At 40.2% G+C, this 144179-nt stretch overlaps 1 protein-coding gene across 3 annotated transcripts; it reads right to left on the reverse strand.

The window, feature by feature from the left end:
• Positions 1–39096: 39096 nt before the first annotated feature.
• FAM53A (family with sequence similarity 53 member A) lies at positions 39097–100185 on the reverse strand. 3 transcript variants are annotated; one of them, XM_063457664.1, is made up of 5 exons: positions 100165–100185; positions 81070–81306; positions 71615–71669; positions 69898–70688; positions 39097–40683 (listed from the first exon to the last, which is right to left on the reverse strand). In XM_063457664.1, exons 2-5 carry the CDS (start codon positions 81220–81222, stop codon positions 40378–40380), a joined length of 1305 nt encoding a protein of 434 aa, XP_063313734.1. In that variant the 5' UTR covers positions 81223–81306; positions 100165–100185; the 3' UTR covers positions 39097–40377. The 3 variants fall into 3 exon arrangements, with proteins under 3 accessions (XP_063313734.1, XP_063313732.1, XP_063313733.1); XM_063457662.1 differs by lacking the exon at positions 100165–100185 and adding an exon at positions 99988–100120; XM_063457663.1 differs by lacking the exon at positions 100165–100185 and adding an exon at positions 95858–95929.
• Positions 100186–144179: the final 43994 nt, after the last annotated feature.

Here is a 144179-nt window from a genome sequence, read left to right on the forward strand (position 1 = left end):
ATGCGATTGAAGGTGCTACGGCTAAGATCACCCTCCTAGAAGCCTCAACAAGCACCCATGATGCCAGGCTAACCGCTGATTATTAGATTCCAAGCTATACAAGAAAATACCCTACTACAGAACGCTGCTCGAGGGAAAACCCCCTTAATCTTTGAGGGGTCGACTTTATCACTGTTTCCAGACCTCACACGCGCAACCATCACCTGGAGAAAATCCCTACAGCCGCTCCTACAACAGCTACGCCTCAAGAACATTCAGTACCGCTGGGGTACACCGAGGGCGGTCTTGCTCACCCATCAGGGGACAGCCTGCAGAGCGCACAGCTATCCGGAACTGTAGGCCCTCCTGCTCAAATTGGGCATCATCGACCGTGCTGAAAACACGACCACGGGACTTTCCCACCTAAACCCTGCAAGGATAGCGGAATTCATCCCACGCCAATCTCAACGGTTGAATGCCGCACAGGACCCAACTTGAGAAACAGAGGAGGTCGTGGACTTTCCAAAATGCCTACTGAAATTCCTCCTTTCATAGCAATGGACTGGCCACAGTTGGGTAGTGTAACACCACCAAAAGACCGCAACTACTGACTTATTGGTTTTGTTTAGTTAATTGTCATTTTATTTTATCTTTTTTTATTATCTTTTCTTATGCTGTTCATCTCAATTGATAGTTCCTGACACCATCTCACTATTTACAGGGAAGCGCCTCTCTAAACTGACCGGCAGAGTATTCACAGCCGCTGAGGCACTAAAGGTTCAGGGCTTGCCTTGATTCACACGGCCAAGCTCATGTTGGCACCATCCCCCCCCCCCCCCCAGGAATGGATAATATTATGCAAGACACCACAGAAACACCCCATGAGATATGAGATAGTGAAAAAGTTAACACAAGGGACAGTGCTAAAGCCTCCCGCGGTCTTTACCTTCAATGTCTCCCAGTATTCACCTGATGTAGCCATTCCTTTATATGCATGCACCCCCAAGAATGTATACCTCAGCAGGTTCCTATACTTCCTAGGTCTACACATGTAACCGCACTCTAAACCATGCTTTGAATATGCGCTGTTATGCACCGCCATCTTTATATTATGACTTATCATTTTTTTTTTATTTATTTTTTTTGTTATTCTTACCTCCTTAAACTGTCTGTACACATCTGTATACTGTATTGTTGTACTGCAGGGGACTTGTCTTCCAACGGGCATTAACTCTCTCACATATTTGCCTCGCTCTGGCCCTGGAAGGCCCTATACCAATATAATGTTTGTTCTCTTAAGTTTGCATATCTACCAAAAAAAAAAAAAAAACTCAGTCTGCTGCCTTTTACTCTGATGCAATATAAATGTGATCTGCATTGTACTTTTTGACATGTCAATAACTGTTTCTTGTAACTATGATATACGTGCAGACTGAACAAAATAAAGAATAAAAAAAATAAAAAATTGTCATGAACTAGTACTCAAAACACCCGAGAGGTAGTAGAAACCTTTCAGTGCCACCCATGGTATAGTGTGAGATCAGGGAATCCCTAATTGGTCAAGGGTCCCCCTTTTCCTTTGTTGGTGCACTGTGATAGGTGGCTGTGGAAAGTGTCCTTCTTGTCTGATGTAGAATGGACCTTTTCAGGGCTAATATAAAGTGTTCCTATTGCTGAACTCTGGGACTTAAAAAGTGTTTCTTCACATTACCAAGTTTGTGTAAAAAATGCATTTTATATTCAATTTCTCAGCGGGTGGAAATATGTTTTGTAGTGTGTAGACCTTATAGACCTCTTTGTAGAATTAAACGGGGTTAATGGATTTACTTAGTAAACATCAACCTGCAAGGAACTGAAAACAGAATTGCAAAAAAAAAAAAAGAAAAAGGCTAAATTATCCTAGCTCTGACTGCAGCTTAGTTGGTGAATTTTTCCAACTCCAACTCTAACTTTTGTTATTCAATTTTCCATTAACTAAAATGTGCTTAGTGAATAAACCCCAAATGATTTGTATTTTTTCTGCACAGCGTCCATGGATTATGGACATGCAGATACATAGGATGTACATGTTTAGAAGGTTATACATGGTATGAGGGTTTTTTTTTGTTTTGTTTTATTATATAAAGATGTCCCTCAGCAATAAGCATTACAGATGGCTTGTATAACAAGCCTTTAACCCCTTAAGGACCAAACTTCTGGAATAAAAGGGAATCATGACGTGTCACACACGTCGTGTGTCCTTAAGGGGTTAAACTAAATTTCAGATTATGGTTCTGCAAACTGACATTTTAACACTGGTAATTAAGATTTAATTCATTGTAGTTAAAATTCACTGCGATCTTTAACCCAATTCTGCACAACTAATTAAACCATTTTAACCATTTAAAAATATGTATATATTTATGTATGTATATATATATATATATATTTTTTAAAGCAGTTTGACAATGAATGAGGGTCCCTGGCTGCCCATAGCCCAGCCCACACTGCAGGTATAGCTAATGCAGACACACTTCCTTCCAGCCATATCAATTCATACCAGCAATGGATGCTGTGATAGACAATCTTAGCCAATCACCGCCTCCCATGGCTGCTCAGATTAATGCTTCCTCATTAGACCATGCAGCACAGCGGGGATGGGCTGCTGGGGACTGTTGTTTGGACTCAATCATTAAAGTGGCACTGTCACCATTTAAGTACCGGGTACTTTGCATAATCTGCAAAGCCCCCTGACGGCGACTTCTCCACTAGCAGTCCGGTGGCATGTTGGCAGGCAAAGGGCGAGTATAACTATCCTGAACCTACACTCGCGAGTGCCACCATCTTCTTCTAGCCGGTCCTTTTCTGAATTGCCAGGAGCCTTCGTCACTGCAGTACTCTCGCACATGCACGAGAGTACAACATTGAGGTCTACGGAGAGTCACTGGTGACAGCTGGGGGATTAACATTTGTAGACGGTGGTAGCTCCGCCCAGTGTCTAAAAGTGTCAGGCGTAGGAAAAAATAGTAGTCCCTACTTTGTGTCAGTATGTCTTTTAACTGGGTTGGAATTTCAGTGAACCTTATCTTGTCTTTCATAATTCAGATGCAGCTCCCATATTTGTTTCAAAATGAGAGTATATACCGCAGCAAGGGACGTAATCACTGTGCAAAACTGGGAGACTTTTTTTCCACACTAGTCTGCTCTAAATTATGCTTTTCAGATTTTAAATTCACCACAATTCTCTACTCAGATCCTAAATCACATAGGCGTCTAAAAGGGATATAGAATGTTTAATTACCGTAAGTTAATTCACTTTGGTCAATAACATCTTTCTAATTTTGGTATAACTCTGTGCTAGATTACACATTTTATTTTTGTACACTAAATATTTTATTTTCTTCTATGTTCTCCTTAATCCCTTTTATTTAACTTGGGCCTAATGATTTTTTTTTAAACAACGTATCCAGTTTTATCTAGGACAGCTTGATCCAAATCAGGCTTGAGCCAGCATATGCCCTTTAGTTCTAATTAATAGGGCAAACTGTTAACTGCCCCGTGGATCGTAGCCACCTGCTTTTGAGGACAGGATGCATCCGTTGGCCACGTGCCCCCATCTGTTTAATAAACAGGCTGCATATTTAACAGAGGAGCAATTATTCCGCTTCTTTCTCTTTTAATTAGATCTTGGGACAGGCATTCCAATAAAATCCTCAATCCAACGTAATAAACATAAAACAAACAAAAAACAAAACAAAAAACAATCATGAAACAAACCAAGGTCACAGTTCATCATCAGCTAAATGCAGGCGGTTGCTACAGCTCGAGAACTTTGAGCTGAGGAAACAGATGAGGTCAGAAAACAAGACAATTGTCTCTCCTTATTAATTGGTCATTTTGCAAATTGGCTGATTTCCCAGTACATACACCGCAAATCAAACACTGCGTTGGCCCTACGGAAGGCACTGTGGCCAACAAATTATGATAATAACAAATTATGAAATGTAAACAGCCCATTTAACCCCTTCACAACTACAAAAGCCATGCAAGGCAGTCAATTAACAATAATGCAGCCAAGTGATCCTTGGTAATACATGCATGAAAGCTGAAACAGTAAATTAAAGCCAAGAGAAGTTAGTATTGCTAAATTTAGAAATAAAATGTGTTGGCTCAGTAATATGTGAGCCCACCTCCATCATTCCTACGATTCCTATGATTAAGGACCTAAGGGGAATTCACAGAACATTAGGACGTTCTGTGGATCCCTCTGTGTTGTTTTTTTTATTTCTGTTTTGGTGCCAACAAAACTTACAGATTAAGATATGTCTGCAAACAACTTATTTATTGCACGGCTCAAAATGCCCACTTGGCTCTAGCCATTGGCAAGAGAAAATTCAACAATAATAATATTAATATTAATAATAATAATAATAATCAGCGGTATAGTAACCCAGGCGGCAAACATTAAAAAACAAGGCCCCTGTCAAGCCAAAAAATTAAGAACAACCTATAAAGTACAATAGACAGGTTGTGCATAATAAAACTCTCTAAACAAACATTTGCCACAATATGTGATATATCTCCAGAAATAACCAATAGCAGCAGAATAAGTCCAAGTGTTCACAGAATATTCTTGATATGTTTATGGATTAAGGAGCCTTACACTAGAGTGGGCAGAATCTTGAAGGGACATTCCAAAACCCTAATGCACTTTAGCTTGCTGAAAAGCTCTACGTGAGAAGAGTGCTTCCTTTTTTTTTTCTTTTTTTCTCAAATCTTGCGACATCTGTGGCATTGTGCTGTGTGATAAAACTGCACAGTTTAACCCCTTAACGCCGTTACGGCGTTCCATGCCGTCGCGCTTTAAATGGGCTTTAAAGCCGTTGCGGCGGCATGGAACGCCGTAACGGCTGCAGCCCCCAGAAGCCAGCAACTACTCACCTCCGCCGCGATCCTCTTCTGGAGGGCTGCCTGACAGCCCAGGCAGCCCTCCCACGGCAAATGAGGCCCCCTGGGGCCATTTGATCGCTCTCAACGGGCGATCACGTGGACCCCTATAGCTGGCTATGGATCTGCCAGCAGGGGGACTGTCTAAAATATTAGACAGTCCCCCTGCTGGTAGGTAGTGTAAAAAAAAAAATTAAACATGTGTAAAAATAAATTAAAAGTATTTTTATATATATAATACATGTATATATATTATATATAATATATATATACATATTATATATATGTATTGTTATACAAAGTGTATTTTAATACTAATATAAGTATATATATTAGTATTAAAATACACTTAGAATGACGTAACATATATATAATATGTATATATATTATATATATATAATAGATCTACATATATATATTATATATATATATATATACGTATAATTAAAATAATAAATAAATAAAATAATAAAAGAAATAAAATATTGAAACAAAATTTAATATAAATTATATATCCATATGTAATTTCATTCTAACTGTATTTTGTTATTAATATATATATATATATATATGTATATATTGGTAACAAAATACACTTAGAATGACATTCTATATATATATCTATCTATATATAAAATACAAATAACCGCAAATATATATAACGTATTTATCGGCGTATAACACGCACTTTTTCTCCCTGAAAATAGGGAGAAAATCATGGGTGCGTGTTATACGCCGATATCCCACATTTACTTACCTGTCTTGAAGCGTGGGCCGGCTTCACAGCGCGCACCGCGGAACTGGAACTTAAATTTCAGGTTCCGGTTTCCGGCGGGACTGAAAGGAAGTGTGCACACTATTGTGTGCACACTTCCTTTCAGTCCCGCCGGTACTGGAACTTAAATTTCAGGTTCCGGTTTCCGGCGGGACTGAAAGGAAGTGTGCACACTATTGTGTTCACACTTCCTTTCAGTCCCGCCGGAAACCGGAACCTGAAATTTAAGTTCCAGTTTCGCGGTGCGCTGTGAAGCCGGCCCACGCTTCAAGACAGGTAAGTAAATATGGGACAGAGGGAAAGTGCACTAGGGGACACTATGGGAGGGGGGGACACACACTATGGGGGGTGGAGAATAGTATGGGAGGGGGGGAAGAATACTATGGAAAGGGGGGGGGAGAATACTATGGAAAGGGGGGGACACTATGGGAGGGGGTGGAGAATACTATGGGAGGGGGAGAATACTATGGGAGGGGGGGGAGAATACTATGGGAGGGGGAGAGAATACTATGGGAGGGGGGAGATTACTATGGAAAGGGGGGGACACTATGGGAGGGGGTGGAGAATACTATGGGGGGGTGGAGAATACTATGGGGGGGGTGGAGAATACTATGGGGGTGGAGAATACTATGGGAGGGGGGAGAGAATACTATGGGAGGGGGGGAGATTACTATGGAAGGGGGGGGGACACTATGGGATGAGGGGGGGAATACTATGGGAGGGGTGGAAATTTCCTGGAATTTCCTTCTGAAAATGAGGTGCGTGTTATACGCCGGGGCGTGTTATACGCCGATAAATACGGTATATAGATAAATACATATAATTACATAAAAGATTACATTAGTATACACGTAGAATTTAAATACATATATATGTATATATATTAAAATTCTACATGTATATTTAAGTAATCTTTTAACATAATTATGTGATTTGATTAATTAAAATTGGATTGACATGCCTGACAACACAGGGAGAAAGTGCAGAGAATTTAATTCGCAAGCACTATATTTGACCCTGTAACTCTCCAAGACACCATAAAACCTGTACATAGGGGGTACTGTTTTACTCGGGAGACTTCGCTGAACTCAAATATTAGTGTTTCAAGCAGGTAAATTGTATTACAACGATGATATTTTAAGTAAAAGTGAAGTTTTTTGCATTTTTTACAAACGAACGGCACTTTTATGGACTATATTATTGTTATAATATGTTTTACTGTTTTAAAACACTAATGTTTGTGTTTAGTAAAGTCTCCCGAGAATAACAGTACCCCCCATGTACAGGTTTTATGGTGTTTTGGAAAGTTAGAGAGTCACATATAAGGCTTGCATTTAATTTTTTTCACATTGAAATTTGCCAGATTAGTTATGTTGCCTTTGAGAGCGTATGGTAGCCCAGGAATGAGAATTACCCCCATGATGACATACCATTTGCAAAAGTAGACAACCCGAGGTATTGCAAGTGGGGTATGTCCAGTCTTTCTTAGTAGCCACTTAGTCACAAACACTGGCCAAATATTCGTTTTTTGCTTTTTTTCACACAAAAACAAATATGAACGCTAACTTCGGACAGTGTTTGTGACTAAGTGGCTACTAATAAAGACTAAACATACCCCACTTTCAATACCTTGTCTACTTTTTCAAATGGTATGCCATTATGGGGGTAATTCTCTTTCCTGGGCTACCACACCGTCTTTAAGGTAACATTACTAATCTGGCAGATTTCAATTTGAAAATGGAACGTTCTATATTTGACCCTGTGACTTTCCAAAACACCATAAAACCTGTTAATGGGGGGTACTGTTGTACTCGTGACACATCGCTAATTACAAATATGTGCATTTTTTTTGCAGTAAAACCTAACAGTATTATGACATTCACAGCTAAAATGGCAGACAGAAATACAAATGTAAAAAAAATCTTATTTTCTCACATTTTTTTAAATGTTATTCATAATAAATTATGTTCCATATATGAATAGTTATTGATAAATGAAAGCCCTGTTTCTCCTGAACAAAATGATATATAATAAGTGTGGGTGCACTTAATGTGACAGCGGTGAATTACGGTTGAACAGACATATAGCGCAAATACCAGTTTTTGTTTACGTTTTGTTTTGATCAGAACGTGCACTATTGACTCCGTCCTGAAGGGGTTAAAGTGGCCTTTTATTGTTGCCAGCCTAACGAACACCTGTGCAATAATCATGCTGTCTAATCAGCATCTTGATCTGCCACACTTGTGATGTGGATGGATTATCTTGACAAAGGGGAAGTGCTCAATAACACAGATTTAGACAGATTTGTGAACAATATTTGAGAGAAATAGGCCTTTTGTGCACATAGAAAACGTCTTAGATCTTTGCGTTCAGCTCATGAAAAATGAGAGCAAAAAAAAAAGTGTTGTGTTTATAATTTTGTTCAGTGTAATATGATTTTTTAATGAAAATTTATTTTTGAAGTCAAAGACCAATGAAAACTACATAACTAATATATACTTTATTTCATAGACAAGATGGGATTTATATTCTCTTATTGGGACGGATATCCCGTTTTTTTTGTCCATATGACTTTTTGCACAGTCAAAGCAGAGATATGTCAACTTAATCCACTCTGTGAGTGGCTTGTCTTTTCCAAATCTGTTTGATATATTCCCAAGAAACCTTGCTGCTGTGTTTCTCAATATCTGTTGGAACTCGCAAGAGTGGTTGATTCCCCCAGTGGTCTTTGAAAATGGAATTGGACAAGATTTGAACCTGGTTTGTCAACTCTACAGCCTGTTTATGGAAAGTCATGGGTCTGATTTTAGCACCGTTTCATTACTAACCCACAAACTCCTGAAAATCTGCAATTGTATTTGTTCATTTTTAATTTTGTAAGTTTGAGATAGAATTAACATCTTCAATTTAGATTTTCATATAACTCCTTCTACCTGTCCTCCTAGTAATACAATTCCACATTAAGTAATTATGTAACGGTTTAACACCCAAAAATATAGGAAGGAAGGGGCCATAAATTCTACCAAAAATGACTCATTTATTTTTGCCTCTTAACCATGCCCTGTGTACCACTAAGATCGCTACAGTAAAGGAGTTTAAGCATGCGTGGGATAGGCATAAGGCTATCCTAACTATAAGATAAGGCCAGGGACTAATGAAAGTATTTAGAAAACTGGGCAGACTAGATGGGCCGAATGGTTCTTATCTGCCGTCACATTCTATGTTTCTATGTTTCTATGTTTCTATGTTACCTTTCTTGCACCCCATATCTACAGCTATTGGTTGTCATATTGATCAACTGAGAAATTAAATATAACTGGTTGTGGTTTTCTTACCTGGGCCAACACAATATACATATTTATAAATCTTTTACTGCATGACAGCTCTTGCAATCTGAATAATTGCATAATCCTTAAATAAAACTCAGAGAAGCAGGTCGTGTTGAGTGGGCCATGACGTCTGCCCACAGAGCTTCTCTTCTTTGTAAGCGAAATACAATACGCTAAGAGCATTAATTGGACATAATTTCAAAATGCTCATTTTCCTAATCCACTAGTCTCCATGTGCATGATTAGTTCTGATCAGCGTGTGGATTAGACAATTCCACGAGGCTTCGGTAGCTTGTTAAAAAGCTCTTTTTTAATTGTTAGCTCACAGATCACAGGACACATTTTGTTTAATCTGTCTAAAAGAAAAAAGAAAAAAAATTGCATTCATTAGCTCGGAGTGTGAGTAATGGCTTAACAGTAGATTATTTCATTGAATGCACAGTTGGTGTGTATTCTGTTTTACATCGCTGTCTGGGCTTTCTAATCTGTTCATCAGATTTTCATCACAAATTCAATTGTTTTTGTTAATGAATATAACTCTGCGTAGATTTATATGCGCTCTGTATTAATAAATGAAGTGGAAACAAAAAAATCTCGCTGTCCTATTATTGGATCTGGGTGTTCGTTAAATAGTGAGAGCCTCTAAATCGAGCAGCTGTATCTTTTAAAGGAATTATAGTTATAAACAAACCTGCAAAGGAGCAGACAATTTTAAGAGGTAAAGAGGACAAATGGATCATCTTGTTTAGCTTTTGTATGCCTGCTGCCACTGTACATTGAATTATTGTAGTTGATGGTTATGTAAGTCTATAGTTTGCACAGGAGCAAATGAAAAACAGTTGTTTTGGATCCTAAAGGAAGTAGTTACAGTCAATTGCTGGGTTCAATTAAATATCCATGCACATAGCTTAGGACCCACCGCAATGCTACCTTGCCACAGCATGTTTTAGTATATCTTGCAATGATGATAATGTATATGTGGTGACTTTCCGTTTCCTTCTTGTTATACACCATTCTTGGGTGATGGAGAGAGTTCTAGGACAGGCATCCTTCGATGCTCCAGTTGTTGTTGACTACGTCTCCCATAATGCTTTGCCTGCATTGTGACTGTAATAGCATTATGGGAGATGTAGTCCACAACATCTGGAGTGCCAAAGGTTGCACACCCTTGTTCTAGGATTTAGGAGGGATTGGGAGGCACAAGAGACCTATCCTCTGCTTCGGCAAGGACTTGTCCAACCATTTCAGCATCTGATATTCACTGTATAAGACACAGAGAGTTAGAAAGTATAATGACATGCTCTGTCTAACACAGACGAGCTTCCAAAATACACCAATACTGATTGGACAAATCTCCTGCTCTCCCAACAACTAGGCTACAATACACAATAATATTCAGGGTTTAACCTGGACACTCTCGGTCTGATGGCCAGTTCTCTGGTTAATACCCTCGGTGACAGATCGCCTGGCACCCCGGCCGGGTACTTCCGTCAATCGCTGCTTCCTAGTAATCTTTGAGTACCATAAGCACTGCACCGGACACCATAACCACCGTACACCCTACAAACCACCGCAGCTTGATTGGGGTCTTGCTGTTCTCCACTCACCCTGGATCCAAGACCAGGATCCAGCTTCCAGTGGGTAGACCTAACCTAGTCCAGAGAACAGAGTAATCGTTGTGATCCAAGGGAGTATATTGATTATAGCAATCCCCAGAGTGAATATAGCTCTCCAATCCACCAAACATGAGCCCAGACTTCATGAAGGGTAAAACAAATCTCTTTAATGGCAGCCACAACTGGCCTTACATGCAGGTCCCCATGCAAGGGGCACTCCCCCCTGGACCTGAGAGTAGACAACAGTAAAAACATATACATGATTACATTGGCTCTCAGGTCCAGGACACTCCCATACAAAATAGGTCAATCCCTCCCATATGCCTGGGAGATAATTGAGTAAGCCACTGTATTAAACTCAATTATCTCCAGGCATAGAAAACATAAATTTTTACAAAACCCCAAAAATACATTAAAACACACAAAATCCCTACAAAAGTCACATCCTCTGATAGCCCTGATCTGGGTGACCAACATATCCAAAAATCACCCAGATCGGTTCAGGGGTAAAAATTTGACTGACCGCACGCATGGTCCCATGCCCAAAACAGTTACAGAGAATCAGGGCTTGCGGTCGGTCTAGTTCAGTAGTTTAAAATATGAACAAACTACTGAACATAGTCAATAGTCTTACCTGGAGCTTGATCCTCTTGTTCATGGGAACATTTCCACCGAACAGTGTCTTCCTGTCAGGAGACAACTGAGATCCAACATGCAGAATGTAGATACAAGGTAACGTATACCGGACCTTAGAATGGCCGGACTAATGTATAAGCACAAGGGTAGTCAAAGTCAAGCCGAGGTCAAGGAGTACAGAAATCAGGACAAGCGAGTAAGCCAAAGCCAGAGGAGGAGTATAGAAAACAGAATAGTCACAAACAAAGCCAAGGTCAAAAGCTAGACTATAATTCACTGAATACAGAATAGCACTATTGGGACCAAAAATGAAACACAACAGGGCAAGGAACCTAACTCATGAAATACCTTTCATACTGTGGCTGTAGCTTGTTAGGACAGTAGCCATGCCCCCAAAACATCATAATTCGGACGTTTTGGCGGCATGTGACGTCATTTGCGTCATGACATTGATGCCACTTTTTAGCGTCATTAAAAGGGGTGGAGCTATCGCGGCTGGCGCGAAAACAGCTGGAGCAAGAAGGGAAGAGCTGAAGAGGACCTGCAGCAACATATGAGACGTGAGTAACCTGGGGGACAAGCCTGGTTAACAGAGAAGGGATCCTGACAAAGTCCAGCTGTGTTCGGGAGTTTCAATGTCCGAAAATGGTTCCATGAACTCGACGACCAAACACTGCTGCCTGTTTTCATGTGATCAAGATGGCCGCCACCTCATGGTCATCCATAGGAATTGCGGCCACCCAGACGAATGCTTAGAACACTGCGGTGGAAATTGCTACAAAGTAGCAATTAGGCTTAACAAACTCCAGGGTCGTCTCCGGTTCGTGTGGCTCTTCGGTTCCCGAACCAAATATAAAATCCCACAAACCAAGTCTGTTCACATAGTTTTTTAAAGGGCCCATAGTCTTTTGGTAAGAGGCTGGCCAGCAGGCCCCTCCAAGAACATGTGACGAGGCTCAATTCATCACACCCTCATTTGCAAGAAGGATGGGCATTATTTAGCCACATTCACTTTCTACTATGACTCTGTATTATCTGCCTTACTAAACCGGTTTTGCCCGTTTCATGACTGGTTCTTTTTTTTTCTCTGTAAAGGAAAACAAACTTTTACGTCAAAATAGTTGAGCTAGCAAAATACCTAATTTTGAAATATTGCCAATTCAGCTATTTTGAACTAAAATGTTAAATTCCTTGGACAGTTCCTCACAATACACACTCACAGATTATTAAGTCTCACAGTTTACTGCCTATCTTTTATGAAAATCCGCCAATATTTTATATTATAACTTCAGCGAAATTCCAAAGACACACAACACATTACAGGTTCAATGTAATATTTTTAGAGCTCTTCAAAGCCTTTAAAATGATTTCATATTTTTGGATCTACTTGTAAAATGATTATTTTTCTTTATATATAAATATAAAAAAAAAATGGGTACCCAGACTTCATCACTTCATCTCAGTGAAGTGGTCTGGGTGCAGTGTCCCTGTCCCTTTAAACCTGCAATCTAAAACATTGCAATTTCAAACAAACTGCAATGTTAATATTACAGGGTTTAAACAGCCTGTAGTGGCTTTTTCCCAGACAGTCACTAGAGGCACTTGCTGCTGTTTCACAGACTTTGACTCCTTGAAACGATGCTGGACATCCTCACACATTGCATCAGGACGTCCAGCTTCTTCGAATCCCCCAATGCAAAGCAATGCTTTCCCATGGGGCAGGCCTAATAAGTATGTACTCACACTCAAAACGGAGCCAGCGTCAAGGGACCTCAGCACTGGAATAAGGTGAGTGTAAACCTTTTTTTAACCTTTTATTTACTGGCGGGGGCCGCTGTGAGGTTGGGGGGGCCACAGCTTTGTATTTGTCAGGGTTTCTTTGCTGTTTTAAACAGCAACCCTTCCTGTTTCATTGACTGAGTTTTCAGCTGTAATTACTATCAGCTCCTTCTGCTTGTTGCCACGGTTACTCACATGAGAGTAGTAATCAACCCTGCTGCTAATCAGTTCTGCCTATTTAAGCAGCAAATCCCAGAACCTTGTTGCCCTTGCGTGGTTTCCTGTTCCCCAGAAGTCTCCTTGTTCCTGTTTGTTCCTGGTTCCTGACTCCGGCCTTGTTCCTGACTCCGCTGCTCTCCGTGCTCCTGATCCTGGCTTGTCTGACTACCCGCTCTGGTGACTGACCCCTGCTTGATTCCTGGACTTTGCTTTTGGTTATTTATTTGTTATTTATTAATAAAGGTGTCTTTGCATCTAGTTCTGTCTCTGTCTGGTTCCTGGTCCTTGACATTACGCAAGGGCCATGAAAACAGATGGTACAGGCAATACACCTATACCTAACCTATTTACCCGGTGGGACCAGCAGAACCACCATTTGGACCAGTATGCCCAGCTGGATCCAGCACCCGGCCAGCCTGCGATTGCGGCCGCCTCTGCCTCACTTCCTGTTCGAGCACCGGTTGTAGCCTCCAAACCTGTTGCGGCTAGAGGAATGACTGGGTCTGCCCCGCTCCCTCAGTATTTTGGGGGCAACCCAGCTCAGTGCAAAGAATTTATAAATCAGGTTAAAGGATACCTTGAAATCCTGCCTCAGGCATTTCCTACAGAGAGCGACAAAGTCCACTTCATGATTTCTTTGCTGTCTGAAAAAGCCCTATCTTGGGCAAAACCTCTCTGGGAGGCAGAGAGGCCTATCATTTAAAATTACACTAAATTTGTTGCGTCCTTTAAAAGGGTTTTTGATATTCCAGCTCGCTCCACCCCTACTGCCAAACAAATCATGTCTAATGCTCAGGGCACAAAAATTATTGTCGAGTATGCCAGTGAATTCCGTACCATGGCAGCAGAGGGTGGCTGGAACAACGAGACTCTCGTGGCTGCCTTTGCACAGGGGCTCTCCGATGTGATTAGAAATGAGATTGCAGCCAGAGAATTACCTAAAGATCTTGAGGAACTGATATAATTTGTCACCCTCATTGACATTAGGCTCCGAGAGAGATCCTCATCCAGGGAGCACCTGCGGAGGCCTCCTGTATATTTGGCACAGAGCTTTTCTTGCCCACCCAAACCTCCCTCACCTCCCATGCCTCCTAGTCCTGAGTCCTCTGTCAGTGTGGAGCCAAGGCGGTTAGGCTTCTCATGCCTCTCAGTCGAGGAGAGAGCCTTTAGGAGGAGGGAGGGCCTGTGCCTATACTGCGGACACCACGGTCACATGTTAAAGTTTTGCCTGATTTGTCCGGCAAAGGGCCCGCACCCAAAATACTGTCAGGGGCAGATCTTGGGTGGTCTTTCTGCAGACCCAGAGATATATGAGGACAAACCCTTGGTGCCTATTATCCTCTCCTGGCCTGATTCATCCATTAAAACCCGGGCATTGCTTGATTCTGGGGCCGCAGGCTTGTTTATAGATTGTACATTTGCATTGAAGCACTCTATACCCTTACAGCCTCGCAACTCTCCACTAGCTTTCGAAGCCATCGATGGCAGACCAATACAGCCAACCCACGTAACCCAGGAAACCGTGCCCCTATCTCTGGCTGTAGGGGCTATACATCATGAGACGATCCAATTCCAGGTCATTTCCTCTCCATATTACCAGGTTGTTTTGGGATACCCTTGGTTACAGAAGCATAACCCCACAATTGATTGGCGCAAAGCTGAGATATTATCTTGGTCCCAACAATGCACATTTTCCTGTCTCCAGAAACCGAGCAAAGTTTTGGGCACATGTTCTGCCTCTTCCTTACCCGCTGAGTAACAAGAATTCCAAGATGTATTTGACAAAGGTCAAGCCAGCGTTCTGCCGCCACACCGTCCGTATGACTGTGGTATCGAACTCCAACCTCGTGCCATTCCTCCCCGTGGCCGGATTTACCCACTGTCTGTAGCAGAGAATCGAGCCATGGTGGAGTATGTTACCGATGCATTGTCTAAGGGATTCATTCGGAAGTCATCTTCTCCTGCCGGGGCTCGCTTTTTCTTTGTGAAAAAGAAAGATGGCGAGTTGAGACCCTGTATCGGCTATAGGGGTCTCAATCGCATTACTATTAAGAATGCCTACCCCATTCCGTTGATCACTGAGCTATTTGACCGCCTCAAGGGAGCAACGGTCTTCACTAAACTTGATCTGAGAGGGGCATATAATCTCGTCCGGATAAAAGAGGACCACGAATGGAAAATCGCATTTAACACCAGGAGCGGGCATTACGAATACCTAGTAATGCCCTTTGGTCTTTGCAATGCTCCGGCGGTTTTCCAGGAATTTATAAATGACGTCCTGTGAGATATGCTGCAGCAATGTGTGGTGGTTTATCTTGACGATATTCTTATCCATTCCACAACTCTCGAGAACCATCACGCAGACGTTTCTCGTGTTCTACAAAGACTTAGAGAAAATAATCTGTTCTGTAAGTTGGAGAAATGTGAGTTTAACTGCAAACAGGTCACATTCTTGGGCTATGTTATCTCAGATGCTGGATTCTCTATGGATCCAGAGAAACTTTCGGCTGTACTAAAATGGCCTCGCCCTACGGGTCTTCGCTCTATACAAAGTTTTCTGGGCTTCGCCAATTATTATCGGAAGTTCATACGCAACTTTTCTTCCTTGGTTAAACCTCTCACAGATATGACCAGGAGAGATGCTGATCCACAGCATTGGTCACAGGAAGCCATTACTGCCTTTGAGTCTCTCAAAGTCGCCTTTGCTGCTGCTCCTATACTGGCACACCCTAACCCTGCCTTACCATTCATTCTTGAAGTCGATGCGTCTGAGACAGGAGTAGGCGCCCTCCTGTCTCAACGTCCTAACCCAGAGAGCTCCAGGCATCCGTGCGGGTATTTCTCGAAGAAATTGAACCCGGCGGAATGCAATTACCAGATTGGTGATAGAGAACTTCTAGCCATAATTTTAGCTCTCAAAGAATGGAGGCACCTTCTTGAGGGTACTCCAGTGCCAATCCTCATCCTCACAGACCACAAGAATCTTGCATATCTTTCCGAACCTAAGCGGCTTTCCCCCCGGCAAGCTAGATGGGCTCTCTTCCTATCAAGATTCAATTATGTGGTTTCTTACTTGCCCGGTACTAAAAACATTCGGGCTGATGCCTTGTCTCGACAGTTCTCCCCTCCATCTAGAGAGGAGATAACCCCTACTCCTGTGATTCCTCAAGACCATATACTGGCCACCATCCGTCCTAACCTCACCTCAGCCTTAGGCGAGGAGATTCTGGCTGCACAAATTAATGCTCCTCCAGAGAAACCTAATGGCCGTTGTTTTGTACCTATTAATCTCCGTACTAAACTATTAAGTACATACCACAACCCCAAAGCAGCTGGACATCCAGGCAAAAACCAGTTAATCTGGTCCGTCTCCCGGCAATTTTGGTGGCCTAGTCTCCGTTCTGATGTCATCGCTTTTGTAGCTGCCTGTCCTGTGTGCGCTCAAAATAAGACCCCACGACACCCTCCAGTGGGTCTCTTGCAAACCATACCTAATGGTGAGCGACCCTGGACCCACTTGTCCATGGATTTTATCGTAGATCTTCTGGTCTCCCATGGCAATACAGTCGTTCTCAGGGTTGTTGACCGATTCTCGAAGATGTCGCATTGCATTCCCTTGAAAAAACTACCAACTTCCCAGGAACTTGCAACAATTTTTGCTTGGGAGGTCTTTCGTCTGCATGGGTTACCCAAAGTGATAATCTCAGATAGGGGTAGCCAGTTCGTGTCCAGATTTTGGAGAGCTTTTTGTACACAAATGGGAATTCAGCTTTCCTTCTCCTCGGCCTACCACCCGCAATCCAATGGTGCAACGGAACGAGCTAACCAAACACTGGAACAGTTTATGCGTTGCTACATTTCTGACCACCAGAACAACTGGTCTGATCTGCTACCCTGGGCGGAGTTTGCCCACAATAGTGCGATTAATGCCTCTTCCCGGATGTCCCCGTTCTTGGCGAACTATGGGTTTCAACTGTCCATGTTGCCTGATACGTTCTTGCCGCAGGGGATACCGGCACTGGAGGAACATCTCAGGGAACTCCGTTCCACTTGGGTGCAGGTTCAGAACTCTTTGCAACGCGCAAGGCAGAACTACAAACTCCAGGCCGACCGCAGACGCCTTCCGGCACCTACCTATCAGGTCGGAGAGAGGGTATGGCTGTCTTCTCGCAACCTACGGCTCCGTGTTCCCTCACAAAAACTGGCACCCTGATACGTTGCGCCATTTCGTATACTTTGAAGGGTTAACCCTGTAGCTTACGCACTTGACCTTCCTGCTAACATGCGCATCTCAAATGTATTCCATGTTTCCCTCTTGAAACCGTTGGTTTGTAATCGTTACACCACCTCAGTACCACGTCCACGTCCTGTTCCGGTTGACAATCATGAGGAATATGAAATACGCAGCATCATTGACTCACGAGTCTTCAGAGGACAGATCCAATACTTGGTGCACTGGAAAGGGTACGGTCCAGAGGAACGCTCCTGGGTTCCAGCCTCTGATGTCCATGCATCCCTCCTTCGTTCCTATCACGCCCGCTTCCCCATGAAGCCCGGACCCACCAGCAGAGATGGGGGGAGTCGTTGAGGGGGAGGTACTGTCAGGGTTTCTTTGCTGTTTTAAACAGCAACCCTTTCTGTTTCAGTGACTGAGTTTTCAGCTGTAATTACTATCAGCTCCTTCAGCATGTTGCCACGGTTACTCACCTGAGAGTAGTAATCAGCCCTGCTGCTAATCAGTTCAGCCTATTTAAGCAGCAAATCCCAGAACCTCATTGCCCTTGCGTGGTTTCCTGTTCCCCAGAAGTCTCCTTGTTCCTGGTTCCTGACTCGGCCTTGTTCCTGACTCCGCTGCTCTCCGTGCTCCTGATCCTGGCTTGTCTGACTACCCGCTCTGGTGACTGACCCCTGCTTGATTCCTGGACTTTGCTTTTGGTTATTTATTTGTTATTTATTAATAAAGGTGTCTTTGCATCTAGTTCTGTCTTTGTCTGGTCCCTGGTCCCTGACATTATTTCTAACACTAAAGTGTTATTGTAAGTAAGAAAATAAATAGTGGTATTTTCAGAGGGTTGAACAGACAAATGAGGGTTTATTCAAGTTTGAAGACAAAAAAAACAACACGTCATGATACTAGTTCTGAATGATCTTATATGAATCCATGAATAACGTTAAACACAATGTAGAACAAAGTTAATAACCTGTGGATAAAGTAATAGGTCTGAATTATTTCTTATACCCTAGCCAACTATGCATTCCATAAGGGTCGGGGAGGGAGAGGTCAAATAGGTATTAGAGAAAACCCCTGTAAAGATTAGGAGAAGAGGAGTGCCCTGGATGGTTAGTAACTGTACGAGCAGGGATTGGATTCTGAATTTTAAATGACTGGATGCTTCAATAGGATTTGGGGCAGGAAAGTATTATGAATACCATTTTTAAAGTTTTTCCAAAATTAATAATTAATTTGAAAAGTGTATCTAAAAATATGAAATCAAGGCCTATATACCTAATGAACATTAATAAAAAAATTGGCAAAATAGGCATATTAGTTAATTTATTATTATACCAATGGAGTGGAAGGGAATACTACAAAAAACAATCATAAAGAGTGGTGTTAGGGACGGAGGACTGATAGAGTGGAAGTTGATCACAAGAAACATTTCACCCTGCACTCAGGTTCCTCAATACGCTCCGGCCATTCACCTGAGAGGTGCTCCGTGCAAACGGTAGACACAGCAATCTGCCCAAATCTTACCAATAAGTATAAAACACAGGCAACACTCCAAGGCTATGGATGGTGAATTTATTAGAGGGTAAGTCTCCTCGCAAAAGGTGCAATGCGATGTTTTGGCTCTTTGGAGCCTTAATCATGCGTGGAAGTTGATGACAGAGTATGACATGGGGTGGGGCGACATAGTGGGAGATGATAACCTTGAAAACTAGTAAAGCTGGTGGGGGAGGTATTACAAGTGAGGAAAAGAGGATGGTAGTGGAGACTGATATACAAGAATGGGACGAACAAAAATGACCATCAATGGTGGAAGACTGAGAGTGGTGGCTTGAGGAATTGAGTTTTCTCCAGAGTTCCATTAACATAAAGAGAATAATTAAGTAGCATGCAGTTACTCTGCACAAGTAAAGTTCATTATTATGACTAGCGCAATAAATACTCAGCTATCGGTATAAATCAAACAAAGATTAACTAGAATCAAGTAGAGATTAGCGATGGCATCATAGATATTACAGCGATCACTATATTGGTGGGCTGACAGTATCTGCTCTTTTGTTTAAGGCTGTTTTGGAGAGGTAGAGTGGGTGTACAGGGCTCACTAGCTCCAGGGCTCAATTTATTCACTTGTTTGGAAAATGAGTAATGCGTGGGAGATGCTAATTCCTCACCTGTAGAAATGTTGAGCCTGTAGCTCCAGTACATGTCTCATCATTCTTAGTTGCAGTGCAGTGAAGTAACGACCCAGAAGCATCAAAACATGTTATGCTCCCCATAAACAATGACGGCACCAATGCTTTGGGCCAATGCCTTACAATATGCATAGTATATAGTCATATATATCATGGAATACCAGACCTTTACATCTCATATGGGTATTTGTATACAGTGTCTTAAAACTGGCAACTAATATTATGTAGACCAGGGGTGCCCAAAAGGTAGATCCCCAGATGTTTTAAAACTGCAGCATCCACGTTGCATTGCCATTCTAAAGGAATTCCAAAGCCATGCAAAGCATCATGGTAGTTGTATTTCTACAACAGCTGGGGATCTATCTTTTGGGCACCCGTGTTGTTGAGAGTCATTCTGAGTCTTGTTTCTAATTATGCCTCATCTGAATAAATAAAGGCCAACGAGCCCAAGATTTCTTAAGAAAGATTACACATTTTCATTGCAGCTCATCATTGAGTAAAATAAAGTAATTTTATATAATTATGAAGTTTGAACAAAGGGCTCATTTGTTCAGGGCCCCTTATCAACTCCTCATCCTCTTTGGTCCAAGAAGTCCAAGCAATGTTTCTGTTTGCTCATTCTTGGGAGTGCGGAATATGCTGCCATTTTATAAGTCATAATAATAAAAATAATAATGGACTTTAAAAATGGATACTTTTATTTTGAGGCAGATGATACAAACTTGCATTGATTTGGTGTTGATCATGACACCATGCCTTTCCCTCACACCATCTGCCACCAACATACACTAAGTGGGGAAGGGGACTGTGAACTACTTGGGTGGTTGCTAATTCTTTTACAGAGTGGAAACACATCCCTGTGTGCGATGCAATGGTTAACAGGGCACCAGCTGGTTTAGTGACGCTGATTTGGTAGTCTGTTTACATTCATAACAAGTTATTTCTGGTTCGTGACTGAACTGAGACTTAACATGTTCTGCTTTGTGAAATATGAGTTTGAACACAATAGGCAGTGGGCGAATATTTTGAAACTTTGGAACGGTTGCTGAGAAACAACAAAATTTATAGGCAGCCATAATTCTGATTACTTGAGGATGACGGGAGTTGGTGCCTCAGAAACACTACAGATTCACAGATTCTGAAATGGGGGATTCAGCATACGGAGAAAAGGCCCAGGTCCTTCACTTGTTCTGATGGTAGTTAAAGGCTAAGTAGGAATAATAGGAATAATACAATACTATGTAACCTGCAAAAAATATAATATACAAATTGATAAATGAATTTCTAGCTAGATGTCTAACATTCCGCATATAAAATGTAATACTCTATCAAGCAGAATCCTGTTCCAATTTAAACATACAGTATCTGTTTGAAGAGAATAGGTTTCTGATCCAGGACCGTTTAATGGTTTAACTCCAAAGTCTGTGTTCCAGCACCAAATTTTTCTTGCCTTTCGGTCCTTCCGCATTCTCCAAATCTTTAAACCGGAAGAGTATTGCAGAATCAGGCAGCAGCACCACTGATTGGCTGAGAGCCGTCAGCGGACGTTCTCAGCCAATCAGTGACTCACCATTCCTAAAACTGGTTTGAAAATAAACTTACCTTTTTCAAGCAAGTTTTAAGAACGGGGAGTTGCTGATTGGCTGAGAGTGTCAGCTGACCGCTCTCAGCCAATCAGTGGCGACGCTGCCCAATTCTGCAAGAGCCTTCCGGTTTAACATTTTTGGAGAAAACACAAGGACAGATAAAGTGGGAGCTTCAGCAGTGGAACATAGATTTTGGGGTTAAACCATTTGAGAATAGTTCAACCCTTATGGTGAGCCAGCGCTACGGATCTGCTGGCACCATAACAACTTAATTGTAATGAAATGACTTTGGTGCCTGGAGTGTTCCTTTAAGTAAGATACAAAGTAGTTGATTGTATTGTATTGAAAATGTAAAAGCATGAACCTTAGACCTCATCTGTCAACATGTATAACGCACATTGATCGAAAGCCTCCAGTGATGAAAATGTATCTCTTTACAACACCAGTATAATCAAAGTGGCAAGTTTGAAAACCTGTTTTTGAAGTGAAGTGAAGATTATACGATATATATCTGTTTACGTTAGTTATGTTTATGTCAACAGACATAACCCCAAACAATGACTAAGGAGCAGAAAATAACCCATAATGCACCTCTGCGCTACTGACCTGACTGTACGAGTAATTCCAGAATATTCACAACTGTAATATGCTGGTCTTGCATTTTCTTTTAATTGTTTGATTTTGTCATGTCAGTAATGGTAGATATACAACTAACTACAGAGGACAACTCAAAGGCTTATGATCATATAAAAAAACGGGTTCCAAACCAGTGGTGTATTTTGGATTTGTGCTGCCCTAGGCACAACTAAATTCGGGCACCCCCAAAATCTAAATTTAACCCCCCCACTTCGTGTCAATGCCACTTTTTGGACTGACAGACACATGCCCTCATTGATACATGCACTAATATACACTTACTGATACACAGTCATTGGCACACACATACAGTCATAAGCACACACTGCTTAACACACACTTTCACTGACAGACACACACTGACACAAGCACTCACTGACAGGCACACACTCTCAGATACACATAACATGTCATACACACACTGACACACACTCACAGGCACACCTATTCTCACTGAAAGACACACACACGTTCACTCACTCACAGACACACACTGACAGCTACACTCACTCACTCACAGTAAGGTGGACAGCCTCAGAACACAAGGCAAGCAAGGCATTTGTCTGGGAGCTTAGGTGGCATTTTTTGGCGCCCATCTGAAAATGCCTCCCTAGGCAAATGCCTTGTTTGCCTTGTGGTAAATACACCCCTGGTCCAAACCAAACATTCCAGATACAGAATCTTAGTTTGTCTCGTAAATGTTACATTTTTCAGAAACATTTCTTGTGAGTTTAATGTTACGAACGTAATTCTTAAGGGTAAATTCCAAGCACCATACCACATGCAGCTTCTTGAAGTGGTTGTTGACATTTAAAAATCTTTCCCTGGAAAATGTTAGTTCCCATACTTTTTCTTAATTTCCATGTAAAACTACTGCCACCAAACTCCACCCTCTTTGCACTGACATCATACGGGGAAGTCTAACTCCTCCAGTCTGCTGTCCAACCACTTGAGGTCAAGACAATTTTATCCACTTGCCATAGTTGTGCTGTGAGCATGTGTGCAAGTTACAGCAAGTAACTATATTTTATCAAAGTAGTCCTTACTTTGTCTCAGTATATCTCTTGATTGGGTTGGAATTTCATTTTGGAGATTCCGACACAGTCAAAATGAGTACCATATATACTCGAGTATAAGCCGAGTTTTTCAGCACATTTTTTGTGCTGAAAAACCCCAACTCGGCTTATACTCGAGTCAATAGTCTGTATTATGGCAATTTTCATTGCCATAATACAGACTGGGGGCTGCAGAGATGTAACTTACCTCTCCTGCAGCTCCTGTCAGCTCTCTCCTCCTCCGCGCCGTCTGTTCAGCACCTCGGTCAGCTCCCAGTGTAAATCTCGCGAGAGCCGCGGCTCTCGTGAGACTTACAGTGTGAGCTGACAGAAGAGCTGACCGGACGGCGTGGAGGAGGAGAGAGCTGACAGGAGCTGCAGGAGAGGTAAGTTACATCTCTGCAGCCCCCACAGCCCCCCCACTGAACTACCAACCCCACTGGACCACCAGGGAAGGAGCCCCCCTCCCTGGCCAGCTAGCAAGCAGAGAGGGGGGGACGAAACAAAAATACATTAATAATAAAATAATAATTAAAAAAAAAAATAACATTACAAATAATAAATAATAATGAAAAAATATGAAAATAATTAAAAAAAATAATGAAAAAAATATTAAAATAATGTAAAACAAATAATAAAATTGCCCCCCCAAGGTTCTGCAACACACACATACACACACATACACACACACACACACACACTGCACTCATACACACTGCACTCATACACACACACACACACACACTGCATTCATGCACACACTGCACTCATATACACACACACTGCATTCATACACACTGCACTCATACACACTGCACTCATACACACACACACACTGCACTCATACACACACACTGCACTCATACACACACACTGCACTCATACACACACACTATTCATACACACACACACACACACACACTGCATTCATACACACTGCACTCATACACACTGCACTCATACACACACACTGCACTCATACACACACACTGCACTCATACACACACTGCATTCATACACACGCTGCACCCATACACACGCTGCACTCATACACACGCTGCACTCATATACACACACGCTGCATTCATACACACACACACTGCACTCATACACACACACACTGCATTCATACACACACACTGCATTCATACACACACACTGCATTCATACACACACACTGCATTCATTATATACACACACTGGAAATAAATATTCAATTAATATAATTTTTTTAGGATCTAATTTTATTTAGAAATTTACCAGTAGCTGCTGCATTTCTCACCCTAGTCTTATACTCGAGTCAATAAGTTTTCCCAGTTTTTTGGGGTAAAATTAGGGGCCTCGGCTTATATTCGGGTCGGCTTATACTCGAGTATATCCGGTATTTCATAAAGATTCTATTTCTTTAGGCAAAGGTCATTGACAATATTAAAAATATATTAGGATTTCATACTATCTTCCAGCCTCTCTTGTGGACTTAATAATCCATAACTATGGAAATGTCTGTAAAGGAGAAAAATCGCTGAACCATCGAGGAACTTCCAGATCCTCAGAACTTCCTGCTCTGCTTCTCCAAACTGATTGGGCAAGTAGCAGTGGGTACCAGATTCTAGAGGAAATATTGCTATGGAAGAGAGTTGGTTGGAACAGGCGTTTGCAGGATATTTATTTCAGAATTTCTTTGTTTGTTTTGCTGCTAATAACATTAATGTAGGTGTGGTGGCAGGGGGTTGTTAAAAGTGAGTAAAATAGTCACAGAGAAGTGTATGGATCATTAAGTCCATAAACATGAAGAGTTAATCACTAAAGTGAGACCTGGCAGGAACTGAATGTGAATCCATAGCAAAATTGAAATATAAGACAAAGACAACGAAACTGAAAAACAGAATTGTCTTTTAGGAGTCTGGCTACTTTTACCTAAATGTTGAAATTCACTTTACATTTTCTTTGAGTTCCCATCAGTTCTTACTTTATTAAATAACTCTGACAGTGTATATGCGCATGTGTGTCAGTGGGTGACACAACCAAAGACTGTTAATCACAGTCTTTGCCTGATTTGGTGACTGCTGTAAAGTTTATTGATAACACCAAACAAAGCTGAGAGATTAGAACCTATAATATTCTTTTTTTTTTTTTTTTTTACTATGTTGCATTTAGTAGTAAATGCCATAACATATCATGTTTGCTTTTCTTCATGCGTGATGCAATGACAACTGGCATTTTCATTTATTGAAAAATATCAATGAATGACGTTTGCATAATTGTTCATTTTTTAGCAGATTTCAGCCACTCCCTGGCCATTCAGAACCCTGGGAAACCTGCAAAATAGTTATTTTAAAAAAAATATTTTTTATCTTGGCATGTTCCTTTATTAAATATATTTTAAAACCTTTGCTTCACAAAGCCCATCATATATTTTTAAAGTGTATAAACTCAGCTCCAAATGGCCATTCAGCCCAGCTTACCATTATTATTAATGTTTATATAATTATAGAAAGGGGATATTTAAGTGTGAAGAAGGCCCTGTTCAAAGAAGACTACAATCTATGAGGTTATTAGGCAGTCAAATATTCATCATTAGATGTCTTGCCGGGGCACCTACTGGGGAAGTGGTCTGACCGGGATTCGAACCTGGGTTCTAACCCCAAACAATGACTTTATTTATCCCCAATCAAAGTAAGACATGGATGCAGAGTATATTTTTTGGTTTTTATAACACAGCACAACTTATCAGCAACATGTATACTTATTTTCCATATTTTAATCTTCCTCAATAAACCATATGATATCAATATGCTGCGTACTAGGCTTCCAACCCAGAATAAGTGTTAAACTGAATGTGAATAACTTTCTTTCAATAAATTCCACATTTATCCGTTTCATTTCCAGTGCTGCAACTTGGCAAGCGCATTTTCCAACTTCCTTCCACAAATGAGCTGTCAAGTCAACATTCCATACCTTCAAACCATGTATACATTCCGCACTAATAAACCTTGTAGGCCCAGAATTAGGAAAGGACTTGGCTTTAGGAAAACAGGCATGTTTTATTCAGTTATACAAACTTCAAATCAGCAGCAGAACATTTACTGCAACACTTGTACATATATACATAACCACATTTTTATTGAATTTTCTTACCATAACTTATTCAGGGCCATTCCATCTGCTTTGCAACAAGCAGACACATCTACATGAACAATCATATACATGGTCAAATACTCAAGTACACACGTACAGGGCTGGTGCTAGGATTTTTGACTACACAGGCGAAGATGCATTTTGACGCCCCCTCTCCCCCCCCCCCCCCCCCCCCCCCAAAAAAAAATGCATCTTCACCTTTGTGTCTCATAGCCCCCTTTTGAATTTCTTACCCCTTTGGCACCTTTGTGCCTTACACCCCCCTTTAGTGTGTCTCCTACAACCCCTCTTATGTATTTCTTACTTCCCCGCCAGACCCTTTCTGTCTCTTTCTTCCCCCCAGCCCCTATCTATCTCTCTTTTTCTCCCACATAGACATAGATACAGGCAAAAATACATACATGCACAAATATACAAACATACAGACACACAACCATAATTATTCAGGCACACAGTCACAAAGATATACAGACACACAGTCATACACAGGCATACAATCTACACATACAGGTACATTGTCGTACAAACACAGACATACATTCATACAGACACAGGCACACACCGAAATAGAGACACAGACATAAAGAAACATAGAGATAGGCATATAGAGACATACATACACAATGATACAGAGACATACATACACAGACAGTCATAAAGAGACATACAGACAAGCCATACAGAGACATACATACACAGACAAACAAAGAAACCTGCACACTGATACCGTGTAAATGCTTCGGCCATCCACAGTGGTGGATGCTCCGTGTCAGGCGGACGTCGCTGGATCCACCAGTAAAGTCTTCAAAAGGAATAAACGCAGGCAACTCTCCAATAGTAAGGATGGTATATTTATTGGTAGGTGAACCACCCCATAGAAAGTGTGACGTTTCAGCTCATGCAATAAGGCTCTGCTGAGCTGAAACGTCGCACTTTTTTTGGGGTGGTTCACCTATGAATAAATATACCATCCTTACTATTGGAGTGTTGCCTGCGTTTATTCCTTTTGAATACATACACAGACAGTCATACAGACTGTATGTATCTGTATGACGGTCTGTGTATGTACACAGGATGGTTAAAAGATAGATCCCCATCTGTCGTGCAACTACCGATTCCCCATGCTTGCAGGATTGTATTTAGCACGGAGCAGTATTTGTGTGTTTGACTGTAAGCATGTGTTTGTATGGAGTATGTTTGTATGATTGTAGGGGTGTGTTTGTATGTAGTGTTTGCATTTGAATGCAAGCATGCATTTATGTGTAGTGTTGGTTTTGAACGCAGGTGTGTGTTTATATATAATTTTGGTGTCTGATACAGAGGTGTGTTTGTATGCAGTGTTGACATTTGAATGCAGGGATGTGTTTGTATGTTGTGTTGACGTTTGCATGCAGGTGTTTATTTGTGTGTAGTGTTGGTGTTTGAATGCTGAGATATATGCACATATACACATACACTGCCACACACGCACACACTGTGATACACATACACAAAGATACACACACTGACACACATGCAGATACACATATACACAAACTGATACACATTCAGATAGACACACACAGATACACACACATATACAGATACACACAAACACTGACAGACAGACACATAGATACACACTGACAGACATACAGATACACACATACACAATGATAGACATACACAAACACACAAAGACACACTAACAGACAGACATACACACACACACTGACAGACATATAGATACACACAGACACACAGACAGACATATACACACACAGACACACTGACACACAGACAGACATATACACACACACACTGACAGACAGACATATAGACACACTGACACACTGACAGACAGACATATACACACAGACACACTGACACACAGACATATACACACACAGACACACTGACACACAGACAGACATATACACACACACACACACAGACACACAGACAGACATATACACACACAGACAGACATATACACACACATAAACACTGACAGACAGACATATATATACACACAGACACACAGACAGACATATATACACACACAGACACACTGACAGACAGACATATACACACACTGACACACAGACAGACATATACACACACACAGACAAACTGACAGACAGACATATACACACACAGACACACTGACACACAGTGGTTGGGGGTTGGAGGAGCTGGTCCTGCCCAGCCTCCCTCCTCTCTGCTTTCTCCTGCTCTCGTGCTCCAGTCTTCTTGGGAGGAAGTCCTCCCATGCTGATTAGAAGGGGGCCGGCAGTAGCTCCGCCCCTGCTGGGCGCCAGCCGCGCTGTGTGCTACACAGGGAACAGGGATATGATGTGTTCATATCCCCGCACCCTCCACACAGTCCGCGGCACTGCAGTTGACGCTCGGCCACGCTACAAGAAGTGACCGGCAGGAGAGGGACGCTGTGCGCTTCCCTCCTGCCGGTCACCCGGACATTTGCGCCCCCGGGCCAGTGCCTGTGCCGGCTTATGGACGCGCCGGCCCTGCACACGTACAGGCCCACTCATACTCACTATTGATTCATTCTTAGTACACCACTTGGCTGTCACAGGCGTCTGAGATTGTTCAGAGTCACCCTCCCGGCCAGCAGCTTCCATATAGTTTTTGAAAAACACATCATCACAATTATATATACATACTTAATACTCAATGGTACATCAGGTATTATAAAAAAAAGAGTTTCATTGTTTTGGTCCTCTTTTGGCAGCTGCCTAGAAGACAATACTTCATACTTGGATTTCACCCGATATGACCACCCTGGCACGTTGCCAAATGAAATGGTTTAAACGCACATAATAGTCACCAAAACATCTTTAGCTTAATGAAGCAGTTTTGTCATGCCCCTGCAGTTTCAATGCACAATTCTCTGCCATTTAGGAGTTAAATCACTTTGTTGATGCAACCCTAGGCACACCTCCCTGCATGTGACTTAACGCGCCTTCCTAAACATTTCCTGTAAAGAGCCATCTAATGTTTACACATCCTTTACTGTAAATTCCCTTTAATTGAACATTTCTTATCTCTTGCTCGTTTAATAGTTTGTTAAACCCTACAGGTTGTGTGATTAAAGTTCAATTTACAAAGCAGGAGAAAAAAAATGTTTAAAGTTATATCTGATTAAAAATTATACCATGTTGTTCTCATGCAGGCTGTGTCAGTCACAGCCATAAATAGAAAAAAAATGGCAGAGAATTGAGCAGTGAAACTTCAGGGGCATGATCAATACACCAAAACTACTATATTAAGATAAAGTTGTGTAGGTGACTATATAGTGTCCCTTTAAGTTAGACTGGGTTGGAACTTCCAAATATAAGGAGCACAAGGTTTCCCAATTTTTAAAATACTGGGAGCCCTACACACACTCACTGCATTCACACCACAAAGATTTTAATTACAATACAATTAAGTGTAATATGAAGGTAGTGCAAAACCCAGGGGTGCCTGTCACCACTGCTTTAGTAGGAAGGAAGTGATAGGGAGTACTCAGGTAGTTAGAAAGGAGGTGAAAGAATATGTAAAAAGAGTCGAATAAAATTTAGAAGGAAAGGCAGGAGTAAGGAGAAGGTGGGCACCAGTTCACAAGAAAGAAGGGAAAAAGAAAGAAAAGGGTAAGTAATAAGGAAGAGTGACTGTAAGACCTGCCACTCCGGTAAATGAGAAATCCACACATACTATATGTAAGGGCCTGTGTATCAGTGTTACCTTTTATCACACCACAGCTATATATGAGGAACGCTAGTAAGGTTGGAATGCATTCATTTAAACAGTGCGGCAGAAAGTAGGACACGACAGTCATTGCCAATGCAAAATAGGGCGAACTGTGGGACAAAAGCCTGCACTTTTTTTAGCGGAATCTTCTGTTTTCGATCGGATTTTGTTATGCTAAACAGCAATCACTTTTCAAAGTGCTTCTTTTTCACCTCGATAAATAAAGCCCTGCACATCAAGTACTCTGCTGCTTCCTCCCCCCCAACATAGAAATACCCAACCCCTAGGAGATAAAAAATAAAATAAAATAAAATAGACTCCTGGGGTGGCAGCAAATCATGAATGGCATCACAGCAGAAAGAACATCTGTCGGCGCTAAGATATATACTTTATAATGTCCAGTAAACGTACACAATGTTGACATTTAGACAATTGTGCTAGATTGACCGAGTTCTATAAGAAGGAAACTGGAGCGCCTGTCTACTAAAGAGGCTTCACTTTGAATCCTTTATTCTCGTATGATTCTTCACTGGGATCCTTAATCCATTTGGCAATAGTTTACTTTGAGGAACACATTCCTTTCTTCGGGCCTGGAAAGCACACAATTCCTTCTGTTTTCTAAATATACATCTTCAGAGCTCTCTAAACTTTCTGGAAAGGAAGGGGAAAAAAGGATTTTTTGTTCTTCTTCAACGACATTAGGACAGACAGATGGAGGCATAATCTCTCTCTCTCTTTTTTTTTTTTTTTAATTAAGCATAATTTGGTCATCAGGACAAGTGTCACGGAAAAGAAAAAAAGTGAACATAAAAAGACTAGCTGCTAACATGCAAAATGTGGAAAAGAGATAATTCCTAGGCCCGTTGGCGAACTAGGAGTATTTAAAGGGACACTATAGTCACCAGAACAACTACAGCTTATTGAATTTGTTCTGGTGAGTAGAATCATTACCTTCCGGCTTTTTGCTGTAAACACTGTCTTTTCAGAGAAAAAAAATTACATTACAGCCTAGTGATAACTTCACTGGCCACTCCTCAGATGGCTGTTAGAGATCCTTCCTGGATCATGGCTGCCTAAAATGCATCCAAACATTCAGTGTCTCCTCCCTCTGCATGCAGACACTGAACTTTCCTCATAGAGATTCATTGATTCAATTCATCTCTATGAGGAGATGCTGATTGGCCAGGACTGTGTTTGACTCATGCTGGCTCTGCCCCTGATCTGCCTCTTTGTCAGTCTCAGCCAATCATATGTGGAAGCACTGTGATTGGATCAGGCTACCACTTCTGATGATGTCAGCAGGCAGTGGGCAGGTCTAAAGGAAACAGAGCCAGAGCTAGCAGCTCCATACTTGAATACAAGTAAGATTTTAAATTTTTTAGGGAGGCATGAGGGGACCAGGGTGGCTAGATGGTGGTTTTAACCTTATAGGGTCAGGAATACATGTTTGTGTTCCTGACCCTATAGTGCTCCTTTAACCTAATTAAAATCCCTTGGCATTGCTAAGCGCAACACACGGTTAGTACGCCCCTTAAATCAGCCATGCCTGGTTTGGATAGAAATGAATTCATAGCATTGAACTAAACATGAACAATGGAACCAGTATAAAATTAACCTTAAAGGGACACTATAGTCACCTGAACAACTTTAGCTTAATGAAGCAGTTTTGGTGTATAGAACATGCCCCTGCAGCCTCACTGCTCAATCCTCTGCCATTTAGGAGTTACCTCACTTTGTTTATGAGCCCTAGTCACACCTCCCTGCATGTGACTTGCACAGCCTTCCATAAACACTTCCTGTAAAGAGAGCCCTATTTAGGCTTTCTTTATTGCAAGTTCTGTTTAATTAAGATTTTCTTATCCCCTGCTATGTTAATAGCTTGCTAGACCCTGCAAGAGCCTCCTGTATGTGAATAAAGTTCAATTTAGAGGTTGAGATACAATTATTTAAGGTAAATTACATCTGTTTGAAAGTGAAACCAGGTTTTTTTTCATGTAGGCTCTGTCAATCATAGCCAGGGGAGGTGTGGCTAGGGCTGCATAAACAGAAACAAAGTGATTTAAATGGAAACTCCAGTGCCAGAAAAACAATCCGTTTTTCTGGCACTGGAGGGTCCCTCTCCCTCCCACCCCCCAATCCCCGGTTACTGAAGGGGTGAAAACCCCTTCAGTGACTTACCTGGGACAGCGGCGATGTCCCTCGCCGCTGTCTCCGCCTCCGCGACGCTCCTCCTTGTGATTACGTCGGCCGGTGGGCGAGACTAATCTCGCCCACCGGCCGAGGAGACCTAATGCGCATGCACGGAAATGTCGCGCATGCGCATTACGTCTCCCCATAGGAAAGCATTGAAAAATCATTTCAATGCTTTCCTATGGGGTTTTGAGCGACGCTGGAGGTCCTCACACAGCGTGAGGACGTCCAGCGACGCTCTAGCACAGGTTTCCTGTGCTAGAACCCAGGAAGTGACCTCTAGTGGCTGTCTAGTAGACAGCCACTAGAGGTGGAGTTAACCCTGCAATGTAATTATTGCAGTTTATGAAAAACTGCAATAATTACACTTGCAGGGTTACGGGTAGTGGGAGTTGGCACCCAGACCACTCCAATGAGCAGAAGTGGTCTGGGTGCCTGGAGTGTCCCTTTAACTCCTAAATGACAGTCAATTGAGCAGTGAAATTGCAGGGGAATGATCTATACACTAAAACTGCTTTATTTAGCTAAAGTAGTTTAGGTGACTATAGTGTTCCTTTAAAGTTAGGATTTGGAAATTGTTTTGGGTCTTCAATTGTAGTATGGTTATGCTGATATTTACGATTTGTTTTGTTATATTTATTAACATGGGTTTATTATTTCTTTATTTAAAAAAAACTGTTAAAGGAACACTATAGTCACCTAAATTACTTTAGCTAAATAAAGCAGTTTTAGTGTATAGATCATCCCCCTGCAATTTCACTGCTCAATTCACTGTCATTTAGGAGTTAAATCACTTTGTTTCTGTTTATGCAGCCCTAGCCACACCTCCCCTGGCTATGATTGACAGAGCCTGCATGAAAACAAAAACTGGTTTCACTTTCAAGCAGATGTAATTTACCTTAAATAATTGTAACTCAATCGCTAAATTGAACTTTAATCACATACAGGAGGCTCTTGCAGGGTCTAGCAAGCTATTAACATAGCAGGGGATAAGAAAATCTTAATTAAACAAAACTTGCAATAAAGAAAGCCTAAATAGGGCTCTCTTTACAGGAAGTGTTTATGGAAGGCTGTGCAAGTCACATGCAGGGAGTTGTGACTAGGGTTAATAAACAAAGGGATTTAACTCCTAAATGGCAGAGGATTGAGCAGTGAGGCTGCAGGGGCATGTTCTATACACCAAAACTGCTCCATTAAGCTAAAGTTGTTCAGGTGACTATAGTGTCCCTTTAAAAATGACTCTCATCCGATGCGATGAGCAACTGGTGAAGAGCACTAAGAATTAGCATGTGGCTATGATTTTACAAGACACGGCCCACACGCTGTTACAATTATATTAAAAATCGTTAGTTTGGCAAAAAAAAGTATTACAATTCTGTTGGCCTTTACTTGTCTTTTGCATGCTTTGTGCTACTGGACAATAAGCCACCAGGAGATCCATGAAAATTTTCTGCAACGCAAAAAATCTCTCTCTGAATACCACTTTGAGTGGAAAAAACACGCACTTAACATTTGCTTCAATCTTCAAAGTAATCTGATAGTTTGTTTCCTTGCGAAAAACACGCAGTGGGAAAAATAACGTGATTTAATATGATGTTTTATCCCTTCAATAAAATGTTTACACCTTAAAGATTTCTTGGCTTTAATCAGAGAGCTTTTTCACTTTTCATATTGATTGCATTTTGTTGTACTAGCATTTATGATTTATGGACATTCTTTTTACTCTGTTAGTGTTACACCATGTTCACTTATGATAACTCATTTTACACAGTAACACCAAACTCCAGGGGGTCCAACATGATAATAAGACTTTAAGAAGTGTCACTACACTGGAATCGTGCCTCTAGGGATACATTTTACATTTCAAAACATAGACATCAAGATCTCGATCGACGCCTGCAGCTTGATTATTTCATTTTATGCCAAAAATAGTCTAAAATCACTATGTGTAACGTTTAGTTAGACTTATTAAACAGGGTTAAGATAGTGGGGAAAACGTCAAGAAAAATGTCAAGTTTTTCCCAAAATAGCAGAATTAGTAAGAAAAAAAAAAGTCAGCTATGTTTTCGGTTTAACTATTTTGTTCAAAAATTTCACATTCTCTTTCGAATTCTTGACAACTTATACTTTAGTAATTAACCCGGTTAATTTAATTTCATACTGACAACTACCAGAGACGCTTCCGCAAAGTGAAATTCCCCTGTAACTATCAGATGGTTTTGGAGAGACTGATTGGCGTAGCACTGTTTTGCTGCGCATGCATATTTGTATTCCTAATACGTTCCTGTAAACGTGTATGTTGCCGTATTCTGCTTGTGTTATTGTTACTCATGGCTCTCAGCTCTTCTGTCGGCGTGGCTGCACTTAAACTAGGCAGCCACGCCGACAGAAAGGTTTCAAACGTACCTTGGTCGCGGCAGGCAGCTGCCCTGTCTCCCTCCGTTTCGGTCCCCAGCGGGTGAGACGTTCTTAGGAACGCCAGCCGCTGCGGTTCAGGATTTTATAATAAACTTACCTTCGCCCACATGAAAGATGGCGCCAACATGCGTGCGACGTCATAGACGTGCACGCACGCTTTGGGGTCAGAGAGAGCCAATTACAGCCTAAAGCTGGTTATTTAAACCCAAATTACCTTTTTTTGCCAGTGCCCTGTCGTGGTTTCCACTAGCTGGTTATCCGCAAGTGTGTTCCTGATACCTTTTCTGGTATTTGACTTTGGCTTTGTTTTGACTTCCCTGATTTCTGGTTTCCTTGACTTCTGGCTTTCCTCATCGTTGCGTCTCATTCTGTGTCCCTGACCTCGGCAAGTATTTTGACTATTCTCTGGTACGTTAAGTCTGGCCATTCTAAGGTCCGGTTAGACGTTATCCTTAGTCCTAGGTGTGATATTATTGCAAGATCAACTATAATCCTGACAGTTATGTATAGGAGCTGCAGCTGCTGTGTTATATTGTGTGTACAGTACATGAGCATTTCTTGGTAGTGTGTGATACGTACGTACGTGGATTGTGTATCATATCAGGTGTGTGAATGCTGTGTATGGAGGGCTGTTTGAGGGATTCTTTGTGTGGTGTATGTGTTTGCTTGTGTGGATGCGTGCGTTTGTGTTGCCACTGGTGTGTTTGTGGGTGTAGTGTAGGGGAGGCTTCTTATGCAGCTGTGTGCATGTCTTGCTGTGTAGGTCGCTTCCCTGGGGTCCTGTCGGTCCAGGGACAGGGGCTTTGGATGCTGATCTCCTCTAAATGCTGCAATGAGTATACTGAGGTCTGCTTCTCACCACCTGCTGCAATCACCACGAATGCTGCACATTTGGTTGGCACTAGCAGGTATCTGAAGAGAACCCAATGGGACCGTTGATAGACCTTTTCTAGGGGAGATTCTAAGATATCCACTGAGTGCTGTGCAAAAGCACCTCAAGTACCATGCACAGCACACGTGCCATAGATTCTCACCCTGACCTATCCAAGCTCAACATCATCTTACTATGCCTAACCAATACAGCATTCAAAAGAAGTCAGCTCTCAATGATATGTGTAAAAAGATGAAGGGGTAAAATTAAGCAGATCAAGATGCTGCCTTTATTAAACTATGCATTTGGGAACAGTTTCCCCCCGTCAAAAGACTTGTTATTCCGATTGTTGGATTAAACATTGACTTAGGCTAATACGGTTAATTTCAGAACCCCAAATGATTTTTTCTTTAGGACAGGGGGAATTGAAAAATAACTCAAAACATGTTTTCCCCCTTTGTCAATTAACAAATATATTAACATGGGTTTAAAAAAATAAAAACTATCATACAACGGTCAATACAATTAAAACTGTATTCCTTCGCAAAACTAAATCAAGTTAGTTTATTGTATGAACCATTTTATAACAGAATGTTTTTCGAGAATTCACATCTATAGAAGGAGTTGGTGTCCAAAATCAAATTACTTGCCCCCGGCCTGCTATTTGGAAGAATTAAAACATTTCCATATGAATATTTCAAACTGCCCTCATCTTCTCTGTAAGGATGTTTAAAACGTACACAGTTCTACACAGATTTAATGATCGGTTCCATCCTTTCATAAAGGGACTCCTGGAGAGGTCCAGCTGATGAACATTCTGCAATAGCTTCTCATTGCTTTGAACTCAGACCTTTCAAATCAGCTGAAAGGCTTCTCAGACCCTGCTTTTGTAATATTGCCATTAGTTTTACAATCACTATTTAAACTGCACCATAGGTCCTCTGCTTTGACATGTTCTACATTCTTGAAGGTACCCTATATTCCTTGTCTGGTATATCCTGTGGCCTGTGTTCTATTATGTTACATAACAAAGATATTGATTATTGGGTGTGCAAGGTTAATATTCCACCCGCTATAGAAATTGTACTCTGCAATTATCTAAAGATATCACTTTTTTCCTTCCAAATCCATGTTTGTGCTTAATATATAACAAAACTAAACTAAATCAAACAAGATGACACAGTATAAATGATAAGTATAATATTTAAAAGAACCCCTTTAAAGAAAATCTAAATTGGTATTGTATTTATTAGTATGGTTTCAACATATAAGACGTATTCGTACATTTTGCATTTTTTTTTCGACCATACCCAATCTCCATGCACATGATCTTGGTAGCGGCCCAGTGGTGGTTTGCGTGAAAGAAAGATTGTAATGCGTTCAGTAGAATGCCCATTGGTATTATTTCAGAGGATTGTTTAAAATATTTATTGAAAAAAAAATGGGAATTGTAGAGAATTGACCAGGCAATAACCAAAGACTGGCAGGAGCTGCTATATAAATGCACCTAGCAGGGTGACTGGAAGGAAGTCCTGGTGTCATGCTGAGTTAGTTAATGCTGCGTAGGTACACGTGTGAAACATTCCACAGCAAATGGATTGACGAGGAAAATAATCTGACACTCCAGCTGCTGTAGAATGGTACACGACGCCTTATGGCGCATGTGGTTTTCGATTTCATGGTTAGGATGTCCTGAGAATTTAATGAAATTTTCTCGTATTACACACCTCAATATCATAAAAACCATCACCACTGTCCCTGGCTAAAATATTAAGTATATGTGTACATACTGTAAATCTGTATGTTGCATTTGTTTATTTACGAGTATTATTTAACTTTACTTAAACGTTTATTTTTAAAGGACAACTGTCAACTGGTCGTAAAACAAATTGGTCGGTAAGTGATTATGTACTACAGAGCATGTGCACCAGTGCAGGTCTATGTTCTGGGAAATTTCCCCCAACATAGACAGGTGCACCAGAGCCTCAAATCTATGTTCTGGGAACGTTCCCCGAACATAGATTATATAGATTCCCTGCTTTGGTGCTTTTTTCTATGTTCGGGGAAATTTACGGGAATCCCTCTAATCTACGTTCGGGGAAAATTCCCCGATCATAGACCAGCTCGCTAACGTGGGGAATCCCTTGAACCACCATGCTAGAGAGCTGGTCGTAAGTGTGAGCTGTCGTAAAACAGGTAGGCCATAAAGTGAGGACCACGTGTATAATAATCCTTTCATCAAGTTTTAAAAGGAAATAGATTTATTTTTATTTTATTTTTAAATTAATTTGTGTGCAAAAAAAAATACCTTTAGTATATGACCGTATGCTTTAACCAGATACATGCACCGTGGCTCAGACAGTGTTTGAAAACAACAGTCTCTATGGTCTTCCCTGCTTCACTCCCTACACAGAATTAAGGAAAACCAGAGACTGACATGTTCAAAGTGAATTTTAAATGTAAGTCTAAAATATCCAAACTGTGGTACTTCTCTAAGTTGTCTCTATGATTCCAGATTGACTACTCTTGCCTTAAATGTTAAATTCGCTTTGAAAGCTTAGCTTAGTAAATAACCCTTTAACTGTTTTCAAACACTGTCTGACCCCAAGGTGCATATATATGGCTAAAGGATCTTGTCATATACTAACGGTAGAGACTAGTTTCTTCATTTTTTATTTTTTACACATACGTAATTAAAAAAAATATATACCGGTATATCCTTTCAAAACTTGGTGATAGGATTATTATCTTAAAATAGTTTTGAGGTGACAGTTGTCCTTTAATGCGGCATTGTCACACCGAACTTACCCCTCTTCTATTGCTGCCTTAAATGAGGTCTGCTGGCAGGGTTTACCAATACCTGTCTTAACATGGATATTTATCATTTACATGTTAATTATATTAGGTCATCACATTTTCGGGTAGTGAGTCCTTCAAAAATGAATGTGTGTATATATAGACATACATGTTCCATAGATAACTGAGATTACTGGGAGTTACAGTCCAGGGCAGCAGCTATTTCAGTTGACAAAGTGGTGACAGGAGCCACTCGGTAGTATAACTCCCACTGATCCCAAACAGGTAAGGATATTTTTATTATTAAGGTAGAAAATTCAAGGAAAACCAAACAGACATATCGCAACATTTAAATCACAGAAGAAAAGCGTAGACTTTTTTTTTATTTCCAAAGCAAATTGATTTTATTTATTTCAAAGACAAGTTTCCTTCTAGTATTGCTGAAGGGATCACATCCTGTGGAATTGATCATTACATACAAAGTCCCTGTCTTAAGTTCAAGTGCTCTGATACATTCTTTTGGAATAGAAATAATGACCTGCAAGGTATATAAAACTACTCGCATTCTGAAATGCACAAAATGTAAATTACCATTGCTTTGTTCAGGATAGAAAAAAGACAATTCAAGTAGTAAATTCAGGTTTTTTTTTTAAATCCCTTAACTTTTAAGGTCACTGGTATATGTAGATCAAAAATATCTTCCAAAAAAAAAAAAAAAAAAAAACCACAAGGAAAAAAAATAAAATAAAACCCCAACATCGGACATGTTCTCAAGTTTTGTAACCACTCAAAAAAAAAAAAGAAAAAAAAAAAGAAGAGCAGTTATTTTGGTATTTTGGACCAGTTATTGGTATACGCAAATACACATTTTTCTTTTTATCTTCAAACTGTATTTTATTTTATTTTATTTTTTTAAACAAAAACCTGCACCAAAATTATGGCAGACACATTTAAGTTTATAGAATGCCCATCTGAAAATTCATTGAAAATAGAGATGCTTTTTTTAATTTGTTTTATTTCCCAGAACTGTAAAAGCCATAAAAATGCAAAAATATCTATTACCTTTTTTATTTGTATAAATTCCTCCTGAAAATTCCTCATCATTTAACTAACAAAGTCAAATATGTGAGTGAAAAGTTCGCGAAAGTAAATAAATTTTACTCCACTGCTGTACATAATAGCAATCTTAAAAAAAACAACAAAAAACTGAGGCTTCTTAAAGTCAAGAGGCACCAAAAGTTTTTTTTTTTTTTTTCTCTTTGAATCTTTGCTTGTTTAGAAAAAGCAAAGACTGAAATTACACCTAGTCATGACAAAACGGCATGCGGCACTTTTTAAGATACATTGCCGTTTAAGCAGAGCACTGCATACCTCAGTGTAAAACGTACGCCAGCCTGGTTGCAATCTACAGTGAGATACACATCGGTATGTGGAATCTATAGAGGGGACCCCAACAAATACCCCAGTACAGATCTCTCAAATCAGATCATTACTAGTCATTGGACTGCAGAATATCAATGGGCTGGGACGTGCTCTGATGTCGTCAACGTGCTATCAAGTGGTGGTGTAAAAAACAAAAACAAACAAAAAGAAAACAACAACAATTATCTGTAGATTTACACAACGGTTTTACAGCACTTAGGCGGCGACAAGATTTTAAACTTTTGCTTCTGTCAAAGAAGCAAAACTTAAAATAAAAGTTTAAAGTCTCTTTAACACTTTTAACACAGCGGGATATGTGCAGTGCAATTTACTGCATTGAACATAGCCCTGGCACTCAGTTAAATTATTAAATCCGTTTAAACTAATAGTTTTCTATAAATATATATATTTTTGTTTTGTTTTTTGTTTTTTGAATTTTTTTATTTTATTGACAAGCAGAAGAACATCTGACACCCAGTGTTAGCTTGCCACTATTTTAGAACTATTTTCAAAGGAAAACTGGTGAGCAACTGTGTATTCAACTTAGCTTTGCAAGTTTGGTCCCACATACTTAGCTACTCGGCAAAACACTGCCAATGCGGAGACCATGTTTTATGTCTTCAGTCATATCCATCCATTCTGATTTGTCCATGTAATTTCTTTATAACAAACTGAACAGGTGAAAACATTCCACTTGTCAACTCATATGTGTATACATATCTACATTTACACATATATACATATATATTAAAATAAAAATACCCAAAGGCAGCCAGAGAAATTCAGAATGCGCATGACAGATGAGGCACTACCATGTGAAGTAAGGACAAAGTACCCTATAGAAGCACTGTGATTCAGTTATTTTCGATTTGCTCCAAATCCAAGTCAGCACAATCTATGGGAAATATGCCACCCTCGGAACTCTCACAGTCACTACTATCCTCGTCACTTTCGCTCACGGTGGTATCACATTTATAATCCCTTGTGCCTGCTACACGGCAAGGCAGACTGTGCTTTCCTTCTGAGGTCTCCTTCAGAGGGCTGGTTCCGGGAGTTATAATATTCATGAGGTCGTTGGAATCGCAAGGAGATGAGACGATTGTCTTCAAATGTGAATCTTCGTCGTCTTCATAGTCAAGTGAACAAAGGCTTTTAGAAGTCTGCAATCAAAAATAAACAAATATATAGATTTTAAATATGTATTTGTATAGTTAAAGAAAATTGCACATGTTCTATTTTGTAAATTCCCAAACAAACTGTTTGCGTAGGGACAAGTTCCGAGATCAAATACCTTCTGCATACACAGGCATTCTATTTACAAATGTAATAATGCACACACATACACCACAACCTTTCTGACAAACAGTTCAAGGGACTTTTTATTTTTATTTTTTTTAACTGTCCTCATGAAAGCTTATGTGCTAAACTGACATGTTTACCTAGCAATACATTTTAATGCTTTTGGAGAAAACCGAAACCACAGGAGTGTTTTGTCAGAAATGTTGGTGCATAATATATTATAAAAGATATGAGAAATCTATTTCAAAAATTAAAGTTACACAACAACTTTTTGGGTCATAGGGCAGTAGCGAAGAAGCACAGCTGTTGTGTGGCTGATTCTACAGTATTCTGGAGATAGTCAGAGAGACCAAGTCAGATAACACCAAATCATGCTTATCTACATGTCAAGGGTATTTCAGTCCTCCTTTGCCAGCCAAGGTTGATTTGGGTCTTCAAAATGTGTTTGTGCAATAACATGTGAAACTTCTAACGAGTACGTTTCTACAATACTCTGCACAAAAATTGGCACAAAGAGTTCCAAGGTCTTTCCTTAAAAAAGTACAACAAAAAAACAATAGTATTCTCAAATTTTAATTGAACCTGGCCCACCAGCATTAGAACCTTGATTATCTCTGGAAATAAAACAAAAAAAAAGCTTTAATTTTAGTTTTATGTAAAATAAGAAATGTTCACTGTTGAATTTTATGCTTATTACTAAAATGGAACATGCCCTCTTTTTACTTGTATTAACCCCACATGCAATTTACAGCAGACTGGGGGTTGCAATTTTCTGGTTACTAGCGGTTTGATTGGCTGAAAGCATCATGTAGCCGATCAGAACATAACTTTACTTTACAAGGGGTTTCTGGTTTGTTTGTTTTTTCAGGTTTTCTGCAGAGGTCAAATACATAACAGGCAAATCTAACTTGTTTCAGTGTGCCATTTATACAAAAAGGTATTCCAGACCATATATGGGGACAATAAAAGCTTTAAAGGTAAAAGTGACAGTGCCACCCATTAAACCATATGCATACATTTGAAAAAAACTTTATTAACCATGCAGGCATGGATAAATACCAATAACTAGGTCAAAGACAGCATTTTAAGTTGTATATTTTACCTCTACACACACATACCAAGTGCCCTATGAATGATATCGATATCACTCCTGAAATAAGAATTTTGGTTTCCTTTAGAACTATGTAACTAAAATTTTATTTATATTATTATAGAAATTCTATAACTTGGAGACGGCAATTTAGTTAAAAACGGGAATAAAACGAGATGGACAATATGGGCCAAAAAAACGAGAAAGTGCAAATTAGTCATAGATGCAGGCAGCTGCTCCGAACAGAACCGAGCATTGTGAGTCAGTCTGTGACTTGCGAGGTCATTAACCCCCTTTGCACTGAGGTCTTTGCAACTCGTGGCATTGCTTGCAAGCTGCTGAAGGGATTAAGACCAGCCATCCGAAAAATATTATAGTCTAAATTAGCTCATGGTATTTACATTAAAAAAAGGATTAATTGATTCCTAAATCATTTTCTGCTTAAGTTTTTTTTTTTTTTTATCTCCTGCCAGATTTGTCAAAATCAAGCTGAGATTTTTAAAAAAGGATTATGTAAAATAGGTAAGGAACGGAGGGAGGGGGAGAATATCACTTAGAGAAAGAAGCACTGAACTCTCAATGTAGACAGACATTTGCACAAAGAGTCTGTTTCAACAAGGTAGGTCTTTGTTCAACAAACTTGTTGCAGGCATAGAAAACTGGAAACATTTCTCTTGAAAGCACAATTGCACTTTGCAAAGTACAAGGTACGCATTGAGATACATTCTGCATCTGAGCCAGAGACTGTAAAGAGCCTACAAATACACCTCTCCTGCAATAGCGCACAGTAGGAACTTAATGTGCCATTCTATCAATGGCCTCCGCTTAAGAATGGTTTGCCGAGCCGGTCAGAACACAAAGGATTCTGGGAAGAGATTACTTGAAGCACAATCAAAGCATGCTTTTATATTTATAATGATATTGAATGCTATTGAAATGAAACATGTACAGGAGGTATTTGTGCCTTCGCGTAAAACAATAAGAGGAAGATTAGCTCAGAAATATGCCCACAAACATTCTTTTGGAAACTAAACAAGTCAGACGTGTACAAACAAGAAAGTTACAAAAATGCCTGAAAAGAAAAAAATATGGTATATCAAAGAACGCCACACACGAGTTATGTTTAATTTCTGTTTTATAAGTTGGTCAGGGCAATTTCAGAAAAACAATGGGGTGTCCAACTAACCCTGCTGTTTGAACTAGTATGCGCTACAAACAAACCATGTGTATATACATTACACCCATCTCCGGCAAATTTGAACACACGCAGAAATAAAACCCAAATACAAGAGGCAATTCAACAGATTATTAACAGCACGTCTTTTTTTAGACGTCATTCTTTTTGATTTAAGCAAAAAAGATGCTGGACATTGTATACGCAATATTCAGTAAGCATGCCATTTGCCTTCAGGTATAAAACATTCCCAGTACATACGGTGTTTGCATGATTATGTCCTATAATAAGAGCAGGAGTACACCTTTACTGAAATGTAAGGAGTTGTTGTGACCGTCATTGTAGCCCGGACATGCACAGACATGTCTGAACATGTTACATTAACCGATCAAACATGGCAGAACATCGCATATTATGTATATAAGAATTTTTATTAATGGTTAAAACTTGGCAGGTATGAGAGTCTCTGGCCATCACAAGAAACAGTGGGGAACTCAAACTGTAATCAGAAAAATAAGTTTAACACCCAGAGCAAAATAACCTAATAGAAGTCTATTCGCTATATCACGGTGGTTACGCAACAACTTGGTGATTCACAGTTTCAAAAATTGCAAATAGTCCTAAATGATCCCTTTTGGGGATGTTTGGTGGATTTTGGCAGTGATATGTTCCACTCGGGTAAAGTCACCCTCTCTCTGCACAGACTTTTTCCAAACACAGGAGTAACAAGCTTAATCTTCCTACCATTAACTTCGTAGTGATAAGTTGTTTCTAATTGTGTGTTTTCTTATACTTATGGTATAAAGTTTGAAAAATGTATCAAAAACCCAGCCTTTTAGACATAAACTTGTTAAACTGGTCTGGGACCATTGTCAATGAAACTTCCTGTATGAAGTGCCAAAGTCAAGGTCAGTCACCAAAAATACTCCCATTCTGCAGGCTAGAAGGGCATAATGGAATGTAACTTCAGAAATCGAATTTCATCATCTATGGGGCAGGTCTGCTATGACATGACTGATCATAGTATAGTATATAAAAACCTGCGGTGAATACCATGGACTCAACTACTCTACCCTATCTGAAGATACTCGGGTTTTATTCCCCCATTATAAGAGAAAATTACAAGCCCAGCGTTGATTGCTTTTAGTGAAATGCACTTTGGTTTAAAGGTCAAGTCACGATCAATCAGCTTGATTGGCTGCAAATTATAGCTTCCGTCTTTAAAATATCTAATCTATTGGGGGGCGGAGCTAGCGAGCAACCCAAGCAGACATGCGAGCACTGAGCTCCGGGAGAAATCCACTTACAAACGACGAAATCGGCGGTTCAGAAAAGCCCAATCATGGGACGCAAGTCCAAACAGCTCCATAACGAGGCGATGCCGTCCTCTCAAAATATCGGCGATTTACTCCGAGCAACGCCGCGGCCTACCAAGATGGCGCCCGCGCGGGAAGCCTCTGAACACTCCTCGGAAGACAGTATGGAGGAGGCCGCTGAAGCAGCGACAAAGAGAAGGAGCACTAGAAGAGAGAGCACTCCACCTCCTGAACAAATGCCGGCAAGCAAAGCAGACATCCTCCATCTGCTCAAGGAGCTTAAAGCTCAATCTGCAGCAGACGTGGCCCTAATCAGGGAAGATCTGGGCACCATGACAGCCCGCATACAGGCCGTGGAGGTGAATGAAGCTGCTACAACAGCCAAAATTGAAACCCTGCAAAGGGAAATGGCCCAAATGAAGAAGACCAGCACTATATTGGAAAATAAAGTGGTGGCACTGGAAGACGCTAAGCGCCAGCGAAACCTCAGGATAAGGGGGATACCAGAAGCTGTGCAAGACCCTGAGATCACACACTACTTACGCAGATTACTAGCCTCCCTGCTACTACAAGCGAAAGCAAAATCCATCTTACTGGAGTTTCATTTTTGCATACCTAAACCACCAAGAGCCCCAGCTGATGTCCCACGGGACCTACTCATCCGCTTTCAATCTCTCCGGGGCAAGCTACTAGTACAAGAAGCCGCCCTAGAAGCCAACACATATGAGTTTGAAGGTTCTGAGCTATCGTTCTATAATGACCTCTCCAGGACAACAGTCACATGGCGACAAGGGGATACAATACAGATGGGGACCAGGGTGCAGGCTCTCTGTCAGCAATGAAGGCAAAATAATACACATCACTCAAGCAAGTGACTCTGTAGCATTTCTGCAAAACTTGGGGATATCCCTGGAAGCCACTACAAGCACTACCTCCGCAGCAAAGACACCAGCGACCACATCCAGGATATGGGATGTCAAGAGAATCCAACCCTTCTTCCCTAGAACGAACGGTCCCACAGGCACTCCTCAGCCGACAACCTGAACACCGCAAGTACCTTATAACTTGGACTGCATGTAACAGATGACTACTCCTTAGGTTATCACCCTCAGACATTGCTCTATGTCCGACCCCACCTTTAAAATCTTGCTACAGCGGGCCCACCGCCCAATAGACCACCCACGAACCGCATTACCATGTACCTCCCAGATTGCTCATACCCCCCCAAAAGGAAGCTATCCCTAACAAGCAAATGTTAATTTGTCTTACTAATACCATGCAACCACGAGTTAGAAAGATTATGCATAACGATTTGTATATCACTATACCTATGCTTTACCGAGACTTATGTTTACCTGTTACCTGTGATTCTGTATGCAAAGGTTGCATTTAAAAAGTAGCAAAACTATGTGAGATGATAACTGTACAAATGCTATGCTACAATAAAAAATTATAAATAATAAAAAAAAATATCTAAACTATTACAAATGACATATGCAAATACTGAGCAGATACATACACACACACACACACACACACACACACTAATATAAATCTTGTACGAACAAATAAATGGCAGCCATTTGCGTATTTGGGCCTTCCAGGAGTTTTAGTAGGTACTATGGACATTTGTTAGGCAGAGAAATGTGTCTTGTTACCATTTACACTCCATTAAATACCCCAAGCAGGTACTTACATTGCAGTTCAGCACTTAGCAGTGGGTCAATTTATAAAAGGCAAATCACATGTTGGCAAAATCGAAAATAAGTCATGGCACATACTCTAAGTGTTTTTGTACAGGAACCCAAAAAACTAATTAAAATAATTTTGCCCTAGTGACTATATTTTGCAGACATCCAGGTGAGCTAGCCTCACAATAGAGCCTTATTCATAATGAAGTTTTATACATAGTGATAGCGCCAGTAGTAGTACTTTTAGATGTACCCCATGTAGAACAGCCGAAATTTTTTTAGTTAATTATTTTTTTTAACACATTTTTAAGATTTATTTCATTTATAGTTACCCTGCAAACATACATAAAACTGCAATCATGAAATATTCACAAATAACATGCTTTGCTATCACGATGCCCAGAGAATCGTGGATTTGCACAGAGGCCTCATTTAAGGATGTATCTGCATATTTATGAAATCCAGCTGGATGGTGTGTGTCCTTTAACATAGACGTCCTTTTATTATAGGAGCTGGAGAGAAAATAATCCAGCACCTAATGAGTCTTCAATTCTTCCATTCACTTGGGTTGGTTTTTATGGGTTTTTTTTTTTATAAACTACAGCTTTCCTTTGCAGAAAGTAGACAGAAAAGCATGGAACACAGGGCCCCATGTCATTAAAAGCCATTTTGGGCCCTAATTTCACATTGTGATCTCTTTATACCTTTCTAAAGAGCGAGTAGAGCGACAGATGCTCAGTGTGCCAGCCACCTCTGCAGCATTTCATTCACCGTTTCAAGATTCCATTCAGAACTAAGTATCCCCAGTCTGTTCTCTCCTGTCAGAGGACAAAGTATTGGCTTGTCTTGAGCTTACTTTTGATGCTTGATTATCATCTGTTGCGCCAGCCTACTGCTATCGCCTTCCCTTCTTCCCAAGCCTGCAGGAATTTGAACTTTAAATGGGTATCCTCCAGGGCAACAATAGATAAAAAGGGGGCCTTTGATTGTTCAAATGCTGCTCAAAAGAAAAGGCCGAAGATTCATCCTGGCTGCGACCTAGCAGGATCTCGTCAGGCAAAAGCTCCCCTCCCCGTTCCACTTTGCAGCTTTCTCGCCTTTAGCTACTCATTCAAACTCACAGTGCCTGTTCTACCATTCAACACGGATGAATTCCTAAGGTTTCCCTGTTTAGAAACCAAAAGGTTGATTCCATGAATGAAGAAGCCAACCAAAGCCTGCAAAACCCCCTAAAAAGTACTGTCAAGCAATGGCATTGATTGCCGTCATAATTGATAGCAGTATTATACGTATAGACTAAAAAAAACAAACATCACTTTTTAGAACTATGTATAAGATCGTTATTGACACAAGCCATCTGTTTTTCACATTGCCAACCTCTTTGTTTAGGAGGTTGTAAGACCCCTTTTCCCCCTCAACGACAGTTAGTTCATTCAGCTCTGCTAATGATGTATAGCTCCATCCATTAAGTTAATTTATCAAGTCTCAAGTTCATGAAGAACTGCAGCTCAATTACCGACTGTGAATCAAGGCTACACAACGCTGCTGTATAAAGAAGACTAAGATGTGGACAAAAAGTTCTGCAGACCAGGCATGGCCTACACCAGGATGATACATATTGGCTATTCGTACAAACTTATTAGTTTGAATGCTGAAAACTCCAGGAAGATTGAGGACAATAAAAACCAAGTTACTCATCATTACGTCTACATTACGGATTTAGACAAGTCAAGGGAAAACCTTGATATACTTGGAGAAACAAAATAAATAAATAAAATATACCTGCTTTTTAAAATTAGTTTGATCTAAAGAAACTTTAAAATATGAAATACAAGTATGCTTAAAGTGGAAATTAGCATCCTTTAAAAAAGACATTGACAATCACGTTTTAGTAAATGGTGCTAACTTCCACTTTAAGCATGCTTATAGTATCTTTTTCTTCACACAATGCAAATTTATTTTAAAATGTTTATTAAGGATTTAGCAAGTGTCATCAGAATCCCATCCAGGCAGTGTTAAGGCATACAATGCAAATGAGGAGATCAAACATTGCTTCGGCCACTCCTCTTCTGATAAACGTTCAATGGCAGGCAAGAGCAAGTGCAACTTTTATGACAATTATTGCCAGGGAGTCCAGATGGGGACACCTATTTCCAGGACAGAGAAATACAGCAGTTTGGATTCCTACATTAAATTTTCTTTTTCAAAATCCCCCAAAATATACTGCTAATTGGAGTGATAAATAAACAAAATATAAAAAAATCCTGAGAAGGTACTGGTGTACGACAGGCTGTATCAAATGTTTTCTGACTTCATTCCAACAGAAAAACTGTATCAACCATTTTGGGGGGGTTTGGGGTGATAGAAGGGTTCTAAATACAAAAAATAATATTGAAAACAATCATGAGAACAATAGGAGCTTAAAGACCTGTGGGTAGAAAATCATGGGATATTTTGTTCACAAGGTTAGGTTAGTTAGCCATTACTGGTTATGTCTGCTTGGTTACTAAAGAATTTGAGGAAATGTCCCTCCGTTTTATGAACTATAAAGTCTAAGTAGTAGTATACCATTTCATAAAATAAAGAAAACAGAAGGAACAGTGACACATTCCATGTCCGAGTTCAGTCTCTCTTACGGAAGACCAACTGGAATGGTAAAGTTTATTCCACAACTTATCTGTATGCAGTTTTTGTTTAAAACATTTACAATGAGAAAGAAAAAAAAAATTTCAGAAAGCCACTTAGTGAAATAATTCACCCAGCTCTCGGAACTCGCTCATTCCCCCCACATTTGCAAATTGGAAGGAACTTGCCAAGTTTCACCTCATTAAACCCATAGATATTTTGTAACAAGTAAATTCTGTCAGGCCAGCCACCCTTCTATGGGAGTTTAGGGGAGGGGGGGAGAGGTTGGGAGAGCTGTGACAAGTGCCGGCAGCTGCTGAACAGGCACCTTGCATCAGAAGGGAAGATGAAAGGGCAGCTGCCAAACTGCCATGGGGTCTAAACCGTCCACCAAATTAACTCTTCAAACTCACAATTATAATCTGCCCTTTGCGCGGGACATCGCATTGGTGGCCCCCTCAGCATTAAAAGAGGGATAAGAATAGGGGGAGGCAAGGCTTTTGAATTCTGATGAAAGTGTCACTTCAGGCGCTTGCATACTAATTTCACTCAAAAGAACAGGCGCACTGCAGAATATTTTATGTAGGCCTCAGCTGAATAGTTACTTGTAAACCCGAGTGTTCTAACCGAGTTTTTATTGGGGTGGGAGGTTAGGGAGAGACTAGGTTGAGGGCAGAGTGGATGAATGCATTATTCATGAATAAAACTAAAAATAATTAAATACATTATAAACTAACTTGGAGCATACTATCAGAAAGACAAGAATGCTTTTTTTTTTTTTTTTTAAATAACCGGGTGTTTTATGAAAGACCATGCTTAAAAAAAAAAATGAAGTCCATTGTAGTTTTTAAGCAAATCAAGCTGAACACACACAGAGCGGGAATGACATCTGGCTGCCTGTGCATTATGGAAAACTTTTTTCTGGAACAGCTGCAGAGCCAAAAGTTAGCCATCTTCGATTCAGACTGAGGCCTTTGAGCGCTAGTGAAGTGTGCAATGATTTGCAATACAAAATGTTCCACGGCCAGGGACCGGCAACATCTGTCACGCCAGCTCAAATAGACAACGGCCCCAAACGCACCCAGATGGCAGGGCTTGTAGTATGCACGTGGCAAAGGGTGCCTCATCAAGTGACCACACGTAAAAAATAAATAAATTATTATTTGAGCAAATCCTAGCAACAAAATGCAGTACAAGGGAAGAAGAATTCTACAAATGCAGGTGGCTCTTCATGCAATCGGTGTGCAAGTGGTGGTTGTTGTACTCCACAGGAAGCTGAAGAACTGCAGCTTAGTCAACATGGATTGACTTAAGTCATACGGGTTTGTGGTTGAAAGCAAGTACACATGAACACAAGTAGTACGCACAATGGTACACAGTTTGCCTGTAGTTCTGTTTTCATTCAGTCATCCTGCCAGATACTACTTTCCTTTCAGGTTAAACATACTGGTCATAAGGTCATGCAAATGTTACTAATATAAAACAGATTGCAGATTCCTTGTGGTATGCAAGTACAGAGTCAGCTGTAATATTAGCTAACGTAGGGATGTCTATAAAAGGGTTTTGGGGTACACTTGGTAGGCCTTCCTGGGCATAATGTATGAAATTATTTTTTGTGGGGGCGGGAGATGGGGGTGCAGCTGGCTAGTGTGTCCTGCTAATCCTACTATTAACACAGAAGACTTTCAGTCTTATCCATCGTGGCTTTACCTCCAGCTTCTGTGAGGTTGGAAGTAAAAAATGCAGAGTAGGTGTTAGTACCAGATATATCCTACTGCACAACTCTATAATGATCAAAGGATGCTACAAACGTGCAAACATATTTTGGTCATTCTACTGCGTGTTACCAGAAGGTAGATTGCTTGCTCATTGTGCTAGGAAGCCATGCTTCAGTAGCAACATGAGAGGAACGGAATCGGTCTATGTACAAATAACAAAGGTTTATAATATCACACATGAGCTCCAACATGTTTGAGGCCTCTTGAGTGGGAACCACCCATAAGGCAAGCTATTAAGCTTTGTCCGTTCTCACACAGTATCTCTTACACTAAACATTTAGAGCAAATGTGTGCGTTTCTAGACGACACAGGAGTGTATTTGTGATACATGACATTCCAATACACTCCCAAGTCATACTTTGTTTATAACAGAGGTTCTGAAACGTTTTTTTTGTCAAGGATTCAAATAATGTACAAGGCTACAACCATTCAAGTGTAATATAAAGACACCCAGACCATTTTATCTCAATATATGTTTAACCCTTCAAGGTAAAACACTGCAGTTTTGCAGAAAGAGCAATGGTTACCTTGAAGGGTTAAACACGTGTCTAGTGGCGGTCATACGGACAGACAGTAAAGGAACTTCAGCTGAAACAATCATTGGATTTAAAGTCTTCCTATAAGAAGTATTGGACGTGTTTCTGGTGCTCGCTGCAGATGCGTAGCATGCCCCCAATGACGTTGCGGAGTGACCAGCAGCGCAGAGGGTTTTTCCGCACAGAAAAAAGGTAAGAAAAAAACCTTAGTAAAATATGTTTATGGCAAAGGGGAAAAATTTTATATATATATATAACAGACGTAGCAGGTTTGCAATTTAATGTTCTTTTAAACGCCTGATTGGATTTTAATTTTCAAGACAACATTCAATGGTTTTGCTAAAATTCCGATCAAATTCATGGAAGGGAAAGAAAAAAACAAAAAAAAACAACTGCCTTAGGACCTGAAAATAAATGACAGAGCCAAAATGGAGTTCCTTTAGCAGAACTGGCGTTCAGTCCAAAAAAATACCACTAACCCCTAAAACACATTTAACAAAAAACAGACAAAAAGAAAACAAACAGATGATCATCCACAAAAACCATATGTGCAAAAGAAACTGAATTGCTGCAATGCTGTGCTGCATTGCAATGAAAACCCCACAAATCTCAGCCATTTACATAAGAACCTACAATCACAAAGTGATCTGCCAAAATAAATATATAAAATGTGACAGATCAACTCAAGAACGGACAGAAAGCAAGACAGGACAAGTATGTCACCCCAACTACTTAGACTATAAAGCAGAGGTAGAGATTTGTGGCGGTATTAGGGTCTTATCAGCTCTCCAACACACTTATATTTCTGCCATAACATTGGCCATCATTCATGACAAGCAGTCCTACATTTGCATTCAAGTAATCCAAAGTTAAAATAACAGAAGCAGACTAAGAAAAGGTTAACGCACAGAGCGGATGAGACCCGAGGTTAACCCTTCACGCTATCTCCTCTTGTACATAGAGAGCTAGATCAGATAGCGAGAGGTGTACTAGCAGAGTATCAATGCCACCTTGGCCGCTCCGCATACAGTCTTTGAAAATGCTTTCGGGAAGCACTGCTTAAATACTGCCTATTTCCCCCTAGCATGTTTTAGAAGCAGTTTCATTTTCCCCACCACCAACGCATCTCACTAAATTGAGCTCTGGTCATAAAAACACAGGCCGCCCTGTCAATATAACTCTGGGCTTGCTTGTATGACTGCTAGACGCTCTGTTTTGGACACTGTTATGGCAACAGGATTCTCATCCAAGGTCTCCACAGTATGTGATACTGTAAGAGACATCTCGTTTCATGTGATCGTTAAAGCACATTATTACTATAATGTTTCTGTTAAGTCATGATAAATTAAAGCAAGGCTGTCATCCAGTGAAACCAGAGTGTACAAAGTCCTTGAAGATAGAGAGTAGTGGCCCATCTGTTAGGGCAACAAAATGTTTCAAACTTGACCGAGATCCCTCATCTCCTAACACTATAAAAAGTGCTGCTGTAAGCAAATAGGATTATTCACAAAACCAGTAATACTGGAAAATATTGGGACAGTAAAGAATTAACACAAGAATAAGTGTAGGCTAAAATAAACTGGAAAAAAACATTAACTATTTTTCCAGATCAGGAATTAGGGGCCACCACCTCAATTCTATGCAATTTCTAGAAAAACATTGAACATTACTGTAACTGATATGGGGGACCAACATATCCAAAAATCACCCAGATCGGTTCATGTTTCCATTAAAGTCATAATTTTGACCGACCGTGCACATGGTCCTATGCCCAAAACAGTTCCAGGGAATCAGGGCTAACGGTCGCTCAAGTTCGGTAGTCTTTTACAGGTTTCCCTGCAGGGCCCATAGTCTGTAGGCAGGAGGCTGGCAAGCAACCTCCTCCAGGAGCTTGGGGCAAACTCACGTGGGAAGGGGAGTTTGTCACAATTACCTCACATGCAGAGTAAATGGTGAGAACCGCAGTCATTCCCAACGGCCAAGGGTGCTCCAGAGCAGGACCAGCAATCCCAGAACAATAGGCAGAGAAGAAAAACTCACAGGCACTCCAAATTCAAGCCGCAGGCAGTTTTATTGTAGCAGAATGTAACGCAACGTTTCGACCGTAAAGGTCTTTTTCAAAAAGCTTGACAAAGACCTTTGCGGTCGAAACGTTGCGTTACATTCTGCTACAATAAAACTGCCTGCGGCTTGAATTTGGAGTGCCTGTGAGTTTTTCTTCTCTGCCTATTGTTCTACAATTACCTCATATGACACTCCATTCATTGTTCGGGACCCCCATACCCCATAACACTGGTTGTGCTGTGTGGAGTTGCAGGAGCCTTGGCTCGTGGTAAATGCCACTTTTAGAAAATGGCTCTTAGTTTGCCCTTTGTTAGTGGAAAGCCAAAACTGTCTCAGACCTGGGACAAGTCATGAATAGCTCCCACAGGTTTATGAAGCAGGAAGGGAGGACATTGAGCAGCAGAACACACCTGTCATTTCATTGCCCAAGCTATACAGAGTGTTAAGAGATAATCTAACTCTAAGCATTGCAGTATTCAGGCATGTATAGAGAGGAGGCATTTAACCACAAGAAATGTGATTGGAGTTTCTGGGAGCATTGTATCAGGAGAAGGATGCAAACAGGGTAGGCATTATATTACGATGGCATGTGGAGGATAAAATGGATTTAAATTAGGATGGTGGATGTAACTAGAGGGATGGTTTTGAACAGACTACTCACGTCTACACAAACAACCATACAGACAATGTACACACATAGCTACACAGTGGACACTAACACACAGTCAAACACATGCAGTAACACTGACAGTACATATATAGAAACTATGATACACAAATTGACACTGCACATGCTATACATATTGACATTCAACATAAAGCACACAATCCTTGTTTGCCACAATACTACACAATGTTGTTTTAACTTTGTTAGCAAAGCAACACATGACATTAACAGCCACATTCAGATAATCTTAGAACATCATATCTGAGACGGTAGATTGTTTTATACGGAAAGTACTTTCACAACTATTAAAATAAATTGACTGGAACCGATGTGATTTTCTTGAATAGTAGAGAAGCATACACTCCATTCTAAGAATTTACAGACCTTGATAAACATTCCAATGTTTACATCAGACTATTTCTTGCCTTTTGCATCCTGGGGGAAGTTGTTAAAAAAAAAAAAAAAAGTAAAAGGTAAGAAGCAAAAACTATTTCTATGAACCATATATACAACTTTACTTGTGTTTTGTGAAGATCAGTGCTAATTACTTTCTAATTTTGCAAAAAACTGCAGTTCCACCAAATGACAAACAATTGCCCCAGGCATATGGGAATATTAATACTTCAGACTTTTTTTTCTTCATTGAGTTCTACTTATGGCCACTTGGGGCATCCTAGAAATAAAGCACATTGTTGTCAGCATTTAAACCTGGCAGGATGCTTTCTGCTGCATAATTTAATAATCAAATCTGTCCTCTCTCTATAAACATATACTTTAATTCCTGCTCAGCCGATTCCAAGCATTGCTTAAGATCTGTGTAGCGTTTCTCTACCACTTGAGCTGCAATGCTAGCGCAGACATTTTAAAATGTCCATTATTTAAATTCCCTAGCGAGGCTTGTTAAAGTAACCATGCAGGAATACGTGATTTAAGGGTTCACTGGCTGAGAGTGATCAGAGCTGTTGTAAAGCCGAGCAGCTCACTCCTAGAATCCAAGCAATATGGGTGAGCTAGAAGCATTCTTCCGTTCTAATCACATGTCTCCCTTTGTTCAGACAGGCAACAGACAAACTAAACTTAGACTGATTTTAAAACAACAAGGGGGAAAAAAGCTGGAAGTCTGTGATTTTTAGTTCAGAGCTGATACAATTGCAGAGAGTTGGACACTAGACTGTACATGTCAGGAGACCAGGAAATACGGGGTGAGGCAAAGATCCATGCCAGCATCATGTCAACGGCTTTCATTCCTTAGGGATAACACATCCTGGCCTTAACCTCATCATTTGCAGGCATTTAACTCTTTCAGTAAACCTTATTGCCAAAAAGTGGATGGGTGACATTTGAAAAAGTATCATCATTACAAAACTGACGCAAAGTAATAACAGACAGTGAAGCACTGGTAGTTTGTCGAATTCTGTATAAACACTTAAACAAAAAATGTTTGCAGTCAAACCCTTTGTTCTTGGGTTCTTTATAACTCATGAGTCTCAGTCTGGCTGCCAGACTAAGGATTATATGTGTTGCCCCTGAACTATAGCTTTGTGGTCCTTTTCAGGCCAAAAGTAGCAAGGCCTCTCCTGGAAAAGGGCTTTTAAAAAAATAACATAAAACGCAGAATTTTAAGATATACATTTTAACCCATTATTGTGGACTTTATGAAAAATTATAGTAATCAGAGGAGACAAGTTTAAATGATTCAGGAGACATGTTTTGAGTTGACAATATTGCTTTACGGAGCATGGTTGTAATAGCGAGGGTCTCTAACACACAGCAGCTGGCTACAGCATGAGTAACCCAATCCAGACCCCCATTACGCTCTCCCTGCAATCCAGGGGCTGTGCACGCCAGGGCGTAGCAGATCGAGCATTACATCCGTCTGTGGGCTGCACACAAACTGTGGAGTTACAAGAGCAGATGAGGATTTCATATGGCAAACTGTAAGCAGAAAAGTGGACATGCATAACTCAGCGGTCAAAAGGCATCAAGGGGCAAATACGAGCCAGAAAATGATCTGGAAGCAGTTGGATATTTCATTGCAACACAGAACATAAACAGTTGTGTTTGGATTATGAACACACATTAACTTTTCGAAATGAGCATTCTCTGCTATCCTGTGTTTAAAGGGACACTCCAAGCACCATAATCACTATGGCCAAGTGTACTTTTCTGCCCATTTTCATGTATTTGCTAGAATTAGGTGTTTCACAGACACTGAAAGCCTATCTTCTCTGCTGCTCATAAGATGACGATGCTTTACTTTCTTGTTATTTGGCAAAAATATTTGTAAAGGTTGGTAAGGATTATCCACATTTAATTGCGGTTATCTCCCCTCCACCTAATGTAACAGTCCACATTTAAGTAAAAATTTAGAAATAATTTGGCCTAATAACGAGCTCTCATCATTTCCACCGCACCTAAAGGCCCTTTGCACTCTAACCACTACAATACATTATAGTGGTTATGGTGCATAGAGTGTTCTATAAACCGTAAACTCAGTATTTGGTAGGGTTAACGTTTGATCTAGATAAATCCCAAGAAACCTATTGCCTTCTATTCTATATAAATTTAACCGCCACAGATACAAATATCAATTTCAGATCAAAGCTATAAGTGTATTGGCAGCTTGGTGTTTGCAACCAGTAATACAGATGGAGGTAACACTATGATCAATGACCAGAAAATGAAGACTGGAGAATAGACTAGTGTCTGCCCAGTCTGCTACAAAATGCGGACAATGCAAAAAAAGAAAGAAAAGGACCAGATGGGAGAGTATTGCCGCGCCCACAAGGGATAGGTTTAAATATAATTCACCTTCCCCTTGCTGCCGGCCCACAGGACACCCAGCGACGTCACTGTCGGGGGGGGGGGGGGGGGAAGTGGGTCTTTACTTTAATTCTGTAATTCCAATACTGTTTAGTAAAGAACCACGTGACAAATCTATATTAAACAAAAATAACAAGGTTATTGTCTGAAAGGTAAATCGACCAAGACAAAATCTGAGACGGTGATATGTGAATGTTAAATAACGTAAGATTTATTTATTCTTTGGTATTTAGAAAGTCATGCAATCCAATCAATAAATGGCTTGAGGGGAGATAATCAAATGGTGTTTAGAATGCTTCCCTAAGGGGTTGTACACTATTCAGGATACGATATTTCCACCTGATTTGCTACATGACACAGAAACTCATACCTGGTGTAAAAAACAGATCCTAATGCTTAGCAGATTGAACCGCCTGGGGTTTTATACGTTCTTACAAACTTTATTTTTGGATTTCTAGCTAGTAAACCAGCACAAAGTAGAAAAAGAAAATGATTTTTCTTATATGATCAGAGACTTCTAGTCACCTGAGTTCTGATTTACCTAAATTTGTTTGTGTAATTATTACAAATAAAGTTCCATATACCCATTGTACAATGTGTGATCACTAATAAAGTAAAAACAAAGCTGCAGATCTTCAAAACCAGGGAAATATATATATATATTTTATTTGTATTTTATTTTTTTACGGATTTACATCATGCAGCATGATGTCAAGGCATGGCCTGGCATACAAGGTATATGTCTGCTGTCCAATGAGGCTGTAAGAAAGCAAGTGAGTGAAAGCAGGGGATCATGGGTAAAATTCTGGGTGCATATTCCTCGCAAATAGCATAAATAAGAATAAAAAGGTTGGGAAGATGTTACAGCCAGTACCAGGAAAAGCCGTGTAAGGTTTCTGTTGTACTTTGCTTCACTCCACACCCCAATAAATATTAGTTTTGAATGTAAACTGAAAGGGGACATTTGCCCTTAAAAAGAAAAGCAAGTTAGTCTTAAACATAGAAGCATATGTTATTGCAGAAGCCAGCTATAAATGAATGGAAAAAATGAATCATATTGAAAGGCGCATCAAGAACGGTCTCAATCACACATTTAAAGAGGCATCGTCACTTCTGGGGTCTTTTTGGTATTTTCCGAAAAAGGTAAATATATCTGCGTACAGTGTGGCATCTCAGAGGAGAAAGCGTAGGCAGATCTACATAACTATTTCATCTGGGTCTAGAACACCTGTCAGCCTCATCATCCAAGAGCCATGGTTATTATTTTTCTCTCAAAGAGTACAAAATGGGGATCCGTCAAATATTGAAAGATTCCAGTCAAAAAAAAAAAAATCTATATTCTTTTGCCCCACTAATAGTGTGTAATTAACAGACTACTTGTCACAGTGTTGTATTAAGCTAAAGCAAGTTGGATGCATATTTTTGTAAAAAAAAAAAAAAAAAAAAAGCAACCATTTTAAGCTTTAAGTAAAAAAACAAACAAAAAAAACAAGAATCTATTACGGTAATAACTTTTTTTTTTTCTTTCTTCAATAGGCATGTTTGCTTTAACAGTCATTTATCACAAACACACAACAGGGTGGGAATGCTTCCAAACATGCCTGAAGACAGTTTGAACTTTGGCTCACAGGGTATCCAGCTGCATAGCTTTGGCAATGAACTATGGGAACAGTAGCCTAATGACATGAGGGTCCAGGGCTGATTTTGAATAGCTATGCTTTGGAGATCTGCAGGATTGGACATTCTGTTGGAGCGGGAATAGTCCGCACACCTCTGGAACTGGGATATAATCAAACCCAACATTATTTATAACACAGTCCTCTTTAATTCTAACATTTGGAAAGAAAAAGACAACATAGATGTATCCAGATTGCAGGGAAGAAAAAAAGGAGAAGGAAACAAACATTATAGGTCACAAGTGAGCATTACAGCATTTCCTTTATGGGATATTCTTACATATATATTTAGCTGATGTATGCATATAAGGAATTAGGTAATGCTAGTTAAAATGCCATCTGCACTCCCAATCACACGTTCTCCAAGTACAAAGTAGCTGCTGAAAGTTAAAGCAGCCAGTAGGATGGAAGAGGCAGCCCTGAATTTTATCGGAAATTCCATTCATGGATGAACCCTGGAAAATATCTTTAAAACATGACCATGTGACATAAGTAACCAGCAGCCCTTGGTCAATTGCCTTGGTTAAGGCACAGAATGATAATAGGGTATCAAAGACAGAGGTCATCAATATTAAAAAAAAAAAAAAAATTGTGACTGCTATTTAAAGTGTTCCCTAAATGGATTCTTGTCATGTTTTCACATCATTAATGTGCCTTGATTTATTTATTTTTTTTCTCCTGTAAAAGGACATTCTTTATCTGTTAGATTTCAATACTAAAGGAGCACTATAGGGTCAGGAATACAAACGTGTCCACCTTAAATAAGCAGAAATCTCATGTTTATTCGAGCGCCACAGGGGTATGCCGGCGCAGGACCAGCCCCCGAATCTGCCTCCTTGGCTGACATCATCAGAATGCTTTGCCATAGGATTGGCTGAGATAGTCAATTCTGATGCTCTCAGCCAAGGAGATGGGGCGAGAGCAAAGCCAATCAGCATCTCCTCATAGAGATGCATTCAATCAATGTATCTCTATGCAGAATGTTCAGTATCTCCATGCAGCACGTGGAGACGCTGAATGTCAGTGCACTAACCAAGGCAGCCCTTCTAGTAGCCATCTGAGTGACTGCCACTGGATGTGTCCCTAGGCAGCAATGTAAACACTTCCTTTTCTCTGAATTGGCAGTGTTTACATTAAAATGCCTGCAGGGACTTACTGTACTCTCCAGAACAACTACATTAAGCTGTAGTTGTTCTGGTGATTATACTGTCCATTTAACTACTAAAACAAATGTTTCTGATGATAAAGTAGCACAAAAATAAAATGTTGCCCATCTGAGATCCCTAACTAGGTCTTCAAAGCTCAGAAAATAGTATTTTTTAACAGAAGATTTTGTTATTATCCCGAGCATTGACCATAATTACAAAGTTAGGGAGCTTGAGGGTAAAATAAAGACATGGCCATTAAGTCAAACCATGTCTTTTTGTATAAATATGCACTAGGATCATATCACATAGTATTAAATCATACGCTGAGGTCATCAGTAATTTAGCAAAGCAAGAAAGATCAAAACAGTGATGGACACTTCACATTCCATGAGAGCAAATCTCTTTTTCCGAGTGTTTAAAGTAATTTCAGAGGAATGTGGAACATTCTGACTAGATTACATATGGTATATATACTTTGTGTCCTCAAAGCGGTATACAATCAAGGCACATCAAAACAGGCAGCCTTTTTTTACAGTTCCCTTTTATTGGGACTGTTTGTTCTTTTGCGAATGTTTAGGAAATTAGAAAAGAGAAGGAAATCAAGTTTAGAGGTTAAATCATACAACAAAGTACCACTTGACAGTTTGTGTCATCTAAAGGGTCTCACTGAGCGAACGTTATCAGCCATCATACTTTCAAGGAAGGGGTAATTTCACAGTCTTGAAGACATTCACCCAAGATTGGACTTGACCATCAAGGTCCCAAGTTCAATGCTGGGCTAATCTTTGCTCGTTTGGCTCTGTTGTGTTACATTTTCCAGGATGGTCCCATGTATACCAATCAACACTGGGATATATGAAATCGTAAAGGAGGTCGGTGGGCCTATGGGGTGAGCCAATGACAAGACTCACATCATACACAGACTGCCCCCAAAAGGAAAAGTCCTCTCTAGAAAGAGAGACGGGCCATATGAAAGAGGAGAGTAAGTATAAGTAGATGCCATGCTGACTATCTTCATGGCCGGCCAAACTTGTATGCTTGGAGAAGGGGTTTTCCTCAGCTAAAATAACGTGTTTTTTTTTTGTTTTTTTAGCAGAAGAAAAATATGAGTTAAATCAGAAATATACAATTTCGCTCATGAGAAAGAATTTTGTTTTAGATAATTATGAACACCAAACGTGTGGATTCACCAGTGGGCATCTCCACTACCTGCTGAGAACATGTACTCATCGATCTTATAAATGTACATAAATATAAACTATATACACTATACAACAGAATATCAAACAAACAAAGATTACAACACTTTCAGATTACTTCTGCAACAGCTTGGTGCCTCTTTTTACTTGCCAGGAAATGCTGGTGAAAGAACGGGTTGTGCAAGTTAATATCCTGCACTTATCTATTCACGACATCTGAGCATCATGGGAGTTGCTGCTCAATGGCTAGGATTTTTTTTTTTTTTGCCGACTACTTTTGAGTTAAAAACGTACATGTATTTATATATCCTGCGTCAATTGAAGAATGATTTCCTTTGTTTGAGTCCTATGAATAGGCTATAAAAAGGCACATTACACAGACATTTCAGAGCTCTTATATACAGTAAAATGGGCAACCTGTTTTGTTGCTTCTTATTATATACAAATCTAACTAAAAATATTTAATAAACAGGATACTGCACAATAAAAAAAATTGACACTGCCAGCCATTGTTTAAAAATATTGATGTGGTGTTGGATGATACTGAGCCTGGTGTTAAATTTAATTCAGACTGGTGTTTGCCAAAGTCAACTTAAATAATTGTACACACCTTGGAGATGTTCTGAATTCTCAAACCGCGGAAAAACACACAAAGTCTTCAATGTAATTTCATCATAGCATAGTTTGTATCCAATTTGGCAAGACATTCATCATATATGAAAGAACCCTTGGGGAAAATGGCGGCCCATCACCCACACACTCTCACCTTTCACACAATGTATAGTTTATTTTCCCCTGTGTCAAAAATATTTTGTAGTCGCTGCCCACTGAAGGTTTCCTATAAATGGCTTAACTAACCACTGTTGAAACAAAAAACAAAAAAAAAAAAGTATTGGCCTATTATCTCATCAACTGTGACAACTGTCACACATCAGATAATAAAATGAGTGGCCCCCAAACAGCTATTCAATAGCAGGGGCAGTGAAGCACAAAAAAAAATAATCCTTGTATGTTTAGGGCTGTAACCTAAGTGGTTAGCAAAGATTAATAGGTGACCTAGCTTGCCAATGGAAATGGCTAACTTATACAGTGCTTAAAAACTGAAATGTAAATAAATGGCTACCTGAGGAATCTTTAAAACTATTTTAAAGTTCAAAATTCACAGTTAACACAGCCCAGTCACTCTAAACCTGCGAGCTGAACTGTACAGGGCTCTGATCAGGGAGTGCCAAAAAAAGTATACACTTTAATATAGCAATGAGTCAGGTGAGTAGAATCGTCTAAGTTTTAATTATAGCAGATTTTTTTGTTCGACTATGAGAAGCAGCCAGCATCTTTGTTATCACAGCGATGTTGTGCCGTGCTGGACTTGGCCATTTTTTAATCCTTACAATTCTTCCAATTACCAGGTGCACTGATACCTGAACACACCCACTATTTACTGATAAAAAGAAAATATTAAGATATCTATAAAACTACTTTCTTACAAAGTGTCTAACATCGACAAAATACAGGAAAAACACTCTGCTTTGACGAAGGAGAGAAAAAAATATATATGTGCTCGTATGATTATTGCTTCCTTGAAATAAACTGGTTCATAGGGTAAGGAGTTAAAAATCACGAAATTAGCACGTGTGTACAAAGCAATCCATGAAAACATATAGTGAAGGGAAAGTTGTTGATATCGGAGGTTTAGACTGTTTTTGTAAATCTAAGTGCTAATCTATATGTGATTGTAGGAGTGGTGGCAGTGAGGTTGATTTAAAATTAAAAACTGGGATATGAAACTCAAAGCTAACACACAATGTGTACCGATGTATTATACAAAAAATATTTCTCAAATTATTGATATTGCAGCTCCTCTTGGGTGAAGACATCTGCGGGAACACAATGCAGTGGGTTAGCCACTCCCCCACGGAGCAAGTGTAACATTTTGAGCCCTTTTAAGACACTGCCTAAACAGATTCTGCATCTCATTACCTAAACTAAAAAAAAAAAAAACTTGGAGATGCTACCAACACAGTGGGACTCCCATAAAATGTTTTTTGTTTGCCCCCCACACCCATAATATTTCCTGCATTTACATAAGCATTTTGCTTTCATATAAGGACATGCAGGGTACAAGATATTTGAGACACTTTAAAAAGAGAAGCAGCATGTAACTTCAAGTTTACAAAACACTTTTACCATTTATTTCACCCCTTCCTTTGACCTTTGCAAAGCTGGAATGTAGCATGACAGACTGTTTGAATGGAAAAGTGGCCTTTTTGCCTTAAGACTCCCTGCATCGCGAGTCTGTGGTGATGTTAAACAGGCTGCAGTGAAATTATGACAGATTTACACCCTACTTAACAAAAAATAATAATAGAAAAAAAAAAGTATCACAAACACAGGCATTTCAAAGTAAAAAGTAGTAGGGGTAGATATTCCATACCAAGGCCTTCCAAATTGTGCCCTAGTGACTGTCAACAGCAATCACAATAAAGTTACAACACAGGGCAAAGTTGCATAAAAATCTATTTTGTTAAACTTAAGCCAGTGTTATTTTCCTTTTTGTGATTGCTGTACAGTACTGGAGAATCTTGGGAGCTACCCGGAGAGCTGCACCTGGGTTTGACTTAGTGGAGTGCTGGTACGGCTCGCAGGAATTGTTTATGCACAAGTCCAACAGGGTACCCCAACCCATTGATGTCTGACCTAAAAAACATGGCTGCCAATTCAGTAGGGCCTTTTTCTGATCTTCAAAAGTCAATTTTTTGCAGGACAGTGGTTCAGTCAACCTTTTAGGGTTGCCATGGAGACAAGGTACAAAAAACAACAACAACAACAAAAGGGTGGTGGGGAAGGCAAAAGTCTAGTTCCTGTCTATATTATATGTTTGAAAATAAAACAGTATGTGTGTGGTTATATATGTGGATTTTTATACAGCAGCTTATGATTGAAAGAATATATATATACTTCATTTCTCACAATCCGTGAGTGCTAGGGAGTTTAAACATTAACTTTTTACCATTCAAAGCAGATGACAAGTAGAGCAAGACTGATTACCAGCTGTTCTTACAAGCAAGATACCACATAGGCTCTGTCATCTGGAAACTTAACTTTGGTCACTGTTAACACTGGGGAAATGACTCAGTAACCGCTAAAAAGCGGAAGAATTCATATCTTTCCTTTGCTTAATGAGTTTACATTGCAGGCGACCAACGTGGTATTTTAAGCCAGGAGTAATGATCACTTCAAGGTTAACCAACCTGCAGCTTGCATGATGATAGACACCTTACAGGTGAGAAGGATCTTGGGAATTTTAATCCATCGATAGCTCTTCCATGCAAAACTGCATTCAAAAATGTTCTTTATACTAAATGCAACCATATGGAGTGGAAAATATGTTATGTAAATAGGCCAGGAAATGGCCTTCGATAAAAAAAAAAAAAAAATTAGCTCTCATTTATTACCATACAAATAAACCAAAGCCAGGTTTTACAATAAAAAAAAGAAGAAAATTCATCCTGCAGGATGTTTAAAATGGAAGAAAATAAACATGCCGTCCCTAAACGTAAAACACTGCTTATTGTCAGAGTATACCGTACTTCACAAAATACAAGCTAAAAAATAGGGGTTAAAATACATACGTATACACACACACACACACACACACACACACACACACACACACACAGACTAAGGGACAAAGGGCTGGTTAATATTATTAGAACTTAAGACTCAGCCGAGATCAATGGGAACTCTCTAGAAAGCTGGTGTAACAGCTATCGAGATTGCTACATTTTGCAATGTAAGCCAACATGGAGAATGCACTCAAAGCTAGAGTTTATCACTTACAATCAACGTCACATTAAAATGGAAGACCGTAAACTAAACCGTTCACCTGCTTTCAGAATGCCCTAAATGAGTACATTATTATTGCACTAATGTTTACTAAATGACAGATCGTCCCTTATTTATGCCCAACGGTATCTTTATGTTCACTCAAAAATTAACTGTATGGCTACTTTGGTACAGTGGCTACTGTGGGCCCCACCATTCCCCAAATGCCCTGCTTCCAAAAATACAATTAAAATGGCTGCAGTGTAAGATAGGTTATGTAGAGTGGATTTTCAATAGGCATGCCCATATGCCTAAGGCCATTGTGGGGAGTGTTCAAATCACAATATTTGTGCCGTGCAGCTAGCCATGGATAGCCAATGAGTACACGCCCAGCTGATATCGTATCGCTAGCATACTGCCCGAAATAGTTTGCCATAGTCTATAGAACTTGGCTTAAATCAGCACTCCCTGGTGCTATAACAAACTAGCATCCAATGCCTCCCATCAAAATAAAAATATTTTATTTTATTTTTTTTATCTTCACTTACTTGCAGTGCTCTTTGCAGGAAGCATGCGAGTGGGCCAAACTTTGAGTATAAATGAGAATACAGATTACTAATAAGAGACAGAAGCTTGCCGGGACACAAATCACAAAATCACTCTTCTACAACACGGTTTTATTTTTAACGGCTGGCTTTAACCTGCATACACACAATCCGTGCCCAAATAATGCAAAATAGTTCTGGATATTCTTGAATGCACACGTTAAAGCTATTTTGGCGGAAGGAGACTGTTTTCTGCTGGAAATGTCAAACTTAGTGTTTATCTTCTGCATGCAGGAGAAAGTAGAAGAATGGTTTATTGCCGGGTAGGCCGCACAAACTGGAGCACTGAGCCAGAATTGTTAGATAATGGGAGAAAATCCCAAAGGGCCCACATATTTTTTCCAGTAAGGTCAAACAGCTGTCTTAAGAAATTAGTTAACGTAGTTTCGCTAAACTATAAGCAGGAAAAAATGAAGGCCTCCCATTCACAAGCTCATGTTTGTCTGTCTGAACTGAAACCCAATATGCACCTTGGCTGGCATTTCAATTCTTGGGATACAGGTGTCAAGTACCAGCAAGTCAAATGGCAGAAAAAGCCTCAGATTTTCCTACACTCGCAATCAATCACACAATTTTACATCTATTAATGTCATTAAATACGGTAAAGGAAGATTTATATTTAAAACCAAATGACATGGTAAGTCAAATCAAAATGGGTGCACTGAAAGGATGTAGTTGAGTACTGAGAAATGTAATGCACCATTCAAAAAACATTTTAGCACGCATAACAGGCTTTGAAAGAGAGAAAAAAAAAAGAGCATTTGATTGCCTTGACGAAACATGGATCAGTATAGCTTTGTGAACTATGATGCATATATAGGGAATTTGTAGCTGCAATGCCGTGATCAGCAAACAGCATATTGGTGACCACATTTCCAAAGCAATCTGCGAATTTTCAAAATATACATATATATAAAAATAAAAATCTAATAAAATAAAAATAAAATAACACGTACATGATGAAACTGTAGTTTTGTAAACCGATCATGATGCATAAGAAAGTAGCTGACACACCATAATGGGATGGAATTAGTCTAACATAATTACAGGAAGACTATTCCACGCATCTACTACACTAAAAAAAAAAATTTTTTATCAAAGGCAACAGGATCTTTCTAACATTTTTAAATTACCACATAAGCCATTCCCTGTTTTTTTCAAACACAAACTTCACCCCGATTTCTCAATTGATCTGTAACACATATATGGATGCAGTATTATAAATACATTTAAATCTAAGCAATTTCAGCTTAGATGCAACAAAGAAAAATCCTGACAATTCCATTTCGGCTTGGTTAACTTATGACAATTCTAAAAACACTGTTTCACCCAGATTTGTTGTGCATTGGATATATAAGTTCTGAACTGAAGGTTTTTTGGAATTCCTGTATGTAGAGGTCAATTGTGCCCTTTTCCTTCAGGTCACTGACAGACAGACAGCACTGAATATAAGCCTGTGTGTCTGCATGTGTGGCAGGAGGGCTCTAAATGTAAACTTTATCTCATACGGATCAAAAACTACATGTCATGAAAATGTGGTGAAACCTTAGCGTTACATACACATGCAATGAATGCCATTTAAAAGTCGTCCTTTGGAGAATAATTTCACATACTTTCGCATGCTTGCAGGTAGGTCAGATCACTGCATGAGGGCTGGTTGGAATGAAAAATTAAATGACTTGGAATGAAACACACTTTGGTAACAGGTATAACGTGATATACAACACATGGATTCGTTTATAGGGCTATACAGTGTACATTCTCTATTTCAGCAGATTGGGCAGATATTGGAAGTGTTTACAGCACTTATGGCAAAGAGTTTGCAAGGTTGAATTTCCCAATATGTTCTGCCTGCATTGACATCTAGAGATTTGCAGTTGGAGAGCCAACTTTTGGCCATCCCTGCTTTTAACACATGCATAAGTATGATAGTCCACACAAGGAATAAGTAATCTCTCCAGTTGCTGTGGAATAATGAGATTCATCGCTCCAGCCCTTAGTGGACTCATATTCCACAGCAGCTGGACTGGCAGAGGCTGTCTGTACTTGTTCTGTACCTTAGGGATTTAGTTGATAATAGAGCTGTATATTTTCCCCTGTATCTAAGATGTTTTCATTCATTATCGCAGCAAAGGCCTCGAGTCAAGTTTGAGAGAAACAGGTGAATCTCCCCCCACCCCCCTCCTTCTCCCCCTTTCCCAGATCATGGCTCGTAAGCTTAGTAAGCAGCTAGTAATAGTAATTTGGGGGTTTCTAGAATAGTTTGGGCTGGGACTTTCTACTTTCCATCCAGAGCAAGTTTAAGGCAGTGAAACATCCGCACTCCTAGCTGTAGATTGGCTTAATCTCCATTACATTCAATCCAAAGTAACGTCATACAGAAGAACCAATTACAATAACGGTTCTAGAGAGTTTTAAAGGTTTGACATGGGTCTAAACAGTGCAAAAATAATTTGGTGTTCGTTAGGAGAAAGAGCCCAGTAATACATTGTTTTGGCTCTGAAAAGTGTTAAATCCTATGTATACATTTACATAAGGCTCATCTGAGCAGAAACGTATAATTTTTCTCTAATAAAAACAGAGGTCCATCTGCATTGCATAGTGCTGCTTGTCTCTATGCTTCTTTTTACACTGAGAGGTACCCTGCTTTGACGGACCACATGGAGTCTGGTAGGGGTCAATTTAAGATATGTCTGTATTGACAGCATGTCCTGTGTTTGCTGAGGATTACTTAAGCAGTTTGCTAACACACTGGAAGACTCCCAACATGGCTTTCAGAAGACTGCACAATATGCATGTGGAGTCTTCTGTAAGACAACCTTGACCTGAATTATAATTGATCTACTTCAACATAACTGCTCGTATAGCAGTCAGCAAGCACTACACGTACAGCAGAGACAGCCCATGTTTTTATTTATTAAATACAGGACACTGATAATTAAATAGTTCCACGGCCATGGTGGTTGAAATCGACCTCTAGATATTATCAACTGCACCCCCCATAAACCTTTGAATGCCACAAAGACAATAAGTTATTGCAGGTGCAGGGTGGATCTATTTCAAGAACCACTATATGTCTTTATATCAATGTCCCTGACCGTTACTTTGTATAGCAGCAGAAGATTGTGCAGCAAAAGGATCTAACCAGCAACAATTTATTGGTCCGAAAGAAAACCATACTATGGGATATGAGGGCCTAACACACGCAGGGTTCTTTACTAAAGTGAGAATTCAAAATTAATTTAAAATTTAAGGTCAAGGTAACTTAACTGGAAAAATCCTACTATGCTTTCTTGGCTACTCTGGCCATAAAGGAAATCTATAAGGTCAGGAACACAAACATGTTCCTGACCCTATAGTGTTAAAACCACCATCTAGTCCCCTAAATATAGTAAAATCCTATGTTTATTCAAGTCTGCAGCTGCTGCCTCTGCACCTGATCTGCCTGCTTGGGTGACATCATCAGAAGTGATTCTGTGATCCAATCACAATGCTTTCCCATAGGATTGGCTGAGACCGTCAATGAGGCAGTTCAGGGGCAGAGCCAGCACAAGTTAAACACAGCCCTGGCCAATCAGCATATCCTCATAGAGATGTATTGAATCAATGAATCTCTATGAGGAAAGTTCAGTGTCTCCATGCAGAGGGTGGAGACACTGAACGGGGCAGTGCTGCACAGTGTACAGCACTGCCCCAGGAAGCACCGTTAGCAGCTATCTAAGGAGTGACCAGTGGAGGGTATCCCTAGGCTGTAATGTAAACACTGCATTTTCTCTGAAAATACAGTGTTTACAGCAAAAAGCCTGAAGGGACTTAATATACTCACCATAACAGATACAATAAGTTGTAGTTCTGGTGACTATAGTGTCCCTTTAAAATTGCAATTCACTTTGAATTCTCACTTTGGTTAGTAACCCTGACAATATTAAAATACGGACACTCATACTATATGCTAAACTGTGGTCTTTAGTTTTCAATTTTATTCTATCTGAAGTGTAGCCTACTCATATACTGGATATAAATATTCCTTATTTTCAGTTACCGTAGTACATGGAGGAAAAAAATGATTACCCTATATGTCTACCAGGGCGTGTCAGATATTCTATAGAAGATTCAATCACAGCTTGAGGTCAGCCAATTACAACAACTTCAACGATCACCCACCACCCCCATGGGCTGACTGAGTACCATGGGACTTGTTTGTCTACTATTGAACAAGGATAAGCATTAATTCACTGATATTTGACCTGCTGAGTCAGCCTTCAATATAACTAAAGTTTGATACACAGACTGCTAGACGTTATGTCCTGTGGCAAAACAAGGCTCAGTCCCTCCCTTTGTACAATCATTTTAAATCCCAATTTCTCACCATGCCCAGCAGCCAAAAGATAAGGCTAAATGAGAATGGAAAGACAATCCAGATTAAATAAAGCAATATCTTCACAAGACTGCCACAAGAAGAACCATTACTTGGCAGGATTTAATATATTTTCAGAGCGATAAAAATGGGTGTTTTACATTTCTGAAATTCTTTCAACAATACAGGATATAAGTTAAATTTATAAATATAAAATGGACTATGGTAATACATGACTGTGGTAATACGGAAATTGGAAAAATAAAAGTAATGGTAGGAGTTTTGATGTTATGCTCGTGTGTCGATCGCAAGAAATGTCCAGACATATTCCATTAACAAATCATTATCATCCATATGCAGGCATATTTTACATTTTCTTTTCTATAAAAGTGGACATAATATATTCACTTCTACTTAGAATAACTCAAGCATCTGAGATAAAAATTATATGGTGACCTCAACAAACTGTTTGCTACCAGATGGTTTAGGAGCAAGACTTACCCTTGTCATTTTAAAAAAGTTCAAAGAAGGCCGGCTCCATCTGACATCCTCGTCACGTCTGCGTTTTAGACGGGTCTTTCTTTCATTGAGCACACATGGCTGGGAACGGCACCTCAGCAAGCCCTGACGCCTGATGAGTTCCGGAGTTGAGGTGGGTGTGCTGTTGGCTGAAGGCAAGAGGTCTCCATTCTCCTTGATATGTTCCTGAGAAAGGGAAAGGCGTCTTTTGTGGTTGAAATCACAAGGTCCACCAGAGTTAATGTGGATGCTAGAATTTACACTTCCTTCGCTACTGTCCACAAATCCACTGCTGGCAGATGATGGCCTTGGAAGAGGGGAAATGTTGCAGGTGGTGACTGCAAATAGGTGGTTGTTGTTGGACAGGGCATTTGGTGGCAGGCTGACACTTGTGCTTCTCTGAAGGGTGGCAGCGCCATTGCTGTTGCAACGTTGCAAAGTAGTACTACCACCACTGTTGCATCGTCTCTTTGATACAGAAGTCCAAACTTTGGAACAACTGGGTTTCCAAGGTGACCAGCAGCGAGACAGTTCATCTGGCTCAGACAATGACCTGCAATGCCTTTTGGTTGGTGGTGCCAGAGGCTGCCCAAAGCTGTCATTGAGATTAAAATCACTTATCCATCCAGATACCATAGAGTTATTTGAGGACTCTTTCTGCCATTGCAGGCCAATGCCTGAGCTAAAAGGGCACACTCCGAAGGACAATAGGTTATTCTTGTTAAGTTCATTCCTGAGTGGGTAGCCGCTGTCTTTCCAAGGAGATTCATTTTCTGTAAAGATAAAGTATGAAAGAAGACAAAAAAAAAAAAGAAAAGAAAAAGAAAGTAGTTAAAATCTTGCAAAATCAAACTTAAACATGCATTACAAAAATAGTGCTTTGTACAGATCAGTAAATTAGGGAGGAAAAAATGGGAAAAATCAAGTGCTCAATAGTTGCGTCGCTATAAGATGCACTGAATGGTATGAACAAAAATAATGATCTTTAAATTACAGACATTTTTATTTTCTATAAATATTGATATGAACCATCTCCTATCTGGAACTATAATTAATGAATCTTTATAAGGACATGAGATTTATTCCACACCCAGGAACATACAACAGAGGCTAGTCCCAAAAATTGTCCGAAGCGGATCCATTTCACCCACAGAGGCAAAAGACATAGGCATCAATAGGTAAACTGGATCCGCTAAAATCAAATATAGGTAGGCATGGGACCGTTTTGGAAGCTTCACCTATTTACTTTTGTTTGATTTAATGTTTTAAATTTAGTTTTTTAGCTCGTTTTAGAACCAATATTGATTGTTTTCGGGAGCAACAAGGAAGCCTGATTTTTTTTTTTTTTTTTTTTATTGAATTTTGTGTCTGAGAGCCACCTGGTTGATTTTTATTTTATTTTTTTTAAGTGCTACAATAAGAGGGAAAGCTTGAAATATGCCATCCACAGCATTCTGAAATGTTGGACTGTTTTTACTATGTAAAGCAGCTTACAAAACACAAAACCAGCATCAGCTATTGAGTCCAAAGCACTGTTCGAAAGCGGCTTAATCCAACAGGCTCTGAGGTTGAATTTTCAAGTCTTCTTTCCATTGAATCTGATTTTTTTTTTTTTGTTTTTTGTTTTTAACACCACTGTATACCTTCTCTTTTAAAAGAAATGAAACAAATCTGCTACGGTTTCACAAAAAATACTTACCATTGATTTCGTAGGGGAACAAGCTGCCACTTTTGTTCAGCTTCTCAGATGAGTGCTGAAATTAACCAGAGAAAGAAAAATTCAACACTATACAACAGCACCTGGTGTGGAATACACCATCTGACACTTTGAGTTCCACCGTGATTAACCCTTTGAGTGCCAGAGGGGTGCCCAAAACATTGTTCTGGCACTCAAAGGGTTAAACAAGGTGGAAGTGAGAGGAGTTTTGTTTGTTTGTTGTATGTTTTAAGGTATCCCCATTTTGCAGGTACATGAAGGAGTTAATTTACTGTACACAAATAAAATGTATTTTCACAGGAATATAGAGTATCAATAATGAGAGATACTTCTGGAATATACACTTTTGTTAGTTACATTTTCTACTATGTTACAAATGACCATATTTGCAAGGGTAAACTGTAAGTTGGTTTATAGCACATAAATGTTTGTGGCAAATGTATATTAGCATGCCGTTATACAGGAAAGGAGTCTACAGCACAAACCAGGATAATTTCATGTTAAAGTCTAATGTTGGACGGTTTAAACTGAATAGATCTTTTTCCACAGTAAAGGAATTTTGGACACAATTCTTTATTGATAAGTGAAATGTGAGTTTTTACCATCATTTTATATTAACCAATAAAAATATCACTTTTTAAATGAAAATTGTGCATACTATTCATTCAACTCTAAAAAAAAATAAAAAAAAATAAAAATAAGTAAAATTCCTGATATTTTAGATCTTTATGCTGAATATTTGCTCTGGTGTGACTGAGACAAACAAAACATGCAAACTCTTACTAAAGGACAAAAAATAAGCAATTTGATTAACGAACTTCCTTGAAAATCCTTCAGGACCTCCATATATTTTTCACTTCGCCAAAAAAGATACTATTGTTCAACAACTTCCTTTCCACGGATACTATTCTTATTTTTTTACTCTCAAACGTAAACTTCCTTAAAAACGCAAGACCTTGGGGTACTCTTTCAGACAGTCAAGTTAGAGGAAAAGAAAACAGAATGCAACATTAACCCCCAGCTACAGAATATGATACTATAATTAAGAAATAAGAAAAGTAAAACAACAGGACGATAACATCCAGAAAAGCACATTTGTATGTTTAAGGGTATGCTCCTAGCAATGAGTGTAATGTAGATAAAAATCAAGTTAGAAATGTAGGCTATTGTGTTTCAATATACTTAAGAGAGCATTTGATAATGTACTGGTAACCATTTGTTGTAGCAACTGAGTTGTTTGCACAAACCACAGACGAGTGTTAACCGATTAGTGACACAAAACCTTTGCTTCTTCACAAGTAAATTCTATTTAAGTTTGCAGCCCGAGCAGTGTAAAAGGCAATACAACCCTGCAGATCCAGGTCATTCTACAATTAGAACAAACACACTGAATAAAACGAGCCGTAGCCAATCAGGAATTCTAGACTGATTTTAGATCCTAATAAACAGATAGTCAAACCAATATAGTGGATTGGGAGGAGAATATTATTCTTTCAGGTGCTCCCTAACCTACACTATGCAACAGATAGTTCTATATGACAATAAAATGCCATTGGATAGCCAGAAAATTTACTTTATCGCTCTAAATGGAGGAGAGGCTTGGGCCTACCACATTTATATTTGCATTACTTAGCAGTCCAGACAGCAACATGGCTTTTGCCCCTACTGAGAGGGTAGTGGATGCATGGAATAGCCTTCCAGCTGAAGTGGTAGAGGTTAACACAGTAAAGGAGTTAAAGCATGCGTGGGATAGGCATAAGGCTATCCTAATTATAAGATAAGGCACCACCTATGGTGCAGACTAGATGGGCCGAATGGTTCTTATCTGCCGTCACATTCTATGTTTCTATGACACGAGATGGTGGGTTACTCTGGAGTCTTTGTTCATGGGTTCAGATCTGCCACAGTTTTTTGGGGGTTTCTAGAGAAGACAGACCTTTTCTGCACACCCAATGTCTGGCCTTTCTTAATTATATTAGATTGTGGGATACTCTGTCCTCTAGCCCTTCTCCTTTGACTGCGAATTTAATGGAACAGAGCATTCCCTCCAGGTTTGAAGACTAGGTAATTAAGGGTTTAGGAAGCACTGGTCTTCAAAGATTTATGGACTTATCTTATTACACTACAGTCAGATCAGTTGATGAATTAAAAGCAAGAGCCCCATTATCTTCCATGAATTACTTCCGATACATACAATTACATGACTTTGCAATGGGGGACACAGTTAGGCAGGCAGCTCTGAATCTCCCTTTTTTTTTTTTTTTTTTTTTTTTAAAGGCTTTGTATAATGGATACATCGCAAAAAAGGTTCAATAACTATTTATGCTCAGATTAGGGGTTGCAGAATGCCGGAGCCCATATGAGGTAGATATGCCCTAAGGTGGTTTTAGTTTGGGGGGAATCAAGGATCTATCAGCTACAATGTTGTACAGGCCCGTTGATTTGGATCCATGGTCTTTTCTTCTTGCTAAGCCTGTAGAAGGCTTCACATGTACAAAAGTTATATAACAGTATCACCCTAGCATTTAGGAGATCGCTGGCTTACATGTAAATGAGGATTCACCTTCCAGGGATGGACAGGGTTGTGGGTAAAATAACGGACACGTACCTTATGGATAAGCTCTCTGCTTAAGTATGGAATCAAGGAAAGAATATTAACGGTCACCTGGGTTGGTTTTAATGCACTGTTCATTCACACGATGGTAATAAGCAAATTATTTTCAGGGAAATTGTTAAAACGTTTTTTTATGTTAATTTGTTTAAATTAAAATGTAATAACTGACTCAGTCAAGAGCATTGCAGCACAAACCTACATTGTATCATGTAAACAAAATATATAGGTCTTGCCAATTGCTTGGTATCTTATGCTTGTGATACGTACTATTGTTTACCATATCTGTTGACTGGTTCTCTATTGCTATTTTGTCTTCTTGCATGCAGCCATTGGCTAAACTGATCTTTTGTCTTACTGATTGACAACGTTAAAGAATTTAAAATGTACAAAAAAAAACTTAAATGGAAACCATTTAAGTGTAGTCCCATTATTGAGGATTTCAGTCTTTCAAGGGGATAGAGGGAAGACCACAGCCTATGAATTGAATTAGGGATCCCACTTCTAACATGGCTGCATACACTAAAGAGAACATCCTCTGAGATACCGCTCTACTAAACCTTTTATATAAATAATATGCAGATTTTCATAGAAAAGTGATCTTAGAATATTTACTTCAAAATCCCAGACAGGACTGTTGAGTGTTCTTCTTAAGGAAGTAACCAGCTCACTTGCTATGGGATAAAGCTCATTTGGAAGCTCCTGGGCCAAAAGGAATCCATAAACGTTTTTCCTATGGCCTACGTAGGCTTTATTACTTTACAGTGTTAACCTACTTAGCAAAATCCTCACCTTTTAGAACATTAGATTTTATTTCCCCTGTTATAAAAACTGTGAAATCAACAGCAGTGTTACACAGGTTAAAACACAATTTGTTTTTTGGCCATCGAATGTCGTCCACCCACGATTTCCTGTGAAGGGATTGGCCTAGCGTGATGAATCAGCATTTAGTGGGTCACCAAGTGTAGTCTTATGCGAGGATCAAAACTTTGCATTTAATTTAAGATAGTGAGAAAATTGTTGCGCTGTGGTAAGAAATACACAAGCCGGATGGGCACACTGCAAGTTTTTGCATCTACAGTACAATTAAAAATTTCCACTGCACAGAGCAAAATATACTGAAGTGAATTAAGTTTAAAGCAACACAGGATATCCTATCCTAAATGAACACCCAGCTATCAAAATAGCATAATATGCTCAAACCTACCCAAAAAAGTCAAACCACTTTAAACTCGTATTACTCCAAAATGTGCTAACAGATGTTGCAAGTTACTAGAAATATGTTTTTGTTGTGAAAGATGACCTCCAACAAAGGAATATTTTATCCTTCATGTTACATATGTAGCTATGTCTGACCAACTTAATAGTTTGTCTTTGATTCTTAACCATCAAGTTTCCAGGAAAAGAAAAGAAATTCATAGTTTTATAACATGCCTTAGCAATCCATTATATTTTTAAAGCTTAATGCGTCTGTCCTCTAATGACTAAAAATGTTGATGCCATGTGACTTTTGTCGAAGTTGTTTTTCATCACGAAGGACGTTCAAAAATAGTACTAATGAATGACAAACAAGATTTCTGATTTGGGAATGGTTAAACTCTGCTGCAGCATTCTCTATAGAAATGGATGAATGCCCTTACAAAGAGGGGGATAATCACTGCTCTGCAGGGTCTTGCTCTGTGAAGGGAGGAAGAGGTTGATAAGCCATTGCCTGTCAGCATGACTCAGACTGGTTAACGTGTGCCCTTCACGCTTCTGTCTGATGGAAGTGAATGGTGACGTGTCCATAGTCCACAGGCCAGCCTCCCTAGAAGGCAAGTGTTTAACCCTTTAACGTGTGTCCATTAGTGCATAGAGTTCCCTAAATTTGTTACAGTGGGTTTGGTTTTTCTCCGACAGGTAATCCGTGCATTTATCAGGTTGAAGGTGAGCAGACGAGTCAGATTGCAAAAGCAATATTCAACGAGATGCCTGGTTGCACAAGGTTAGGTTAAAGAAGTAGAGCCAATTTGTGACATGACATGGAATAGGTATACATTTAAAACTATACCGTAGAAACGCTTTTCTCTCTTTTTTTTTAAACTGACATTTGTTTGTCTGACATATGTATTTAAACAATAACACAAACTATCCTACATATCTGAATGTCTCCTATGGATTTCTTGAGCCATTTGAAAGTTATCTCAAGGAAGTAGATCATTGTCTTCTGCAAATGTCCACCCAAAGCAGGCGCACTAAGAATGCTTTGTTTTCCGTTATTTATTGAGCCTAGCTTTGGACAATGAGGATCTGCTTGGCCTGACCTTCACCGTGTGAAACTATGACAGGAGTAAAGGAAAACAGGCCTTGTACGAGCCAAAGTCTTTGTATGTGCAAACCTTGTGTGTGCAAACAATTACTCTGTTTCTATCACCTACTTCATATTTATTATTTTTGCAAAATGCATATTCTTGGTCAAGGTTTTTTCGCTACTTACAGATTCAGATCACATTTTTGGAACCCGTCCAAACAATTCATAGTAGGGAAGAAGAAGTGACTAGTCATTTAGTGAAATCACTTTATTACAAATTACATTAGAGTGGCAGATGTTTAGCAACGCATTGCAATAAACTGCATGTCCCTGGGTTCTCAAATGGGTGATGCCGCAAGAACAAATATATATCAGTGGTATAGCATTTAAAAGCCCAAATGTAATTGGGAGCTTCTGCATAAAAGAACAGCAGATGTTATAATTCTATTTAAATTTAGCAACTTAAAGGGACAGTGAAGGCACTATAAACATTTAATGTCATTAGATTTTCAATAGTGTCTGGGGTCCCCTGATAACCTTTTCGACCAGTTAATTAAGGGTCCTTGAATTCCGACAGCCGCTCACCCATTGGAGGTATGGTTAAAGATTCGCTTTTATGTCTGAATGTGCACTCTGATAGGCTGGAAGCGGTCACCTGACACAATCGGCCAATCAGAGCTGCCCATTTTGGCTCAGGTCAATACTTCCTCATTAGCCCAAGTAGCTGCTGGCGGAACGTTTAACATTAAACCATTAGAAACTGTTTAATGCTGAATAGTGGAACAGTGCCAGGGGACTCCAGACACCATAACCAATTCAATGAGTTGAACAAGTTATGGTGGCCACAGGGTCCCTTTAAACCAAACACCCTATATAACAAATGGATGGACAGAAGTTTAACCTAAAATAAATTCCATGCAATGTATTTGAAGGTCGATGTACAGTCCATTAATGGAAGAAAATATTTAATTTTGCACATTAATATTTCTACTGCACTCCCCTATTCACCAATACTAATTTAGCCTGTTTATATGTGATTATTAAAGCTCACAGCTGACAATAAAGGAGAACACATTGAAAAAAACGTAAATTTAAATAATTAATAGATGTGCTTGTACGGCATAAAGTAATTCATTATAATTGCAAGGAAACATTCCTAGTTTAAATGTTTATATTTACGAAGCGTTCAAAATAAACCATTTTCCCTGCGACTTCTGTAGCAAAATCTGTCCTATGTACAAACTCAAGTGCTCCCAGGAGAGCTTTTTTTGATCATCTTCACTTTGCAAAGACTTTATCTTCCTTATTCTGTTTTTATGACTCTTTATAATAAAATAAAAACCACAATGGCACCAACGTGACACTGTTGTGCTTAGATTGGTCCATCAAAACAGATAAGAGAATAGCTTGCATCCATGTGGAATGAGCCTTCCAGTCATAACAAGAAAAGTGCTTTTTTAATTTTAAAATTGAAAGAAGCCTTCAGTTTTATTTCTGTATAAAGTGCATAAGAGTTCAGAGTAAAACGAGAGCAGACCTGCCGGGAAAAAAAAAAATGGAAAATGCATCATTTGGACATAAAACTGTCTGCATAGTGCCTTCATATCTTTTCATAACACATGTGCACTTACCCTTAATGCCCCTTGTGATGTTGATATTAATAAACATTAATCCAACTCTCCCCAGACTGGTTACTTACACAAATCCCTTTAAAATGATACTCAAGAGTTTACTAGGCATTTGATCTAAGCAGGTTATGCCACACATTCAGTAACAATTACTACATAACAATCTAACAATTTTAAGTGAGGAGGCGATAGTCAATTTTCAAATCGGGTGCTGATAAAACTAAAAATGGCAGCACGGAGCACACGCTGTCAGTGGCTCAGAATACGCAGTTTGCCAAGTAGGCGCCATTATTATACTGCAAGAAAAAGGTTCGAGTGCTCTGATCATACTGAACATTTATTACGCCCAAGGAGAGCAAATGTTTTCTATAAATATTTGAATTATGAGAAAAGCAATTGTATCGGACACGACGATAAATATTTTATTAAACGTCATGCACTTTTGTTTCCTTTAGACTCATTCTACTAGCAATATCGCTAGCAAATATATAGATAAAAAAAATAATAAGTGACATTCCTTCTAGTGGTCATTGAAATTCTTGACACACAACTCAATACTAATGTACTAACTCTGTATGTCAAAAACCTAATTCACAGGCAGGAGGAGAAGAACACAGTGACAGGTAATTCTCGTGCACACACTCACAGCCACTACAGTAGAGTTGCTGTGACAGTTGCTCTGACGAGGAATAATCAGACAGAAGGCAGGAGGGAAAGGTGGGTTGCTGTTAGTGTACCCTCCAAAAACGTAGTAACATGAAAGTGTGACAGCACTCCAAGGATGGGGTGATTTTATTAAGTTATTGAAGTTTCATAATAAGTCCTAAAACAATGAAATATATAATGTATCTTTATAATACATTCATTGCTTTAGGCAGATTTTCAAGTGATATAAGAAGTGCACCGATCATGTCTGATGAAGGAACCATTTTAAATCTTTACGATGAGCTTTTTTTTAACAAGTTCAGGAAACAGGAAATAGAAAGTGGCTTATATGGATGTCGTGTTCAACATACCCAAAGCACAGAACGTTTATTTACAGTCTTACATTAATAAAAAAAAAAAAAAAAATTTTTAATTTTTTGTTTAAATCTAAAAGCCATTGACTTATTAAAAACATGAACACAACATAAAGGTAGTAAAGCCACTACAGAATGTTCTAGTGATTGATGCAATATTTTACTTTCACAGATGACAGCTCCAACTTAGCCTCTAAAATCTATTCTCAATTTCAACTTTTCTAAAAAAAAAAAAAAAAAAAAAAGGGGGGTCTGGGTACACTTCAAGTCCGTGCTTAAAGATTTGCTGGCCAACATAAATTCACACCAGGCATGTACCACTTCTTTGCTTATCCAACTGCTGAAATGTAAATATAAATAATAAATATAACAAAGCAATGCCTTTCTTAGCTGTGCTTCTGCAGTGCAAAAAGAAAATTTGCAAGAACTTAATTTTGCAGAATATCGGTGGGCATAATAATATTATGTGCTCAAGTAATTGCAATTTGGTGTTTGGATTCACATGATCATTAATAGATAAAAGGCTACAGACTGCAGTAGAAGCCTGTAAAAAAAAGCCCCAAAAGTGTCGTTGTCAATTGGCTCTGCCCCCGACTGCTTTTTAGCAGCACTGTACAGATTGAGCCATGCTGGGGCTCCTTCACATGTAAGGGGTGACTTAATATTTACTTTTAATACTTTTGCATGAGGCCGAGACAGTGATCAAAACTGAAGAAATTTGTTTCTCTGCCAGTCCAAGACAAGTATGGGTACAGAAAAAGGGAAGGTGTACTTTAGCCCATCTAATCAAAAATAAGTGTATTTACTCATATTTTGGGACAGTAGTTAAGGATTGCAAAACAAGTCTGGGAAGATATAATAATGAAGGGAATAAAATATCTTGTTTTTGACTTGTAAGAATACCTTGACATTTAGTTGTTATTCAACAATCATATCAGTGATCAGAAAACAGCTTTGGAGACCTAGAACTCTATACTTTGCTGTGTTACTATCGCTTCAAGGCACCCTTTATAATGACTTATGCTGATTGCACGGATTATAATGCAAACAGTCACCATGGTTATTGATGCCAGCTCAAGTCCGAGAAGTCCTGAACAGGAGCCCCTCTGTCTTCTCTTGGTCTGGGACATGTGACAATACATGTATATCTTTCCATCTCTGTATGTACAAGCACATGTGACATGTGACAGGCCTGCACGTATGCACAATAGAACCACCTGCAGTCTCATTTTCTGAAAATTATATTCTGCTGAGAAGAGTTTCTAACAGAAATGTTTAAACAAAATGTGATATGGAAGGTCTACTTAAATAAAGAGTAATGGACTCATTTTATAAGATGCGTAACATTACCTAAAACGTAATAGACCTTTTTATTTTTTACGAAGAGTGTTGCATATGTTGTACCAGATGACATTTATGCAATACTATTATGCCCTTGTTCATCTTATTTTCAAAAGTGAGGTCCTACTGGTTAGTAAGGCACCTTAAAAAAAAAAACAGACGCAATAGTCTCATTGAAAATGACAGATGGGGCAAGGCAGGATCCTTTCTAACATTTAAAAAAAAAAAAAAGTCTCAATGCATCAACAATGACTATTACCCATGCTTCGGACCGAAAGGTATCGACACTAGCATGCATCTTAAAAAGTACTTTTTACATTATTTTGACTGCATTGTAAAAATAACACTTGTCATCTATGTAAAAGAAGCACACATTTTAATTTTACGGTGGTAAATTAATAATCAATACTGTTGAGGTTCCTGTAAGGTAATTTACGCAAGAGGAATGTGCCAAGTTATACCTTATACAACAGAAACCTAAATCAGTAAACTTATTGATCACATGCTCTGAACTTTGTAAAAGAGATGAGTCCGTGAATGTTACGTACCAGACTAATATTATAGGTTTTGCATGACAGATCGTCCAGGGTCTGGTTTTGCAGCTTTTCGGTTATTAGTGTTACCATGGTAGTTGCCCCTTCTCTGCTCGTCAATCCGATGTGCATCGATCCCAATGGTTCAATACTGTTTAGCCATTTCATTTGCAGATTAAGTTAAGCGGCTCTTTTCTTGTAGCGGAGGGAGTTGCCTTAATTCTTCTTAGAGCTGCAATGCATTGTTTTCATCTGCAAAAGCAAAGGGGGCTTTGATAAGACAACGGTACACTCAGCCACAAATGGATTATCACACATTAAAGCAGGAGAACACGTCGGCGTAGCTATAAGCTTACATTAGACCAACGGAAGCAAGGTGCTACAGAACAATCTAATTGTTTCAGAAGTTAAACTACCTACGCTAAGAATGCATGGTAAGCTCTTCAATGGGATTTGTTGTGACCTAAATTAAATAAAACAACTTTGAATACATTAGTAAAGCATTTAAACCATTTTCACAACAGTGTTGTATGTATTTAAAAAAAATTCTCAATATATTGTAACGTGGTAAATTATTGTTAAAGGAACACTATAGGGTCAGGAACACAAACATGTATTTCTGACCCTATAGTGTTAAAAGCACCATTTTTATGTTCAGCAAAATTTCCCCGAAAGTAGACATACACCAGAGCAAAGAATCCCTCTAATCTAGGTTCGGGGAAATTTGCCCTAACACAGACCTGCACTGGTGTGCATGCGCCTCACTTACCGACCGGTCGGTAAGTGAGGAGCATCTGTACTAAACTTACTTGTCAAGGCCCAGGAACTACAACCAGGTCTAATAATAAAACTGTGCTAGACCATTTTCTATGCATCCGCATTGGCTGTTATATCTACAGGTCAGCCAGACCCTTAACAGGAGGGGCTACTCCAAGTTCAATAAATTCCCTCTTCATAGATATCAGTCTAAAGGTCAAAAGAAACACCCAATGGGTAAGGTATTTCACAAGGCAGAGCACACGGTTGCCATATTAAAAGAAACACTAACATGGTTAGTGAAAATTGACCAGAATTCAAAGTAAACTTCACTTTTAAGGCCGAATTAGCCAAAGATAAAAGAGAATTGACTTGTAGATTTGTTTCAATTCAGCTATTTTGGCCAACATGTTAACGTTCATTCAACCCTGTAAATGTAAACAAGCCTACTACTAGTCAGAGAAAACAAAAATGTAATAAATTATGAGCAACCGCCCTCTATTACACAAACAATAATTTGGCATCTAAACAATATTTGAAGATTCCATTAATGTTACAATATTGAAAACAGATTCCAAGTAAAATATGTGTCAGTGCTGAACAGGCCGTCAACTTATTGAGGAAATAACATCTTTGTAAAGTCCCACTGGGCCGGCTGCGAACCCAAAGCCCACAGTTTCCATTGTTCTTTCACAAATGTATCAATACCAATTCAAATGAACCCCTTGGCAAGAAACATACTGAAATATAGTAATTTGAAATAGTTCTTAGAAGGAAATACGATGTAGACCCAAAATATCCTTTCATTTATCGATTTTGTAGCTCAATGTGGAGCAATACACCATCAAATGGTTTCTATAGTGATTGCTACAGATTTAGAACAAAGTTACTCTTTGCGCATAAACGTCAAAGCAGCTTAGAGAGCAGGGAACATCTTTTATGACCCAAATTAAAGGGTAAAAAACAAAAAACACCCTTATCCTCTGTTGGGAAAAAAAAATTCAAAGAAAATAATCTTTTAAACACGAACAGGTAATTAATAGACACAAATATTATTCGTGCACAACAGCTGGTTAGATAATTATGGCATTAGCCTTAAGAATGGCAATATTACGAGGACAAACAGGGTTGGTTGTGTAAACAACCTCTTCCAATGATTAACATTTATATTTATAAAAAAATAAAATAAAATATGCGTGCACAAAACATGGGAATACAAGTACAAGAACCGCGATAAAATCACGTAAAATCCTTGCAATTTCTTGGCTGCTTTCCCAAAGCTTAAATAAAAGATGTGTAATAAATGTCTTCACTATAATAGACTTAAAAAAAAAACATAAAAAAAAAAAAATAATAAAAATAAGGTGACTAACAGATCCAGGTACCCAGGACCTATTTTAGTTCAGTTTTAACTGTCCATATTAGCGAGAAAATAAAAACGAGGAGGGACCAAAGTTTAGGGAGAATTGCCAGTCCTATGTGCTTCTTGTTAGGTGCTTAGTCAAAGCAACAAAACTATAAGAGTCAGCTATATGGGTTTGAAGCAGTACCTGAACTTTCTCTGTCAACCGATGGTTATATTTATTTTGTGTTGGGAGCAGCTAAAAAAACAAATTAATTCTTTGATACAATACTATACTGATCTCATAGCCTAACGGAATCAGAATTGAGAAAACAGAACGCTATAAAATTGTGTTACAAAAAAAATCCCTTTCAGTAATGACATACAGTAATAACCTCACTATTCTGTTTACAGAAGCACGGAATCTTCAACTTCCCCACCCTTCCTTCTTCTACTGACAGAGCTGAGAATATGGTCTGTTTTAACAGGTGTGAAGAGGCACAAACACAGCCCAACGTAAGACAGCTTTAGATCCTGTACTTAAGCCTACCTTCAACAGTAAGTTCTGTGAAGTACCTGCAATCCAACAGGCGTATAATTACAGATTAACACGGATTACACTTAGAAAGGTGAACTGGTTATCTACCAATTGTGCACGACAAGTACGTATTAATTGGTATAGATGCAATCTATTCAATGATGTGAAGTTCTCTTTTCCCACACACAGCATGGTGGTGAGAAGATGAGATTACTAGGTTTAATCAACTGTTAACTATATCTTAAACATTTTGGTTTTCACAAGTCATAGTCACAACCTGCAAATGGCCCAACACTCTGGACAACTCACCACACAGACACTATGTCTCCAGTCCCTCGTCACTAGATCGGCATGTGAATGGGATAGGTCTCCTAAAAAAAAATATGTATGGGCACCCACAAACTCAAACATTGTTTAGACAGGAGTGCAAAAGCAGGACTCGCTCAGATTTTGAGATATATAAACCGATAGAACACAGGCCCAAAGGTTATACTGGAAGAGACATGCAGAGGTTGATCAAGGAGACCACTGTGGTCATTGCTCCCTCGGAGACATAGGCAAAGTTAGGATCTATGCAAGACATGATGATGGAATGCTGAGAATATGCACAGAAGACTTTCAGCATGCTTTAACGAGGGCCTGATCTTCATATAATTCACTCAGGTCTTAAATCTATTCACACGTTAGCAAAGTCAAACCATTTTAACAGAACAATGCAGTCTGAAATAACCTGCACATTCTCAAAGCAGCCTGGAGCCAAATTATAGGATCTGACTTAAGACATAATACTGTAAATCAACTTGTGTGCTTTGAAAACATGCTATATATATATATCCAGGGCCTGTTCTGCCTGTTGTGAGTCTGTAAGACATTGTCTTAGCTCACTGATCTAAACTCCATTAAAGGCTACCTAAAAATCATGGCCCTTCCCTTTGAGAATTGCTTTTTTTAACATGGCTTTAGAGACACTTTTTTTTTTATTATGGCAATCATATTTTGTTTCTAAAGCATAGTGTGGGGTGGCTGGACGCAATGTAAAACACCAGAACCCACAATTTGTCCAGTGAGGCTTGTGTGTCGCACATTGAATGTTGCAACTGACATGCAAATTATTGATAACAATTATCTAACTAAACTAAGCCCTTAAGATGCATAGTTTCTAAATTAATCCTCGTGGTCCCAACATCACGTTTTATTGATAACCACACTGGAACAACATAGGAAAACCTATAGATCCTACAGATATCTGTTTCCGCACTGTATCGGTTTGTCGAAACCAATCTATGCTTGCCAGATACCCTTCAATTTCTGTATCGAGTGCAGATTTCAACAAGCCGTTTTCGCTGAGCTATCACATATCTGAGTGTTCTTATTGTTAAAGCAATGCATATCTGCATGATCGTCTCTCTACATTACATAAACGAAAAAAACCACAATGCGAAGGAGCAATGAGTCATAACTAGTTTTCTCCCACCCAATGATTTTACGGTCTATACATGAAGCTTGCACTGGGTTGACACGCAGTTGCAAAAAAACAAATCTATTGAAGTCAATATGCTACAGCGGCGGTCAGTAGCCCACGTTTTTCAATAACTACGCCTCCAATGAATTAAGGCTGGCATAGCATTACAGAGTTTGCAGTTCGACAAAAGCTGGGGAAATATCTTTGTCAGCCCCTGGGCAAGTGTATTGTTGTATAGATTTAAGATCAGTCAAACAAACGCTATCATACTATATAAGGAAATACTCAATACCGGTTCAGTATTTTTTTTTATGGGCCGGTCAATTCCATAAAAACAAAAGTAGATCAGGTGCTTTGTACTATGATATACCCTCAAAGTTCAAATGCTGACTATTACAGCAGTTACGGGAATTAAACAATACGCCCTGCAGTAAAGATTACTGAATAACACTGAGACAGGTGATATGTTGCGTGATTTAGCCTTTGACAGAAGCAGTTATCCTTTCAGACGCCTGGCTGCCAGGGTAAACGAACAGAGCAGATGGAATATTGCATTCTGCCTAAAACAAGAAGAAAAATAATAAAAGCCGTCGTAAAACAAACCTGAAATCTCCTCCAAATTCTCGAAAGGTTTATGCATATAAATTATGTTCATCAGTAAAGGCCATCATTTTTCCAGCGATTGTCAGCTTTTAGGCCAAGCACCCTCCAACTGATTTTGAATACACTCAGATGTATATCAATACATACAACCACATTTTTTTAGTGTACAGTGTAGAACATGTGGCAAAATTTTTGTAAAAAATTAACACAATTACGTTTTAACGCGATAAAACTTAAGCAAACATGCATTTGTATGCAAAGCTATTCTAAGACTTTAAATAAAAAGTTCCCCTCCTCTCGGGGTGACAGCAGAGCAATGGGCCTTCTTAGGACATGTGCAGGCTGGTGAAAGAGATAAGCACACCCAACAGACTAAATTGCCACCGCACCAGGAGATTGCATGAGAAAATAGTCAATAAAATAAATAAATACCTTTGTATCTAGAACTTTATGGATAAAGCAGAACAGATTTATAGATGTAAGTTTATAGAATATTACCGGTATTTCCACTACATTTAGTCCAAGGAGGTCCTCAACACCCAACAGGGTGTTTCACAAAAATAGCCAAGATGTGACTATGGCAGAGTTGGAGAATGTTTCCAGATGAGCTATTGTTGCGTTTTGAATTTAATTAGGAAAACCTATAATTGTTGATTGCTATTACCTACATAAAACATGCCACAGTATGAGAAGGTGGATCGAAAACTATCCCAAGATAACAATGCCAGAATATTGTTAACGCCACGTGCCGAAATGCTCAGCAAGTCCAATAAGCATTTCTTTATGGGCTTCAATGGAGAGGAGGGTGTGGGGGAAGAGAAAGGGGGACACAGAGAGACCATAAGAGTGAACCCTGAATGCTCTAGCATATTGCCTGATGGCTGCTTCATCCATGCTTAACACTATACCCTTTCTAAAAAACACATCCTGCATACGGGTTCAAAGGGACAGAGGAAAAACAAACCAGCTGATGTTTAATCCATCTGTGCAGACTACGTATGAATGTGTCCTCAGTTGGATGAAATCATAACTTTTCCCTGGGCTATGAGTGTCTGAACGCACATCACACGGTTCTCCCAGGAGATGGCCCAAGAACATGAATTTCATTCTACTGCAAGTTAAAACGCTATTTATTTTAATTTACCAAAAGCAAGGGGGGTGGGATCTCTAACTGTACTGTCATTTTATGGTCCACTCAGGAATTTAAGGGGGCCTGTTGCTTTTCTAGAAATCTACCTCTGAAAATAAAAAAATTATATGAAAATCACCAATACCTTGTGCTATTTTTTACATTTCGCAACTGCCTTCACAATCCAGTTTAACCCCAGGGCACACAATGCATAGGAGGAGGAGATACACGGTTTGTTAGCATTTGTGAAGTGACAAAGCAATATAGGTGCTTCTGCCGAAATAGTGTTCAAAACCTCCACCATTTCAATCCGTCTCAGACGATCTGCGCAGCTCAGAGCAGCGTTTTGCCACGCATGCGCACTAGCCTCCCAATGCTTTTTTTTATGGTAATGTATTGGATTGGCTGAGATTATCAAACTCCCCATAGAACAGCACTGCGAGCGAGAGAAGGTAAGTAAACTCTCCTTTTTAACCCTTAAAGTGCAGGCCCGGTTACCAAGACTGTGACTAGGGAACTGGTGAAAATCACACTTGGATTTATTAATGAAATGACAGATTTGCTGTCAAATTATCTGGAAACTGCAACTACATTCCCAGCAATATTTGAGCCTAAAATGTATAATCCCCATATTAATTATCAACAGATCCCAGTTAAGTGAATAACCTTGTATGTGTGTTTTTATTTGTGCTTTGCAGGTCAAAGATTACCGACATGCGACAGAAAACCATCTACAATAAAACTTATAAGGTGACAATAAGAGCACAGAGGCAGAAATCTTCCAGAATCATTCTGGATATACCCCTAAATTTGTCACTCACATTTCTTTATGGTATTGTATGGTAGACACAGGTAATGCCAACACCCTAATTTTTAACTAGTTCCAAAAGAAACTGAATTTATAAGAATTGGGTTTTTCCTCCTTTATGGGAAACGAGTACAGACAGATGCTTATCTTTAGAGTCTACATTATTGCCACATGGACATCATGTGAACCTTCTAACAATTTTTTTCATAGATAAAAATTCTAAATGAAACATGTGCCCAGTATATGTAAATTCAGGAAAATACCGCAGTTGTTTCACAACAGAAGCAGAAATAGATATACATAAAACAAATGTTCAAGATGCTACAGTGCTATGTTTTGGATTTTGGAAAGGAACACGTTTTGAATGGGACATCTGCCATTTTATTGGTCCAAAACAACCTTTTAAAAACGAGACAGTGGTGTGAAGACATTTAAATAGACACTAGACATTTATTTTATCTTCTGCCTATGCGATAGAAGATTGAAATACCAAACAGAGAAGAGACGGCATACACCCTGTAGATTCAGATCATGGGTGCACAGCTCAGAGAGGCAACACTCCCAGCCGTAATCCCAGATGGTATGCCTGGTCCTTTATTCATCTGATTACAAAAGATAAAAGTGTGGCTTGAAGGATGCTCATAGTTGGGAAGAATAGGGAAAGGTGCCAAAAAAGCATCGCAGTCACGGAGGCAGGTAAAGTGCCTGTCAAGTTCGCCACTTTCCCGGATTGTGGTCACTGTGAGAAGCTCGCTTTTAGAAGACAACTGTACAGTTTATACAGGCATGGATGGGTGTGCTGCGCATGCATGTACCCTAGTGTAATGCTCTCTCAATGAATACAATGAGACAGCTGTATATATACACACACCACAGGAAGTCTTAGTCATAGTCCTGTTTTGCCACCTTTTCTTGTCAGTATATATTGGGAGCAGAGCCAACATGAAACCGTTTTTGGGTTCTATAGTTTTTGCATAAACCATGCAACTGGCTTCAATCATAAAAATATAGCCACGTCGGTTGCATATAAATAGCATCTATGGTCCCTTTAACAGGATAGGAGTGGGAATAGAGAGATTACTAGTGTATAATTATATGGGTTACAATTACAATACATAGATTTTTAGTTTAAATAATAAAATGTCTGGGTTTGTCTTCTTTGCTTTCTTGGGGTTGAGTGGGAGGGGTGGGGGGGGGGTGGTAATACAAAGATTTGGCAGTTCTAAAACACATGGGGGATACATTTTTGGCACCTCTGCTTTAGACATATAAAGCAGTGACCAAAGGCTGAACACTGATGTCTACACAGAAGATGTTGACTCTTAACTGGAGGATATGACATAGATGTGAGATAGTTGTGCCCAGAGGGAGCAAACTGCAACGTGAGGTTTTAACCCTAACTGCAATGTAGTAATTATGAAATCAATTATTCATTGCATCAATACAAACTCTAATATTATTTAAAGGAAAACACTCCAGTCAAGGCAGAAAAGACTAAATAAAATAAAACTACATTACTACATTATTATTTTATTTATTTTTAAACTGCAACTCTACATATGTGTGTGGGTGCTAGTAGTGTATGATGTGCAGAGTGTGTTTACTTTCATACAGGGAATCTCTCATTCAATAAATTATACCTGCACTAACAATGGATTGCTGGTGCTGTACCTCAGCTGAACGTTCAGCAAAGTGAGAAGAGGTTAAATTTTCAGTCAGTTCTACCCTTATCCCATAATGTTTATGACTAGGCAGAGATGAAACCGGCGCTGGCTGCCTATGTTATTTAATAGGGGCTGCCAGTGTAATCTAGCATGCAAAAAGCTAATTGTCAGGTAAGAACAGCGACAGACCAAGCTAAAAACCATCAAGAAACCATAGGAATAGTTCCATAAAGAAAAAACAAAAAACACTATTTTTGCCTCCAGCAGTTTGCCAACGCATTACGAAGAAGTAAGATTTGCATCCGTTTAACCCCATTTACTATGGAGTCTATGCTCCGTCAAATCGCATGTCAGGTTTAATAAGTTTAACATAAGTACAGTCTGAAACCAATCCCTCCATTTTTATATATTCATGAACCAAAGTATTATTTTGGGTCATGTGTATAAATGTCAGGGTGCGTGCTATATGCTATTTTTTTTTTTGCATTGTCAGTGGCCCCACACCTTTGTATGTATCTCAATGTAGGACACAACGTGTATTCCATTGTGAACACAGACATCTTTGAAACGGAGCTGAGAACAGAGACACGCTAGCTCCACACATACATGCATGCACACGAGTTGCTCACAGACCCGTGAATACATGCACTGACCCATTTCTTCCTTTTGATCCACAGCTTATTAAGTGAACCAATGGTGTCAGCAGTGAAGTCAAGATTTTAGGATACTGCAGTTACTAACATTTACGACCCCTCTATTATAGCCCCAAGTGGTATTTTCCGCCTAGCTTATACATTTATAGAAAAACTAAATTAAACAACAGAGGCAAATCAAGCAAACTTTGCAAATCACTGCAGATATAAGCAACAGGATGCAGTGAGACAGGGGAGTTCCTTGCAACATAAGCAATTCAAGAAACAGATTATGATGCTGGGAGAGTCCCTTTAAATAATTGACATACAAAAATGAAGAGCCAGAGGTGAAGAGGGCCATGCTCAAACAAGCATGAATTCTATGAAATGGATTACAATGAAGTGGTTGTGGTGCCAATGCTCTTGTTTTTATAGTTTTGCAGGAACAGCAATGTTTTCATTGCAGGGTTAACACGTCTCTAGTGACTGTCTGGAAGTCAGCCACTAGGGGCATTTCTGTACCTATAACAGAGTTAAACTGACTATCCCAGAGAGCATTTGCTTGGGGAAGAGTGTTTTTTGCCACACATGGGCACTGGCCATAGAAGGCTTCCCTATGGGGAAGCATTGGATTGTCGGAGATCATTAATCGATGATCTTAGCTTGGGAGGCGGAGCAACAGCACAGAGAGCAGGGCGCCACTGGACGTAAGGTACGAAAATCTTACCTTTTTAAACTCCTGCAAGGGAGGCTACACACCTACATAGTTAGGGGAACAGTTTAGCATTAGGAGTACATGTTTGTATTATGAATATAGTCTTCCCTTAATACTTAGTTGTTCGCATGTGGATTTAAGCAGGCTCCAAAATAAGCAAAAATAAGACCTTGAAGGTGTAGCCTGGTTCCATAACCCAATGTAGGCAAACACCATTCTATGTAGAACTAATAATATGACAGCAAATGGCAGCATGTGGTTTCCCGTAAACAAGCCTAACCCCACACAGCTCTCTCGTGCATAGGATTTATGCAGTACTAATAAATGTACAGTGCAAATGAGCACGGCACGCAATGACAGCTCAATGTACATTTCAATTTCACAATCCAATTTAAGTAGGCTATTTAGCATTCATGTCAACATCGTGTTATCTTAGATAGTTTAAGGTTATCACAAAGTCATGATGTATCTAGCTGAAATGACGATAAGGAAAACAGTTTCCCTTTTCGCTCAACTGATCAATGAAGACGTGTGTTCGTTAACGGCACAAGTGCTAGGCAACTATCGCACAAGGCATAATTATGCGCCGCCTGAACAAGGTCATGCAGCAACTCATTCACCAGACCAGCATGCCGCCGCAACCAATCCAGCAACTTTCTGTGTTAAAGTGGCTTCCCGACAACAACCCCCATCAAGCCCAGCGCTTATATATATATATATATATATATATATATACACACACACTTCTTAAAGATTCTTAAAGAATCCAAACTTTTTTTATTTATTTAGTATGGGAATTAAAGGCATGTAATACCTTTTAAGATGCATGCTCTTTTATTTTATGCAGAGTCCTACTGTGGTTCAGGAAGCAGCAGGCAGGCGGCGAGGCAGATATGTCTGCCGCCTTTGAAGCTTTTAGATGCTAGTCCATAACCGCAAATATCTTATCCCGTAGAAAATGCATTTATTAAAATTCTAGTAACCTGCAGGGCATACTTAAAAATGGTTATATGCATTGCGGCAATTGTAGTGGTTTTGTCTTTTGCATCCATACCCTGATCTTCTTTTAAATTGATGTGGGAGCAATTTCGCAAAAAGGTTGTAGTTTTTTTGTTTACTTTTGTTTTTACTCTAAGTACATTAGACACCAAAACAAGCAGGTTTCTCACGCACAATGCTGTCCCCCAAAATCTGACACTTTATGACATTTTGAAAATGTCAAAAATTAGATTTTAAGTGGGCTGCATTCGGCATACTGTCAAAACAGAAACTTAGGAGGAGAGTGTGCCACATGTCATTGTACTGTAATAGTAATACTAAGTTCAGTATTTTTAAAAAAAAGGCATCACAAGGGATTAAGAGTTCACAATGGAACCCGGCATGGTAGCAAGCTACGCTATTACACATTCTGTAGACTACATCAGTCATGCTGCATCTGCAGTGTATTATGGGAGATCCAGTTCACAACATCTGGAATGGCTGATATTGTCTAACAGCGGTGCAGTCATTAATCAATAATTTACACAGCATGGCAAGCCCTCCGGCAGAATGGAATGCAGGCCTGTGTAGTTTTGTTAATGGAGTTTATAATGGTATACAGGGCTTCATGCCATATTCATAATATAACAAAGAAACATCTCGTTTCATATACAGCCCAGGGCCTGGAACGTGGGAATAATTTATAAACCAGGATACGTGGTGGTGAATCTAAGGCCTCAAATGTTAAGCCAAAGTGGCAATGGAGAAAACGATTAAATATGGCTTTTTTTTTTCAGTTCTTTGGCCTACAATTTGCCTGCAAATCCTCCACAATTCATAGTTTAGTGAATAGGCACCTCATGAAAGGAACTACAATTCCTATCAACCACAGATCTGTAAGAATTGTCTGTCAATGAGAACCAGTTGGAACTTTTGCACACCCTTACTTCTTTTAATAACTTTAGCATTGCTAGAACACTAGTATGTTCATATTATATGAACATGCTAGTGTTCTAGCAATGCTAAAGTTATTAAAATAAAATGATTCCTACATAAACACTCCATAATAGAAGGCAGGATAGGTCTGCTTTTACATTACTGTATAATAAAACAAGGAGAGAGGCAACTGCGCAATTTATTTATTTTTTTGTTAAGAGTAATTTGGGCTTTCAAATGCCAAAAAGGGGCAAACACCATTCCCACCCCTCCTATAACCCCCTAAATTTAAACCGTTGACAATCACCCTGCAGTAAAATAAACATGAACACATGTACAATCTTACAATGTGGTATGGGCCGAGTATGGATTAAATTAAGGCACTTCGCTGCAGTCTGTCTAGTATATTCCCAGTATAAACATTTCCCATTGCCTCAATGTCAACGCCAGGCTCTGGTTTCTGTTAAACAACCATTGTGTCCCCAGGAGTTTAATTTACTATTTAAAGACTCTCCCCCCGCCCCTACCACCCTCCCCTTAATTTTAAACTTTCTTTTCCTTATGGAGCACACAGTATACAAATAATTTGCCTGCTCCAAAACAAAAGCCACACAATTCGTTACAGTGTTAAAAATCTTTAAAAGTTTAAGCAAAAAAAAACAAAACAACTGGGTAATCTCTAATTTCAAGCTTTAAAAAGAGTAGAGAGAAAAACATCAGAGGCACAAGATGGCAGCTCTGAATTTTATTGTCTGGCATTCGGGGGGTTAACTTTCGCATCTGTCAAGCAACCCTGAGAAGCTCATAGTAATGTGAGCTCCGACTCGCCTGCCAGCTGGATGCTTCCTCTCACCCCGAGGCCTAGACGCACTCTAAGCATATTTGCACCATCTCTGCCTCTTTCCCAGATACATAACGAATCATACAAGCAGCAATATTACTGCAAACCTTAGCTTACCCATACGTAGTCACATAGGCTGAAGAGAGATATGCATCTATCAAATGCAGCCTCTCACACATCTGTTTTATGCTGTTGATCCAAAAGAAGGCACACAAAAAAATAAAACAGTTTGAAGCATTTTCCAATTTTGCAACAAACTAGAAAGAAAAAAAACATTGACCCCAGAATGGCAGTGAGATCTCTCCTTGGATCAAGAATCTATTACCCTACTAAAAAAATTATACCCCTGAATATTTTGTTTTTGCAAGTTTTCATCCAGTTTCTATTCAAACAAATGTACAGACTTTGATAAAACCTCTGATAAAATCACCCATTTGGGCAGAGAATTCCACATCCTTATTCTTACTGTAAAAATTAGAAAAAAATTAAACAAACCCTTCCTTTGCCTTATTTGTAATCTCCTTTCTTCCAGTCTAAATGCATGACTGCCTATCCTATGTATGGTCCTATTTATGAAAAGATTTCCAAACAATGTTTTGTATTGGCCCAAAATATACTTGAATAATGCTATGATATCCCTTCTGAGGCACTGTGTTTCTAAACTTAAGAGATTTAAATGTGCCAACCTTTCTTCATAACTCATTTTTCATTCCTGTTATTAATTTTGTAGCCCACCTCTGCACTTTTTCTAGTGCCATACTATCCTTCTTTAAAACAGGTGTCCAAAATTGCACAGCATATTCAATGTTTTGTCTTACCAGTGATTTAAAAAGAGGCAACATATTTTCACCCTGAGTATTAATGGCCAGTTTTACACATGACAATACCTTACTGGGCTCAGCAACTGCTGATTGACATTGCACATTGTTGCTTAGTTTGCTGTCTAATACAATTCCCAAAACGTTCACGTGTGATGTTATCCCTAATTCACTACCATTTAGGGTGTAAGTTGCTTGTGCATTCTTTATCACGAAGTGCATAACTTTGAAATTTTCTACATTAAGTTGAGTGCCCAGTCCCCCAGTCTATCTTAATCCCTTTGCAGAAAAGCAATAGCCTACTCACACTGTATTACTTTACAGAGTTTTGTCTCATCTCTCAAACGCTGATACGTGACTTTCAGTGCCTTTTTTAAGATAATTCATAAAAATGTTAAATAGAAGGGGTCCTAGAACAGAACCCCGAGAGCACCTATTGCTTTGGCTAAATTTCTATTATAAAAACGCAAAGGCAACATTGTGACAAGTTCATGAGATCCTCTGAAATTTAGCATAACCTTGTAGAAGCACAGTCACTTTACAGATTATAAACTATAACTTTCCAGGTCAGTAACAACAAAACTGAATTGGCTTCTATAAAATATAATATGGGCAGGTAACAAATATATGATGGCAGATAGAAGGGATAGGGGAGCGTAAAAAAAAAAAAAAAAAAAACCCGTTAACTGCTCTTGAATTTAGGATTGCTTGAATGGCAAAGGCAAAACTGACTTTCATATTGAGGTACAGAAGGCATGAAACATAAGTTAACATGCAGCTTTTACCTAGAACTGTAATTTGGATAAGAACTACAGGCCTCATTGGAAGGGGTTAAACGTACTCCTGTCTCCCACACATACACATAAAATCAGCTCGGCTTCTCAAATAGTTGTGGTTTCACGTACAGCTACATGAAGAATCACCTTAAACTATGAAACCCTGAGGGGAAAAAAAGAAAAAAGGATTTGCATGCACGTAATATGCACACAATCTGCTTAGCAGATCCCTACGTGTTGAAGCATAAAAAAAAAAAAAAAAGACTAAAAAAAAAATGGAAACCGATATTTTTTCACTTTAAATAGTGTATTCAGTTTCTTTATAACTAGTTCACGGAGTTAAAATCTGTGAACACACTTTCAAAGAAACAAATAAAATTAATGTACACTTCCACATTATTATTATTACTGGTATTTATATAGCGCCGGCATATTCCGTAGCGCTTTACAATATTATCAAAGAGGGAGATATAACAATAAATGAGACAATTACAAGAAAACGTACAGGAACGATAGGTTGAAGAGGGCCCTGCTCATATGAGCTTACAGTCTATATGCCTTTAAGTATCCCTTTTTAGAATCTATTTTTACCACATTAGAAAAAAAAAAATGATAGAAAAATAAATACAATTTGGCAATCTGGTCCTGGGACGTCAGAAAAGCAGCAAAACTAATCTCTAATGGATCCGTGTAGGTTTAATGAGGTATTAATGCTTTAAAGTGGAGCAATGAGACCTAATAAATTAAGAGCTGGTTGGGCTAATTACAAGCCAGTCTGTGCCCTGCTAAGACATGATGTGTGTACCTGTCTGTGCAGCGTGCTGCCTTTCCTGGCTGCTCCCTGGCTGCTTCTATGCATATGCCAGCATAACCCCAGCGTACAGCACAAATAAAAAGAACTATGAATACACACACGCCCCCAATCCATCCGAGCCTGCCCCCACCATGCACCGATTGGTCAAACACTTGTTGCTTTTTTTTCCCCCTTTCCTTCCCTTTTTTTTTTTTTTGCAACTTTATTGCTAAACTAAAAAGCTCAAATCCAAACACATTATCATAAGATGTTCAGAAGCTTCAACCCCATTAACACTGTATTGGCAGTTAATTTATAAACACAGAGAGGAAGCCAACGTATTATTATGCTTTAATCAGAGGAATTAAATAGCAGAATCTGAAGTACAATTTCAGGATAGGAACAGGCACTGTATACACTATATATATATATATATATATATATATATATATATATATATATATATATATATATACACACACACACACACACACACACATATATATATATATATATACACACAAACAAACATTCTCTACTTGAAGAGGCCTGTGTTTCCTAACAAGCATTTTCACTGGTAAACGCAAAGTAATAAAATGTTACAGCTACGTCTGATGCCTTATGTGGAATTTTATAATGGGCTGAACACATGCACAACTTTAAGAGAAAGCCAGCAGTCTCACTAGCAGCAAATTAACACCAGTAGTATGTGTTTCTAGAAATTCCATAACACAACACAGCTTGAATAGATTACGCTCAATCACATTGTATCCAAAGATACAGACTTTGTTGGCACTATACATTTGCTAAAAACAACAAATCAGGATGGCATGGCTTGTGTATTCCTTTATGGAGAGATAGACAACACAAGTATATCCATGGCTGTTGAAAGACTAACTCCCAGTGTCCTCAGCTGGGTGACTAGTAGGCCAAACACATGTTGGGAATCATGGCAGGTCATTTGCCACTAACCTCTATAGCTACAATAAACATACATTACACTTATGGTCTATGGTCATTAATAAAAACTAACAATATGTAATTACAGAAAAATAAGGCACTGCTCCTACGGATTGCCCCATTTTTGTGAAGCTATCTTAAAATGCTCTTTATAAATAATTCCATGTGTCTTAAAATTAGCAGCTGTTCACTAAACTTAAAGTAATATTATAATGCCCCGTCCTTAAAATATTACTAAACCTGAAAAAAATTAAATAAAAAGGTGCCTATAAAAATAGTACTCCCTATGCATTTAAAATTACAGCATTTTTACAACTGTTCAATCACTATCCCATCAAAGGTTTCCGTAACAGTGAAATGAATATAACTCAGTTCTAAGTACAATTAGGTCTACGTGATTGTAATTCAATCCATTTGAACTGTGATACTCTGTTTTATAAGGTGTGAAGTTTAACCACATGAAGCTATGTTGTAAAAAAAAAAAAAGCCCCTTGGCCTCTAAAAAAGTAAGCCTTGAAATCGACACAGCAGATTCAACAGAAATCACAAAACGCACAAATGTGTTCAGTGTCTCCTTGTCATCTCAACACTACAGATATAAGCAAACATTTTCTCACGGTCCTTTTTAAATTCCGTGGAGACCATAAAGCATACAACTCACTGTCTATAAATATATCATCGTAGCAGCATTAAAGCGCCACATGCTGGAAACAGGAGAACGTTCTTCGCCAGTCCTACTGCTATAAGCCAATATGAGTCTATCAGTCAGCTTAAGTGCTACATGAAATATTTACAAGCTTCTATAAAACCAGCGGGGACTCCAGGAAATAAAAGGGCAAATTCGCTAAACTGGGAATTGCTGCAATTTTACAAACCACTTGCAAAAAAATTTTTTTTGCAGAATCTGAGATTTGTACCAACTTTATTATTCTGCTCTAAAGATGACAGTCATTTATATGCAACTCACTGTTTAGGGAAAGAATCTGCTTAATCATAGACTCACTCATCTACTTTCTATCATTTTTTTTAAACCCTGTTTCAACACCATCAGGGTTAATCGCCAAGCAATAAATTGTCAGGAATTCAAATTGAACTTCAAACCTTAGGCCAAAATTGTTGACTTGAGTCAGCAATGTTTCCATTTCGTCTATTTGGCCCAGAATGTAAAATTCACCTAAAATTTACTCTGATTTCCTATAAAAAAAACTTTTCAGTAAAACGTTCTAAAACGTATGAAAAAAGTTTCCAGTTCTAATGTTAAAGATACAGAAATACATTTTTGCTCAGCAGATATTTTAATTTTATTTACCAAATAATTTGGGACAGAAAATATTTTTAAACGCAGCTAATGGATTCGAATGTTGCAGAGCACTCACCAATGAAGTTTATACAGAGGAACTTGCAGAACAAAAAGCCAGACAATGCACATACAACAAAAGGCCTACAGAAGTCTAACTTATACAGCCAGTCATGACAGGGAGTTAGTACAGACACTGAATTGATGGATTCAGCCCTTTCAGTGCAACAACAAGAAGTAGTAAAAAAAAAGTTATTTGGGCCAATAATTGTCTAGGAATTTAAGCCAGTACAGAATGGTTAAAGTTATAGTGACAGGTGTCTGCTGTGACACATTTGTGCATATTTGACAAAAATTAGAATAGGTGTCAGGCTGCACTGTTTTAACAAAATCAGTCTGTGGAGAATAAAAGGGCCTTTTCAATGAGATTTCAAATTGTCTGTGAAATGTTACCTTTTTAATACCGTCTCATAATAAAACGTTAAACAGTTGAATGTACATGTATGCAAAAAGTAAAGACAAACAAGCAACAGATATTGAGTTACACCTGATTTACCATTATTTTTTTTATATATATATTTTTGGCATTGCTAATCTGAATCCTTCTAAAATTACGATTTCACCTGAAATCTCAAATTATTTCTTAAGGCGTCTTCAACCAAAACAATCTACATGAAGATATGAATAGAACTGGATTGGCTCCAACTGTACTTGGCTAAAAACACATGTTCATTGTTCGCTGAAAGTGTATTGCTGTTTACACTACACTCTGTGTGTAAGGGGGAGAAGAAGAAAAAAAATAAAAAGCTAAGATCCAATTCTTGCTCTACATACATCATAATCAGCAATTTGTGAAAGCCATATAATGTTGCAGTAAATATTTTTGCTTGGTAATAGGTGTGGTGCCCAAAACTAATTTGGAATTTTTTTTATGCTTAGAAGAACAGACCATGAAAGCAGCTGCCTTGGGAGTTGAGTTACAATAAAGAGAAACTTTAGACTTTGTGAATAATTCCCAGGAAGTAACATTGTCCCAGCCCTTAGCAAGCACTGTCTAGCTGAAGATTGTACATGGGTGCAGTGGATCAATGGTAACTTTTCTAATCTGATAAAACAAAAATGGCTGCCAAACCAGATGCTTTATAAAAAAATAAAAAAAAATATGTTGACTGGAAAATAGGTCTGCAGACCACCTGGTTAAATGGTCCATATTACATAAACCTATATGGAAAAGTATGCAAGCCTGTAAAGCAATATCACTATAATTCAACAGTATACTGAAAATCTGTGTGCAGCAGAACACTGTATTAAATATAATATCTGTATATAAAAAGACATGTACACACGTGCAAACAATGATAATTTAAACATAATGTATATACACAAAAAATGTTAATCAATAATGGTAATGTATAAACAATCAAAAACATACAAAATGGTAATTTTTATAAACCAATTTAATTATGAAACTATAGATACATATACTTTATGGGATATGACACAAATGTAGACATATTACATTTACCACAATGACATATACAAACACACAAATGTCTATTTGAAGACAACAGGATTTGTATTTTTAGCAGACAAATATACATACACACACAAACACAGAGTAATACAGTGAAGGACATACATATACACAAAGAGTGCACATAAACATTAACAAAGTGATTGCAAAAGTAGAGAAAAGGCTGGTGGAATACATTTTACATAGTTTAACATCCTAACTAGAGAAGGGGGGGGGGGGGGGGGAGTCCATGAGCCACAAAACCTGTATAAACTGCATAGTGCCCACATGTCAGCAGACACCCAGTCTGTGTGTGCAAAGTTGCAAGCTGTTAAAAGTCCCAAGATTTGCCAGAACAACACATCAAGTTACCTGTAGCTAGTCAGTCCCCAGCAAGACATAAACTAACACAAAGATATCCTGGAACTTGTGAAACAAGTTTGTGAGAGACAAAGTGATCAAGAGGAAAATAAAAATAATTATATTTAAAAAAAAAAAAAAAAAAATCTCTTTGTTAAACCGTTTCCCTTATTGAAAACAAGCTTATACCTTTACTCTTCAGTTACTTGGACAACTTAGAGGTGCTGCTGTTCTGAGCTGGACTTTTTATAGATTCGGGCGATACCATACTGCGGGTAAGAGTAGGAGTGAAAGAAATCATATCCGTCTCCTCTTGCTGGCTATATGGAATAAAGTGGTCGGGAAAACACACCACACACCGACTTGACAGTCAACAGGTCCAGTGTGTTTCTCTTTCAGTACTGTACGAGCAGATTGCCAGTTGTCCACCCCTCAGAGCAGGCGGTGGAGTGGTGCGGTCCATTTGCAAATTATAAACAAAGAACCTCGTGGGAACTAAGAGAACGTTCAGTGTCTGGCACAGGCTGGGAGCTGCAGGCTGAAGGAACACTACCTGTCTGCGCCCAGAGGGGGCAGTGTTACAACTACTACTGCTCTTACACACTGCTAGCTTCTGTGTGTTCTATGGCCATGCCTACATTATTATTAGTATTATTAATAATTATTGTTTAACCCCTTCATTTAAATTAACACTTCTTTAGAAACTGGTCACCAGATTGTGGAAGTATTATATAGATTATACATTAAAACCACTATCTCCAGAAACACATATTAATAATAATAAAAAAAAAACCAATACTTACCATTAAAGGCATTGAAATTGCAGGACTGGAACTGGCAAGTGCAGCATGTGGCATACCCACATCCAGACCAGATCTGATCCACCAATCCAGAGCTTATCATTCTGGTCCATGCGTTCTTTACTAATAGCATTACAGGAACACTTCAAGCGCCCATAGTAGTAGTTATGGTGACCCCCAATGTAAGTAGTCAAACCGTTTGCTAACAGTGTCACATTTTACCTGTCGTCGGATGGGCGCCTCTCAGTACCTCTGCCACTGCAAGAAGCTCTCTGAGCTTAGCCCAGAGGTGCATGCCTTAGCTCAGTGGCTGAGAATGATAACCGGAAGCTCTCAAACAATGAGTTATCCCTGCACTGCAAGGCTCAGTACAGAATCACTAATGGAAACTCCCTGCAGTTGCTTATGGCTCTCCATCTAGAAAGTTACCAGCGCCCCGCAAACCAAGCTAACAGCTTACATTAGAAGGGTCAGGGCACTCATAACACCATAACCACAACAGTACAGTGTAGTGCTTATGGTGCATGGAGTGTCCCTTCAACACCTGTCCGGCAGGGGTTCATGTAGTTTAGCCTCTTGCCGCAGTTGTACCACATAAGATAAGTAAACTGGTGAAGATACCCAAAGCAGTCAGTGCACCTGCAGCGTTTTTACACGGCCTGGTTTGTGCTTGCATCGCACATGTTTGTTTCCACAGTTTGGGCTCTCACCACAGATAAAGAGAGATGTTCGTCCAAAAGGTGCGCACAGTGACTTGGATGGAAATTTGACTGCAAAGAAGTAAATCAAACTCCTGTATTGACATCATTGATCCAAGGGGCCGTCTTATAACGGCAGAAATGTTCAGAAGTTTGCTGTGATAAAGTGACAGGGGAACCCTATGCATCATAAACGTTGAAATGATGCAAAGTGGTTGTAGTGTTATAGTTAATATAGTGTTTACTCTTTAAAAATATAGCATATTACAGGGTTAATCCAACCCACAAAAAAAGTGTTTTAACAAAACGCTGGTTTTGGTCAGAATAAAGCAAAGAATTATTTTGTTTCCCACTTGAAAAAGTCATGTGTTGGTGAAATGTGCTGTGGCTCATTTTAATTATTATTTTATTGCTGTTTAAATAAAGGAATACTGACTACTTATTCTCTGTGAGTGTGCCATATACATTTTATTATTTTATTTTATGATTTTATTGCCAGCTTCCTGTCCATTGTTCCAGTGAGGATCTCACCAAAGAATCAGAGGTGGGGATAATACCATTGAGTGGTTTGCCTGCTCAAATCAATGTGAGTACATTACTTTTAAGTTACTCCTGGTCTGTTTTACACAAAGAACGCTATTGTTGCTCTTTCTTCTCCTTTTTTGGGTTTTACGGTCAAAACACTACGGCAAGGTCTACGGACTACACCTTTACCAATATCCCCTAAGATCAACGCCTCTGAATGTGCAATATACTAGAGCTGATACTAGCTCTACTAAATGTGAGTAAGACTGCATAGATCAAATTATCTATTAATTTGCTGTAACATACTACACCATTGGAGTTTCTCTGTCTTTTTTTATTTCTATGTGGATACGGATCCTAAACAAATCCTGATTTTACACCCCTACTGAGAGAAAATACTTCCTCCACAGGACTGATTGTTGTTTCCTTTTTATTTCCTTGCTGCACTTTAGGTCTGGAAATATATATATATATATATATATATATATATATATATATATACAGGGCTGGATTAACACAGGGGCTGCAACTCCAGGCCCAGGCCCATGGTATAGGCCCATTGATTAAAAAAAATATATATATATATATTTTTTTACATTTTTTTTTTTAACACATTACTCTTAGGGATTCCACCTGGCTTTTATTTTATTGGCACAGCCAGTATTTGAGGCTGCCTGGCTGGTGCCGATACTGCAGTCATACTGGCAATACAAAGGCTGGTATTTTTCTCAGTATAAACAGATTACGATGCGTGTGGAAGTTCCAGCATATCCCTCCCTGCCTATTTCTACTCACTGATCTGCGGGGGAGCAGCTACAGAGAGTTCAGGCAGCAAATCCCACCCTGCAAAGACAGCCTACAGCTCAGGGAAATGAGGGATGGGGGGAAAGGCTGCAAGGAGACATAGGGACACTGAGACACAAAGGGACATTGAGAGACATTATGACAGACACTGGGAGACATGCAGGGATGTATTTACCACAAGGCATTCGCCTGGGGCGTCACTTTCAGGGGGGCGCCACAAAATGCCACCCCAAGCTCCCAGTCAAATGCCTTGTTTGCCTCGTGTTCTGGGGCTGTCCACCTTAATGTGAGTGAGTAAGTGAGTGTAGCTGTCAGTGTGTGTCTGTGAGTGAGGGAAAGTGTGTGTGTCTTTCAGTGAGAATGGGTGTGACTGTGAGTGTGTGTCAGTGTGTGTATGTCATTTTATGTGTATCTGAGAGTGTATGCCTGTTAGTGAGTGGGTGTGTCAGTGTGCGTCTGTCAGTGAAAGTGTGTGTTGGTTAAACAGTGTGGGCCAATGACTGTATGTGCGTGCCAGTGACTGTGTATCTGTCAGTGAGTGTATATCAGTGCATGTATCAATGAGGGCATGTGTCTGTCAGTCAAAAAAGTGTCCTTGACATGAATTGGGGGGGGGCAAATTTAGATTTTGGGGGTGCCCGAATTTAGTTGTGCCTAGGGCAGCACAAATCCAAAATACACCACTGGAGACATGGTGACACTGAGACACTAAGGGACATTGGGAGACATTATGACAGACACTTGGGGACACAGAGACACATGAGGAGACACAGTGCCCCCATGTCTCCCAGTGCCCCCTAGTCTCCCAATGTCTCACTGTCCCCATGTCTCCCAGTGCCCCAAGTGTCTCAATGTCCCCATGTCTCCAAGCCAGTGTCCCTAGTGTCTGTGGTCTTGGTGTCTCAGTGTCCCCATGTCTCCCAGCCAGTGTCTCTAGTGTCTGTGTCCCTGATTTTTGTGTCCCCATGTCTTCAAGTGTGCCCTATTTTTCCAGTGTCCCCATGTATCCCAGCCAGTGCCCCAAATCTCCCAGTGTCCCCGGTGTCTCTGTGTCCCCAGGTCTGCCCATGTCCCCAGGTCTCCCCATGTTCCTAGTGTCCTAGTGGCATGTGGATGCTGGGGGACAAAGGGGCATAGACACATTGGGATACTGGAGGACACAGGGAGACATGGGGCATTGAGACACTGTGATACATAGGGACACTGTGATACAAAGGGTCACTGGGAGACCTGGGGACACGACACTAAGTGACACTGGGAGACTAGGGGACACTGGGAGACATGAGGCACTGAGACACTGATACATAGGAACACTGAGACCTGGAGTAATCAAACTGAGTCATGGGGACCCTGAGTCATGAGGTCACTTGGAGACATGGGGACACTGGGAGCAATCCATCTATATAGCAGAATCAAACCAAGTAGTTTTTGGTGATTTTACAGCATTTTCTCTTATGTTACTCCTTGTGATTTACATCATGTGATGTCACCCATACATAATTGATTATGTAAATTAGCAAGACCGGTATGTTTTTCCAAGAAAGGTGACAACACTAACTACTTTCACATACTCTTGCTTAAGTATGGAAACTTAAGAGGGATGTATGGGAACAAAACTTGTGTGGACTGGCTGACAATGAATATTGTGACGAAGTGCCCTTCGCCACTTTGTCCTGGAGAGGCCTGCTTGCCTGCCTCCTCCCCTGCGACTATGGTCCTGGACTATAGTGCACTGCAAACCCTGTATTCAGGCATATGGACTTGTATTAGACTGTCTTTTTCCCTTTATCTATGCTGTAGGTTTGGACTGCTAATATAACCTAACAGCCAGGGGATTTAGGCGAATATATTACATGAGAATGCCATTACTGGAGAATACAGCCGTTCGTATGATTTCATGCGAATTCTTTGTGCTCTGAATAGGTGGCCGCCATTTCGGGACTTTTCCACGTGTTCGCGGCCATCTTGCGTGCGAACAGCGGTGTTTGCCTGTGAACGCATGGAACTGAAAACGGAAGCACAAACAGGCGAATACCGCTAAGACCTCCAGACATCCAGAACTTCGCACGGAAACTACCGAACGACCGGCCGTTCGGTAGTTATACTTAACTTAGTATGGGGATTCTAGCGACCACAAAGATGCGAATGGATGGCAAGAATTTCGTCTATTTTACTGTGCGAACGGAGACCGACCGCAAGGCCAAAACTCATGGAACTATTTTCGGCTAGTTGGTCTGTGCGGTCGGTCAAAACTTTGGAGCCCTGTATCTCCCGAACCATCCATCCGAATGGGCTGATTTTTGGACAGACTGTTCCCCTGAACAAGGGCTATTTGGGGATACCAGATTTAAAGCTGTACCCCCTGGTTTTGGGGTACATCCAGAACTTGGGTAAAATAATGTATGTTTTAATTGGGTTATGTGCTTATCTGAGGGGAGGAGACGTGGGGGTGTTACCATGCATGTGATTGGTCAATTTCATCCTCCCCCTGGGAGTGTCCGGTATGTACCTGATCCTAATAAAAAGCAGGCTGGGTGTTCCAGTCCTGAGACCTCTTCTGACCCTCAATACGTAGCCTTGTCTCGTTATTGGAGGGAACTGCTATATCACACTGGGGATTGCTATGCTCTGCATATTCCCCTGAGCTCTTAATCACTTAGCTCTTTTAAGAGCTTGTTCCGGATACGCTCTCCTGGAGGAGAGGTCTTCCCCACACGGTCCTGGAGGACAGAAGCCGATCCAGGGTGGAAGGAAGACGGCGCGGCTCCAGTTAAGCTACGGCGGTTGTGGAGTCTGCGGTGGTTGTGGTGTCGTCTGCAGTGCTTGGAGTCCTCTGAGAGCGCTAGGAGCATCCATCAACGGAGGGTACTCGGTCGGGGTACACGGAGCTCCGTTACAGTGGTGGCAGCGGTGGGATGGCGTCCTAGTGCGAGGAGAAGCAGCTCAGAGACACTGGTAACGTTTGGAGTTACAATTGAGGGCAACGCTAGCCATTGGGCAGCGCCCCTGGCTACAACAGGATGGCTTCCCTAGGGCGAGGAACAGCATCCTGGGAACACCCAGCAAAACTGGACTATTGGTATAGTCACGTACAGTTTGACGCTATGCTGAAGCGGCGGTTGGATATCTACGGGTCCCTTCTAACCGAGGAAATGGTACCAAGAATAAGGAGAGAACTGGCGGAGTATCTGCAGATGGAAGCAGAATATCGGGCATTGAGGGCAAAGTATTCCGTCCCTGCGCCCCAACAACAGCGTGAGTTACAGGGGGCCGAAGGGGCCGTCCTTCCCCCCCAGCAGCCGTGTGTCCTACAGAGAGCAGAGACAGTTGGTCCCTCTCTACAGCAACAGGACCATGGTAAGGGAGTGGAGACAGGCGGTCTCCCTCTCCAGCGGCAGTGTGTACCCCAGGGGGCCGAAGGTGCCGTCCTTCCCCCCCAGCAGCAGTCTGTCCTACAGAGAGCAGAGACAGTTGGTCCCTCTCTACAGCAACAGGACCATGGTAAGGGAGCGGAGACAGGCGGTCTCCCTCTCCAGCGGCAGTGTGTACCCCAGGGGGCCGAAGGTGCCGTCCTTTCCCCCCAGCAGCAGTGTGTCCTACAGAGAGCAGAGACAGTTGGTCCCTCTCTACAGCAACAGGACCATGGTAAGGGAGTGGAGACAGGCGGTCTCCCTCTCCAGCGGCAGCCTGTGTTTCCAGGAAAGGAGCACAGCACCCCCTCTCTCCAGCGGCAGCTTCCCCCAACAAGGGGAGACACCAATCCTCCAGACGGCGCAGATGGGACCGTGGTCTCTGTGCCTGACCTACAGGGATGCTGGACAGCCTTTCCAGATCCCCAACTACCCTCACCGGGACACCCAGAGGAGGGGGTAAGTACAAATTCCCCTCCCCAGCTAACTCCTAGCGTAGCACCAGGGTTAACGGAGGCGATGCTAACCCCTCCTGACGTCCATGTTCCCTTGACTACTGAGCCGGACTATGGTCTCAGTACCCCAGCGGAAGAGCTGGCAGCTGGACAGAGCGCAGTCGGCCTCTGCCCTACCTTTGTCCCTGATCCAGAGCCTGATGTCCTGCAGGCTACCCCAGCAGAAGAGCTGGCATCTGGGCAGAGTGCAGTTGGCCTCTGCCCTTCAAGTACCCTCGGCATGTGGCCTCATTACCACAGCCAAATACCCAGGTGCAGTAACTGTGTGTTGTGGGTAGGCTGTTCCTGTACTTTGATGTTGTGGGGGGGCCACTCGGACATCTGTTTATTGTGGGTTGGTGGATCGACTAACGGAGGCACTGACCGACAGAAGGTCAGGTGCCTGGTTAGTCTTCCCCCCAAAGGGGAGATGTGTGACGAAGTGCCCTTCGCCACTTTGTCCTGGAGAGGCCTGCTTGCCTGCCTCCTCCCCTGCGACTATGGTCCTGGACTATAGTGCACTGCAAACCCTGTATTCAGGCATATGGACTTGTATTAGACTGTCTTTTTCCCTTTATCTATGCTGTAGGTTTGGACTGCTAATATAACCTAACAGCCAGGGGATTTAGGCGAATATATTACATGAGAATGCCATTACTGGAGAATACAGCCGTTCGTATGATTTCATGCGAATTCTTTGTGCTCTGAATAGGTGGCCGCCATTTCGGGACTTTTCCACGTGTTCGCGGCCATCTTGCGTGCGAACAGCGGTGTTTGCCTGTGAACGCATGGAACTGAAAACGGAAGCACAAACAGGCGAATACCGCTAAGACCTCCAGACATCCAGAACTTCGCACGGAAACTACCGAACGACCGGCCGTTCGGTAGTTATACTTAACTTAGTATGGGGATTCTAGCGACCACAAAGATGCGAATGGATGGCAAGAATTTCGTCTATTTTACTGTGCGAACGGAGACCGACCGCAAGGCCAAAACTCATGGAACTATTTTCGGCTAGTTGGTCTGTGCGGTCGGTCAAAACTTTGGAGCCCTGTATCTCCCGAACCATCCATCCGAATGGGCTGATTTTTGGACAGACTGTTCCCCTGAACAAGGGCTATTTGGGGATACCAGATTTAAAGCTGTACCCCCTGGTTTTGGGGTACATCCAGAACTTGGGTAAAATAATGTATGTTTTAATTGGGTTATGTGCTTATCTGAGGGGAGGAGACGTGGGGGTGTTACCATGCATGTGATTGGTCAATTTCATCCTCCCCCTGGGAGTGTCCGGTATGTACCTGATCCTAATAAAAAGCAGGCTGGGTGTTCCAGTCCTGAGACCTCTTCTGACCCTCAATACGTAGCCTTGTCTCGTTATTGGAGGGAACTGCTATATCACACTGGGGATTGCTATGCTCTGCATATTCCCCTGAGCTCTTAATCACTTAGCTCTTTTAAGAGCTTGTTCCGGATACGCTCTCCTGGAGGAGAGGTCTTCCCCACACGGTCCTGGAGGACAGAAGCCGATCCAGGGTGGAAGGAAGACGGCGCGGCTCCAGTTAAGCTACGGCGGTTGTGGAGTCTGCGGTGGTTGTGGTGTCGTCTGCAGTGCTTGGAGTCCTCTGAGAGCGCTAGGAGCATCCATCAACGGAGGGTACTCGGTCGGGGTACACGGAGCTCCGTTACAAATATGTTAAGGTAATGCTGACTTTGGTCTCTCTAACACTGTGGCATGTCCCCTTTCTTCTACTTCACTACATAGAGCTTTTTTCTGTCCCAGACTATATACCATGAGCTTCTGCCTCTTAGTAAGAAGGTAAGGAGACAAGTGGACCAGCGAGTGCAAGGGGACAGTCCTTAGCAAGCGTTGAGTGAGCGCATCATTAGACACTTTTATGCCAAGCTCAGGGTGCTGTCTGCATAGTATGCCCTTAGTTGGCCAGCTGCATGATTGTCAGGCAGCCTGACATGCATTCACGCCAGGCTGGTCTTCCAATTCTTTGGGCAGACATGTCCTTTTTTGGGGCATGTTCGCCCCTTTTGGCAGGTTACGTGATATGTGTCAGTGGCATACCCTTTAACCGGGCTCATTGACTTCTTGCTTGACTGGACACTGCTGGTAGGGATTATGGATTTACTTGAAAGATGAAAACATAAATTAGAGCGAGATTAGCATAGAGTATGTGTTTTCTTAAAGCTGCTGTTTTCTTTCTCTCCAGCACCATCTCCATCAGATACATGACTCTTGGGAGTGTTTTAGTGTTTTTGGTCGATAAGATTCTGTAATTAGGCCCATCATAATTGTCAGCACCAGGCCCACTGGGCTGTTAGAGTGAGTGTGTGTGTGTGTGTGTGTGTGTGTGAAGTTGTGGTGGGGAAAACGTGTGAATGAAAACCCCTTCCACCTGAAATAAGTGAATAGTTAATGCAATGTTAAATACAAATAAACACCCCAGGCAAGCCATAAGATTTGCTTTTACCACAGAAATCTCACATTAACAGGGCTCTCACTACTGCAAGGGATTCTGGGTAGGTGTATGCAAATGAGCTCAACAAAGAACCACATGTTTGCCTCATAATTCCACTTTATACATGAATTCCTTGGAGTATGTGTCTGCTGCATACAATAGCTTTGAAACGCAAGTCAGGAAGAGGTGCATTGCCATGGAACCACTCAGGGACAGCTGTTTTGTTGTTATTTTAACTCATCAGCATGAGATAGGTTACTGGCTTGCTATGGAGGCTTGGCGTTACTTGTTAAGTACATACCAAATAAGTTGTGGTGTGGCAAAAGTGTGGATGAAAACACCTCACCCCTGAAATAAGTGGATAGTTAATGCAATGTTAAACGCAATTTATTTGGTATGTACTTAACAAGTAACGCCACTGTTAAAATGAGATTTCTGTTGTAAAAGCAAGTTTTATAGTTGTATGGCTTGACTGGTGTGTTTATTTGTGTTTAACATGGCATTAACTATATATATTATGATGTTTTATATTTACTATTTTACATCATATTGTTTTCATTGTGCTATTTAAGGTCTACCTCTGAGTACTTTTACCTTTATAATTTTAAGGCGCAACCTTGCCTTTGGTATTTTAACCCCTTAAGGACACAACTTCTGAAATAAAAGGGAATCATGACGGAATATATCTTACCTATAATCCAGCCACAAGGCCAAACTGTCCCGGCAGCCTCATCTCCCTTCAGTTACATTCCTCCCTATCATTGCGGAGGAGGGATGTCAGGGAGTACGGACGTAGGGAAGGATTTGGGCGGCACAGGAGAAAGGCCGTGCCACCATTGGTCATCTGTCACAATTTGCACAGAATTTACATTAGTCAGCCTGGAACTCCAGGTTGGCTAATGACATACTAGTGACGCTTGCATGAGTCGAGTTACAGCTCCGGCAACACCATTTATTATCTCTGTATTTGGTGCGTTTCATAATGAAACACTCCCGATGCAGACTTTAAGCACCATCACCACTTCAAATCACTGAAGTAACTCTTTAACTATAATTATCCTAATATCCTCCTGTGTAATATTTTGAATATTATATAGATGAGAACTGTAAACCTTAGGGTTTATTTCATAAACAGTGAGCTACAGAGAATTGGATAGCGAACTTCAAAATAGCAAATATATTGTTATAATTGCTCGGCTATAATATCTGTGTGGCTATTTTAGCCTGAATTTAATCATTTTGATTTTATTTCACTACAATGCAGTGTTTATCAAATAAAACAAGGGAAAATCCATCATCCTTTCTGGATTTGTTGTAATTTAACTCCAGAGTAATTTTTTTGTGTTTGCTTAAATTTGTTATAACTTGTATGTTTTGACTACTCATTGTACAGCACTGCAGAACACGTTATCACTTTATGTATAACAATAGTGATGACGCGAACATAAAATTTTTGGTTCGTGAATGGCGAACGCGTACTTCCGCGAACGGGCGAACCGGGCGAACCGCCATAGACTTCAATGGGCAGGCAAATTTTAAAACCCACAGGGACTCTTTCTGGCCACAATAGTGATGGAAAAGTTGTTTCAAGGAGACTAACACCTGGACTGTGGCATGCCGGAGGGGGATCCATGGCAAAACTCCCATGGAAAATTACATAGTTGATGCAGAGTCTGGTTTTAATCCATAAAGGGCATAAATCACTTAGCATTCCTAAATTATTTGGAATAACGTGCTTTAAAACATCAGGTATGATGTTGTATCGACCAGGTAGTGTAAGGGTTACGCCCGCTTCACAGTGACAGACCAAACTCCCCATTTAACGCACCGCAAGCAACCGCAAACAGTCCATAAACATATACATAGGCAAGAAAAGGAAAATAAAAGTTCAGAGCGTAAACCGGACCTTAGAATGGCCGGACTAATACGCTAGAGACAGAGAATGGTCAAAGGGAAAGCCGAGGTCAAGGAAGCCAGAAAATACACAATACCGTTTACACAAGCACAAGTCAGGGAAACCAGAATTCAGAATAACCAGGGAAAAGCCAAGATCAGGATACCAGGAAATCAGATTCACAATGATAAAGCACTGTCAGGAAACCAGGAACAGGAAACCACGACAGTACAAAGTACTGGGGTGAGCTAGGGATTTAAATATCACGCGGCGGGCCGGCAGCCGTGACACCCTGTTACGTCCCCCTCATCAGGCCTTTTTTAGTCGAATGTATCGCCCACTGTCAGTCCCTTTGGGATCCATCCCTCATTCATCTTAATAAAGGTGAGGTAATCTAGACTTTTTTGACCTAGGCGACTTCTCTTTTCAGTGACAATACCTCCTGCTGCACTGAAAGTCCTTTCGGACAGGACACTTGAAGCGGGGCAGGCCAGAAGTTCTATCGCAAATTGGGATAGCTCAGGCCACAGGTCAAGCCTGCACACCCAGTAGTCAAGGGGTTCATCGCTGCTCAGAGTGTCGATATCTGCAGTTAAGGCGAGGTAGTCTGCTACCTGTCGGTCGAGTCGTTCTCTGAGGGTGGACCCCGAAGGGCTGTGGCGATGCGTAGGACTTAAAAAGCTTTGCATGTCCTCCATCAACAACACGTCTGTAAAGCGTCCTGTGCTTGCTGGCGTGGTCGTGGGAGGAGGAGGATTACTTTCACCTCTTCCCCTGTTAGATTCCCGTTGTGCTGTGACATCACCCTTATACGCTGTGTAAAGCATACTTTTTAATTGATTTTGGAACTGCTGCATCCTTTCCGACTTGCCGTAATTCGGTAACATTTCAGGCACTTTCTTCTTATACCGGGGGTCTAGTAGCGTGGACACCCAGTACAGGTCGTTCTCCTTCAGCCTTTTTATACGAGGGTCCCTCAACAGGCACGACAGCATGAAAGACCCCATTTGCACAAGGTTGGATGCCGAGCTACTCATGTCCCGTTCCTCATCCTCAGTGATCTCACTGAAGGTATGTTCTTCCCCCCAGCCACGTACAACACCACGGGTACCATATAGGTGACAACGAGCACCCTGGGATGCCTGTTGTGGTTGGTCCTCCTCCTCCTCAAAGCCACATTCCTCCTCTGACTCCTCTTCCTCACAATCCTCTTCCAGCGTTGCCGCAGGTCCAGCAAGCGATGCTGATAAGGCTGTTTCTGGTGGTGATGGTGACCACAACTCTTCATCTTCACGCTCATCTATGGCCTGATCCAGCACTCTTTGCAGGGCACGCTCCAGGAAGAAAACAAATGGTATGATGTCGCTGATGGTGCCTTCGGTGCGACTGACTAGGTTTGTCACCTCCTCAAAAAGACGCATGAGCCTACAGGCATTTCGCATGAGCGTCCAGTAACGTGGCAAAAAAATTCTCAGCTCCGCAGAGGCTGTCCTAGCACCCCAGTCATACAAATACTTGTTAATGGCTTTTTCTTGTTGGAGCAGGCGGTCGAACATTAGGAGTGTTGAATTCCAACGTGTCGGGCTGTCGCAAATCAAGCGCCTCACTGGCATGTTGTCATTTTTTTTTCGATTAGTGGTACTATGTGTGCAAGCTACTGTGACAACAGATATGAGTGGCACTGTGCACTGGCAGAAGTTGGCAGAGTAGATGCTGTAGGCCTGACACACATGCTTGCAGACAACTAACTGCTATTTAATCAATTACAGTCAAAATTCTTTTTTTTTTTAAAATGTACACTACTGTTACACCAGATTTGAGTTGCACTGGTGTGACACTGTGCCCTGGCAGGCTCTGAAACGCACACGTGTGAAGGAAACTGACTGCTATTATATTACAGTCAAAAAAGTGTTGTTTTTTTAAATGCAAGCTATTGTGACACCAGTGAGTGAGTGGTGGCACTGGGCAAGCCCTGAAACGCACACATGTGAAGGAAACTGACTGCTATTATATTACAGTCCAAAAAGTTTTTTTTGTTAAATGCAAGCTATTGTGACACCAGATATGAGTGGTGGCACTGGGCAAGTGGGCACAGTATACGCTGTGAGCCTGACACACACGCTAGCCGACAACTAACTGCTATTCCATCTATTACAGTCAAAATTTTATTTTTTTTAAAAATGTACACTACTGTTACACCAGATATGAGCTGCACTGGTGTGACACTGTGCCCTGGCAGGCCCTGAAATGCACACGTGTGAAGGAAACTGACTGCTATTATATTACAGTCAAAAAAGTTTTTTGTTTTTTTTAAATGCAAGCTATTGTGACACCAGATATGAGTGGTGGCACTGGGCAAGTGGGCACAGTATACGCTGTGAGCCTGACACACACGCTGGCAGACAACTAACTGCTATTCAATCTATTACAGTCAAAAAAAATTTTTTTTTTAAATGTACACTACTGTTACACCAGATATGAGTTGCACTGGTGTGACGCTGTGCCCTGGCAGGCCCCTGAAACGCACACGTGTGAAGGAAACTGACTGCTATTATATTACAGTCAAAAAAGTGTTGTTGTTTTTTTAAATACAAGCTATTGTGACACCAGTGAGTGAGTGGTGGCACTGGGCAGGCCCTGAAACGTACACTAGTGAAGGAAACTGACTGCTATTATATTACAGTCAAAAAAGTTTAGTTTTTTTTTTAAATGCAAGCTATTGTGACACCAGATATGAGTGGTGGCACTGGGCAGGCCCTGAAACGCATACTCGTGAAGGAAACTGACTGCTATTATATTACAGTCCAAAAAGTTTTATTTTTTTTAAATGCAAGCTATTGTGACACCAGATATGAGTGGTGGCACTGGGCAAGTGGGCACAGTATAGGCTGTGAGCCTGACACACACGCTGGCAGACAACTAACTGCTATTCAATCTATTACAGTCAAAAAATTTTTTTTTTTTAAAAATGTACACTACTGTTACACCAGATATGAGTTGCACTGATGTGACATTGTGTCCTGGCAGGCCCTGAAACGCACACGTGTGAAGGAAACTGACTGCTATTATATTACAGTCAAAAAAGTGTTGTTGTTTTTTTAAATGCAAGCTATTGTGACACCAGTGAGTGAGTGGTGGCACTGGGCAAGCCCTGAAACGCACACATGTGAAGGAAACTGACTGCTATTATATTACAGTCAAAAAAGTTTTGTTTTTTTTAAATGCAAGCTATTGTGACACCAATGAGTGAGTGGTGGCACTGGGCAGGCCCTGAAACGCACACTAGGGAAGGAAACTGACTGCTATTATATTACAGTCAAAAAAGTTATTTTTTTTTAAATGCAAGCTATTGTGACACCAGATATGAGTGGTGGCACTGGACAAGTGGGCACAGTATACACTGTGAGCCTGACACACAGGCTGGCAGGCAGGCAACTGCAATCACAGAAAGAAAAAAAAAAAGCAGACTGATGTTCTAGCTTTTTGTGGTGCTGTCCTTACAGCAGAGATCAGATGAGTCCTTCAGGACTGTAGTGGACACTCAGGGCCGGTGCAAGGATTTTTGGGTACATAGGCGAAGATGTATTTTTCCGCCCCCCCCCCCCATTCAAAAATAACATCTTCACCTATGTGCCTCTTAACCAGCCCTTCTCCCCGTCCATTATTGGTCCCCTCCCCTGTCCCTTAGTGTTCTTCTGACAGTCACACACACTCAATGACAAACACAGAGACTCACTGATCTGACACACACACACACTGATTGACACTCATTGACAGACACACTGATAGTCACACACAGACTCAATGACAAAGATACTCTCACTGATTTGACAGACACTCACAAACACACACTGACAGACACACACATACACTGACAAACTCACATGCAACACTCATACAATCACTCACAGACACACAGTCACTCACAGACACACATACACTCACTCACGCACACACTCACTCACACAGAGACACATACTCACAGACACATAGACTCTCACAGACACACAGACACTCACACACTCACTCACACAGACACTCACACACACACACACACAGACACTCACTCACACAGAGACACATACACACTCACAGACACACAGACACTCACTCACACACTCACTCACACACAGACATTCACACACACAGACACTCACACACAGACACTCACACACACACACACTCACTCACACACACAGACACACACACACACACACTCACAGACACACAGACACACTCACTCACAGACACACAGACACTCTCACACAGAGACACATACTCACTCACAGACACATACACACAGACACTCACTCACACTCACACAGACACTCACACACTCACTCACAGACACACAGACACTCACACACACACACACTCTAACACAGACACTCACACACACACACACACTCTAACACAGACACTCACACACACAGACAGACACTCTCACACACAGACACATCACATACATTCACAAATTATTTTAATAAATAAATAATATCCACCCAGCCTCCCTACCTGGAGAGCTGGTGTGGATCATTCCCTGGGGTCCAGTGGGGCTGCTGGGCGGCGTGTGGCAGTGCTGTGATCAGGCGCTGCGAGGGAGCTCTAACCTCTCTGCTCTGCTCCCTCGCGCGCTGCCTGTCTGCTGATACCGCGGGAGCCGGAATATGACGTCATATTCCGGCTCCCGCGGCATCACTAGACAGCGCGCGAGGGAGCAGAGCAGAGAGGTTAGAGCTCCCTCGCCGCGCCTGATCGCAGGACTTCCGCGCCGGGGGCGGAGATGGTGGCCGGCAGGAGGGAGAGCTTCCCTCCTGCCGGTCACTGAAATCTTGCGCCCCCGGAGCCGGTGCGCCCTAAGGCGGCCGCCTGTGCCGCCTTATGGACGCGCCGGCCCTGTGGACACTGAATACTACCTAGCTATCAATTTCCCTATCAAATCAGCAGCAGCTACACTGTCCCTACTCTCACTAAGAATGCAGCTTCACAATGAATGTAAAATGGATGCTGTCCAGGAGGTGGGAGGATCGTGGAGGGAGGGTCTGCTGCTGATTGGCTGGAATGTGTCTGCTGACTGTGAGGTACAGGGTCAAAGTTTCCTCAATGATAACGAATAGGGGGCGGACCGAACATTGCATATCTTCGCATGTCTTCATCATCGCATGTCTTCTGGACAGCCACTAGAGGCGCATTGGCAATGATTGAGGCATACTATGCCTCAATCACGCAGAGCGTCCGTAGAAAAGCATAGAAAAATGCTTTCCTACGGACACTTTGAATGTGCATTCGGTGCCGGTGACATCGGCGGGGGAGGAGAGGTAAGGGAGCCCGGCAGGGGAAAAGGGTGAGTAGCTGAAGGGGTTTTAACCCCTTCAGCGCCGTGGGAGGGGGACCCTGAGGGCGGGGGCACCCTCAGGGTACTATAGTGTCAGGAAAACCAAGCGGTTTTCCTGACACTATAGTGTCCCTTTAAGGATCCATAAAAAGGCCAGTTTGGTGGGTATTCAATAAACTGAAGAGCTAAAGCTAATGTAGCCAAGCTGTAGACCTGAGCTGGAGAATCTCAATTTTTCCGCCTGAGTTTTACATTTGCTACAAAGATTAGTGAATAACCGTGGCAGTGTTTTAATATAATAAAAATAACCGTGACGGTTGTTTTAGTACTAAAATACTGAAGGATAATATCCTTAGGATATTACATTATGCATTTGCAAGAGAAACTATAATACATTGACAGCAACAGCATAACAGAATGGGTTTCATGGTTGAACTTGATGGATTTTGGTCTTTGTTCAACCTAGATAACTATGTAGCAATGTAACATTAGTTGGTATAAAATTCTGATTAGAGTTGGAAGGCCAGTAGGTGGTTTGTGGCGAGTGGAGTGTCTGTGCCAACATAAGCGTAAAGCGGGATGCCAGTGGAAAAAAGGGATAGGCCAGTGATGCAAATCACGTCAAATGGGACTACAAAGCCTGGCATTGATGCACATCTGGCTACCTGTCAATCAAGCAAACACATACAATATAGAGGACATTAGTGGGCACACTTGCAGTATTTGTTTGCTTAGGTAATTTTAAATGATCTTGTAAGATTTAAAACTATATTTTGTTGTGTGTGTTCTTTTCCTTAATCTGTATTTTGTATATATTTTGGTCTTCGATGAAATTCCAACACAGTCAATCTGAATTATTTAATAAATATTCAATCTTTATAAAATATTCATTTTTTTATTTTGGGATGACATAGCCAATTTAATAACTGTTCTCTGGGGTTTTATAGCATTAGACGCGGAAGTGACACCATGCGCAGACTGCTGTGAGGGTGGTCGTGGCGTGTATGCACAAACGTTGCAATGAGCTTGTGGAATGTGCACGTTCAGGAGGAATCTGCTTTGAGACATAAATTATACCGCTATGTTAAGGTGACGATGCTTGGACATGGGGTGGCTTGGGACTAAGACAGTGGGAAAGCGTTTGGAATACTGACTGTATTCTATGAAACGTACGTGTTTAAAGAAGTGTAAAAAAAATTCTGATACAATGCAGCAGGACATGTTTTTTAATCCATCATTCAGATGTAGATGCCTTGAAAGCAATTTTATTGAACTTGCAGATGTCTTCGGAAATATACATTTCTAAAATGTCAGCGGAATACACACACTGTCAAGAATTATGGCACAATACAGTAAATACAGTTACCTATCTAAAAGCAGGCATCTGCATTTTAAAGGGATTTGCAGTATTCACTCAGGTACTGGGGCTGCTGGGTTTAAGATAAAATAGTTTTAGATATGCCTTATAACTTAGTTGTTCTGCATGCTCTGAACCCCACCCCCTCTGACTTCATCAGTACTTCCTTCAGTGGAGATTATACTATGCAGGGTCACATACAGACAAAGGGCCTGACCTTAGTTTAAACTGAGGAATTCGTTTCTCTGCTAAGTTAAGAGCTATACAGGAGCACAAGAAAAGGATTTTACAATAATATTTGAAAATAGTGTAAAATCTGTTCTGGTCAGAACATTGTTTCAACTTAGTATATCAATTAATAAAAATATTTTAAACAGGTAAATAATCGTTTTTCTTTGTGTCAATTTCCTGGCATCAGGTAGGAGAATTGTATGTGAACAACAAAAATCATATGAAAATGGAATATACAAGTCATATTTTTATGAGCTCTTTTATTTTATGGTAGAGACAGTTTCGCTTTAAGCATTTGTGATAACTGAAAAACAGATCTTGACTAAGCATGTGCATCATTTACCAGCCATAAGGCCAAGATTAGATACCACAGGTTAATAAACATCAGACTTGTATAATACAACCTTTGCTCCGGCCACGAAATTCATTCTTACTATAACCACTGTTCATTGTATTCCACATATTTTCAGTTTACTATGAAAATCACCACTGGGCAGATTGCAAGTAGTAAGTGCCACTTGTAATACATCATTGTACCAGTTGTGAGTCTCAGGCCTATTTTTGCTATCATTAACCCCTTAAGGACACATGACATGTGTGACATGTCATGATTCCCTTTTATTCCAGAAGTTTGGTCCTTAAAGGGTTAACCTATTTCCTTCCTCCTGGGTTTAATTCCCAGAAGTTGATGCAACATAGATATACCCAGGGCCGGACTGGCCCACCGGAATACCGGGAAATTTCCCGGTGGGCCGTCGGCAACTGGGGCCGGGGTGACCTGCGGCCGCAGGGAGAACTTGAAAGGCGGCCGCAGGGGAAGCTTTTCATGAGGCCGGGAGCAGGCTCTTCTGGGGGAGCAGGCTGTTCTGTCTCTGCTCCCCCTCCCTCGCGCGTTAGAAAGAGACCGGTGCCGGAATATGACGTCATATTCCGGCTCCGGTCTCATTAAGCTGCGCGCGAGGGAGGGGGAGCAGAGACAGAACAGCCTGCTCCCCCAGAAGAGCCTGCTCCCGGCCTCATGAAAAGCTTCCCCTGCGGCCGCCTTTCAAGTTCTTCCTGCAGCCGCCAGCACAGCTACCAGTCTGCCCACCCACAGGCAGTGGCGTACTACTTCAATAAAATGTAAGTAGTCATTTTATGTGATGGGGCTAAATTAATTAAAGGGGGGGTGGATAATGGATTAATTAAAGAATTAAAGGGGAGGGAGGTTTAATTAAGGGGGGGGGGTGTATTAATTAAGGGGGGGTGTATTAATTAAGGGGGGTGTATTAATTAAGGGTGGAGTGAGTATTAATTAAGGGGGGTGTATTAATTAAGGAGGGTGTATTAATTAAGGGGGGAGTGAGTATTAATTAAGGGGGGTGTATTAATTAAGGGGGTTTATTAATTAAGGGGGGAGTGAGTATTAATTAAGGGGGGTGTATTAATTAAGGGGGGAGTGAGTATTAATTAAGGGGGGTGTATTAATTAAGGGGGGTGTATTAATTAAGGGGGGTGTGGATTAATTAAGGGGGGTGTATTAATTAAGGGGGGAGTGAGTATTAATTAAGGGGGGTGTGGATTAATTAAGGGGGGAGTGAGTATTAATTAAGGGGGTGTATTAATTAAGGGTGTGTTAATTAAGGGGGGTGTATTCATTAAGTGGGTGTATTAATTAAGGGGGAGTGAGTATTAATTAAGGGGGGTGTATTAATTAAGGGGGTGTATTAATTAAGGGGGGAGTGAGTATTAATTAAGGGGGGTGTATTAATTAAGGGGGTGTATTAATTAAGGGGGTGTATTAATTAAGGGGGTGTATTAATTAAGGGGGGGTGTTAATTAAGGTGTGTTAATTAAGGTGTGTTAATTAAGGGGGTGTATTAATTAAGGGGGGTGTGGATTAATTAAGGGGGGGAGTGAGTATTAATTAAGGGGGGTGTATTAATTAAGGGGGGTGTGGATTAATTAAGGGGGGAGTGAGTATTAATTAAGGGGGTGTATTAATTAAGGGTGTGTTAATTAAGGGGGGTGTATTCATTAAGTGGGTGTATTAATTAAGGGGGAGTGAGTATTAATTAATGGGGGTGTATTAATTAAGGGGGGGGTGAGTATTAATTAAGGGGGGTGTATTAATTAGGGGGGTGTATTAATTAAGGGGGTGTATTAATTAAGGGGGGTGTATTGATTAATTAAGGCGGGAGTGAGTATTAATTAAGGGGGGTGTGGATTAATTAAGGGGGTTGTATTAAAGGGGTGTATTAATTAAGGGGTGTGTGGATTAATTAAGGGGGGTGTATTAATTAAGGGGGGAGTGAGTATTAATTAAGGGGGGTGTATTAATTAGGGGGGTGTATTAATTAAGGGGGTGTATTAATTAAGGGGGGTGTATTGATTAATTAAGGCGGGAGTGAGTATTAATTAAGGGGGGTGTGGATTAATTAAGGGGGTTGTATTAAAGGGGTGTATTAATTAAGGGGTGTGTGGATTAATTAAGGGGGGTGTATTAATTAAGGGGGGAGTGAGTATTAATTAAGTGTGGTGTATTAAGGGGGAGTGAGGATTAATTAAGGGGTGAGTGGATTAATTAAAGGACCACTCTAGTGCCAGGAAAACATACTCGTTTTCCTGGCACTAGAGTGCCCTGAGGGTGCCCCCACCCTCAGGGACCCACTCCCGCCCGGCTCTGGAAAGGGGAAAGGGGTTAAATCTTACCTTTTTCCAGCGCTGGGCGGAGAGATCTCCTCCTGCTCTCCTCCTCCGATCCGCCTCTTCTCCTCCCCGTCGGCTGAATGCGCACGCGGGCAAGAGCTGCGCGCGCATTCAGCCGGTCACATAGGAAAGCATTCTCAATGCTTTCCTATGGACGCTGGCGTGCTCTCACTGTGAAAATCACAGTGAGAAGCACGCAAGCGCCTCTAGCGGCTGTCAATGAGACAGCCACTAGAGGACATAGGGGGAAGGCTTAACCCATTCACAAACATAGCAGTTTCTCTGAAACTGCTATGTTTATGAAAAAATGGGTTAACCCTAGAAGGACCTGGCACCCAGACCACCTCATTAAGCTGAAGTCGTCTGGGTGCCTAGAGTGGTCCTTTAAGGGGGATGTATTAATTAAGGGGGTGTATTAATGGGGGTGTGGGTTAATTAACGGGGGTCTATTAATTAAGGGGGGTGTATTAAGGGGGAGTGAGGATTAATTAAGGGGTGAGTGGATTAATTAAGGGGTGAGTGGATTAATTAAGGGGGATGTATTAATTAAGGGGGTGTGGATTAATTAAGGGGGGTGTGGATTAATTAAGGGGGGTGTATTAAGGGGGAGTGAGGATTAATTAAGGGGGTGTAATAATTAAGGGGGGTGTATTAATTAAGGGGTGTGTTGATTAATTAAGGGGGAGTGAGGATTAATTAAGGGGGAGTGAGGATTAATTAAGGGGGGTGTATTAATTAAGGGGGGGTGAGGATTTATTAAGGGGGGTGTATTAATTAAGGGGTGTGTGGATTAATTAAAGGGGGCTGTGGATTAAAGAATTAAAGGGGGAGGTTTACATAATGGGGGTGCAGGGTTTTTTTGATTAAGGGGGTTGCAGTATTCTATTTATTAAGGGAGGATGTGCACTGCAGATTTTTGTTTTTTGTTAAGGGGGTGTGCAGGGTTTTTATAAGGGGGTGTGCAGGTTTTTTGTTATTAAGAGGGGTTGTGCACGTTTTTGTTTTTTATTAAGGGGGTGTGCAGGGTTTTTTATTAAGGGGGTGTGCAGGATTTTTATGTGTAGGGAGTGAATGAAATTTATGCGATCGGGGTGCAGGGTTTTTATGTGTAGGGAGTGTCTGAAATTTATGTGATCGGGGTGCAGGGTTTTTATATGAAGGGCGAGACAAGGGGCTTTGTAGAAAGGGGCAGGGCAGGAGTTTTCTAGAAGGTTCTCACCAGCCCCTTTCTACAAAAGCACTGGTCTTCCCCCTTATACAAAACTGGCGCATTTTACAAATTTTACAAGCAGTTTACAAATTTGTGCAATAAATATTATTGAAAACATTGACAAAATATGTGGGTGTTTTCTTACATTTTTATTATGGGGGGGGGGGTGCCACACTCAGGGTCCGCCCCGGGTGCCCAATGCTCTAGGTACGCCACTGCCCACAGGTACTAAAAAATATGTATGTCAGTGGAAGTGTGTGTGTGTGTCATGCTGTGTGTGTTTGTGTCTGTCTGTCATGGTGTGTGTGTATGTGTCTGTGTCATGCTGTGTGTGTGTGTGTCTGTATCATGCTGTGTGTGTGTGTGTGTGTCTGTCTGTCTGTGTCATGCTGTGTGTGTCTGCGTCATGCTGTGTGTGTGTGTGTCTGCGTCATGCTGTGTGTGTGTGTTTGTCATGCTGTGTGTGTCTGCGTCATGCTGTGTGTGTGTGTCTGCGTCATGCTGTGTGTGTGTGTCTGTGTCATGCTGTGTGTGTCTGTATCATGCTGTGTTTATGTCTGTGTCATGCTGTGTGTCTGTCTGTGTCATGCTGTGTCTGTATCATGGTGTGTGTCTGTCATGGTGTATGTGTATGTCTGTCATGGTGTGTGTGTGTCTGTCTGTGTCATGCTGTTTGTGTGTCTGTGTCATGCGGTGTGTGTGTGTCTGTATCATGCTGTGTGTCTGTCTGTGTCATGCTGTGTCTGTATCATGGTGTGTGTCTGTCATGGTGTGTGTGTGTGTGTCTGTCATGGTGTGTGTGTGTGTCTGTCATGGTGTGTGTCTGTCTGTGTCATGCTGTGTGTGTGTCTGTGTCATGCGGTGTGTGTGTGTGTGTCTGTCTGTGTCATGTGGTGTGTGTGTGTGTCTGTGTCATGCTGTGTGTCTGTCTGTGTCATGCAGTGTGTGTGTGTCTGTTTGTGTCATGCTGTGTGTCTGTCTGTGTCATGCTGTGTGTCTGTCTGTGTCATGCTGTGTGTCTGTCTGTCTGTGTTACGCTGTGTGTGTGTCTGTGTTACGCTGTGTGTGTGTCTGTGTTACGCTGTGTGTGTGTCTGTATGTGTCATGCTGTGTGTCTGTCTGTGTCACGGTGTGTCTGTATCATGGTGTGTGTCTGTCATGGTGTGTGTGTGTGTCTTTGTCTGTCATGGTGTGTGTGTGTGTGTCAGTCGTGGTGTGTGTGTGTGTCAGTCGTGGTGTCTGTGTGTGTTTTTAAAAATAGTGTTTTACTCACTTTTTTTTTTTTTTCCCAACGTCGTGCTGGTCTCTGCCTCTATGACTGAGATCATCAAGCTTGATGATCTCAGCCAATCCGCACTGACACAGGAAGCGCCTCTAGTGACCGTCTGAGTGTCTGTCACTAGAGGTGTCACTAGGAAGTAATGTAAACACTGCCTATTCTCTGCAAAGTCAGTGTTTACATTCAAAAGCCTGCAGGGACAGGCTATAGACACCAGAACCACTACATTAAGCTGTGTGTGTGTGCGCCTGCTAGTGAGCTTGCTTGCATGTGTATGTGTGTGTGTGTGTGTGCCTGCTAGTGAGTGAGCTTGTGTTTTTATGTCAATGAGCTTTATGTATATTAGTGAAATTGCTTGTCTATGAGGCTGTGTATCAATGAGCTTGTGTGTGTCAGTGAGATTGTCTGTGTCTGCATGTGAGTATGCTTACTGTATAATTAAATGTTTTACTCTGAAAGGACCAATATATTATATTAGAAAAAGCAATATATATATATATATAAATATATATATATATATATATATATATATATATATATATTGCGACAATATATGGCGCAATGACTTATGGGGCTGGCATAGATTTTTTTTTTCCAGGGCTGCTTTGTATCCCCAGTCCGGCCCTGGATATACCCACAAGATGAGAGTACTCCAAAGTGAAAAATTAAATGATTGAAAAAGAACTGCCAGAGAACACTTTTCATGTACCACCTAACAGCTTATAAAAATGATATCTAGATTGTAAGCTTGTTCGAGCAGGGTCCTCATCAACCTACCGTGTCTGTCAACTTGTGTAACAGTTTGTCTCATTTGTTGTTAATTCCCCCACCCTTATAACATTGTAAAGCACTGAAGTTGGCGATATATAAATTCCAATAACAATATGTATCCAGGAAAATGTGGTGGAACAAACAACAATTTTCTTAAAACCCAGGGACTCTCTTACAAATGTTGTTCGTACGTGTGCATGTAGTGTAGTTCATTGGAATGCACCTACTCTGGTTGTGAAAGGGTTAACACATATTCTTCCACTTTAAAACAACTGGCTTTTCATGCTTTGTGGAGCTCAATGTGTTGTATGGGCTGCGTAGACAGGAAGCCTTGCATTTTCCGATTTATATTAATTGCAGCTCAGTCAGAGGCAATGTCACACGGCAGACACTTGTGATTTAACGCTTTGTATTACTGCGTTACAATTGTTTCCTTTTTTATTTTTTTTCTCCACTGTTAGACAATAAAGCACAAGCAGCATTTATAAGAGATGGACCAGTACAAAGAGCAAGCCAGCAATGAAATCAGGTAGCCAGGGGGGCCATGCGCAGTTTCGTAGGCCATAGTGATCTCAAAACCGCTATAGATTAGAAAGATTACAGTTTTATTCATTGATCATGTAACCCTATATACACAACCTTCTTGACGAACGTGGCCCTACTTATTTTTAACATACTATAGAAAGGAATTGCTCATATATATATATATATATATATATATATATATATTTTTTTCATATATAAGCTTTTCTCTATGTAACGCAGTATATTGACTGAATGGGCTGAAAATAACTAAACAGGGTGATATGAATGCACTATCTGGTGATTACAGATTGAAGCCTCGGATCTTCTCTGCCTACCTGTATTGTAAGCCCAGAGAGCTCTGCCTTTATCCTGTTACAAGAGCATTTGTTACAGTTAAGTAATGAACACTGTTTGAGGGATTGCCTGCAAGGCAAGGCTTGTTTCAGAGACCTCATTCATTGAGGAGATTTGAATGAAATGCAGGAAAACACACAGTTCTCTGTGAGGCTAAATCAGTCAAGATCAAGCAGACAGGTTAGGTGCCAAAACCCCTCTGCATCTTCTGTGATCTGTGCAAACAGGAGGGCCGCGGTGGGGTTTACCCACTAAACAGTGATTAGTGATGAGACGTAATGATTAAACAAAATAGCAGACTTAGAAAAAACTATTTTCAAATTCACTCGAGATTTTTTAAAATTATATCTTCTCTTAACGTGAGCACACCACAACTTATCATTTAGTAGGTAATCCCCACTGCCTTTTGTACTTTCACATCATTTAAGCTATGAATCGTCCTTCAGATTAATATAGGTAATAAAACATACAGGAATGAGTATTTGGATATGGGAGTCGATCGATACTATATTTACACAAGTTCCACATTGTAAATAAATAAGTTAAATAAACAACACATGGGGGTATATACACAAAGCTTGGGTCAGTAAGGGTTTAAAGGTTACTCCACGTACCATGACCACTTCAGAATATGTATGTGCATTGTTTCACAAATGAAGCAATGAACAAACGGAGATTAACACCTCCAGCAGCACCATAGGGGTATCATTAGCCAGCCCAGGCTGGATAACATCAATTTTGTACAAAACTGGGGTCTGATGTAAGCAGGCACAACGGCACAGCCTCCCTGTGCTGCCCCTGTCCTCCATTCAGTAGCCCTTCCTGACCTCCCTTCCCCACAGTGGCATCAACAAAGGAAGATTGGGCTTAGAGGAGAACTTGGCTTGGTGCTGGAAAAAAGGTAAGGTAACTATAGTGTTCTCTTCTGCATCTAGTAGCCTTTAGTGATCCATTAAAGGACCACATACTCGTTTTCCTGGCACTATAGTGCCCTGAGGGTGCCCCCACCCTCAAGGACCCCCTCCCGCCAGGCTGGATGGAGAGGAAGGGGTTAAACTTACATCTTTTTCCAGCACTGGGCGGGGAGCTCTCCTCCTCCTCTTCGGCCGAATGCGCGGCAAGAGCTGCGCGCGCATTCAGCCAGTCTCATAAGAAAGCATTTACATGCATTTCACAGTGAGATGCACGCAAGCCCTCTAGCGGCTGTCAATGAGACAGCCACTAGAGGCTGGATTAACCCAAATATAAACATAGCAGTTTCTCTGAAAACTGCTATGTTTATAGATGAAAGGGTTAATCGTAGCTGGACCTGGCACCCAGACCACTTTGTTAAACTGAAGTGGTCTGGGTGCCTATAGTGGTCCTTTAAGCTTTTTTTTTTTCTTTTCATTTTTGGGATGGGGGAGGACGGACCACCTCAGAAAAGGTTACTCCAACCATAATATTTTCAGAGATGTCGAATAGATTGCTTGTTCTGTATTAATAATGGCTAACTTTGCTAGGCCAACCGTTTCTGAAGTACATTTCCCATCATGCTCAGCCAGCCCACTGAGAATCATGGCAAATGTAGTTCAGAAATGTTTAGTCATTACTGCGTTTTACTTCCCTGATCTGAGGCCTTGAGTTATGTCATGCTAGTAATTTCACCAGCTGTACTGCAATAGATGTGTTCAGACAATCACGTCCTGGATAATCTCCCTTAAGTAATTGGGGAGTTTTTCAAAGTAGTTTATAAATCAAAAAAATCAAATCATGTGACTTTTAGTTTCTTGTAACAGGTTAAAGGGAAAGTATTTAAATATATAAACAATCAAAGCATTGTTTTTGTTAGTTTAAGTGACGAAAACTGGCATTTATAAAATTTTGAGGTATATTTTTTTCCCCCAAACAGAAATAAAAGAAAAGGCCCCTTTCCTTACAACATGTGCACGGGGAGTAACATATGGTAAACATGTTATATATTAAAATATAGTAACAACAGTGTTATAGTCATAGTAACCAAAGAGAAGCACACGCCTGGTTACAAGAAAGCTAAAAATGAAAACATTAATCTTAAAGGAATATATGTGTAACTTTAACATAATTGCAGGATAGGTTTTGTTTTAATTTATTTTGCTTTAAATGACAACTGCCATCAAAGTTTCACTTTTCATTTTTTAAAAGTTTATTGCATTTAATGAAACTTAAAGCGACATTGTCACCACCCTCCATGAAAAATTAGTATTTCAAAATGATGGGATCTTTATGTAATACTTATATTGACTGTGTTGGAATTTCCCTGAAATTCCTATCCAGTCAAGAGATATACAGAGACAGAGATATACTAGTGACGACTGCAGTGTATTGGTTCTGTCTATGGAGGATCCCATGGTCTTGTGGGATCCTCCACAGACCTCAATGCTGTACTCTTGCGCATGCACAAGAGTACATAGTGACGACAGTTCCTGGCGCTTCAGAGGATCCGCTAGAGTAAGATGGCCACACCTGCGAGGGATAGGTTCAGGTAAGTAAATCTCACGCCCAGTGGCAAGATCACCGCCAGAGGTATTTGCGAATTTGGCAAAGTCCCTAGACTGTGATAGTGCCACTTTAAAGGGACTCTACAGGTACCAGAATCACTATACTTTAATGTAGTAGATCTGGGGCATAAAGCCTGTCGCTGCAGAAAAAAAACTGTGTTTACGCTACTGGCTAAGGCCACCTCTAGTGCCTCTCTTTCCAACAGCTAGTAGAGGGACTTCCTGGGTTCATTCCTGCAAAGACTGCAGGATCGACATACAGCATCTCCATGATCTGCATTGACACGCAGAATGCTCCCCATAGAGCAGCGATTTGCACAGTTTGTCAATATGCCGTACATGCACATTGGCTTAATGTAGTGGCTCTGTGGTATATAGCCTGTCACTGTAGGCCTTTATATTGCCTTTTCTGCTGCCTAAGGCAACTTCTAGTGGCTGTTATTTTGACAACCACTAGAGTAACTTTCCTGAGTCCAGTCCAGCAAATATTGCAGAATCAACATTCAGTGTCTCCACGTGATTTGCCGAACATGCACACAAGCCTCCCAATGCTTACCATGGAGGCCATGGTCAAGGCAGAAAAACGAATTTCTTCTTTTCCTTCATGGGGGACAGAAATCACGAAAGTTATTAGAACACTACAGCATTGGGAATACATGTGTAATCTTAACATGTTATTTAGTGATATATATATTTATTTTTTATTTTTTTATTATTATTTTGTTTTGTGATACATATTAATTTTTGGAGGAAGTGTTATACCTGGCTGAGCAGCTATATTGTGTCAAACTGGCTAACTTGCCTCGTATTGCAGATCATAGTAGACTCTGACCCAACATGGCTGCTCAGCCTGATTAAAAAAAAAAATCAATACATCTAATTTTAGTGTTTCACTGAATGTAATAAACTAATAAATGAGAATTGTAAATTTGATGACAGTTGTTTTTAACTCCTTAAGGACACATGACATGTCTGACACGTCATGATTCCCTTTTATTCCAGAAGTTTGGTCCTTAAGGGGTTAAACATGCAAACATGTATTTATAAAGCTACATTATTCACAAGCGGTAGTTCTGGAAAGTGGAGTTGTCAGCAGAAACATTAGTAACTGATCGTCTTAAAGAAACACCTCAGACACAATCTGCCTATTTTCCTCCACATTCAAATCTTTTTAGTTTTGTTAAAAATTTTTTTATTTTTTTAAAGTTTTGTTGTAGCTTTCTGCTCCAATTTCCTGACTGTGAGTACTCACAATATGTACTCAATGAATGAATGATCATAGTGAGCTGAGCGTGTAACATGACTCCAGCCCTCAGCCAATCACTGTACTCGTGTTATCTGCTCACTTTACCGTTTTTAAATACTCTTCAGATAAGAAGGGGGCAGTGATTGGCTGAGGGGCAGAATAAAGTTAGCGGCTGAGCCCACACTGATCTCTCATTGGCTGTGATGCACAGCTCACCTTCCAATCAAGAAAATGTTTTGTGAAAAGGAGAGACACAGCTAAAGGGTTGGAGTTGTACTACAGAAGAATCGTATAGATGTAACACGTTTTAATTGAGTCCATTGATGAGAGCATCACATGAGCACCAACTGTCTGTTATTAACTTTTGGGGTGCGAGTGTGGGTATACACAGTAGACACTTATTTGTGTTAATATACATGTAAAACATGGTGGTCGAAAAGGCTAGTTTTATAATGTTAATGTTGGACTGATGCTCAGCACAGGCACATTTAAACATCACTAAAAATGAAAAGGGGTTAGGGGGTTTAGAGTTAAGGAAAGTAAATGAGGCTGGCTAGTAATCCTGGGAGTTACAGCACTATGTTGCCCTAAACCTGCAGCATGTGGCATTCTGTATCCCACATCATTACATCAGATACGGCATTCTTATAGTTCACAATCTAGAATTTTTTTTAACGTGAATCCTCATTATGAAAAAGGCACAGACAATGCTACCAAAACATTTCTGGTCTTTAATCCCTTTTATGGATGTTAACGGTCAGGGGTGCCCAAAATGTAGATCCCCAGATGTTTTAGAACTATAGCTTCCATGATGCTTTGTCATTCTAAAGGCATTTTAGAGGCATGCAAAGCATCATGGGAGTTGTAGTACTAGTACTGGGGATCTACCTTTGGGCACCCCCTGTTAAATGAATCTTTTCTTAAACACAATTAAATATACAAGTAACACATCTACTAATCTAATCACTGGGACTTCTTTACCCACATATATTACCTCCCAACAAACCCGCTTTTGGAGGGACAGTTCCAATTTTGGGGTCCTGATAGCTGGGAGATGGCCAGGCTGTCTGTCAGGTGGTGGGCTGCCACTATTCTGGACTGTGCCACCCTCTTTTCAGATGAGAATGTCCCTTTTCTGATCAGCTATGCCCATTGTGGGCTTTGCTACTGGCTGAGCTCATGACACTACTGACGAGCCCTCGTGACTCCGCCCACACATCCCGACTTACCGAGGTCACATGCTGGGAGTTGTGCACTATTGTCACACTGTGTAGGCAGGAGTCATTTAGTGATGTCATGGGACTTGTCTGCCCTGGGGTCCACATTGTAAGGTCTGTAGACAATCGAAATTATACTTGTAGATGTTATTATTAATATTATTTTATTATTTATATAGCACCATCAGATTCTGTAGCGCTGTACAATGGGTGGACTAACAGACCTGTAATTGTAACCAGACAACTGGACGTACAGGAACAGAGAGGTGGAGGGCCCTGCTCCATGAGCTTACATTCTTAGTATTTAGAAATAAAACCCAATAATGTTTTTCTGGGACAAACTATATTATTTTTACATGTAGGAATCCTTCGTATACAGATTATACACATAAGCAAGATTAATAACATTGTCTAAATTTAACAGAGAGTGATAGTGAATAGAACACAGAATTTCACAGATTATCTGATCTGGAAAAATATCTCCAACCCTTCTCTAGTCACAGCGTGGCTATCTAAGCCTGGATAAGGGGTTACGGTTTCAGTTTGCTTCAATTCACGGTTTAGAGAACAAACCCCTTAGTGAATAAATCCCCCTGAAGAGAAGATATTTGCTAAACCGGGCATTGTGGAGAACTGACCAAATAGTACGTCAAAATAGCCTTCATAGAAAAATCTAGTTGTTTTTTCACAGGACAAGTTCTAGTGCTATTTGAGCTGTAAACCAGCGAGTGTATAAATCTGCATAACTCTGCAAGATTCACCTAATCCTCCATCCACTGGCTTGTCATTCCGCTATTAAATCAAATAGCAGGTGACTTCATGCCTCAGCAGCACTAGCCCTAGTCTATTCAATCCTCTTGGATGACTCCGGCCCTAACAGAGTGTATTGAAGATAATTATTCTGGCAAAGATCCAGGTTTGAGTTGTTGATGAACCAGTAATTGTGCAAGCCGAGATGGTGACTGACCAGGGCAGTGAGCTCAGTGGGGGAAATTGTACAGATCTGATTACAAGCACACTGGCCTCATCTGCTTCCCTTCTCAAAACCACCATCTGCTACAGAACAAAAAAAAAATCCCTCCCATACAAAAATAACAAGGCACAATTATACATAGCAGGAAAATACCAGCAGCATTCTAACTGTTACACTCCTCCTAGTTAGAGCCTCAGAGACAAGTTTAAAGGCATAGCCAGAAACGCAGTCTGCGTTAATTAGTAAAGTGAGGATTCAAAGTGAATTTCAAATTGTAAGACAAAATGGATGAACAGTAAGAATCACTGACTTTGAGAATTTCTGAAACTTTTGATATTTTTGCCTTGAATTCGAAATTCCACTGGAATTCACATTCAATTCTTACTTTAGTGAAAAACCCTGATTAATAGGCCCATTGATAAAAAAATAAATAATATATATATATATTACTTTTCACATGCTCTTGCTTTGTGCAGAGGGAATTACGTATGAGGACTTAGAAGGGATGTAGGGGAACAAAACGTGTGTGGACTGGCTGACTGTAAATCTGTTTAACCCCTTGTGGCGGAACCAACCTCGCCACTGGTCATTGGAGAAGACTGATTGCCAGCCTCCTGCCCTGTGACTATGGCTATTTAAGCCTGGATTTGGGGGTTACGGTTTCAGTTTGCTTCAATTCACGGTTTAGAGAACAAACCCCTTAGTGAATAAATCGCCCTGTTTTTTTTCCCTGTAGAAAGGCTGGTTCATGCCTTTCTGCAGACTGTTAAAGTCACGAAGACCGCTGAGCCGCCGACCTCCCTTCTCTTACCTGCAGTCAATTATCCGAACACCGGTCCATTCGGTACTCTACGGTTTAAACCATGCTACCCCAGATAGCTATACCATGGAGCCCAGCCGTATACTGAAAGACTGTATGAAAGACTTTGGCTGCATGGCAATTGAACTGTATGTATGTGAGTTGAGCGCCATCCGGTAGTAATGGGCGCTCAGATCTAATCTATCTGGGGATAGGTAGAATGTGTTTGTTCTATGTGATAAATGTAACAGTATGTAATTTTATGTCTTTTATTGTCCTTTGTCTGCCATGTGGTTAATAGAGTTTTGCCTCTGTCCTTGGAGATAATTGGATTACTTCCCAATTATCTCCAGGACAGAGAGGAGGGATTGTGATGCATTGTGGGATTGTAAGCTTGTGATTGGTCAATGTCCAATATGTTTCCCAGTTTCCCATCTGGTCCTCTAGGGGAGTGTCCACCAGGTGGGAGACCTGCATAAAAGCCGGGCAGGTAGCCCCAGTAAATCAGTTCTTCTTGATCCTCCAACGAAGTGTCGTCTCGTTCTTGGGGGGAATTGGATTGTATGCTGTTACAGTGCGACTGCCAGGAGTGTAAGCTGTTCGTATGTTTTTTCTTGTTCGGCTGTTTAACAGCATTCGTGTGTTCGGGAGTTGGTGAATTCGTGTGTTTCCTGTTTGGGAATTGGTGAATTTGTGTGTTTCCTGTTCGGGAGTTTGAGTATTCATGTGTTTGCAATTTGGGAGATTGGTGCTTGCAGCAGCTGTTCGTGTATTTGGAAGGGGAATATCGCCTAAACGGATTTTAACGCCTTGTGTGCTGAAACGGTCCGTTACACCCCTTAAGTACCAAATTTCTGGAATAAATGGGAATCATGATATGTCACACATGTCATGTGTCCTTAAGGGGTTAAGTAAAGCTGACTTTGCGCACAGTGAAAATGCTCTTGCTGTTTCAGTCTCTCTAACACTGCAGCATGTCCCCTTTCTGCTACACTCACTACATCCACCTTTTTCTCTGTCTGAGAATGCATACCAGGAGCTTCTACAGGAGAGCCGGAGGTTTTCTGTCTGAGCTAAGCTTGGCATGAATGAAAGGCCTCTACACTGTCTTTCACTCCATGTATGTGTGATACAGGTAAATAAATACAGGGTAGAAACCTAGTTCTTCCTATGCCTTTTGGTCTGTGGAGAGAAAGGTTATATGTAATAGTGGGTTACAGGTCCGCAAGCCTCCCAGCCAAGGGATAGGTGACGTGTCGATGTCCAGTCTTCAAGGAATAATTATGCCCTAATATAAAAGCCCCTTCCAATAGAGTATAAAACCATCTACCTGGTGAGAAGTCACTAAGGTTCTGACTAAGAACAACTCTTTCAAAAAAGTTTCTCTGCCTGCTCCCGTCCATTTGATTAGTATTTAGGAGAGATTGTTTAACTAAATTCAAAATGCACTGTAGTGGTTATGGTGCCCCTTTTTAGAATGGGTTTATTCTTACCATGGGTCTACCAAGAGCTAAACCCCACCTACTCTCTGCAGCTGGGCGAGCTGGAAGCTCCTGTTTAAGAGTTAGCTCTGCTGTGCTAAGCTCTGCTGTGCAGAGCTAGCTCATTGGCTAAAAGTGTCACCCAATTAGCTAAGCCCTGCACTGTCAAGCTTGGCTCAGGCAGAAAGCTCCCGGCTATCCTGTAGCAGTTGCAGAGGCAGGAAGCGGTGCCACCTGGTAAGAGAACTGTTCTAGAATGGTTTGGCTAATTACATTGGGTGGTGCTAGTGCACTCTAAGCAGCATAGCCACTACAGTGTGCTGAAGTGGTTATGGTGTTAGGAGTGTTCCTTTAATAAAACTCTTTTAAATAACTATATATGCAGTATTGAAAAACATAACCTTTAATAGCCCTTCAAGAACCTTCCTGATTCTACAATAACCTAATATGTCTGAGACTGAGTTTCAGTTATGCCACCACGTATGCTCTATGCCAAATATTTTGTACTTTTCGTGATAAAAGTGTCCTGTAAAATTAAACATAATTATTTAGCTATTGCCAAAAGAATTCCTTATGTATCAAGCAATAGACTATCCCGCATCGCATTTTAATTAATCTATTTATTTTTGGCAATTGTTCTAAAGAAGTGAAAAGTTATTCTGTCTGTAAAAGTTTGGTAATATTTTATATTTATATACACTGTTTTTACAAACTGATATTGTTTGAAAATCGAATTAAAGCAACAAACCGTAAAAAAATTACCCGAATCTTACATTCTAACCAAAACCATCAATATTAAGCTTGAACCTAGCCCAAGCCAATTCACCTCAAACATTAAATAATTCACTACAATGGGATTCAAAGTGTATTTTAAGTGAATTTTAAATTTGAGGACAACGTAAGCAAACTGGAAGCATAACAGACTATTTTTACTTAAAGAGACTCTCCAGTGACTTACCTGAATCCAGCACCGATGACCCTCGGTGCTGCACCGATGTCCCTCGGTGCTGGGTCAGGCTCCACCCACGCTCCTCCCCCACTGACCTCAGCCGGTGGTGGAGACCTAATGCACATGCGCGGCAATGGCAGCACGTGTGCGTTAGACCTCCCCATTGGAAAGCATTATTCAATGCTTTCCTATAGGGATTTCGGCGACGCTGGAGGTCCTCATGCATAGCGTGAGGACGTCCAACGTCGTTTAAAACACTTTTTGCATTCTAAGAGCACGGAAGTCCCTCTAGTGGCTGTCTGATAGCCCAAAATAGCCAACTCAGAAGTCATTTTAGAAATATATTATTTTTATATAATAATCCTTTTATATCAAGTATTGAAAGTAAATAAAAAAATTTTTTATGTAAAATATGTAACAAAAATGATTAAACCTCACCCCTACTGTTAGTATACGACAGGATCCTACAGCCATGTACATACACCTTTAGTTGGACAGTGTGTGAAAACTGGCAGTTAGTCTCTATGGTTCTTATATGTTTCTAGGCAGGAAGTGAAGCCAGGAAGACCATAGAGACTAACTGCCATTTTTCAAACAATGTCTGACCCAAAGTGTATCTATATGGCTGTAGGATCCAGTTATATACTAAAACTAGAGATGGGTTTCTCATTTTTTTACATATACTTAATTTTTAAAAAAAATCTATTTCCTTTCAAAACTTGATGAAAGGATTCTTAAAAATATATCTATGCTGTGATAGTTGTCCTTTAAATATGTGGGTGATTACCTAGGCCACATATACTAAAGATCTTGACTCATGCGTCACTTATATAGAATCAATCTCCCCGTTGGGTGCTCCCTAATTTAATTGTTCAAACTAATACTCTTTGAGCTTGTAATCCCTTTGTTTATGAATTCCGTGCTTAATAAATGAAAATCCCCAGATTGAGACGTTTAAGTCATGGTTTGTATAGGGACATTTCCAGACTTTGTTTAGGATTTACCTCTGTATATATAAAATAGAATATAAGGATAGCAAAAACTCTATTATCTATATAGTATTTCATAGCCATTCTAAAGGGAAATGGGACAAATAATACGAGGGACAGTCATTTGCTGTAGGTATGGAGTGATGATAGCAGCCTTTGCAAGCCCTTCACTCTTTCCCCAGTACAGACTTTCAATCTGTACCTTTACATACTCCAATCAGAGGCATCTCATGGCTTTTTCTAGGCTAATAAATAAGCTGTAGTACAGCTCACTGAGAAGGGGGAAGGCAGGCACCCTCTAACTTATCATGTCTGACGTTTCCCTTAGCTACTGGAACCATACAAAAAAACTGTTTCTGCCTCCAAATATATATGTGTCGATTTCTATTAAAATCAGCACTTTTATAAACTGTCACATTTGAACTATATGGGCTCTAAATTTGAAATTGATTTTGCATTGAATTCCTGGCGAATTACCCAGTGGGCTTCTTTTTCTCTCGTTGCATTTATGCGCCCAGGTGGTAAGTGATACATTTTTTATTTGGAAATCCTTTTAGATTCTGTGTAATCAGGGCTGCCATCAGGGGCTGACTACCATGATGGCTGCCCACGTGTAGCGGCGGAACTGCCGCCAGTGCAGCTGCACCAGGCTCGCACGGGTGGCTCATGCATTTAGGGCCTCCCGATTGTCAGGATTACTAGTTGATCCAGCACGTAAAACTGTATCACACCTAGGACTAAAATGTAACGTCTAACCAGGCCTTAAAATGGCCTGACCTAACGTACCAAAGTGGTGGCTGTTGGGATTGAGTGCGGTTCCTATAATCACCTTTGTTTCAGTATGTGTGTCAGTATGTATGCCTGTATGTGTCTGTTTGTATGTATGTGTGTGTGTTAGTATGTGTGTATCTTTGTGTGTGTGTATCTGTGTCCTTTTTGTATCAGTGCGTGTGTTTGTGTGTGTGTATTCCTGTGGGCGGGATTTGGAGGCGGAATTTGGGGCCGGCTTGGAGGTGGGCCCCCAGGGGCCCAGACCTTGAGGAGCTCTGTGTGTAATGCGGAGAAATAAGATTTAGATGAAATGCCCACCCGATGCTCTGATACAGGTACATTATGGTAACAAATGGACTTAGGTTAATAGTCTAATAGGCACAAATATTATCCAACAGGAACAAGTCTATTGTGTACTTACCAGGGTCTGCAACTGACCCCTTTACTCTCTAAAACTGTGCCCTATATGTGCCCAAATATACAATAAGTAACACTGTAGACTGGACAGAAAACTAAACACATACAACTGAATATGGAAACGTTTGTTATATATCCCATTAGAACAGGCCCCTATATATTACTTCTGAAACATTGTCTCTGGAAATGGAATCTTGGTTCTGCATCCAATGTGAGTTATTATTTGTTGGGCCATTTCATAACCAGACTGGTTAATGGCTGGAGTAGCAGATGAATATGTCCGATAGATATAAAATAACTGTTAAAGGCAACTGAGAGGGACAACAACCAATTATAAACAAATACAATAAATTTAACATTTAAGGGGAAACTGTGCCCATAAATATCTCAAACGCAACCCAAATAACCTACCTGCTAAATACTATGTACCGGTAAGTACTAAATATTAATAATGCATAACAGTTTGTCAAATGACTGTCAATCTGAATTTAAATGGAAAAATTCACTGCTATTTTAATTTTACTTCAATATTATTATTTTATTTTACTAGTAACTTAATGCAGACATGGAACTGGCTGATTGACCTATAATTTAAATTATACTGCCCTATGCTTGCAGGGTCCCAGCATAAAGTAGCATCTGTTAAGCCCAATGCAGCAGGCTTGTCAGCTATGATACAGGCTGTATAGGGTCCTATGTTTGGCAATAGGATAGGCCTCTTTTCAATACTCAGCAGCTGGAAAGCCATCTGGGCCAAGTACTTTATCCCTCTTAATATCTTTGATCATACCCTCAATTTTCTTAATAGTAGGCTCAGTGTTTAAGCCCCACCACCCAGGAATCATTGGGTAGGCAGAGGAGTGTGAGAGAGGTCAAGTAAAAAGAGCAAATTGTCCTTTGTGGGGCCAAACTTTTTCCTCATGTTTCTCTGTGGTTGAGGTTAGTTATTTACGTTGAGATTGGTTTTGGCATTGCACGCTGCTCACATTTTATAATGAGTTTGATTGAGACACCATTACTAGGACGTTGTGAGCATTTCCCAGAAGGCAATGCTGCTGCGCTGAAACATTTTCACCATCACAATGCGGTCATCTAAATAATGTATAGGGGCCATTTAAACAATGTGTAGCAGGAGTCTACATAAGGTATGGCGGTCACCTAAATAAGGTACGGTGTAAAAATATTTAGCAAATAGCCTTCATATAATTGTGTTTGTCTAAAAATGACTGCCTGTTAACGATCTGGATCACTTCTGAATTACAGACCTTCACCAGTACCCAACAGGTAAATGTACTCATCAAGCCTAGTGTGTACACATCATTAAAGGAGTGCACGATTTTCAGCACACTGGAACTCTGTAGAGAGAACTGCAGCAATGCTCCTTCCTTGGTCCGCCCTTGGTTGGCGAGCCAACTTGGTTGGTAGCCAACCACAGGCTTACCTGTCAATTTTACGGGCAAACCAACACCCTTTTAAGACTCTTCTTTAGTCAGAGACAGTGACATGTATTACATTTCTCTGCGAAATTTTTGGAAAACACTTATTTTGTTTTGAAATAGATGAGTACATTTAGAGTAACATTAATTGCATCACTGTCTGTCCCATCTACGTTTTGCCTTCCCACCGCCATCCCACTTCACTGGAGGACAAAATATGGAGGAATGGACTTAGAACCAGTCCAAAACAGTGCGATCACGCTATGGAAACATTATGTGATTTATTACTTTACAACAGCCGGTGATTTATCTTTTAGCTTTCCTGCTTAACAGGTAAGGGTTTGGGATTATTTAGCTGCTACATTTTTTAGCAAACACTCATTTTGTTTAGAATTAAGAGTGATTCCCTGATTAAATCCTTGGAATTCAGAAACATCAATATTCCGATTTCAAAGACCTTTTGAGATTTTTCACAGAATTTTTGAAAATCCATGGTCTGTTTGAAGTTCACTGACTATTCCCGAAATTATTTGTATATTTTAGTCCAAAAAAAAGCCAAATGAGAAAAATAGCTGAGTTGGAGAATTTCTTCCAGTTCAGTTATATTTGGTCTAAATCAATTCCCTCACGAAAGTGCAGGAACTTCACTCCTCCAGAAGAGCCAAAACAATGTATGCAGTACCGACCTCGAGGCCAGCTCTATCCCAATAAACAGGGGAAAAAAAAAAAAAGGTTTGGTCACACCAGGGCTAATAAGCAGGCAAATCAATTTGGACAAGTGAACAGATCAACGTTTTGACCCACAAATGGGTCTTTGTAGAGCTTGACAAAAAAACATTTGTGTGTTGAAATGTTGCTCGGTTCACCTTGTCTAAATTAATTTGCCATCTTATGAGCCTTGGTGTGACCAAACCTCTTTTTGGATTGCTAAAAACAATTCTCTTGACATTCTATCACAGTTTCCGGCTAAATAAATAGCCCTGCCTGTGCATTTCACTCTCCCAAGACCTTTCACGAACATTTCTGCCTCGAAAAACAACCGACTTACCTATATCTTTCACTTAAGAAAACAAAATCTCTGGTGAGACTAATATTAAAATGCAATGTCTGTCTATGTAGTACCGATGCTATGTCTGTACTAAAAAGACTTAAAAGGGCTACTCCAGGCATATTAACCACTATCGCAGTGTTATGATGCTAGAAGTACCCTGGCATTGCTCCACTGTAATGTTGCAAATCGTTTTGCTATAGTTTGCCTCTTTCCTGTGTCCTGTCATCACCGAGTGTCTTGTCTTTGAATGGTGGTGATGCTGTTTGGAGTAACACTTAACATATGAAAAATTAACTGTAGACTCAATAGAGTTTCTGTGTCAGTGACTATTTTTGTCAATGTGGGTTTCAGTGAAATACATATCCCATAATGCTTAGCGACTCTTTAGCACAAGCTACAAGGCCAAAGATCACTATGCCTTTTTGCGTGTTATAATGTGGATCACCCAGCGCTTGTCAGAAGCCCACTACCACCCTAGCCCTCTGTGCTTCTGTTATCCTTGGATGCTAGTTTTGTTGATAGGACTCTTCTTGCTGAAGAATTGGTTTATTACACAGGGCACAGCTGGATCAACCTCTTCATTGAGTTGACAGAAAAATATTCCCTGAGAGCTTCCGCTAACAACCACTCATTCAAATATGTGATATTTGATCCACGCACCAGATGCCCTTAAATACTATAAAAACACTGGCGTGATTAGTTGCATTTATCTTTCTCCTCTCTCACTGCCTCTCTCTCCCTCTGAATGTGTATATACACACACCCTCATACGTATATATAAAGTATGTTAAAAAATTATATATGTATATATATATACACATCAAATAAAAAAGGGTGCACTAGCACGTCTTATAGTAAAAAGGACAAATGTGTTTGTGCAACAAATGTGTTGATCCGTTTGATGAAACACAGTTTTTGTTGCCAAATAGATTTTTACAATTTATAAGACCCATGAGTGTACCCTTTCTTGTTTTGATGTTTATATATGAACGCAGGAATATTTTGAATATATATAAAAAATTATATCTGAATAATATTTGAAAGTGTATCTTTATCTATGTATACATCATGACCAATTAAGATGGAATGTTGAGTTGTTTATAAGAAGGCTGTAATGGTATTATTTGTCCTTGATACATGCTATGCCACTGTATATCTCCTATATAATGTGATTATTAATTATTATTATTTTTTTAAAATTTGTGCTTTGGTTAGGGTCCCTTTAATCTTAGGGCAGCACCGGGACATATGTATACATTTAGATAAATTATTGGACTTTTGCCAAATCTTTTTCTCACTGCTACTCTTTTTCTTTTGATCTTGTGACATCTAGACAAAAAATATATATATATAAATGCCAGCTTCTTAAAGAGGGTATGCAGATATAATTTGAAAATAAATGGCTGCTTGCAGTTCTGCATCAAAAATACCAGTATATTTATATGGGTCACCTTGTCCAACATGTGTTTAGTCAGCAGTGTATCCCATTGAATGAATCTCAGCAGTTGCAACATTGCACATAAAGACGCCATATTTGGACTCATTAATATTCAGTCCAAAGAATCTAGGCATTGTATACTATAACTCTGCAACTTTCAATTTTATTTTCATTTTTTGTTTACATTTTGACTCTGATTTATCTACTGGAGATACCACTTATTTATTTATTTATTATTGCCATTTATATAGCGCCAACAGATTCCGTAGCGCTTTACAATATTATGAGAAGGGGATTTAACTATAAATAGGACAATTACAAAGAACTTACGGGAACAATAGGTTGAAGAGGACCCTGTTCAATCGAGCTTACATTCTATAGGAGGTGGGGTGTAAAACACATTAGGACAGGAATTTGCAGTCAAATAAGGTGGGTTGCCCTTTAGGAGAGAGCAAGAGACAGGTATGTGAGGTAGATGTTACTCTGGGAGGCCATAAGCTTTCCTAAAGAGATGGGTTTTAAGGCACTTTTTAAAAGATGCAAGACTAGGGAAGAGTCTGATGGAGGTAGGCAGGCTATTCCATAGGAAGGGAGAAGTCCTGCAAGCGTGAGTTGGCCATACGGGTGCGGACAACGGACAGGAGATGGTCAAGGGCAGAGCGGAGAGACCGAGAAGGGATATACCTATGGATCTGTGAGGAGATATAAGAGGGGCTAGAGTTGTTCAGTGCTTAATAGGTGTGAGTTAGTACCTTGAATTAACTCCTATAGCATACAGGAAGCCAATGTAAGGACTGACAGAGGGGTGAGGTGTGAGAGAAACGACTAGAGAGGAAAATCAGTCTGGCAGCAGCGTTCATTACGGACTGTAGGGGTGCAGTACCGCTTTTGGGGAGACCAATCAGGAGAGGGTTACAATAATCCACTTAGATAGTAGATGTGAAATCAAGCTTTAATATGAATTTTTATTGATGTGATGATTTTTCGATGATCAAATTGTGGACAAGGAATAATGTTTAATCAGGATGTCCTGCTTCTCCAGAGTCCAGTCCTAGAATGTTGAATGAGAGTTTGACAACTGACAAATAAAAAAAAAGAAATAAACAAAATATACTGCATATAATGTGAATATATAGATATATAAACAATATAGTGATCCCTTCACTTGGGTTTAAATTTTTCCTAATTCCCAGGTACTTAGACATTTAATAGCATATAAAAATGGCTGCACTCACGGTCTTGCATTAAATTTTTTTTATTTTATTTCAACAATATATTTAAAATGAAATCGTCGTTTCAGTCCTCGTTCGGGACTTACTTAAGGATTAATTGGAATTTTTTAAAAAAAACTATTAATCCTGAAAAAAAGTCCAGAATGAGGACTGAAACATTGATTTCCTTTTATACACTGTGGCATAAAATGTAATTTGTTTTAATGCAAGACTGTGAGTGCAGCCATTTATATATACTATTGGATATACATATATAGAATTTTTTGCAATTGTCTTTAAAAGTGCTGTAAAAAAACTCGACTGCAATAGTGTTAACAATACCCATGGGACCTAGAACTGAGAAATTAAAAGCTCATTAGCTATTCTCTAAAAGACTAAAAGAATCCTAGAACCTGTCTCTCATCATGCACAATTCCATATAGATTGGAATCCTACAAGTTTAACCACTCAAATGAATTTCCTAGTCTTGCTGGGGCACTTAATTTCCTGTAAGGTTCATGTTTTGCTTAATTTGAGACAGAGTGTCCTCTATAAATGGTTTGCATGATGGAAACTGTGAAAATAACCCAGTGATTTGCTCATTATTTACTAGAGGTAGATGCCAGGGCCCCAAGCTAGACCAAACAAGCAAAACTAACAACGTGATAAACCTGTCCCCTTACCATCTGAATGTTGTGCAGTGCATTGCTCAGATTTTGGGGGAACAACAATGTTTTAATAAACTTTTGACTTCTGAAAAAAATGATTTAAAATGACCAATCATTACTGAAAGACCCTATATGCCATTTTAAGTTATTTGGAGCATTCAGTGATGTGTTCTGTTGATTTTAAGCCTTTCCTTGTCGGAAAAAAAATCCTCAACCCATTTTATGTTTTGCGTAGTGAGCAACAATTCAGTCCTTATATATCCAAAATGTTCCTTTGTCTGGAACCATTATATGTTCCCCTTAGAAGTTAAAGAAAATGTGCATGGGCATTTAGTGCTGATACCTGCAAATACATTTTGATCATAAGATAAGTATAAAGAAATTTGATTGTGTCAAATATACAATTATAGCTTAAATCTAAAGTTCAAATACATTTTACACATTACATGGTTAGTGGGATTTCACAATCGATAACTGGCTTCTTGAAATTGTGCCTTCCGTAAATATGTAACCTACAGTGTGGGTTTTGATGAAATATATGTTTTCTCGATCAGAAAATAGGAACTTAGTATAAAATCATATGATGACATGATAAAATCGTTTGATATGATATAAATATGATGGAAATGTTTTTTTTTTTAACTTAGCAACATGCTAAGCCTTTTATTTATTACCAATATTTTTGTACTGGCAACTTGATATCTTGAGATCTTTGTAGCAGTCCTAGCAGTAATCTGACTTGATTTTTTTTAATACTTTTTAATAAATGCTATGTTTTATATTTGCATTTATGTCCTGCAGTGTCATTGTTCTCTTTTTTCGAGTCCGGTTTATCCAACTAATATTGGATGGAGCTCATATGTAAGGTGGAAGTAAGTTCTCCTTGTGCCATAAAACCATGTCCCTGGTGAGATCTTAATAAAAGAATAGTTAAAACTGTTCAAAAGTATAGGCCACATAGCTTCATACTGCTACTGTTGAACCTCATAACAACATCCTTTGAAGACTATCAATGGTTTTTGGACTTTGAATGAGTCATCCAGAACTGCCATTTTGGAAACTTTTTAGATGGTGGTTTGGTAGTATTTCCTCTTCTAAAAAATAGCAGTAGTCCTTCTGGGCCTACAACTTTAGGTACTACCTACATTTATACATTGTTCTGTCTGCAGCTATATTCCAAAGCAGCAAATGTGCCCGCAAAGGCTGTTTTTTTATGAAACTAGGAAGTTAGGGACTCCATGGAAGAGTCCGAGTTTCTCAATCTGATAGAGTATTTCTCCAACATCCTCATTCTGGATAAAGACACCTCCCTGTGATATTATCAAGAGAGGTTAAGTGGTCTACCACCTAGGAAGCTGAGCTGGAGACATCTAGTAAAGTGAATTTTTGTGCCAGCCATGACTGTGAAGGCTGAAGAAGCATATCACCTATACTTTGGGAACAGTTCATCCAATTCTTACCAGATTTTGTAACATAATTGCACATGTCCTTCACAAAGGTATTAAGCTCCCAAGGGAGCAGCATTAGCGGAGATATCACCCCTAAATGCCTAACCTGCAGCTTTGATTAGCTAGAACTTGTGAAATGACCATCTGCTGTGCTTGACTGCTAGTATCGCCCCCTATAAAAATATTTTTGCTGCCACAGAACTCTTAATTCAGGGATCACTCACAGCCAAGTATTTTCATGTTGGAAGGTGCCATGTTTGCAAGAGAAGATCTGCAAGTTGTCTATTTCTAAGATATTGCTGGAATTACAAGGTTTGCATGTCTATGTACTGAACTATGGAATGAGGTTTGGCAGAGATATGGGCAACCAAATACTAAGGAAAATTCTCATTGTAAGTATAATATATATTTTTATATATATATATCTTTTATTTTGGTCTCTATAGGGATTTTGGTCTCTATAGGGATTTAAATAATATTCTTGCATCATCACGTCTACAAAATTGTCCCGTGTTTCCATGTACACCCATGTTACTATTTTTATGCATCAAATACGTTGTGCAATTAAGCTAAGCTAGACCTTCAGTTGTAAATATTTCAGTAGTCAAGTATTTTCATGTATACGTTTGTTTCTATTGCATCAAATGGACATATGGAAAGATTTATGAAGGTTTGACTCGGTATGTTTGTTGCTGTTGTTTGCTGCTTGTTTAATTGCCAAACTTGATCCTTAATTGCTAATGTTATA

The sequence above is a fragment of the Pelobates fuscus genome, chromosome 6 (genome assembly GCF_036172605.1).
Source record: "Pelobates fuscus isolate aPelFus1 chromosome 6, aPelFus1.pri, whole genome shotgun sequence".
Classification (NCBI taxonomy): domain Eukaryota; kingdom Metazoa; phylum Chordata; class Amphibia; order Anura; family Pelobatidae; genus Pelobates; species Pelobates fuscus.

Bases quoted from the DNA above. Each gene is read 5' to 3' on its own strand.
- FAM53A (XM_063457664.1), bottom strand. From the start codon at position 81,222: ATGAAATGGCTAAACAGTATTGAACCATTGGGATCGATGCACATCGGA. The intron at 70,689-71,614 runs GTAAGTATTTTT...TTATCTTTACAG, and splicing joins GTTCCCCTACGAAATCAATG to AAAATGAATCTCCTTGGAAA. The intron at 40,684-69,897 runs GTAAGTCTTGCT...TTTTGATTGCAG, and splicing joins ACTTTTTTAAAATGACAAGG to ACTTCTAAAAGCCTTTGTTC.